At 37.3% G+C, this 144179-nt stretch overlaps 1 protein-coding gene and 1 pseudogene across 2 annotated transcripts; both read left to right on the top strand.

Annotated features, from left to right (window-relative positions):
• The first annotated feature begins 36799 nt into the window (after positions 1–36799).
• Positions 36800–131184, top strand: LOC111159804 (cullin 3). 2 transcript variants are annotated; one of them, XM_022522463.1, is made up of 16 exons: positions 36800–36956; positions 56854–57051; positions 77390–77503; positions 98402–98562; positions 99558–99672; positions 101717–101945; positions 104879–105024; positions 105755–105931; positions 107506–107676; positions 108469–108576; positions 112777–112901; positions 113340–113436; positions 114880–115014; positions 121019–121205; positions 125705–125850; positions 128394–131184. In XM_022522463.1, exons 1-16 carry the CDS (start codon positions 36891–36893, stop codon positions 128523–128525), a joined length of 2307 nt encoding a protein of 768 aa, XP_022378171.1. In that variant the 5' UTR covers positions 36800–36890; the 3' UTR covers positions 128526–131184. The 2 variants fall into 2 exon arrangements, with proteins under 2 accessions (XP_022378171.1, XP_022378239.1); XM_022522531.1 differs by lacking the exon at positions 56854–57051 and having other exon boundaries at positions 36891–36956.
• On the top strand, positions 96281–97144 carry LOC111142432 (annotated as a pseudogene).
• Positions 131185–144179: the final 12995 nt, after the last annotated feature.

Raw genomic sequence — 144179 nt, 5'->3', positions numbered from 1 at the left:
CTACATGAGAAATGGAAGGTAGGCATTGGAAATTTTCACAAAATATGATTGTTTCTGTAGGTATAGACTAAGTCATAAACATTTTTTCCAGTGAAAATATATTTAAAATTAGAGCTCGGTTGCTTTCATCTGGCATGGCTTAAGGATAATTCACTGAAACAAGGCCATAAAGAGTGGATGCAGATAGAGTAGACTGTCTCTCAAGAGTGGTTCCAGATGCTAACCATGCATACTGTGGGGAGCATTGTGTAATGCAAAAAATAGTCAAATCACTATGTTGTACACCTGAAACTAATATAACTTTGTATGTCTACTACACTTCAATAAAAACAAAGAAAATGGAGAAAAGAGTGGTTCCAGCCCTAGGAGCCTGTGCATCATGACGCTTCATGTAGCGGGCAGAGCAGAAATGTTAAGTGAATCCACCTCAGTCCTGCATTGAGAAGAGCTACAAGTTAAAAAAGAAGTGCATTTGAGGGGCTCAGTTGCAGAATAGGGGTCCATCACCCAGATGGCTAATTCTGAGTATCTGCCCATCTTGAACTAGTGGTGGCTTTGGGTTTTCCACCCATCAGCATTTTTACCTGAAACGTAAAGAATGTCATTCTGTGCTTAAATTATCATAGATTCAAAATTGGGAGGGAGTGGTAATAGGGAGAATATTCCAGAACTGACTTTGAGAAAATTGTGTTTGATTGCTGGCCCATACAGGGATTAATTGGGGATTATAGTCCGATCTCATCTTACCCACTTACCCACTATCTGTAGCCTTGCCCTTCAGTCTGAGCAGCCAAATATTTCCTATACGAAAAAACAGAACAGAATCCGTGGGGCCTCAGTACCCATCTACCATCCACTGGGAGCAGTGACTGCAGGTAATCATTTATTTAATGACCAAATCCTATCAGTTAACATTAGGGAAGTAGAGCCAGTATAAAAAGTGGAAAAACAAAACATCAAAATTAAAAAACAAACAAAAACCAAAAAAACTTCTTTTTATTTCTGAAGTATTTAATTAAAATACATTAAGAGTAGAATCCTGTAATGTTTATAATTTTCCATTGAAAAGGAAATACTTCGTAATAACTTTCAATGTAAATAAAAATATTAAAATTGTACTTGTTCTTTATAGTCTATGTTGCTAAGTAAAGCAAATGATGGCAATTATATTTTGAATATTATTTTTTCTTTTTCTTTATTATATTACGAATCCAAGAAGAGATTACCATGCATGTTCCTCAAGCTCCTGTGGATATGGCACAGAGTTTGCTAAGTATTTTGAAGTGTGTTTTTGAGGCTCCCATAGTACTCACAGACTAAATATACAGAAAAACATTAAACATTTCTCGCAATGAGGGCACCTGGGGGGCTCAGTCCTGAAGCGTCTGCCTTTGTCTCAGGTCATGATCCCAAGGTTCTGGGATTGAGCCCCGCTTCTGGCTCCCTGCTTGGCAGGAAGCCTGCTTCACCCTCTCCCACTCCCCTTGCTTGTGTTCTCTCTCTTGCTGTCTCTCTCTCTCTCTCTCTTTCTGTCAATTAAATAAATAAAATCTTAAAAAAAAAAATTCTCACCATAATACCACCTTCTATTTCTATGATACCTTTGGCTTCTTTAAAACACTCCTTCGCATGCATTATTATGTTTTATTTTTCATATGTCTGTGAGGAAGACTTTGTCACACCACTATTAAGAGATTTTAAATATGAATAAACAGAGCATAAAATTCACAATTAGTAAACTAAAAAGTAAAACTGGAACATGAGGGGCACCTGGGTGGCTCAGTCAGTTAAGTGTTTTTCTTTGGCTCAGGTCGCGATCCTGGGGTCCTGGGATCCAGCCCAGTGTCAGGCTCCCTGCTTAGGAAGGGAGTTTCAGCCTCCCTCTCCCTCTGCCACTCCCACTGCTTGTGCTCTATCTCAGATAAATAAATAAAATCTTAAAAAAAAAAAAAGGTTTGAGCTTGAGTGTTTTTGACTGCCAGTTAGTGCCTTTAAAAATAATGTTCTCATAAAAGCACTGGCCATCTTAAAGAGTATCATGGACAAATTTCCCTCTCTGAGGGATTCTTCTGAGATATAGGTAAGTGACACAAGCTGCCACTATTTTAGACTATGATGAAACTATTATTTCAATTTTGAAATTGAATCACAAGTTGTTTAAGGGCAACACCCACATGACTTCTCTATGCCCCACATTGCTTAGCCTAGTGCTTTAAATATAATACCATCTCGAATATCGCATGCCTTCTACCTCCATAAATTGGACTCAGTAGAAGGCACCTGCTAGGGCAGTTTCCGTCTTCCCCAGAGGCTCTTAAACACATCAGCAGGATCAGAGGAAAGCATCTTGCTTCGATCACCTCCAACAGGGTCAAAAGAAAGCCCCAGATACCCACCTTTGCCCAGCCACTGACATTCAAAGCCTCAGCACCACTGCCTTGAATCACCAGGACAAATCTCATTATGTTGTGTATACTTGTGCCTGTCAATCACCCTAATAAGGCCCAGACTTTCAGGTCATCTGGAATCTTCCTCATTTTACCCCCACCCCCAAGGCTCTGCTTGGCCCCTAGCTGACCCCATCTTCCATTCCCCCTCAACTCTCTGAACCTTCCCCACAATGCCCTCTGCAAGGCACAGTCCATCCTTTGTAAAATCCCTACATCCGCAAGCCTGTCTAAATGGTTCCTTCTTTTTCTCACTAGAACTGTAACTGACTTCTTCCCTGAGGACACTCTGTCCCCCAAAGCCTCTTGCCCATGGATCTCCTTCTCCCATAGTACTTGTATCACTTGGATGTCTAATAGGTGTCTTGGGCTGGCAAACAAAACAACTTCTGACCCTCTGCTGTAGAACTCCTCTTCTCCAGGGTCCCCTGTTTCACTGATGGCAACTCCACCCTTCCAGACGGTCTGGTCAAAAACCTGGTAGTCATCCTGATTCCCTTTTCAGTCACACCCCATGTTCAGTCTATAAGGAAATCCTATTGGCTCTCCTTTCACAATATATCCAGAATCCAATACCTTCTGGTCTAGATTACTCCAGTAACATCTTTAAATATCTTCCTGCTTCTACCTGAGTCTGTTCCACCTCCCAGCAGCCAGAGCAAGCCCTTAGGTCTGAACATGCCACCACTCTGTGGAAAACCTACCAAAGATTCCTTGTTTGGACCAGGGTAGGACAAACTGAGATCCTTAGAACAATCTATCAGGCCATACAGGACCTGCCCCTTAGCCCTTTCGATTTCTCCTCCTCTCCCTGAGTTACTCTGTTCTACACACTCATCTACCCATGTTCCCGGGAAGAATGAGCAGGCACTATGTATCTTCATTCACTTAAACTGTTTCCTCTGCTTGAAACGCTCTTCTTCTAGATACCCCCACATACTAGCACTCTTGATCCCCATTCCTTGCTCTATACTTTCTCTTCTCTCTCATCCCTTCTAACTTCTATAGAATTTTCTTGTGGATCCTGTTTTTGCCCCCCACCCTCCATGAGAATGTCATGGCAGGTGCTAGAATTTTTGCTTCTTTTGCTCACTGAGGTGTTCCAAGTGCCTGCCTAGAGCAGAGGACTGACTACTGATCATTTCGCACAAACCTGCTTCACCACAGAGCCCTCTCCATCTCCAACAATGGCAACTCCATCCTTATGTGGCCCAGGTCAGAAGGATTGGAGGCATCTTCAACTCTTTTAGCTGTTACACCCACATCCAATCAGTCAGGAGGACTTTTTGACCCCACCTTCAAAATAATTGCTCAATAGTTTCATGTTGAAAGAACTACTGATCCTTACAAAACTGGCTAATAACATGACCCAGTCCCACTGAAAGACCATGAGCTAATCCCCAGATCTAAACTTTACACATATTCCACACATTGTTACCCCACCAATTACATGTATATGGGTGGTTAGTCATTCTAAATATTAATTTTAATTCTACTTTTGTCTAGTTTGACTTCTACTTTGTATACACTTCATTAACTACTCAAGTACTGAGAATATGTGCAGGAAGCTTTATAAATCTTATAGGTTCAGTTCAGTTCTTCTAGCTCTGAGGGCTCAGTGTTTGTTGACTGTAATGCAGATAGTGATTTCACAAATTGCAGCTAAAGTCAGAACTTGGACTTCTTAAGATTCTATTAAAAAGTCAATCCAATTGGACAAATCTTTATTGCATGGCTATGTTGGGCATTCTACTGGATGTTGAAGAGAACAAAATACATTACTCTCAGATGCACATTGTCTGATGCAGAACACAGTCTTTTAAACTGATAATGTCAATAGCGGGTGATAAATGGAATATGAGGATTGGTACAAGGTAAGAGAAATTAACCCCTGGTGAGCCAGAGAAAGTCACCCCTGGTGACAAGAGCAAGTCAAAGTTCATCAGGAGTACTGAAGGGGGAGGAGGGAAGGAGACAACCCAAGCAAGGAAAATCGAAAAAAACCCTTTGTTGTTAAGCTCCTGTTCTTTATCATTAGTGATGTACTTTTGGCCATAAGAGAGCACATGAGGAAGGGGACTGAATTCATAGACCAGAACACGTGTGCTGGGTAAAAATTTTGAATTAAGTGGTTTCCAAATTCCCTTGCAAAACTTTGATATTTTATGACTCAAATGATCAGAAAGGACTGTATTAATTTAGTCAAGTTTTGACTCATAGAATGCTTTTGGCAAGGTTTGCATGAATAATACTATTTCATGTGTCTGATGCCAAATTTGAAATATTAATAGACTGTGTTAAGATTTAAATCGAGTTATAAACATGTCTCCAAGAGAAGATGCATGACAATTAGGAGAAAAAAAAAAATAAGCTGAAGCTGTTTCTTTCCGCCAACCATTAGAACTGCGAACAGCTACAATCTGTCTTTGGAATTTTCCTTGAAAGTAAAATCACGAAATAACAAAGAGCAAAACTGCCTGTACCTATACAACAGCCTGGGTATAATTTTGTGTTAATTCTGTTTTAAGAAATTTTGACCACTTGTTAGGGAAAGATTTTCTTCTGGAATCTGTGAATTAGTCTCAGCATTGCTTTTCTGATAGGCATGTGTAAAGACATTCCCATCTTCAGCAGACTAAAAATAGACAACAAATTTCATCTTTCTTTAGGAATAGTGTGTTTCTTTTGACATTCTTTCAGCGATTCGTAAAAATAGAACTGGATTCGAATGCTGACTCCAGCTCATACGAGGCAATTTTATCCGGGATCCTCTGTTTCTCTATGAAATAGAAATAGCAAGACTTGCCCTATCTTACCAGGTGTTCATGACACCCAAATCAGATCTGAGAACACAGCATAAATATATAAACAAGAACTTGGACACGAATGTACATAGTAGTGTTATTCATAATACCCAAAAAGTGAAAATAACTAATTCAAAGATCCATCAACTGTGTATTGTCATTATTTAGGAGTCTCTTTATTTCCAGATTAGGGGTTCTTCCTTATGCTATCGTTCCTTCCCCCACCAAAATCTCTCCCTAAAGTATCTAGAGCTGCCCCAGCAGGCTTCTGAACAATAATGAGAAAGCCATTGGTAATTAAAAGAAAGCAGCTGTGGAGGGGCGCCTGGTGGGCTCAGCTGGAACATCACACAACTCTTGATCTCAGAGTCATGGGTTTGAGCCCCACATTGGGTGTAGAGATTACTAAAAATAAAAATAATAAACTTTAAAAGTATTTTTTAAATAAATAAATAAACTTAAAAACCAGGTGTGGAGAAAGAGTTGGCATTTGTTAAGTGTGATCACATAACAAGAGCTGCTGTTTCCTTGATAAGTTGAACATCATGAAAAAAAGAGGTAGAATGTTCCTTCACTAATATCACTAATAATACTTTTCACTAATATCCCTCTGGGGATAGATGTGTTGTGACATCACTTTTTACTCCATCGCTTTGTGCTTATTTTGAGCTTATAATTTCACCTGAGGAAAAGCGTGTGTGTGCATAAGCACGCATGTGCACATGTCTGTGTGTATGAACAGAAAAGGTAAAGGCATGACACAATTTGACCAGGGATCTTGTCTCCTTCCAACTAAAGTTCACCTAATTCTTACCATTTCATATGTGTCTGAAGAATGTTTTCTTACTTCCTACAAATTCTGAGTACTGGTATAAAATATAATTGATATAAAAATGGTCAACAGAAAATGAACGATCAAAAATATAACCTTAAAACTTTTTCTAGGGTGCCTAGGGCTCAGGGGTTAAGACCTCTGCTTTCAGCTCAGGTCATGATCCCAGCGTCCTGGAATCGAGTCCCGCGTCGGGCTCTCTGCTTCCCCCTCTCTTTCTGCCTGCCTCTCTGCCTACCCGTGATCTCTATCAAATAAATAAATAAAATCTTAAAAAAAAATTTTTTTTTTCTAAAATTGCATAGTATCATCACCTTAAATGTGGCACATTGACTTCCTATCCACAAACTAGTCTTTCTTTTTTTTTTTTTTTAAGATTTTATTTATTTATTTGAGAGTGAGCACAAGCAGGAGGAGCAGCAGAGGGAGAGGGAGAAGCAGACTCCCCGATGAGCAGGGAGGTTGACACAGGGCTTAAATGGAACTTGACCTGAGCCTAAAGGCAGATGCTTAACCAACTGAACCACCTAGGCGCCCCTCCACAAACTATTTTCAAACAAAAGGAAATATAATTTTACTCAGTTTGATCATTTTGTAAGAACAACTAAGGTATACACAACATGAGTTCTCATAGAAAATTAATTTGTAATTTACTAATTATTATTTTTACCACCCAGAGAAATAGCATGAAGCAAGAAATGCAAAGAGAATTTTTTAAAATAATTTATTTAGCAGCATAAGTGTAGACAGAAAAGTGAAAACCTTAAAAAGCAGCACAGAAAGATGCTCCTGTCATCATTGTTACTGTATAAACTTGAAAAGAAAAGGATGTGGAGGGATGTTAACAGCAGCTATCTCTGAGCTCTGCATGGTGGGCAATCTTAGCTTCTTTGTGCTTATTTGCATTTGCTCACTTTTCTGCAGTAAAGATGCAAAAAAAAAAATGCAGTATCATTACAACAAGAAAGAAGAATGTACTTGTAAATAAAAACATTGCTGTTGTTTTAGCTCAATTTTACCAAAAGATGCCCTCCAAACTAAGGCCAGATTCTCTATGATTTTAGGAAGATTGATAAAAACTCCAAGTAAAACAAGGGCAATTTGTTCAAGACTAAGCAAGGCACAAAGAAAATCCTTTCAAGGGGCAAATTTTTTAAGTAATTTATATCGTTTTACTACATTTTTCCTTTTTCTGAATTTTGGTGGTCATTGGGGTCTCAGCCCAATTATGGAATCCTTTTAGAGAAATGATATTTTTCTCATTTTATAATGATATTTTAAGAATAATTTGTAATTACAACACAGTATGCAAACAGAAGATGATCCTAAGTTTATTATTAAGTAGGTAGAATATTTTTGTTTACACAATTTTTGCATTAGTAAAGTCTATTTTTATAGAAGGACAAAAGTAAGGTCCAGTCTATCACGTATATAACTACAATACTTTCACTGATTCTTAACATACTCATTAATGTATAAAGAAGGGCATCCAATACACATAGAGTTAGAGGTCTGTCTTCTCTGACTCCACTCACTTGCCAGAAATTGATCTTTTATAATATTGGGACTTATTTTGCCTGTATAATAAATTGCTATTTGTTTCACATCAGATAAAGAAAAAATTCAAACAACCAGACATTTTTACCAGATAAATAACAACTAAATAAAACTGGTAATGAGAATTTATTTAGGAATTTATTCAAGAATTTATCCTACTTACATACTTACAAAGGGACAAAAACTTATATTTACAATTGTGTTAATTATAGCATTATTGGAAACAGCAAGTAACTAGAGACAACCAATATATTCATTAATCCTCAGTCGGCTAAATTAAATCATTAAGGTGCAACCAAATGATAGAATATTACGCTTTCCTTAAAAAGACACAGGTGGATCTCCAAGATATATCATTAAGTGAAAAATAGAAATTATAACCCAATATATTATAGGATCTCATTTGTGTAAAACACGAAAGTGTATACATATAGGCATATCTGTGCTTTAAAAGTATCTGTAAGAACACCTTCTGGGTGTGGTTATTTATTTATTACTTACTTAAGTCTTCTTTTGGGAATCTTTCTATATATGTATATGAATATATGTATATATGCATATATATATATACAGACACACACACATTTTAAGGAGACACATGGGTCTTTCACTCATATATATATATATGTATATATACATATATATATATATATGCAATTTCTTTAGAGACTCTAACACATACCAGATTCAAAGAAATGTAATCCCAGAGAAGTTAAGAAACCCAAATCATGCAATTTCTCAACTCTTAGAAGTGGCCCCTCCTCGCAGTAAAGTGTTGCAAGGCTTGGAAAAGGGTTTAGACACATGCTCCTAGCACTTCTACTAGAAATATTACCGGGAAATCTGTTTATGTTAGCTGCTTTTTTTCTTTTTTGTTTCGCATATTCTTAAAAAAAAAAAACAAACTCAAATTTGTCCTATAAAATAAGAGCTACTGTTTACTCTGTTCCTGCTCATTCAGTGTATACGAGTATATATGAATTGTGTGTAAAGGTTTGCTTATACATAAATGGGTTTGCTAGACCATGAAAAGATACCGATTTTTAACATGTCATGTCATGGCACATAACTGTAAACCCAACAGACAACACATGCATTTTTGCAGGTAGGTTGTAGATCAAAATACCAGCCAAGCAGCAGTTGGGATAGGAGTGCCAGGATGGGGAATTGTCTTTGTTCAAGCCAACTGCAATTAATAAAGGAAGTTGTTTTAATAAAATCTCAGAATTTATACACACTCCTGACGTTAAAGTGCTGGGATGTAAGGATATTTTCAAAAGGAACGTTTCTTATCGCTCATAAGGGAAGCCAAAGACAAAAGAAAATATCTAGGAAGTGCAATTTTTCAAGGCGGGGATTGAGAACTGCACTCCAACTTTCAGAAAAATGAACCATTTGATGATACAGTCCAATGGAAACATGCAGACTGTGAGTACATACGCAAAAAAATGAGCAGTGAAAATTGTAACAGAACAATGCTTTCCACCACGTGGCTTCATCTGACACGTCCATCTCCGTGAGGTAATAGTAGATCCTGTTTCACAAATGAGAACTGTGAGACTTGGAGGCTCTGGTAATTTCAGAATCCTAGACTCTGAATCAGGGTAATGCACCTCCTTCCACCCAAGTCTCCCAAATGTTCTGCTTTTCCTGGCTGTTGGTTTCACTGTGTTCATTACCTTCCCTGCAGTCCCAAGACAATACTAATAGTATTCTTCCCAATCAAAATGCATCGTTATGTAACCCATGGGGTAGTCTTTTTCTCTCTCATTGTCCCTTTAAAATATTCACTGTCTGGAGGATGGTACTTCTGGACCCAGAAGCCCCTGATAAGGGCTCTGGAGGACAAGGTAGTGGCTAGGAAGGGAAAGAGACCCATGCCTCTCCCTCTTATAGATGCTGCTTCATGAAACTTTGGTCAAAGCCACCTTGCTCAGGACTACTTGAAGAGTTAAGTAAATCTCAAAAACAAACAAACAAACAACCCAAAATGTGCCAAACCATTTGGTACAGAGGGCGATTTTTTTTTTTAAATATTGAATCTGAAGGTCTTTAAGTGAGACACGCACTCACCACAATTCCCAGCTGTCTTACACTTGGCTGCCTCTGACATTCACGACACATCTGCGGCCCCTGAAGGCATAGAAATTTGTAGCTTCTGAAGCAGGTCTTTACTGCCAAGTCACTGGTGTTTATTCCAAAGTTGCACTGAGTAGGAAGTATAGGAACAGGGTATGGGTTCCAACATTGCTCCCCTCGTCTAGATGCTCAGTTCCCTAAGCTTCAGTGTGGTTAAGATTTCATGTCTCACTGTCTTCACTGTGGTTAAGATTTCATGTCATGGGGATTAACCTCATGAGGAAGCAATCTCAAGCTTTCAGAGGGTACTGAACTTGGGTCTCCCTTGTTACCACCTACAAGCTCTCCCTCTAACCCTGTCCCTTCTAATAACTCCTCCCTTATCTTTTCCCAGTACTTTTCACCCCTCCCTCAAGAAATAACCAGATAAATCAATAAGAGAGAATCTGGGTAGAGTTTATACTATATGCCAGGCACTATGTGCTTTAGTATTATATGTAATGCTCAAGGGAATTATTAACCCTATTTTACGTATGAAGAAGCTGAAGCACCAGGCATAGAATGGCATTCTGATGTCACAAACTCTGGGATTCCAAACCAGACGTCCTAGCACCTCTTCTTCTTTCAACCCTAGCCATGTATGTTCTGCCTTTAAAGAGGAAAGAGCTACATTCAACTCAGGTTGTGAAAGTCTGCCCCAGGAAGGGAAAGGAACTGGGGGTTGAGGAGGGGCAGAAGAGAGGGAAAGTGGGAGCCTTCTTAACTGCAACCCCTCACCTACGCCTCCTCTGTGGAAAAGCAAAACCAAATGCATCCACCAACACAAAGACTCGTTTCATTCTGAAAGTTGGTCTAGAATAAAAATTCATATTCTTCTCATTAACATAACTTTGACTTTATCCCTTGCAAATTAATATCCTAGTCTTATGAGGCTTAGAAAGCATTCTCCCTGACTTTTATCTAGATCACATCATGGAGCATCCCACGTGAACCAGACAGTGAGTAACGCAAGGCCTGAATATCCTTCCCAAGGGAGGAAGCAGGGTAAGCAAAGGGAGAAGTTGGGGAAGAATCTCCGTGCTCTCTTTTATAATTTAATATATGGTACATTTTATTTGAACATTGATGTCTCCTTAATGTCATGTCTTTAAAACTCTACATAAAAGAAGAAACAAGACACCCAGAAAATGCATCCTATAGATCTCAAAGATGGCTCTTTCCCTGTATGTCACAAAAGACTAACTTCCTTCATGGAGGCAGAGAGTTTGTGGGTCATTGAGAAAGGCTGCTAAGTGACCAGAGCTTATTGTGACCTAGAAGTCATCCCTAATGGTAACTACAGAGGTTTAGAAAAGTTAAATAAATGACTAAGAAAAATGAATAAGGCATACATGCATTCATACATTTGTGATGTACCCAGGGTAGAAAGCCATTCAAAGCTAATTGCTAAGCAAATTAACAGATGAACTGAATTGCCCAGAAATTGTCATTTAGTATGGGTAACATAATGCAGTGTATTAAATACAAACTATTACTGACCCTAGAGGAACTTTTATTTAAGGAGGAGGAGAAATTATGCCTTAAGAGCATTCATTTTTTAAGCTCTTTACCATCTGTTTGGGTGAAAGACTATATAAAAGCCAGTAATCACCATTATCAACAATTATCTGTCACTAGAAATTTCTTTCAGTTTACCATTAGCATTAAATCTGAAGTAAGAAGCAGGCTTATTAAATCCTAGAATAGATTTTTATTCTCTGTAGAGACATGTAGCTTACAAAACACTTTTGATATTCTTATGTGGACTCTAAGCCCTAAAATAATAGCATCTAAGCCAACGTACTTCTGTGCATGGGCCTGCCTGTCCGGGCCTCATAGTGAGAGGGCTGTATCACATGAGCTCAGTGAGGTGCTAGACACGGGCAGGTTCCAGCTGGGTGTTACCAGGTAGCCGCTGACAACACAGGAGTAACACAGGAGACTATCTCTGGCATGGATTTTGAAGTCCCTGCAACTCTAGGATTTGGTGATTCTAGGCCCTGAAAAAGAAAGGTAATACATGTTTACTAGATGGTGAATAAAACTTTCACTCACTTATCCTCCTACATTCACACAAATGCTTAACACAATGTCAGCCCATAGAAGAACCTTGACAAACATGAGTCGTTGTCTGTAGTTGTAATAGAATGGCTCTTGGTTTCTTGGCTTGACTTAATCAAATTGTTTCCAGTAATCTAACTTTATTTTAAAAGAGTTGGGGTATCAGATAATCTATCTTTCTCAAGAGCTTCCTAAGCAAACTCGTATTCCAGTTGCCTTATACCTAGATTGTTTCATGCCATGGCTTGATTTCCCTTTCAACACACTGAAAGATCGAATTACCCTGCTACTTGACTCTGGAGTCAAGAATTTACCCAAGAACAAAAAATATTTTCTAGAGAAACATGAAAACTTCTCCCCACGATGTGTCATCAGAGGCAATGGACACTGAAAAATCTAGATGCTTGAGCCAAATGCCTAATACCTTTGACAGTCTGATACCACTGATACTTCCATCCTCATTACCTAGTTGTTCCCTACATGAACCTTGGGTTTGAATCCAGACAATACAGTGATCCCCAAACCTCAGAACTTAATTAATCTAGAAAATTTACTATAACCTCTTCTTCCAGTAGTAAATTTCTTCCATATTCTATGCACACTTTAAGACTGTGATAGGTATGTCTCAGAAATATGTCTTCCCAACCTCCCTTTCCTGAGAATTGCCAGGATACACCCCACACACAATGCTAGGGCTGCTAAAAGAGTAGGTAGATGTAGGTGACAGTGATTTATCATGTGTTCCCGTCCTTACTCTCAATTGCATAAATTGTGCATAGTAAATAGCTGACCCAAACTGAACCAATCAGATGCTTTTCCTGGGAATCTGGAATTAGCAGTCAGTTCAACACAGAATGTTATATAAAAGCCCATCTAGGATGTATTCTTGAGTCAATACGATGTCAACATAAGGCCATGTGCCAAAGTTATGGAGGATTAGAGACCAGGAATAAGCAAAGAAATTTGGTTTTCAAATGGAAGAGATCATGCCTGTGAAATTATGCACAGAAGAATTATGCCACCACTGAAAGAAAAAGGAGCAGTAGTCCTTGGCAGCTCCTGGGGTGCAGCTCTGTTCCTTACTGTATCTCATCAATGTGTGTGCTCTGTTTCTGAAAAATAAACCTCCCTTTCAACTGGAATTAATTTGAGTGGATTTCTGTCCCTTACAAACATTGAGTTTTGTCTTTAAAAAGACATCCTGGGGTGCCTGGGTGATGTAGTCCGTTAAGCATCCAACTCTGGGTTTGGGTTCAGGTGATGAACTCAGGGTCAAGAGATCAAGCCCTCTATCGGGCTCAGTGCTCAGCATGGAATCTGCTTGAGAGTCTCTCTCCCTCTGTCCTTCCCACTCGTGCTCTCTCTAAAATAAATAAATAAACCTTAAAACAAACAAACAAACAAACCACCCTCACTCAGAGGACTCTTCCATGATACTTTTCTAAGTTGTCCCAACTGGAACAATTCTTGCCTTACTACGCTACCTTGTCATGACCTGCCCACTTGTCTGTTCTCACTGCTTTCTAGTCACTGCACCTCCTCCTGGAGGCTTAACCCCACTAAAGTCCTAGTGTAGATAGTGTTTTATTATCTGAAGAAATGTTCTCATTCAATCGCCTAGCACTGCTCTGATGGGAGTGAAAGTGGTCAGACTTGAACTTGTTTCTGTGACCAAACTTTTATCTTTGTTCTTGTTTTGATAATTGGGTATATGAGAGCCTACAGAATTGATCTTATCTTGCCATGACCAGTCATTTTCTGAAACCACAGTTCTAAAGCAGGAGTTTTGCCAGACCTCCTTAATCTTAGTAACCTTGTGGTGTTAAAGCAGTGGTTTCCAACTGGGCACATTTGGCAATGTCTGTTATTACAACCTGATAGGAGAGGGGTTCCACTAGCATCTAGTGGGTGGAGCCCAGAAATGCTGGTAAACATTCTGCCACACACAGGATAGCCCCCCACAATAAGGAATCACCCAATCCAAAACATGAATAATGTTGAAGCTGAGAAACCTTACTTTTAGTACTGGGCAAATGACCTTGAGCAAACTACTGAACAACTCAGTGCTTCAGAATTTTCCTCCAGAAACATACAGATATATTTCTTGCATGGTAATCACATTACCTACCACACTCCCTTTGGAGCCTTTAGTACTTTGTCATAATTATGTTTGTACAAGGAAAAAAACTTAAATAATTATGCCTTATCTAACTATTCTTTCCTTATTTAAGACTGCACAATATATAAAATTTTATTTATCCAGTCATCTGTCAATAGACACTTGGCCTGCTTCTACATTTTAGCTACTGTGAAGAATGCTGCTGTGAACATGGCTGTACAGACATCTCTTCAAGGCCCCGCTTTCAATTCTTTAGGGGTATATACACAGAAGTGGAATTCCTGAATCAAACGATAATTGTATTTTTAAAAAAATTTTTAAGGAACAGCCATATTGTTTTCCACAAGGCTATCTTATTTTACATTCCCACCAACAGTGCACAAAAATTGCAATTTCTCCACATCCTCACTAACCCTTGTTATTTTCTGTTTGTTTGTTTGTTTATAATAACCATCCTTGTAGGTAAGAAGGGGCATCTTACTGTAGCTTTGATCTGCATTTACCTCATGATTAGTGACATTGAGCATCTTTCCATGTGTTTATTGGCCATTTGAATACCTTCTTTAGAGAAATGTCTATTCAAGCCCATTTTTTAATTAGGCTGTTTGGTTTTGTTGTTGAGTTTTAGGTGTTCTTTATATATTCTGAATATTAATCCCTCATCAGATATATACCTTGCAAATACATTCTCCCAGTCTGTGGGTTTCCTTTTGATTCTGTTTATACTGCCTATTGGGGCACAAAAGTTTTCATTTTTATGAAGTCTGATTTGTCTACTTTTTCTTCTATTGCCTGTGCCTTTGGTGTCACATCCAAGAAATCATTGTCAAATCCAACATTATGAAGCTTTTGTCCTTTGTTTTCTTCTGAGAGTTTTACAATTTATCCATGTCCTCCTCTCATTTGTTTTCAGTGCTTTACTTTTCCAGATAATCTGCAGACAAAGTGTCCTGGGTAAAATATACACAGACTAATCACTCATCTCCAAAGGCTTGCCTACCTGGATGTTTACATACATGTGTTAGGGTGTCACTTGCTGCAAGAAATAGAAAAACTATTTAACACAGGTACAGGAAAATGTGGGTATATTACATAGGCTCAACAAATGGCTAAACAAAAAAACCCCCAAATGTGAAGCAATTCAAATGAACAAACACGTTTATGCTTTGCTTATTCAACATCCAAAACAACTATTTCCACTTGATGGCAGGATCTCTTCAAAGTAATGATTTAAAGACCAAAGCTTCTTCCTTCTTGTACCATCTTTAATAAGTTCCATTTGCCTCCAGCTGGTGAAAGTGCAAGAGAATGGAGAAGTTGTATTTGCTTCTTAACCACCTTGGTTTAAAAGTGACATACGTAAATTCTACTTCCAATACCTAGTTACCTGGCTCTTCCAGGTAGCCAGGAAATGTTGGTAGCCAGGAAATGAAGTCTCTGATAGCAGAGCTGCTTGCCAATAATTTTTCTATCCCTGCACTATCCAATATGGTGGCCACCTGCTACTGAGCTACTGAGGTGTGGTTCATTCAAGTTGAGTTGCATTATAACTATAAAATGCACACCAGATTTTGATATGATTTAGTATGAAAAGAAGGATGCAAATATCCCATTGATAATTTTATATTGAGTACATATTGAAATGACAATACCAGGGATATGTTGGATTAAATAGACTATATTGTTAAAATCAATTTTGCCAGTTCCTTTTTATTCTTTTACCATAGTCACTAGAAAATTTTAAAGTACATACATGGCTTACTTTCTATTTTTATTGGATAGCGCTGCTATGGAAATTAGCCTCTTCTGTTACACAGATTATCTCATAGAATTAAGATACAGAGTAAATTTGGGCTGACAACAGAACTGGAAGAAGAAATCTAAAAGCTCCGTGGAATTAAGACGTGTGCTTTCTTTTTTCTTTTCTTCCTTTTTCTCCCTCACTGGAACCACAAGGTCACTGGCTTCTGTCTGGATACCTTCTGATTTTACTCTTTTCTCCCTCTTTCTCTCTATCTCTCTTTCTCTAGCTGTCTCTTTCATCCCTATTCCAATCATCTGCTGCCAGAAGGGTGAGGTCAAATGACTTGTCTCCCATTTGCTAGAAGCAATGGGAACAGGTTCTCAGGAAGGGGGCAAAGGTAGGTCATACAAACAGACTGACACGTTTGCTCACATCATTTAAAATGTGTAAATGCTACATGAGCTTGGCAGCTGTCAACATTCCCCAATTTTTATACTTACTAGATTATACTTGTTTTAAGGCCTTCAGAAAGAACTCTGTGTTGAATAGATGACAAATTTTAATCTGAGGGTATACTGTTTAATTCATGCCATCACCAAAGAAAACAAGTAACTAATCTTTTTTTCTGGGGCTTGTACCAGTGCCCAGAAATAGTCAACTTCTCTGACAAGCCTTGAATTTTCAACAGTGTACCCTGGACTCAATGTATATTCATATAACGTCAGATCCAGCTCATAGGATAAAGCTTGTCAAACCATAAGCAGAAATTATATGAGGGTACAAAGTTAATAAATGGAGAATACACCCCAAAATGTAATCTCCTATAGTTCTAGAAATTTTTAATTTTAGGGCTGTTCTCTAGAGTTTAAGAACTGTCTCCAAGGAGCCCCTGTTAGAATATACATACAAGATATACATGATATCTATGTATCATATATATATATCATATATATATGTATCATATATATATGTATCATATATATAACCTAGAGAGATTACCAGATGGTTTTATACACCCAGGAAGCATTTATATGCTGGACATTGCCCTAAATTTATCATCACCAATAACAATTTATCAGAAATGGATTTTTCAGATTATTATCTTCCACCCAGCAGAACAAGAACAAGAACAAAAACAAAACAAAGCAAAACAAAAACAGGTCCATAAGTAATAGGATACAGGGTAGTAACAATTGTTAAAAGATGAGATTTGGTTAGCTTCAGAGTATGTCCAGGAAAGACAAGCTTTAGAGGGGCCCTTCAGAGGAACACGAAGTCACAGTGCAGGCCAGGCCCCTGGGCATCTAGGAGGGCAGGGGAAGTAGGAGATGGTGCAGAAAGAGGGGACAGCAGTGTCACAAATACACATTTTGCCTCCATCTTGAGCTTAGACAATGATATTATTTTTGCTAGAGGCAATGGGCTTCGAAGTCAGTAGGACTCTCCTAAGTAAGTCCCTGAGGTTCTTCAGGACTCACCTCAGTAAGTGGATGACCTACCAACAATGAGCTGATGTTTCCTGAGCATTTTTAGGACACCAGGCAGGACGGGCTCTAAGTTGAGCAGTTGAGGATGCATGCTTTGCTCTTCTGCCTCCTACAAAGCCTGCTCAGAGTCCATTGGGTGTGTAGGTCCGCCAGCACATTGATCCAGGCCGACCATCTCCCACCGAACGTCCTGAGAAGTCTAGCCTTTTCCTGGGGAGATTCTCTTTCCTTTTTGCTGAGTAGAGATGAACTGAGCAAGCTTCTGCTAGCTATCTTCCCTCTCAGCTTGGAATCTAGACAACCCCAGAGGGGCATTTGCCAAGGGGGATGAAGTAATTTAATCATCTTAGGTATCTTCCACAACTCATCAATGGCTTTGAGGTCTACGCATAAATCTTAACTGGTGTCATTGGCCTTGTAACTTCCATAACAGGTAGTATGGCTTAGCTCATGTTATTTCTAGTACATGTCCTAGAAATTAAACATATATCTTGCACATATTCAGAACATTTGATTAAAACCAGATTATTGGCACTCTGAGGGCAGTGACCACTTCTATCTTACTGTCTTGCTTTTCCTAGTATCTTTAGAGCTAAAAACTGAATGAATAAATAAAGGAATTTACCTACCCTCTTGGTGTTGTGTTGTCTATTTTGATTGTACATCTTTGTTATAGTCAGTCTTTTAGGGAAGAATAAGGTCCATTTTACTTTATTCTGTCTAGGAGAAAGCTGTATCAGAGAACCACTTACTAAAACTTATTTGTTAATAAGCAACTGGGTAAAAACACTTAGAAATTTTAGTTGTAGATGACAAATATCTGTTTCTTCTAAAGTACCAGCTCCTTTTGTTCTCTTGCTTTGTGAAAGGAAGTAAAATGGAGATCACATAGAGATAATGGTATTCGCCCAGAACTCTATCATGTTAAAAAAGAACACTTGCCATACCTTATTCATTTTATTTTTAGAGGAACAGCTCAGAAACTGAGCTAGCATTATCACCTGTTTTATTACTAACAGAGTAACATAGTCCCATAGTTGTAGTGTAGTCGAGGGAGCATACCTGTGATGAAACCAGAGGGGTAGGGCTCACTAATTATGATGCGCTATCTACTTTAACTGTGAAATCTGAATATAGAATTTTGCATATTGACTCTTAGGTTACAGACCTCAGATTGCAGCCAAAACCACATTTGTCTGACTCCTACACATACCTCAGATGTCAGTTCAAATGTCTCTTCCTCAAGGAAGCCCTCTCTTAATTCAACAGGCTAGGTCAGTCTCCTTAGCATTTGTTCTCATAGCGTTAGGCAGCTTTCCTACACAGTACTTAACACGGTTGTCTCTTAGGAGCTTTTCTGCGGCATTATTTGAATACTGTCCTGTCTCTATGGCCAGAAAGCATGCTGTTTACTAAGGTATTCCTGGAGCTTAGTACATAGGAACAAATAAATGTTTAATTTTCAAAATGGAGTTGAAAGACCTAGAAGGCATTCAAAGAAAAGTTAAAATTTATAAATTTGTTTTCAGAGAATTTGGGTGTTTATAGTTCAGAAGAATTTTTAAAATTTAAATAAAGGGAGCAAAGAGGTAGAATTCAATTATTACTAAAAAACATTATTTCTATAATTACATATGTACACAAAAAGACTATTTAAAACTTTTAAACACATTTAAGGGGCACCTGGGTGGCTCAGTCAGTTAAGCAGCTGCCTTTTGACTTCAGGTCAGGTCATGATCTCAGGGTTCTGGGATTGTGCCCTGCGTTGGGCTCCACGCTCAATGGGGATTCTCTTGAGGATTCTCTCTACATCTGCCCCTCCCCCCGCTTGTTCATTCTCTCTCTCTCTAAACTAAATAAATATTTTTAAAAAATAAATAAAAACATTTGAAACAGTTCTTTTTTTTTTTTAAAGATTTTATTTATTTGACAGACAGAGATCACAAGTAGAGAGAGAGGCAGGCAGAGAGAGAGAGGGAAGCAGGCTCCCCGCTGAGAGAGAGCCCGACGCAGGACTCGATCCCAGGACCCTGAGATCACGACCTGAGCCGAAGGCAGTGGCTTAACCCACTGAGCCACTCAGGCGCCCCTGAAACAGTTCTTAACAACTATAAATCAGTCATATAATTCAAATTTATTTTTCAAAAACTTTACTTATTTTATGCTTTCTTTATAAAAGCACAGGTTAAATGGTCAATTTCATTAATGTCTCCTCCCTAATAGCCTGAGTATTCTATGCTTAAGAAAAAATATTTTTCATTCATATTATCTATAGCAATATGTTTTATTAAACTGACACTGAGCAAGGATGAAAATGGCTAGGAAATTACAAGAAATAAAAACACTGTCCCAGTATATATGGATTAAGTTTATAGGGAACTCTATCCTACCACCTACTTTAAAAAGTTTTATAGGCCAGGAAGACATCTAAAACTTAAAAAAAAAAAAAAAAAGTTAACCAATGAAAGAAAGAAAGCCTACAGGTTTTTCCAACTCTGCTTTGTCCATAATAAAAACTAAGCATGGAAGTGAAGTGTAAGTCATTTAGGTATGGAGAAAAACAGAAGCTAAAAACAAAACATGTCTTATTAAAACTGTCAACATCTTAATGTGGAAGATTATGGTTCATTTCCTTTCAGCCTAAACACTGATAAAATATTTATTAAGATTATGATTTTCTTAATTTTTTATATGCATATATATGTTGTGTTAAGATATCCTTAAGCAAAGGGAAGAATACCTAAATGAGAAACAGCAAAAATGAAAAAAAAAAATACAAAAACGGGATTCTTTTTTTCAAAGGGAAATTCGTGAGACAATTTTCTTAATAAAAAGACTCCAATAATAGGTAAAAAGTGATTGAGATCTTTATTTTTTTTTTAAAGATTTTATTTATTTATTTGACACAGAAAGAGAGATCACAAGTAGGCAGAGAGACAGAGAGACAGACAGAGAGAGAGGGGAAAGCAGGCTCCCCGCTGAGCAGAGAGCCCGATGTGGGGCTTGATCCCAGGACCCTGAGACCATGACCTGAACTGAAGGCAGAGGCTTAACCCACTGAGCCACCCAGACGCCCCGATTGAGATCTTTAAATAAGAGATTCAGAGCAAGCCCAATGTTCTGTTTGGGGAGAATAAAAGAGGTATGGAGATCAGGAATGTTACTAGAGGGAGAAATAAGCAAATCTGTAGACCTCTGAAGAATTGGTTTCCCTAAATATGAGTCTCTTTGTTGGTAAGTTGTCATTTCCTTCTCGTGTTATTTTAGCTTAACAGTATAATTTTACCTTAATCAAAAGTTAAGTAGGCTTACCGAAATTCTTGAGTGTTTTGTTTTGGTGCATTCCATAGTTACTATGATGCTGATTCACAGCAGTCTGACATAAATGGTACATAATGCTAGAAAATTGAGTTTAAAACACACTTCTCTTTTATATTCTCATTCCCATAATAGAATAGAAAATCCATCTGATGCTGCTCTGTTACTGACACTTCAAATAAGATTTAATTAGTTTCTCTGACAAAGCAGTAAATCTTTAAATTAAAGAGTTCAGGAGTGCTTAGCCCCATTAATTCTCTAAGGAAATTTAAATAGGAATAATAAGTTTTAAACACATATTTCTTGGTGCTTTCCATGAGGCAGCCAATGTTGGTCCTTGACAAATGGCAAGCATAAATATACCTTGAATCTGTACGAGTCTGTTTCAGACATTCAGTAAAATTCCTCCATCCTTGCTAGTGATTACTGCGATTACCTCCCAAATAAACTATTTTCACTCATATTCTTATCTTAAAGTCTGTTTCTGGGGAAACAACATAAGAGAGTATTTGAACCCAGACATTCTGGCCACAGATTCTGTGTGTTTAATCACTACAATATACTGCTCCTTCTCCCAAAAAATGACATATAGTTTATAAAAAATGGTCTCAAGATATGTTGGGAAGAAGAATCTGTTTTCCTTTTTTTTTAAATTTTTTTTTTTTGAAGATTTTATTCATTCGTTTGACAGAGAGAGACACAGCAAGAGAGGGAACACAATCAGGGGGAGTGGGAGAGGGAGAAGCAGGCTTCCTGCTGAGCAGGGAGCCCAATGCAGGGCTTGATCCCAAGACCCTGGCATCATGACCCAAACCAAAGGCAGATGCTTACTGGCTAAGCTACTCAGGTGCCCCAAGTCTTTGTTTTCATTTTGCATCCCAACTTCTTCTTTTTTTAAAAAAATATTTATTTATTTGACAGAGAGAGAGATCACAAGTAGGCAGAGAGGCAGGCAGAGAGAGAGGGAAGCAGACTTCCTGCTGAGGAGAGAGCCCAATACGGGGCTCTATCCCAGGACCCTGTGATCATGACCTGAGCTGAAGACAGAGGCTTAACCCACTGAGCCACCCAGGTACCCCTGCATTCCAACTTCTTGTCAAGAACTGTGAAGGGTCTGCCAGCAACCAAGTTGGCATGTCACTGTTTGATGAAGGCTGGTTGAAGACACAAGATTCCTGGGTCAGAGATAAGAGACTGTATTACACACAGCAGGAACTAAAGAATTCACATTTGCAGCAGTTTCCTGAGGTGCATTTCCTACTGGGCAACATGGACAAGCCCAGATAGATAATTGTATGGACACCTGGGTGGCTCAGTCAGTTAAGTGTCTGCCTTTGGCTTAGGTCATGATCTCAGGGTCCTGGGGTCAAGGGGTCAAGTCCTGCATTGAGCTCCTTGCTTAGTGGGGAGCCTATTTCTCCCTCTGTCCATCCCCTATATTTATACTCACTCTCTCTCTCAAATAAATAAAATCTTTTTTTTTTTTTTTTTAAGATAACTGTGCATGCAGTGGACTGTGTTCTAGGAGAAAATCACTAGGGTTAGAAATCCAAATTTTTATAGTAGGCAATCAGTATTCTGATATTTGCTCCAGAGACACCATCTCTGTCTTTCAAGGCTATTAGCTACAAAACATTTTTGAAAAGATAGTCCATAGTAAAGGCAATAAATACCTCACTTGAAAGGTATGCCAATAAGCAAGAGATCCATGAAGAATTGTCTTCTCTGTTTTGAAATTAAAAATAAAATTTCATGGTTTTATCACATAATGGAAACATGATTATGCCTTACAGAAAATGGTGAAAACAAAGGACAAAATTTTAGAAATTTATTGTGTCGTTCTTAGTTTTTATGGATTTGTTCTTTCGCTGTCAAGTCCTAAATACATTTTCCTCTGATGTCCACAAAAATCCTATCAGGTAAGTATTTTATAGCTGGTGGGAAACTGGCTCAGAAGATAAGGAGCTTCACTGACACTCATCTAGTGAGTGCTGGAACCAAAAGTTAAACAGAAGATTTCTAAATACAAAGCTGCCAAACATTGGACTACTAGCACTAGAGTAGATGGACAGCTGCCCGGAACTTAAAAGATTTAGTGGTCTCCTTCATTTCTTCAATGTCACATATGCCTTGCCAGAATTTTGGAAATAGTGTTGAAGACATGAGGTAGGGTAAAGGGAGCAGTGCAAGCAGAGGAAAGGACATAAATATGTCCATTTTGTTTTTTAATGTTCAGCTTCCCTCTTCTATGTTCATTTTTTTTTTTTAGTGGTTTACACTGTGTAAATCAGCCACTGCTAACCTTAAAAAAAAAAACAAAAAAAGTTCTAGAAAAGCTGTGGGTTTGGAATTGAGCTGTGAAAAACAAAATTCCAGAATTATCAGTATGGTAACACTTTAACTCAAATGGATGCAGAATTTCATGCCTTTTTTCCCACCAGGGAAACATGCATAATTTAAGCGCATTCAAAAGCTTAAAAGCTCAAGTTACATCGTTGGCCATACTGTTTATAGCATCAGGGTGCCATTGGTTATGACACATACATGACACTCAAAAGAAGTATTTAAATCAAATTCTACCACATCAAATTATAATTAAAGTACATTATGGAAATTTGTTACTTCAAGGAATCCTATAATGAATCCATTTTGTAAAAAACAAACAAACAAACAAAAACCACCAAAAAAATAACTGCTGTTAGAGAGACATTATGTTTAGTGACAAAAGCTTTGGCCAAAGAGTAGAAAATTATGGGAGTGCTACTGATCCTTTGTGTCATCTGTGGCATACAGTGGTAAATTAAACTAGATAATTTCTAAATGTTCCCAGTTCAGTTTTCCCTTTCACGGAGCTCAGTGGCTCAGTGAGCTCAGACAGATGTGGTCTGACTCCCAGTTGTGTTGCTTACTGGATACACTCTCTCCTGCAAGTTAGGGAAACTTCTTACATTTTTGCCTAACTGGTAAAATAAGGATAGTAATACACACTTCAAACAATACTTATGAGTATTAAGTTAAATTAAATAACACTTATGAAACACTTTGTCCAGTGCCTGGAACATACTAAGCACTTAATAATCTTCAATCAACATCATTTTTTTTAAAGATTTTTTATTTATTGGACAGAGAGATCACAAGTAGGCAGAGAGGTAGGCAGATAGAAATGGGGAAGCAGGCTCCCCGCTGAGCAGAGAACCCAACGCGGGGCTCGATCCCAGGACCCTGAGATCATGACCCGAGCTGAAGGCAAAGGCTTAACCCTCTGAGCCACCCAGGCGCCCCAATCAACATCATTTTTAATTATACATTTTTAAAAATATTTATTTATTTGATGGGGGTGGGGCACAAGCAGGGAGAACGTCAGGCAAGAAGAGATGGAGAAGCAGGCTCCCTGCCTGTGTTCCCTGTCTCACTGTGTCTCTCTCGGTCAAATAAATAAATAAAATCTTAAAAAAAATTCTTTTTTCAAATCTGCTATAAAGTTGAGAAAACTATGCAGTGACTATCTAGATACCCATCACCTAGATCCTATAATTAACATTTCACTAGAGTGTTCTCACCTATCTGTCTACCCATTCCTATAGCCATCCAACAAACCTTTTTTTAATGCATTTCAAATGCAGTGGAAAACATCAGTACTGCATATTTTTAAATAGAGTCCAGGTTTTGTTTGTGGTTTTTTCCCCCTTTGAGGTAAAACTCAACATATAATGAAAATATGCATTTATTTTTATATTTTGGGGTGATTTAAATATTCCAAATTGACTCTTGTGGTGATTTCAATATTCAAAATCAGTCACCAACTATATCTGCTGTAACCTGTAACAGAATGCATTGGAATGACATAAAGAGGGCACTCTTCCCTTACAGGTCAGCTGAACCGTATCAAGTTAGTCTTTGATGTGGGTGGGTGTCACCCAATTGTTGAGGGCCAGAATAAAGCAAGAAGGTAGAGGAAGAATGAATTTATTCTCTCCTTCTTTTCTCCATTTCTTTTCTCCTATTCTTGGACATCAGCACTTCTCAAAATGAATTATGCCACTGGCTTTCCTGGTTCTTTAGTTGATGGGTGGTACATTGTGGGACTTCCTGGCTTCCATAAATAGTCAGTTGCTTACAGTAAGTCTACCTACCTACCTCTCTCCTATTGGTTCTGGAGAACCCTGATTAATATCACCTGACTCTCAGGTTCTTGGCATTCAAGGTTTTGTCGTACATTGTACTAAATTCATTCTGCACACATTGAAAGATTTTTCAAAGCAGGGGGTGGTACAGCAGGTGGTCATGAGAAGCCTGGGTAATGCAGCCACACACAATTCCCACCAGGGTTCTGTCACCTGCTAGTTTTGTGATCCTGGGTAAACTACATCACCACCTGACCTGACCCCGCCCAAGCTATGAGTATTATTACATTTTGGGACCATCACTTAAAACTGCAAAAAGTAGTTTGCCAGAGTTTTAGGCCTAGACTTGACATGTGTTGGCAAGTCTAGGCCTAAATTAGTACCGTCCAGGTGCAGAGAACTCAGGGTGATACCAAAAAATATCTCTAATTCTTCAACTTTTTAGGAGTTTTGTCCTGCAAACTTTTGTTGAATAGTGTGTGAAATAGATGATTCAATGGAAAAATGGTTGTGAAATGTGCAGACCCTAGAATTAGACAAACCTGAAACTAAGAGCTCAAATCCCTCTCTCATGATTTATATATGTGGCATCCTTAGGTAAATAACTTAATTTAACTTAATCTCTCTTGTATGACAAGTTACTTGGTCTCACTCAGAACTTTCCAATCTATAAGATGAGGAAAACAATAAAATGAGAGCAGACATTTACTAAGTGTTTGTTATTTGCAAGGTGCTAAGAGCAACTAATTTTTTAAAAAGATTTTATTTATTTGAGAGAGGGAGCACAAACGGTGTTGGAGGAAGCAGACGGAGAAGCAGACTCCCCACTGAACAGAGAGCTCAAGGTGGAGCTTGATCCCAGGACGCTGGAATCATGACTTGAGCTGAATGAAGGCAGACACTTAACTGACTGAGCCACCCAGGTGCTCCAGAGCTAATGTTTCTTAGCTCATTTAATTCTCACAATGATCTAATGAGGTAGGTAGTGTTATGACACCCTCTTCATACAGGGGCACCCAGATCATTCAGCTAATTAGTGTGGAGCTTGGGTTGAATCCAGAGCTCTCTGTCCCTGCATGGGACAGGATTGTTGGGAAGACAAAGTGAGAAAAACTGAGTAGTGAATCAGACATCTAGCAAATGTTCAATGGTAGCCCTTCTTTCCTCTGTATAAGTGCATCTGATTAAAACACCAGAAAACGTACTTTAGATATTTTTTTATTTTTAGGAACTTAAGAGAATGTAAAAAAAAAAAAAAAGAAAGAAAGAAAGAAAGAAAAAGAAAAAGGCAATAAATTATTAAGAATAGATCTGACCTAAAATACGAACTTATGTTCCCAAAAAGAAGTCTCTTTGTTACACCAGTTCTTTACATCTTGGAGAGACACACACGCCTTTACTATCAAACAGTGAAAATGGGATCAAGAGCTTGAAAGCTCGCATGCCTGGGTGGCTCAGTTGGTTAAGTGGCTGCCTTCAGCTCAGGTCATGATCTCAGGGCCTTGGGATCAAGTTCCGCATTGGGCTCCCTGCTCAGTGGGGAGCCTGCTTCCCCCTCTCCCTCTGCCTGCCACTCCCTGTGCTCATACTCTGTGTCAAATAAATAAAATCTTAAAAAAAAAAAAAAAAAAGAGAGCTTGAAAGGTTTCAGAATGATCAGTAAACATTTCTGCACCAAGTATAAACATTTCTGAGCTAAAAATCCCATTACAAAGTTCTCACATACTCCCTTGAGGAGGGGCTAAAATGAACCCAAGGTCATAGTTCATTCTTAGGAAATGTCTTTATTAATTTCCATGGAAACGTAGAGAGGAGCCAACCTCTTGTTCACAAGCAGGAAGTGGAGTGGAGAAGAGACTCTGAGGATGCCCATGCGGTGCCGGGGCTAGGAGAGGAGGAGCTCCCAGAGGGCCACACAGGCCCCTCTCCCCAGAGTTTTAACTTGATGCTTTCTTCCCCATCTATTGGCTCAGATAGGGCACATTATGTGAATCCAGTGGTCACATTATCTTCCCATGGGCTTTACATCAGTTGCTTGTCTTGTTGGGAATACAGGTGAATTGATAAAGTTGCTTTTCCCTTTTTAAAAGATCCTGCCTCTCTAGGGAATTTGCTTGTTTCCAGGTACGCTTGTTTCTATGATGTAATAATTAATGCTAAGGTTTTGCAGGCTTAATGGAGTTTTCTTCCCACAGCATTTACTTTTGAAAAGATCTCAGAACCTAACGCTTTACCCGATTGTGGGACTGTTTGTTGGCTTTGGGGCTGAGAGTGGAGTGTTTTTGGGTTCAGAGAGACAGTTCGGCGCCTCTCACACAGTATCCCATGTCTAACTCTCTTGCCCACCTAAGTGGATGGCTGGTTTAATCTGTGTTTTTGTGCATTTGGCTTGTTTTGTTTTGTTTTTAGAGGGGAGAGTTTGGAGGGTAACAAGGACCCTTCATCACCTGTCAAATTGCCTTATGTGGGCAACCATTTTGTCCTTATTTGCCTGTGGTTACCTTTGTCTATACATCTCATGAAGCAGGGAGCAAAGAACAAGGTTTTTCCAGTGGCTCTGAAAGAAAAGCTTACAGTCCCTGAAAGGAGTGTGCAGGTGTCTGTGTAAATGTGCATGTCCATGGTATGTTTTTTGAAACAAGCTGCACATTTCTATGGGTCCCTTGCTCTGACGTTCTTCTCTTTGATCTCCTTATACAGATAAGGGTTTAAGGGTTATTCTTTCAGTGTATTTCAAGGACTGAGATTGTGCTCCCTTGCCCACTTCATTAACCAAACACCCTATTATTCTCTGTCTGTCTCTCTCTCTCTCTCTCTCTCTCTCTCACACACACACACACACACACACACACACACACACACTTCCCACCGAACTTCCTCAAACTCATTAATTTCTATGTAAAAATCTCTTCAGAGATAAATGTGCTCTGTACTAATAGGTGGTAATAGTTGACTCACAATATCTATCCTACCCCAGTATTTAGTATAAACTCTGCCCATTCACCCTTGCCACTGTGTGGGTTAAAATAGACATGTAACCTAGTCTTAGCCAGTGAACCATGAGAGAGTCTCCTGGACTGCTTCTTGGCATAGTTTCTCAGCTGGTAACAGTCTCTCTTCTTCTTCTAGTCTGGACTTTGTTGTGTCTGGTGAAGAGTTACCCATAACACCTCTAGGTGTTTTCCCCCACCCTGGGGCAGGGCCTTGAGAATTGCCAGAGAGCTGGGCCAGAGCCCTGTTGGAGCATGCCAGGGATCCGTACTAACTCTGGACTGCTTTTACATGACATAATGGATTTGATAACTGCTTACTCCAATTTGAGTTAGGTTTTCTGTTCCTGGAAGCAAAAAAATAACTTAGCTAATTCAGATGTACTTTTTTATGAAAAATTTTAGTTAATAGTCATCTGATTTCATATATTTCCTCAGATGCTCATCTACTTGAGTGCTTTGATATAACCATAAGATAATTGCTAATCTTTGAGTTCAAACTACATGCCAGGTATGGTTATAGAGGAAAGTCTGCAGGCTTGTTTTAAAAAGCGATGTTGCTTATATTCAGTTAATGTGCAATCCTTCCCTATTCCTACCCAGTCACTCGCTCCCATATAACACTGGTTAGTGTCATGTTACATGCTAGCTGTTTAAGTTCACCAAAAGCTGATAGTGAATGAGTTGATTCAATAAGAGCTACATGGACCATTTCTTTGGCTTCTAAAAGTCTGGGCCCAATTATGGAAAGAACTGCCTTCATATCAGTAGACATAAAAATATTACAGATAATATAGCATCACTCTTTGACCAAAATCTTAAGGATGAATTTAATTTGCCATATACTTATTTTTCAGTTATTGTAATGATGTAAGGCCCAGCTTAGCCATCCTCTTGTATATGACAAGAGTGACATGGCAGTGGGGAAGGGAATGCCAAAGCACAAATGATAAATTGGCGCATATGTGACTTACAGATCCGAAGTTTATCATTTCTAAGTTTTAGCAAGAAAGAACATGGTATAAGAAAGATCGTGAGAAGTAGGGATACATGTTTGTGTGTTTATTTTTAAAAGTCTCTTATTTAACCTTAAAATAAGTATGACAGATTTAAAGTTTTCCTCCTAGAATTGTGGTGAAACCAAATCTCAAAGCACAGAGAGAGTGTCAGTAATTGAAAGCTTGTTGAAGATGTTGACCTGGTTTGAAAGTCAAAGCAGAGTTCCCACCATTGTTTCCTCTTTTCATTTGTTTTTAGGGGCATTGCTGCTCCTAAGTCTATGAGGACAGATAACTGGGGAACTTCCTCCCCTGATAAGAGAAAGCTAGCGAACTGGCCAAAAGAAGGAAAAGTTGCAGGGAAGATGAATGCAGATTGGAAAATGATGCAATTGAGAGGATGGACATATAGGTACAGATACGGATGATAGGAGGCCACCATGTAGCGGGTGATGGGGCTGGGCTCTGGGGTATAAAAGGTGGAGCAAACAGGGTGCTGCAGTGACTGCATGAATGTAGAAACCAGTTAACACTTGCCTGTCATTTACCAAACCTAGACTAAAGGGTCAAAATGGTATTAGTCGGGCCCCTGGGTGGCACAGTCGGTTGGGCATCAACTCTGGGTTTCAGTTCAGCTCGTGATCTAGGGGTCATGAGATCCAGCCCCACATCAGGTTCCATGCTTAGCATGGAGTCTGTTTGGGATTCTCTCTTCCTCTCCCTCTGCCCTTCCTGGTTGTGCTTGCTTTCTCTCTAAAATAAATAAATCTTGGGGCGCCTGGGTGGCTCAGTGGGTTAAGCCGCTGCCTTCGGCTCAGGTCATGATCTCAGGGTCCTGGGATCGAGCCCCGCATCGGGCTCCCTGCTCAGCAGGGAGCCTGCTTCCTCCTCTCTCTCTGCCTGCCTCTCTGTCTGCTTATGATCTCTCTGTCAAATAAATAAATAAAATCTTTAAAAATAAATAAATAAAATAAAATAAATAAATCTTTTTAAAAAATGGTATTAGTAATTAGCCATGAAATAATCACTAATAGCCCTTGGATTCAAACTATGTGGCCAGTGTTATACAAAAACTTTACCTACATTATTTAATTTGATCCTCATACTAGCCTCATGAAGCTGGCGCTACTCTTAACCTAATTTTACTGATGGGAATGAATGTCACTCACCTGATACACTGCAGAACTCAGATTAGAATCCAGGTAGTTTGATTTCAGAGTTGCCACTCACCCATGGTGCTATATTATTTCACAGTCTAAAGTATTGTCAATGCACAGACATTGCTAGTGTATATGATGGTTTTCATGTGAATTACAAAAGGCCAAAGAGCCCTGGTCACCACCCAGAGAAATCCAGCCCCATTCCATCATAACTTAGAGGGCAGTTGGCATTTCTGGTTAAGGAAACAGAAACTCTATCAGGTGATGATAGCACTTGCCAGGGCACCCACCTTGGATATCAGCCTCCATTTATTTCCTCAGCAAGTAAATTTTCTACAGCACACAGATTCTACAACCATATGAGGGGCTTTAAGCAAATTAATGTATAGGTCTCTTTTTTTTTATCAACCAAAAGTCTGTTTGCAAGCACTCTACATGGGTATTCTCTGTTTGCCTCTCCAGATCCATTTTCCACCCTTCTTTACTCTGTTCTGTGTCTCAGAAGGCTGACATTTATGGGCTCCGTCAATGGGCTCCCTTGCTTTGTGGTTTCTGGTTAAATTCATCCAATGGAGGCCACCCGCCAGAAGTCCAGGGGGAAGTGAGGCTGGGATATTTTCTCCCCTGGCTGTTTCCCTACTGTGCCAGTACCTTGGGTCCTCTCGTAAGGCCTCAGCTTGTTAGGCAGTCCAAACCCTTAGATACAGAAAGAATTCTCTCTCCAAGTCTGTTGGCCACTTCTTCTCTTAGCCCTTCTAGCCTAGAAGTGTTGCAAGATTCCCGACTGCTACTAGTCCCGAGATGTTTCATCACCCCTTGATCACTCCTTAACTCTGCCCGCACTTCTGTAAGTAGCCCTGAATTAAACCCACCTCGATTTCCCTGTTTGAGTAAGCCATCTGTTTCCTGCCAGGACCCTGACTAATATGCAGCAGAAACAAATTTTGACTATTTTAAGCAAAAATGGAATTTGGGGGAGGGATGTTTGGAGTCACAGAAATGAGGGAACGTGGTAAAAAACAAAATGAATAAACAAACAGAAAGCAGAAAGAGACCCATAAATACAGAGAACCATATGGAAAACTGATGGTTACCAGAAGGACGAATGGTAGGGGATGGACAAAATGGGTGAAGGGAAGCAGGAAATACAGGCTTCCAGTTATGGAATGAATAAGTCACAGGGATAAAAGGTCCAACATATGGAATATAGTCAATGATATTGTAACAGCATTGCATAGTGGCAGATGATAGCTCACGTGGGGTGCCTATAGCATAACGTGTAGACTTGTTGAATCACTACATTGTATACTTGAAACTAATGTAATGTGTGTAAACTATACTTACACTTAGAAAATGTATAATAATGATAAAGAAATGAAGGAAGATGGGAGGACCATCTCCTGTTTGGAGAACAAACAGGAACCAGGGGTCTGCTGGACAGCCAAGGAGCAGGAATGGCAGCTAGTCATTCAGAAGGAAGAGCCTACACCACCCACTGTCACTGCCCGCATGCTCATCCTGTGTCCTACTCAAGAGTTTCTAGGAGAGAGGGTCTGACGGCCTGGGTCCACGTTATCCATCCCTAGGCTCAGCTGGAAAGTAGAGAGGAATGGCTATTGTGGTAGGAAGTGAACACCACCACCTACTAAGACCACATCCAATGGGTGAATCCTTTAAAACAAGAAATCAGGGTGGTAAGAGAAAGCATCCCCCCCAAATAAAGGACAAATATCATTACAATAATTAATTTAAAGAATGCGGAAGTACCTTAACAATCCAGGCATCTAAAGCAACTTTTCCCCAAAGATAAATGTTCATGGAGAGATAGGCACTCTTCAACAAAGATTAGGATTTCAGTAGTAGAGAAGTACTACTTTTAATGTCTCATAAATGAAAATTCTTTAAAAGATTTTCAACTAGATTAGAGTTGCTGGTTTTGTCTCTTTCTCAAAACTGCCCATTCAGTGGGTCTTCTGCCCAATAGCCAGATACTCAAGAACTAGAAGATTCAGAAACCAATAACTTCAAATCAATTTCTCTTTAGCAATTAATTCATTATATCAATATGTAGCTAGAAATTGGTCCAAACAATTTTCTTCTTATTTTTTAGTCTCTTAAAGGTTATTCTTCACCTCTACCAACACTCCTTTGTTTTATCCAAATTTTGATTTTTACTAGTTCAAGATATAGTAAAGAATACCATTTAACTATGAACTAAAGATAAATAGCTTATTGAACAAGTTTGACAATAATGTTATTTTATTACATATGCTAACTGCTGACCATTGTATTTATAATTCACACAATTACTATATCTAGCGTAAAATTTAATAGCTTCTTTGGAAACATGCTTTATCTCAACTCCAAAATCAACTTACTTCACAAAGACAGAGATGATGAGTTATAAAATTCAACATATACTTTACTTATCATGAAGGAAAGCAATACATATTCATAATTGCCCTTTGGAGGTTTCTTAACATAGTTACTGCTATCGGTAAGAGGAAATTCTTTTTCCACAAAATAAATTCTTTTTCTTCAAAATAAAATTACAAAATTGCATGCAATACCTATAATTTTAAATCATGAATTTATATTGTTAAATTCAGTTGGCTGTATAGATAGTTATTTTTATTCCACAATATTAACTTGCTTGATAAATATGGAAGACAGAACACTGCCCAGGCTAACTACAAAGTTTCCAGAGCTGCCTGTGAGATGATTTTATTTAGCATGACAAAATTATGAAAATGGAGATGGGTTTTTATGATACAACAGACATTTAAGATTTTTAATTCAAGATGTAACTTTTCTCATGTGCCCTCACATCTTACAGGCTTCTTGTTCTGGAGGTATATATTAAGGACAAAGTAGAAAATGTACATACAGAAAACCTATAATTTTCATATATGTAAGTTTTGGGGGTTACATTCGCAACAGGATACTCCTATAACATGTCATCTTATAAGCACATATGAATGCTACTACTCTATAAATATGTATAAATTAAATGGCCTACAATACCTACTGGTTGTCTATTGGAGACAAGGAAGAAAGTAGAAGATCTAGCTCTTATTTTCAATGAAGTGATGGTATCTCTAATCCTCCTCCTTTTAATCTGAAAACCATACATCTTTCCTTAACAGTCTTTGTCTCTTCAAAACCATCAAACAGGTCTAATTGAATTGGTAGGCTGTCAGCTCTTTTAATAACCAATATCTATACAATCATATTAGTGATTAAAGTGGGTTGGTATCCTGGATACCTAGAAACTCATGGTCAAGAAGAGGCTATTCCCTTTTGTTGGCTTCTCACAGCCCGTGCTATTTTAGACTGGGATGTAGAAAAGGCACTGGCCCACTCAGCCTCCTGGCTTCTCTGACTGCACGTGTTCCATACAAATAAATGAAAATGGGGCCACTGTTCTCCTGGGTCAGGACATGGTCAGCATCATTAAGAATACCACCCGGCAGGCCTGCAACATCTAGTGAGTTCCTATTGCAGCCCTGCGTTCTCTGCTAGATCAGGTGGCAGTTGGCAGAAAAACTAGTATTTTGAAAGTTCATTTGCTACTTAAAAATCACAGAACTCCATTAGGTACAGAAGAATAGTCTGCTGCTTTAGACAGTATTTCATACACGTTTTGAGATTGCTGGTCTTCTAGGCGGGAAAATCTCTGATTTCAGGACTGGAGCGTATAGGAAGTTGTTGCCAAATCCAACTTGGGTCTGTGGTTTCCAAATTTTGAGATGTGAAAAGGACTCTGTTTAGTGATGGCAGGTCTCGTGTGTCTTATTCCCCTTAGTGACTAACATCTAGCAGACTTAAATAAGCAGTTCTTGAGTAAATGAACAAATAAATTAGCAGTGAATTTCTTAATGTCAGTGGAAAATTCATTTTGAAGAGTTTTTCTTGGCCTATTGTGGGTAAAAGCCTAACAAAAGATGCAGTTGACAACAATTCTTTTAAGATGCAGCCAAATTTTGCTTGAGCAAAACCAGCATATGAAAAAAATCTGGGTTCACAAAACAAATATATTGTAAATTAAAAGGTGATTATATGCTTCACAATTACATGGAAATATGTACTAATTCAGAAGGTTCCTAAATGCTGGCTCATTACCTTTTCTCAGGTTCATGATGAAATAACAAAATCAGCTCACTGTATTATTTTTCATAAGAGTAAATTAATTAAAAAAAACTATCCTTGGGGCACCTGGGTGGCTCAGTCCGTTAGGCGTCTGCCTTCAGCTTGGTAGTGATCCCGGGATCCCAGGACTGAGCCCCGCATGGGGCTCCTTGCTCAGCGGGAAGCCTTCTTCTACCCTGCCTGCCATTCACCCTGCTTGTGCTTGGTCTGTGTCTCTCTTGCTTGCTCTGTGTCAAATAAATAAATAAAATCTTTATTTTTTTTTTAAAGTCTTTTATTCAAAAATTATTTTCTCTTGTTTCCATGGTTAAAATACTTTTTTAAAAAAACAAGATAACGAGGCTAGTCTATGCTAATTATTCTTTTCTAATGCTCTGATTTGCCAAAATAAAGTTGCCAAGCGTGTATTAGTTCCTCAGCTTTTCGAAAAATGTTTTATCGTTCTGAGAAAACCAAATGTTGGAGACTGACTTAGCTTTAAAATAAGATTCATTTATAAAGGATACAAGTGATTAAAAAATACATATTGAATGAAGGAGAATAGATAGTATACCCTTGACCTTATCACAGTATACTCATGATAATAATAGCCAATGGGTGTAGGGTGGCTACTCCGTGCAGAGCGCTGCTCTTAGGGCTTTTAAAAATGTGTTAACCATCTAAATTTCACAGTAGCCCAAGAAAGAAGTATTATTTTTCCCCCATTTTACAGATGAGGCCTCTTGCCCAAAAAGACACAAAATATAGCTAATAAACTGATAGAGCTGGCTCTAGAAATGGTCTTTTATTACAAGGAAACTGGGCCATATGATAATGCAACCAATAGGAAAACATTCAGTTGTTATTATACTCTAATGATTATGGAAATGAAGATCCAATCAGCATACAGATTATAAACTCCTACCCAACACTCCTACTATCTTATATTTAAATCAGAGCCCTTCCCAATCCTACCTTATCAACCCAATTCTTGGTGACCTATTTTTAGCTTCAGTATTTACAGAGGTACTGCTTCAAGCAATATCCTTATTTCTTAAACTCAAATTTTAGTTAGTAAATACCAGAAAACAAAGCAAGAAAATAAGGAGTAGTCAACCAAATAGGGGACAAAAGCACAACATTCCTAAATTCGGTCATCATGATTAAGTTAACTTGGGCCAAATTCAACCTTATCACACACACAAAAAAAGAACATTTGTTTACTTAAAGAGTATAAAACTCCAGCTTCCAAATGCAATGAAAAAGTATTAACACCCTAGCTTTTATAAAGGTATTAAAAAGTATTACAATAAATAAAGTATTAAAACCTCAACTTCCATATGCAGCTATCCATCCCAACAATAGGTTCTTATTTAAAAGATTACAGACTTCAGTGAGAACTCACATATTTTTTTGCAGTGTCAGAAGTCCAAATATAATATCAACTCAGCGAAGAGGTATATTGAGAAGCAAAATTCATAATAGCTAAAAAGATAAAAGGCAAAACTGATGAATCCAACTAGACCTTTTGGCTACAATGACAAAAATGAAACAAAATCCTCCAAAATTACATCAAACTGGAATCAAAGACAATAATTTTGGCTTTCAAAACCGACAACACTCTTGGTAATGGTAAACATGATTTGGCAGGTTAAAGACAGGTTTCTATCACCCTATCCTCTATTTTTCATCACTTAACAAAATATTGCACTACATGAAGGGAGCTGTCATTTTACTTCAATGATAACGAAAAAGATATTTTAACGCTATAAAGTCCTGGGTTCCCCTAGGAAAGATCAATGAATCAAGAGGTCTTAGGGCTTTTGCAGTTTAAGGAAATTTTGTGGATTAACATCTCCACCCCTCAGTCCTGAGAGGATTGTGCACATCCGATCCGACGATCTCGTATACATACAGTACGCTAATTTCTAATAAGGCAGGTAACTCCTGCACAAACTCTTCTTTCCACTTTCCGGCTTCTGCTCAAGTAACCCTCCCTAGTTCACCTGCCCTAGAAAAGCACAGAACCAGTTCTAGGACTTAGTTATCCACCTAGCTCCCCTAAGCTCCTCCCCGAGACTGCCCTCCTCCTGGCCCAGCCCAGAGCCCGGCCCCGGCCACGGCCCCGGCCCTGGGCCCTGCCCCCACGCCAATCTCGGCCAGACCCTACCCCACCCAGCCCAGGAAGACCCAGCCCACTACTGTCCTGCTCCGGCTCTCTGAACTTCCCCCGCCCACCCCGTCCACGTGATCAGGGCCCCCCCCACCCCCCCCTCCGCGCTCCACCAATCAGCAACCACCTCCGCCCATAGCTTCGTCTCCTACGCTCCTCTTTCAAAAAGGCAGCTTTCTCCTCCCGCCTTCAGCCCCGCCCCTTTCCCACCTCCCCGCCCTGCTGGTCCCTCCCACTCCCTATCTCCTCATTTCCCTCCTCTCCTCCAGTTGACCCCTCCCGCTCCTAAGCTTCGCTCCGCCCCACCCGGAGCAGCGCGCTCGCCCTCCTCTCGCGAGATCTGAGCGTCCCCCGCCGCGGCCGCTTGTCTCCCCCTCCCGTCCTCCCACCCCCCTCCCCCCAATCTCTCCACTCTCCGGCTCTCCTCCCTTCCTCCTCCCCCCTCCACCCTCTGGGCCGGATCTCGTCTCGCTGAGGCGGAGGAGGAGAAGGAGGAGGAGGACGTTCGGCCTGCGCAGTGAGATGTTTGTCCGTCGCCGCCGCCGCCGCCATCGCGGAGGAGCGCGATAAAGGGAGCCGAGCCGGGCGTGAGGAGGCCCCCGCGGAGCCGCCGCGCCAGCGCAGCCCCCCAGTCGAGCCCGAGCCGCCGGAGCCTGAGCCGCTGCCGCCCCCGCCGCGGCCGCCCAGCGGCCGGCCAGCTCCCCAGCCCAGCCCGGGGGCCGCGCCGTCGCCGCCCCCAGCGTAGCCCCTCGCCTGCCCGCCCGCCTTAAATGTGACACCGGCGCCTCGGAGTGCGACCCGAAGCCGCCGCCGGGGAGGGGACGAGCACCATGTCGAATCTGAGCAAAGGCACGGGCAGCCGGAAGGACACCAAGATGCGGATCCGGGCCTTTCCGGTGAGTCTCTCCTCGGCGCCTGGGACCCCAGGGCCGGGGGCCCGGCGGAGAGCCGCACGCGAGGCCCGGGCTGAACTCCCCCAACAGGCCGCAGGCCCGGCCTCCCCTCCCCCACGCCGCCGGCCGCGGGGCGCGAGCCTTCCCGGCAACCGGGCGGCGCGGGGCCCCGGCGCGGCCGCCCTCCCGCGCCGGAGCCCGGCGCCGCGCACCCACCCAGGAGCTGCTGCTCCGGCCAACCAGCGGGCGTCGGCTGCGACCAGGGCCCCTTGGCCGGTCCCAGCACCTTCGCACATTCCTGGGGTATAGGCCCAACCCCTAGTATTCCTCTCCCTGCTCACTTCCCGGGACCACCAGACTGCAGGGACGAGGATTGTGGAAGTCCTCCGTGTACGGGGCGTGTGTGTAACTTTTCACGTGTGGTCTCGCTGCAGTTTGAAAAATAACCTAGCCCCAAAGGTGGCCAGTCAGACCTTTAGGATGATGAAGGGGACTGTCCTCTCCCTCTCTCTTCCCCTCCTCAGGAAGGGTTTTGCCACCAGTCTACCCCCGACGCAGTGACAGTGGTTCCCTGTAATGCTCAATAGTAACGTACTAACATCAGCTGCAATTATAGCCTCTTTCATCCACAGGCTTCCAAAGCACTTTACAAACTCTCTTGTGCAGGAATTGCCCCGCCACTCGAAGGAGGGTCAAGGGGAAGCAAGAGAAAACACATTGGACAATTGTTTCTCCATTTTTTAGCCATGGAAGCCCAAAAGAACGAGTCGTCACTACCCCGAGTTGCTCTACTCTATAGGTTTTAGTGACAGCAAACGTGTTGTTTAGAAACTTTATTTTTTAGCATTACGTTGAGTCATATGGTTGAAGTATTAAGCATGTAGGGTATAACTTTGGATGTCATACCTGATTCAGATAGCCAATGGCAAGCAATTAAAACAAACTATTGTAACAGAAACTGGACATACTTGCTCACATCGCTACAGTAACAGGTATACGTCAAGATAGACAAACTAGCAATTGAACTGAAGATTTTAGAACAGTAAAACTAGGGAAAGATCTTGAATGCTTTAGGATTATAAACATAACCTTGTGAAGGGGGAGAATGGGGTTTGAATTCACTTTCTTAAGCTTGCTTTTTCAGAAGTGTAATTTGCACTGAGGCAAGACTTACTAATACCAAAGGGAACTAATGAAGTCGATTAGCATGTTTTCCCTTGTAAAGAAGTGAGCTGGGTTTATGAATTTTTGGGTAATGTTAGTTTTGCTGCTAAGTCAGTTGTGAACATTTTGACCAGAATTTAGAATTGTTATGAATTTTAAATAGTTTCATACAAGTTTTCTAGGGAAAATTTGCCATTTTTGAAGTCTGTGTTCTTCTAATTCAGATTTATTACGAAAATGTGGAATAGCTCACATATAATATTAACTCAGTTTTGTTAACATTGTGATTAACCAGTTGTACCTTTAAATGTGATCAGCTTTGTCGTCTCTTTAGGTTTTACCTGTTCCCCTGGTCTTCATTCCCTCATTCGTTCAATAAATACAGAGTACTGTGTGCCAGGCACCGTTCTAGGAGCTTGAAGATCAAGATCCCTTCTTTCTGGATGTTGTATATTATTGGAAGAGACAGGAGAGAATTGCATTATTCCTTTAGTGAAAGAGTATAATATATGATAGATTAGCACGCAGTGTTGAAACTGATTTTTTTTTAAAGTAGTGTTTATGGTTGTGAGCTAATTTGGACCTTTTCTGTTCATAACTTGTTGCCATCTAAAATTTTCTAAAATCTTTTAATGAAGTTTATAAATGATTTGTGTTTGATACTCAGTTTAATGTCTGCTAATTTTTAAAAGCATAGTTTTTCATTTTGTGAGTGTTAATCTTCATAAGTAGTTTCCACTGAAAAGAACCTTTACACTTTTTAATATAAAAATTTTTAAGTCCCTGTTCCTTGAGCCCTCATTAAGAATAGATAGATGCCTCAGTGGTATGATATTTCATGACTTACCCTTTGGTGAATGTTTGAGTACCTTATAGACATTTCAAAATTTCTTTTTTCTTCCAGGTTAGCAGTCTTCTAGTAGTAAATGTGTAGTATTCTGTAAAGAAAAAATAGTATTTATATGTGTACATATGTACATTATTTACAGCTATAGTATTTGCATTAATCTTTGGACATATTGTAGGTACTGTAGTTTAAGAAAATTGTAGTTTAACCAAAGGTCTCAGGCGCTCATTTCAGATTCTGTTTTATAAAATTGAGGTGTAAAAAGTGTAAAAATATGTTTTGAGGTTGTTTTCATTGCAAAATAGAGTGGTAAGTGAACTTAGAAGTTATTTTATAGATGTGTAAGCCTATTCCAGATACAGTCCCATCAGTAAAATCAGGCTCTTTTTAGTGTCTTGAATGCATATTCTAAGTGTGCCTTCATCATTGTTCACAAGAGTAAAAGGTCATAACACAGTTTTATGCACAATTTTAAGTAGAATTTTTCATAAGGTTTTAAGAGAAATTACTTATTTTTAAGATGGAGAACAATAGGGACTCTCTGGATTTAAAAATTGTTGATGGAGTTAGAGTTTATTTCAGTTTGTAAGATTTCCTGCACCGCACAAAATGCATGTCATTTCACATCTTTTTTTTTTTTTTTTTCCTTTTTTCCTGGTACCCAAAATTAACAGCAAGGGCCACAAAACTTTGTTAAGGAAGGAGGCTGTAGTTGTGAAACTCCTGGAAGCTATATGGATTTGGATCAGAGTGCTGCCCCAAGAAGTTCCTGCTCTTCTTGCCTTGCTGTTGCTGAATATCTCACTCCAGAATTTTTGTTCCACTATGTAGGATTAGTTGCTGTCAGGTGAACCTTTTGTCCTTATCTTTGAAAAGCCATTCCTCATCACTTGTACTTTCCACATGGGTTTTGTCCACGTGGGCTTGAAAAATTTGATTGGATTGGAAAGGCTATGTTTGAAAATATTCTTCTCTCTTCTAATAGTCCTTTCTTATCTTAGTCTTCAAAGTTACAAGTCATATTGTGAAAGGGATTGTCTTTAGAGTGTGATCTGAAAGTTGTTTCAGCTATTAAAAAAGCATGCTAAATCACGGTGAAGAATCTTTGGTTTTGATGTCCACTTCATAATCCTAGATGAGCTTCACAGAGCTCCACCTGTGTAGCATAGACAGTGATGTGGAGTTTATTGTTAGGTGGAAACCACAGAGTGAATGACATTATAAAGAGAGGAGTTTCAAGATCATATGCGATGTACTTAAGAACGCAAGAGTTTAATGACAATTGGGAACAGTTAATGTTTTTGTTTTTCCTAGCTGTTGTAAAATTTGCTAGATTTGGGGGAACAGCTTTGATCTTTGTAATAGATTTCTCTTCCTTAGAGAAAGTAATTGTTGTCTAGGACTACCTGAACTATGTACAGGAAAGCTGAATAATAGTCTTGCAGATCACACAGGGTGGGGAATTAAGTATTTTTCATTCTCTAACAGAGAAATTACGGAGTAAGGTATAACAGATTCATTAAAGTGTTGCCTATACTTAGATTGATTCTTTCTGTTTGACAGTTTCAGGACGGCCAGCTATGTTGTAACTGTTAGTACCTCTCTGGCTTTAGAAGTTAAAAAACAAAACTTAAAGTAGTTATTTATAAGATATTTATATTCTGCATTATCTTCCTAGGTAGCAGTTCAGAGGAGCCTGGAAAATTAAAGTACCAGTATTGAATTTGAAATTATTTTAGAGTATAGAATATAATGTAGAATTTGGCCTTTTAAATAAGGTCAGTTCATTGAGACAAGGTAGAGAAAGCTTCATTTGTTTGTACATCATTCATTAAATATAGCTAATAACAGCATTTCTCTAGTTCGTAAAGGTTATATAATTAAGACTAAAAAAAGTATGTCCTCCCTTTGTTTTCTAAATTGCTCCCAACTATCAGATAATTTTTTATCTTATTTTCATTGAAGATCATCTGATGTTTGTTAGCAGTTTTCTTAAATTTTTATAAAAGTTATTGGACAATTTGTAGTTTCAAATAATGCAAGTTTGAAAATAGATCTCATTTATTCATTGTAAATGCAGCAAAAAAGTAAAGATGTTACTAGTAAGCACAAATCACTGAGGTATAATAGGAATTGCAATTAGTGTCTATCAGTGGATTGTGAAAACTATTCAGTCACAATCTGTCAAAGCAATGAATTCATTTTAGTAGGTTTTCTAATTATAAAAATAATGCATATTTATGATAGAATACTTAAGTATCTAAATTTATAAATAAGGAAATAAAAATCACATCTAACCCTACTGGTTGGAAATAAGCAACATTTACATTTTGTTGTATTTTCTTTTAATCTTTCATACACTTCTGAGCACCCAGTAAAATTGAGGTACAATATCATTTAAAAAAAAAAAAGCTTTTTAAAAAATGCAGTATTCTCACGTTAAATATATTGAGGATATGATCTGTAAAGACTAGTATTCTATGGCACCTCAGTTTGCTTAACCATTTCCCTACTGCCAGGTATTTTGATCGATTCTGGTTAATTCATATTTCCTCTGTTATAGATAATGCAATTGTGATTATTTAGGCACATAAATATTTGAACCTATCCATGATTATGGAGTTACTAAGCCAAACAAAATTGGCACATATTGCCAGTTGACCTCCAGAAAGGTAGGAATAATAATAGTTAACACTCAGTGAATGCTTATCATGGGCCACAGACACTGTTCTCTGTGCTTTGCATGTGTAAACTCATTTCATTTGCACAGCTCTATAGAGTACTACTACTGTCCTCTGTTTTACAAAGGAGGCCTTAAGAACCTAAGAAATTTGCTTCAGGTCACTGTGCTTGTAAGTGGCAGAACTGGGATCCTAATCTTGCTCGTAAGTGAATATTCTTCAAAATTAATTATACCTGTCAGGGTTTCTACTGTGTAGTAGTGTCTTAGCCAGCATTTTATATCTTCAATTTCATAGGTGAAAAAATAATACTCTAATGCTTTAGTTTGCATTTCTTTGACTACTCATTAAGAATAAAACTATGGATAGTCTTTTTTTTTTTTTTTTTTTAAAGATTTTATTTACTTATTTGACAGAGATCACAAGTAGGCAGAGAGACACGCAGAGAGAGGTGGGAAGCAGGGTCCCTGTCGAGCAGAGAGTCGGATTCCGGGCTTGATCCCAGGACCCCAGAATCCCAGGACCCCGGGACTATGACCTGAGCTGAAGGCAGAGGCTTTTAGCCCACTGAGCCACACAGGTGCCCCAAAACTGTGGATAGTCTTTAACGGAATTTCCCTTCAGAGTATTCAACATCTGTGTTAGGAGTATGACTAAAAAATAGAATGAGTATAATAGAGTATGGTCGGCTTTTGGCTGCCAGATTTTTAATGTCATTTACACCTTTTCCTAGCCACATCATCTTTAACAAGTTACTTAACCCCTTCTAGCTTCAGTTTCCTCCTCTGAAATGAAATTATCAGTGGGACCTATATTACAGGGTTGTTGAGAGATTTAAAAAAGAAAAAAAGAAAAAAGCATTAGTACCCTGTCTAGCATTCAGCTGTGGTTACTGTTTAGCCATGATTATGCCACAATTTAAATGTTAAAATTGATTGTTATTTTTGCAAGTAGTTGTATTATAATATTGTATGCTTACTTTAGTGATGCTGCCATTTTTTTGGTACTGTTTTTTATTCTGAAAAGCCTGCAGGGCAAATTTGAACCACACTAAAAAGTCAGTCTCAAAGGATAAAGGATTAGGTACCACTGGGGCACTTGAAAAGAATGCTATTGGCTCTTGGGGGTAGTTTCAAAAAAAAAAAAAAAAGTTCCAGTAACGATTCTTACATAATCATTGAAGTAAGTATGTCATTTCTTAGGTAACTTTATTGAAGGAATAAATGAATGTCTACACACACATTCATTTGGTGTGTACATTCTACTATGTATTTTAAATGTTATCTAAAAATACATTTTGCTTTTCTTCGTTTCCTCCCTTTTTTTTTTCCATTCCTTCCTTTTATTTGCGTTTTCACTCGTGAACTAGATTGTGGTCCCTGCCCAAAACTTAACACCGAGACACCCTTTTGAACCACAAAATACTTAGCATAGTGTTAGACACAGTGTGGGTGGTTAGTGAATGATTAAATGAGAAACTAATCCTTTAAGCCAAACCATAGTAATTGATTAATTGGGTAAGTTGATGCAAGTAGTACTCTAAAATGTTTACTGCTGTTTTTGCCACTATAAGTGAAGTCTTAAGATGTAGTCGGTCATTAATGATTTGAAGTCAGTCTAGTCTTCTGAAACAATAATGACTTGAAAGTAAAGATAGTATGATGCATTTGCAGTACCCTTGGCTTGATCTTCAGAAGACTAAACCTGTGGCCCAGTCTTTTCTGTTAACTAGCTGTACTCTTAACTTTTACTCCCTCCTTCATGATTCCTTCTTCCCAGCCTGTTTAGCTGTCCACTGTAATCTACTTTTGTTGCAGATTGGCTCTCCTATATCTTCAGCCTGTTCTCAGAATTCCTTACTGCCTTTTCATCTGAAACCTGGCTTTGCCCTGAGAATACTGGCTTATCTTCTTAAATTGAGGTGTCTGTTTTCCTTGTAATCCTTGAATCATTGGGCCCACATACAATTTATTACCACATTCATCATCCTTTTTTGTGGCTTTGGGCCCTTGTGAACTACTCTTTGTGCATTTCCTATGCTCGTCTCTAACTTCTTACACATGTTCCTTCAGTCATTGAAGACTTTAATACCTTCCTCACAGATATTCTTTCCAGTTAGGATCTTAATTTTATCCACTATGTGTGGCATAGACATTCATTCAATTTAAAATACGTTTATTATGTGTTCCTACTGGAGGTCAGGCACTATATACAATGATGATCAAATGGACCTGGCCTCCTCTTACTACAGTGTGGTGTTCACTCTGTCTTAGAGCTTGTTATTCCATTGCTTTAGAAATCTTAAACTCCAATATTGCATTGTATCCTAACATCTTCATTTATTAGCTGTAATAATGAGCAAATTGCTTAACCTCTTTTTCTCCTTTATAAGAAGGAGAAAACAATAGCACCTACTTTGTAAAAATGGAGTTAATACATGTAAAGCTCTTAGAATAGTACCTGGTGCAAAGTAGACATTGTAAGTAAATGCCAGTTGTTATTATTTAATTATTCTGTTCTACTTTCTGTTTGTTTCCTTCTCACATTAATGCGCTCTTGGACCTCAAGAAGACCCCTTTCATTCTCCCAAACGATGATGCCAGTTAATAGTTGTCTCTTTTTGCTTACTACCTCTCTAGAGCAAGTCCAGAAATGGCGCAAAGTATCTTGGATCATTCCATCCATCTGCCTTCACTGCTTATATTTTTTAGGCTGTTGTGCACTCCTGGGGAAAACTGGAAGATAGTGGTATCTAAGCTGGACTCCCAGGGCCTCTCGGCAGTTTTTTTGTGTGTGTCCCTGGTAAGCTCCCTCTCTCTTCTCCTGTGTGAGCTATTCCAAACTTGAATCACTGGCTTTAAGCTCTTTATTGAGAATTCTCTTATCTGAAGAAACTTAACTACTGCTTCACTGTCAAAAACTAATGTTATCTTGTGTAAGTTCTTCAGCTTTCTTTTTCAATTGTAGCCTTTAACCTGTATCTTTACTCATTCTCTCAGTGCCTTCCCTCAGGTCTCAGAGAAGGAAAATGTTCTTTTCCTGTCTTCCCTGTCATGCTAACTACCATACTATTTTTCTTCCTATCCAAAAGTGTTCAAAGAATAGTCTGTATCTCTTTTATTAGAATGTGTGTGTTTTTTTAGAGGCGGCATCAAGTCTTTTTGTATTGATCTTTGTCAGCGCAGCACAATAGTATCCAACAACGTTGAGTGAATGAACTAATACACTCTTCATTTTCTCAACTTTAAGATGGGAACTGGAGCAGTCTTTTTCACAGATTAGTTGTGAGGATTAAAAGAAACATCAGGAAGTGTTTTCTAATAAACAGTGGGATCACTGAGACATTTGAATGAATTTTCTAATCGTAAAGTCAGAATTTTCAACTAAAAAATGTATTATGTTTTATGTAGGACAGTTATTTTCAAACTTGTAGAGTCTCCAGGACCCTGGAGGCATAAAAGGAGTGGAATTAGGTGTAGCTTCAAAAATCTCCTTCTCTTGTTATTTAAAGCTGTTTAAAACCTGGCATTTGTATACAAGATTTCATTTTGGAAAAGTTCTATTAACCACTGCTTTAAAATCCAGCCTTTTTAAAGTTGAGGAGAGTGCTGCTTGCCCAAGTTGAGACAATTAATAGTAAATTGAGAACTGATTGTTTAGTTGCCTTAACCCCTAATTCAGACCTTTTGCTACTAGAAATCATTGCTTTATTTTTTAAAGTCAGTCTGAAGTTGAAAATGTAGTTAAGTAAAACTTCATGACTTTCATTCATTTAGTACTTGTGATCACTGAAAAAGGAATGGACCCAAATTTACTTTATAAATGTGAAAGGTTACTGCTGAGCAAATGAATAAAGACTTCAAAGGAATATCTTTACCTACTTTAAGAAAATACAAGCTCCTTTAGAGATATTTTTCGATAAAAGCAAAGCTTCATTGCTAAGAGGAATTCTTTAACATAAGATTGCAAGTCATTCTTATTTGAAGCAACTCTTGACTGGGCAACCTTACGTATGTATTTGTCTATCCTCTTGAAAGTAATCATGATAAATTCTATTTTCTTTCCAGTTTATGGATAGTATGAGAAATTGCTTTATAACATTAGTAACAACAACTTGTTGAATGTCTACCTTATGTTAGTGTGTTTTAGGTGCTTTGAATTAAAATTACCTCAAATCCTTACAACCTTTAGATGTTGTTACGATTTTAAATCTTAAGGCTCAGAGAGACCTAGTAAGGTATGTGTAATATTGCATATCCAACTAAGAAAGGGCAGAGCTGGGATTTAGGTCACAGGTGTATCTATTAAAAGATTCATATTCTTCCCACTACACTGCCTAGTTGTATTCTGTTAAGCATTTGCTAGATTCTGAAACATTTATTTAATAGGAATATATTGGAAAATTAATTCTAAGAATGCCATTCAAATTATTAGCCAGGGGCAGATCCTGGGGCCCTAAAGCTTATACAATGCAGTACTCTATAAAAAGAATTCAAAATTAGTTTTCAGCCAGTGGAAGGAGCTTTTGCAAGTGTAAGCCTCTCTCGATTCAAGGTAAATGCACCTCTCATAAGAGAATAAATGTTATTAAGAACTTTTAATCAATGGAAGTATGTTTTCAGTAAAATTTGAGTATATAAATTGCTTAAGGGTATCCCAGTGTGTATTGCATTGAATAAAGCAAAGTTATAACCTGTGAGAAGGACATTAGTTGACATATTGGTGAGTTAACACATTCCTCTTTATAAGGCTGTTAGCACACTTTTTTAAACTTTTTGAATAGGAATTTATTGAATTTCAATTCAATAGGAATTTATCTTACTAAGTATAGGTTTCAAAAAGGGATTCTTTGACGTTAACATGTTAAAATGCTTTAATATAATCTTTATTTTTTGTGTTTGAGAACATATTAAATAGGTTAAACAGTAAAACGAATTCTGAAGCACAAGAATCAGGCACTTAAAAATAATTCACTTTTTTTCATGGTATATGCAAATGAGACATGAGAGAAGTGTGAGGGTTTTTTGTGGGGGTTTTTTGCTGAATGCTAGCCCTAGCCAAATAAACAAGTAATTTGTTTGCTCCTGTTTGTATTCACATTTTAATTTTTAAAAGCTAAGAAGGATTTTGAGAGACTGTTCCCGTCTTACGTAATAGATGAAGAAAGGGAGGTCTAGAGAGGATGATTTACCAAGGGATACTTTCAGGACTTGAATTTATGGAGAACCATGACTAGAAACCTGATTTAAGTTAAAGGCTCTTTTCTCTGGATTGAACTGAAACATGCCGGTAGCCATAATAATTCAGTGGTAACATTAGCCTATACAACTATAAAAAGACATCTTAATATTGAACACCCATTGAGTTGACCTGGGGTTAGCAGAAGGACACTTAGTTTAGGACACTTAGATTTCTTCATTGCTCTGATTAGCTGTGTGATCCTGGTTAAGCCACTTAACCTCAGTTTCCTCATTTGTAAAATGAGATTTTAATTTTTGGTTATTTTAGGCTCATTCCAACTCTAAAAGTTTCATTTAAATAGGTATACTTATGCATAAGTCTAGGAATGGAATGCTGGTGTGTTCTGTTGTAGCATAAAACATTTTGTGTAGTGTTGTAAAAGTCACCTACCTATGTTTTGGATTTAGAGTTTTCTTTGAAATAAATGGTTTATTTCAGTGATGATGGTTAAATAGTACGAAGCAGTGGGAAATTAGCTATATTTTTGTGTACTCTTTTTTGTGTGTGAATTGGTGGTTTTGGAGAAATTTTGAGCATATTTGATACCAGATTTTTGTAATAATTTCATACGATGGGCTTTTGTTGTCATATCACATTTGCTAACTGGTAATTTATACTTTATCACATTTTTCCCCCTCTCCCTTTTGGACTGTGGGTAGCTGATTCCAGTGTAAACTAATTTACAATTTGTAGAGCTTTTTACACATCATCATAGTTTTAGAAAAACAGGGTTTACCCATTTCAAAAACAACAATAAACAAGTTACCTAAGCTAAAGAGAAGAACATATTGTCACTTTTGATTAAAATTAATAATTTTAGATTGTAGGATAGAAACATGAGATTTAGATGTGCACTTAGATATAAACTAGAAGTGATTTTCTTAATAGGGAAGGTCTCTAATTATATCTCTGGATAAAATGTGTTTCAGGGTGCCCAGTTGGTGGCCTTTATTTTTTCATTTGCAAAAACAGCACCAATAGTAGGACGGTGACAAACTTCTTGCTTCAGTGACAGTACTTAAAATTGCATCTTACTGTGATTATTATCAGACCGTGAAATGTTACACGTACCTTTTTTCATATAAGCAAAAGTCATTGAAATACGTTGTACTCAAGTCAGTTGTGACTTAACATGGACTTCAATAGGCTAATCTGAAAGTTTGATCTTTGGTATTTGAAAAAAAATTGTTTCAAATTGATTTTTGAACAGCCTACTCATGCTGAGGACTGAAATACAGATTATAATTGAACCTTCTTTTGATAGTTCAGCTTTCTCATTATAAATGTTACTGTTCCATAATGATATTAGAGTCCAAATGAATGTTGATCAGATTCAGTTTGTGATTCACAGAATTATCCTAGGCTCCCGTGCTTTTCTAATTGATAATCTTTCTCTCTGCTCTTTGACATCAATTTTATTACTTTTAGCAGCACAGTTCTGTGGCCATCTGATGTCCACTGTAACCACAGAAATTCCAGTTAAGCAAGCATCAATCTCAACTTTACATTCAGGTTAAGTTATTAAGTAAGGCTCTGTGTCAGTTTTATGTAGTAAAGAAAATGAATGTATAGAACAAGTGCTGTGTGCCAGATGCTTTCACAGACTTTGTTAATTGCCACACAGTACATGATCATCTCCTGTTTCTTCTGCCACAAGCATGTGAAGCAAGTAAATTCTGGAAAGTTAAATAACTTGTGTGAAGTCTGAATATCCCATTGTACTGTTCCCTTAACACTTGGGTCTTTGGTTAGATTTTTGATGGTTGAGGTTGCTTAAAGATTAACTGTTGGATAAATGGGATGCTTGCAGATGTTATAAGTCATTGTGTAGTTGGTCAATCAAATAAGATTCATCATTATTATTAACTGTATCTGGACCACGTTCAAATCATATTTTTTGAAAGTCACTTAGGCATTTTGCCATGTGTTATAAAGCGTACAATAAAATAAAGGAAGACTATATTGCTCTGAGGTGCTTATAATTCTTGAGGGAGCATCCTTACATAATTTATGGCTTAGTTGTATCTGACTAGAATACTGCCATTCCTCAGATATTTGTACCAGAGCAACCTTTTTGAGGCTGAAGCTCGAAATTATGATCAAGCATTTTTCCTTGTTTATTTTTTTCTAGCTGTGTCATTCTGAATTGCCTGGAATTTCACATTTTCACCCTTTTCCCCCACCCACCCTGTTCTAAATTTCTTGTCAAATTATTCACAGGGAACTAAAGACTTCTTGTGTTTTGTATATAGTGGATGTAAAGAATACAGTTATCTTCGTTTTAGTTTTAATTGGCTCATGCTGTAGTTCTCTCCAACTCTTATTAAAGATCCTACAAGATGTGTAAGTATATAATAGACTGATATCCTTTCAGATTCACGCTTTTGTTTTTTAAAGATTTTATTTATTTGTCAGAGAGAGAGAGAGAGAGAGCGCGCTCAAGCAAGGCTGGGCAGCAGGCAGAGGGAGAAGCAGGCTCCCCGCTAAGCAGGGAGCCCAAATTGGAACTAGATCCCAGCACCCTTATCAACCTGAGCTGAAGGCAGACACTTAACCAGCTGAGCCACCCAGGTGCCCTCAAATTTAGGCATTTTGAAGGTTTTTATGTAATTTGAAATAATGCAGATGAATAATCAAAAATGTTTTGGAAAACAAAAACAACAGACTGTTAGGGTTGTTTTTGTTATTGATACTTATTAATGAAGATACTGTAATCCTGGATTAAAAAGAGGCAAAAGGGGGTGGAGGTCATTTTTAAAAATCAAAGTTTTGTTTTGGTTTTTAAACATCTCATTAAACCATAAGCACTTAATGCTTAATTATACCTTTCCTTTAAAAGAGCTTTTGTTTCTTTTCTTGCTGAATGAGTTTACTTTCCGTGCTGATCACTTTATAACTTAAACTTGTTGGAGCAGAATACTGTATATGCTTAATAATTAGCAAACATTAAATGTTTGTGTGTGTGTGCATTTTATTATGTTACTGCTTTTGTTGCAGCATTAACAAAATTCCTTCCTGAGTGTTTTTGCAATTAATGGAACCTAAGGAAATCAGTTTCATCAATGAGTTTAAAATCCTGCTTGAATAATTTAGAATATTATTTTAAAGTACATTTTAACTCTATTTTAAAAAATACACAGTCTTAAGGCTTTTAAGTTTTGTGACTCTGAGTAAAGTATGGACTGATGTTTTTATGGTTAACATAAATGATGATATTAGAGTTCATTTAGCCCTTTTAATTTTCATTGATAGTTAATGTTGTATTCTTTACCAAGGATGAGTGAGAATTTGAAGTTCATCAGTAACATAATTATTTTGCCATTGTTACTGACATGTTCATTTGATGCCAAGACCAAAGCATGCATATGTAAGAATCTGCACTTAAAGTCCATTTCCTTTCACATATTGTTTTTAGACTTGCTTGAGTTAGGGAAAGATTGTAGCTTATGGATCCTGTCCTGGGGAGCCTTTTCTGCTTGCGATTTTTCTCCTAGTTAACATTTATTAATAAAATTAGTGACTAAGCAGTTAAGTAAATAGGAGAATCTGAAAACACTACTTGATAAATGAAATTTAAGAGTTTGTTGCTTGTCCGTTACTATATTTTATTTGAAAAGGACATTTTATTATTTTAGAATTACATTAATTGCTGTAGATCAGCACATTAAAATTTTTTTCCATATCTTTGTGCTTACTAATTTGAAGGTTCAAACTTGCATTAGTATAATATAGGTAAAGCAATATTCATTCACCGGACATTTGTTTATGGCCATCTAAGTGACATTAAAGAAAAATGCATAGCCCTTTTAGTATCTCTTAGTCTAGTGGAGGAAAAAGATGCACAGCTGTTTATGAATCAGTATGAAGTGTAGGATAGATATGACCTGAGTGTTAGGAAAGCACTGAGGAGGGAGTCCGTTTTGCTTGAGGCGGTCAGGGAAGGAAGATACATATGTGATACGTATATGAGCTGTGTTCAGAGGCTATGTAAAGAATTGGATAAAGAAGAGGCAGAGGAGGGGGCCTTTAAGAAGACAAGGGAGGGTGGTGAATGAGGTGGAGGTGTGTCATTGGATTGGAATAACTATTGATTTAATGTTGTCAGGGAATAAATGTAAGATAGGTAGTGATGAGTGAAAGTAGTGAGTGAAGTTAGAGAAGTAGACATAGACTAGATTTTGAATAGTTTTAAAGTACATCCTTCCACCTCTGTAGTTAATAAGAGTTAGGTTTTGAACAGGGCTAGAATGCTCATGTTTATTTTTTAAATGGTGATTCTGAAAAAGGTAGATTCTAAGAGGTTATTCGAGTTCATGATAGTTGGTGGGCTGACATGGTGATCTAGGTGCAGGTTTTAGGAGAATAGTATGCAGGATGAAAGAATGGGAACAAAAAAAAAAAAAGAATGGGAACATATTTGAGAAATAATCTGGGGCCCTCTGTTGGCTGCACTTGATGATTGAATGAAAGAGGATGAGAGAAGAAAAGTTAAGCCTTGGCTTTTAGCATATATGACTAAGTGGCTTGTGAATTAGAGAATACAAAAGGAAGATATGTGTGTGTTTGGGGTTCAGTTAACAGGGATTTTGGACCTGATAAGTTTGATCTATATCTAGAACATTTGGCTTGAGATGTCCAGCAGGCAGTTGAATATGGTAGTTTTAGACTTTGGAGGAATGTCTGGGCTGGCAGTAGAGATTTGGGAGCAATTAATATATAAGCCAATAGTTTATTCTTTGAGATGTGGACCAAAATTCATTGGAAATGTGATAAGAGCTCAGGACTCATCATCCAGGAAAAAGAAATGCACACATTATATTTGCAAAATTTTGTGTACAGTTTTAGGAGTCTCCAGAATCCCTTACTAATCTGTGTCTTGTAAATTTTAGAACTTTGTATGTGTGGGTAATCATTGTAACCATGATAATGGCTGGCAATGCATAGTAGCCCAGTGTAGAGTGAAAAGAGTCAGGACAGAGCTCTGGGGAATAAAATGTTTTAAATGGCACCGAAAAATAGGAGATGGAAAGTAGGGAATAGTGTTTCCAAAAGAAGGCTACATTATACTGACTTGTATGCATACTTGTACTTTTCAGGTACTTTTGTTTTAGTTCCTATCTGTTTATTTATTAAGCTTGATAAGTTTTTTTTTTTTTTTTTTTTCTGACAGTTGATGCCCGTAGTTGACAGTTCGGAGATTCTATTATTGGACACTTTATTTAGTCAACTGTGAGGGATTGTGCTGTACCCCGAGCTGGGTTAAATTCTACTGACATTCTTTTTTGATCTTCAGGATAGTGCCCTGAGGTAGATACTGTTGTTAAACCTACTTTATAAGCAAGGAAATAAAAGATTTTGAAGAGTAAAGTAACTTGCCCAAGGTCACATGGCCTGTTAATTTAGCAAAGCCATGATACCAGCCCAGGCCTTTTGGACAGCAGAACTTATGTTCTCTACTGATATACCACACTGTGTTTACCAGGATAATCAGTCACGCTGTGATATTGGTATACTGTATTAGCACAGTGGAATGTAGCATGAGTCCAGAGGTTTGGATTAGATCTGGGGATATATAAATTCTAATCTCTGGTCTGAGATTTGGAGTTAGTCGTTTAATGTCTCTGGGTCCATTTTTTCATTTACTTGAAAATTTTTATACCTAAACATTGTTGTCCTGTGACTCCATCTCTGCTCTGTCTATAAAGCATGAATACTGAGGAAAGTACTATGTAGAAATCTTGGATTGTAACACAACTCTTGGTTTATATATGTGAGAAATGATTTATTATAATGTAAGGGCATTTCTACAATATTCAAAGTCTCTTGGTTTATGTGTTTTAAATTCTTTAATTTCTAATAGAAAATTTAGTAATTCGTGATGGATAGGGACCTTTTTGTACATTTTCTAGCTTTCATGGGGTCTTATCATACAGAGCCTGAAAAGATCATTTGAAGTTTTGCTCAACTATTCGCAGTATGGTTACCTCTGGAGTTTAGAGTCAGCATTAACTTTGGTCTTTCTCTGGAATTGTTCTGAATGTTCTGCTTTTTGTGTTCATTATTTAATGTTTAGAGATGGTGTCTTAGCCTGCCTTTTTATAACCTCAGTGTATAGAGTACTTGAGGCCATGATTGTCATATGGACTTGTATCTTTTATTGTGAAAAGTTATGAACAACTACATCTTACTAAACTATTTTATAAGGATGGCATTCTGTGTATCAGGATATCTGATTAAAAAAAGAGATAGTAGTTTTGATCTAGTGGTAAATTCTCTTAAGGCCTTTTCAGAATAGTATTTACTAGACCTGGGATTTGAATAAGATTAAAGTAATAAAAAAGTTGGGGTTATTTTTTTGTTTGTTTGTTTTTTGTTTTTTTTGTTTTTTACAGAATTCCTTTTAAGCACTTCAGAAGAAATTAGAATAATAAGGCTCTGTTGGAGTCGTCTGCTTAAGAATCCTCTATGATTGAGGGTTGAACTGATATTTTACTGCTAGGGTAACTGAAAGAACTATTGGTTATCTACATTCCTTACTCTTTCACATTCATACCCATTGAACATAGCTTGGAGGGAGTGTGGTTTGTTTGGTTTTTTTTTTCATTAATCACTTTATTGAGGTGTGACTGACATGGAAAAACCATACATATTTAACGAATGCAAGTTGGAAGAGAGTGTGAAGCCATCACCATGATCTATGCAATAAACATATTTATCACCTCCAAAAGTTTCTTCGTAACCTCTTCAGAGAGGATTCCACTCAGTAATTTTTGTCCATCCAAGTCAGAAATAGGTGTGAAGCTGATGAATAACTGTTGCCATGTTTCCCAGGTTGTGAGTGCAGTACATGGTGTGTAATAACAGCTCCTTAGTCATAGATTAGCAGGAAATCATTTCCTCAGCAAGTATGAATGTTTGTTATATGCCATGTATTACTTCAGTGGCTGAGGGATTCCTCAGTGAAAAAAATCGCTGCCTTCATGGAGCTGACATTGAATGGGAGGAGGGAGGCAGGAAAAGAAATAAGGAAAAAAAATGAGGGACTGTGGGGTTGGAATTTGGGGGTGACTAGTAAGAGGAGACTGCTATTTTAAATGGAGTATGAAGTTAAAGCTTCATTTTATGGTGCTGGTTGAACAAGAATTTTGAGGTTGATAAAGTGAATGAGCCATGGGGATACCTGAGGAAGAACATTTGAGAGATAGAGTAGCAGATACAAACACCTTGAAGCAAAAATCTGTTTGACATATTCCAAAGAATGGCAAAGTGAGTCTGCTGTGGCTAGAGCAGGGAGCAAGGAGGAAGAATAGATGAAGTCAGATTATCAGATCCAAATAATGTTTTGTAGTTTGTATAAGGACTTTGACTTTAACTTCAAGAGAGATGAAGAGTCACTTGAGGGTTGTGAGCAGAAGAGTGACATGATTTATGTTTTTAGAAGGTCACTGGTTGCTCTTTGATAGTGGGTCAGGAGCAGACCAGTTAGGGAACTTTTGGAATACCTTGAGAGACGATGGTGTTTTGGACAAGGCTAGTAGTAGTGGAAAGGGTGAGTAGGAGTAAGATTCTAGGTACATTTTGGAGGTAGAGACAAAAGAATTTCCTATTGGGTTAGAATCAAGTTGAGGGATTACAAGCTTTTTTTGGCCTTAGCAACTGGAAGGATGGAGTGGACATTTGCTTGTTCAGAGAAGACTGCTGGGAAAGCAGAATTAAGGGCAAGGATTAGGATTTCTGTTCTGGACCTGGTAAGTTTGAGATACCTAGTAGATAATTCAGTTAAAAACATGGCTGAGGGACGCCTGGGTGGCTCAGTTGGTTAAGCAGCTGCCTTCAGCACAGGTCATGATCCCAGCGTCCTGGGATCGAGTCCCACATCGGGCTCCTTGCTCATCGGGGAGCCTGCTTCTCCCTCTGCCTCTGCCTGCCATTCTGTCTGCCTGTGCTTGCTCTCTCTCCCTCTCTCTCTCTCTGACAAATAAATAAATAAAATCTTTAAAAAAAAAAAAAAACATGGCTGAATATAGGACTCTGGTATCAAGGGGAGAGGGTCAAACACAGTATATAAATATTGATGTTAACTTAAGCCATGAGCATAGATGAAATGAGCTTCACCTGAAAACTGAGTTGTGGCTACACAAAGAAGTTCAAGTTTGGAGGCTGCTGGGAGGGAAAGAACTAGTAAGCAGACTGACAAATAGAAACTAGAGGAATGGGAAGAAAAACAAGATTGTAGTGCTTGGAAGGCAAGTGAGGAGTAGGAGTGAACAGCTCTTTTAGTTGCTGCCAGATAGGTCAAGAATGATGAGAACTAAGACTCTGACCATTTAGATTTTGCAGGATGGAAGTCACTGGTGACCTCCTTGGGTAATTTCATTGAAACCGTAGAGATGAAAGACTTATTGGAATAGATTCAAGATACAATGAGAAAAATGAGACTTGGAGATAGTGAATGTAGAAATGTCTCAAGTCTTGTGATTTTGTAAATGGAAAAGACAAGTTTGGATGGTACTGGAGAAATGATGGGTTTGTGAGGATTTGTTTTTAAGATGGGAAATTGATGATTTTGAATGTATATAGAAATTGTCTAGCAGAGAGGAAAGAATCTGATGATGCTGAGAAGGGAGATTGATAAAGGGAGGTCCTTGAAAAGATGAGTTGGGATGGAACTAAACTTCATTCTGTATAGGTATCACTTGGAGTCACAATGCAGATTATAGTTCTGTAGGCATGGGGTGGAGCCTGAAATTCTGCATTTCTAGTAAGTCCTTGATGATGCCTATGTTTATGGTCCCTGTTTATACGTTGAGTATAAGAACTTCATACTTTGAGCTCAAGAACAGTAGAGTAGTATATTGATACATAATCATATGGATTGCTGAATATGGTTGGGGTTTGTACAGTATGTCTTCAGGTTGTTTCTGTTTTCTCAATGGAACAGGAAGCAAGTCATTATCCAAGAGTGAGTTTGGAGGAAATGGTGTAAAGTCAGTCTAGAATGTAGGATTATGGGGTTGCACCCAGGGCCTACTTGGTGGTTAGTGATTATGAATTTAAACTGAGACATGTTGAATATTGGTGTATATATGTCATTCATTTACTTTCATTTACACATGGTGCATGTGAAGAGTAGGTGTGTAGATGGGGTTTAGAATAGCAAGTATTTTGGTCTGGAGAGGGGGAAGTGATTCATAGGTATATACAAGGTAGCTACATATAATGGACTTGGAATCTAAACTGGGAAAGGAAGAAAATAAGGTTAAACAGAAAATGTGTGTGGGAGGATTGTTTGTTTTTAACTGCAGGTCTTCTTCCAATCTTTAATTTGCTAAGGAGCTCTGTAAATCTTCAGGAGAAGATAGTGTTCATGTCCTCAATTTTTTTTTTTCCTAAGATTTATTTGTTTTAGGAAGAGTGCATGCAGGGAGGACTGGGAGGGGGCAGAGGGAGCAGGAGAGAGAAACTTAAGACTGCGCTGAGTGTGGAGCCCATCGTGGGGCTCTATCTCACTATCCTGATATCACGACCTAAGCAAAACCAAGAGTCTGAGCCTTAACGAAGTGAGACACCCAGGCACCCCCCATATTATTTTTAAAATCATGGAACTCTCTCTGTCTCAGTAGCTCTCTGAGCTTGTGTTCTACTAAATAAACTAAGGAAAAGTGTGCTTTACACTTCTGGCTAAATAAAGCAAGTATTAACATCAGAGATTATGATTTCATTTAAATTGGAGGGGTTTAATGCATATAAGAAAGGAGGGCGGTCTTAAAGGATTTTTAAAAAATTGCTGTGTCATCTCTAAAAACTTCTTAAATGTAGCCCTTTATTATTGTTAAAACAATAAGTCTTATAAGTCATACAGATTTATAATCTTAGGCATATAATAAGATAATTACTATATGGACAAATACAGATTTTCAACCATTGGTGTTTCTTTTTGTCTCTTTTTCTCTCTTGGATATTACAGATGACCATGGATGAAAAATATGTAAACAGCATTTGGGACCTTCTGAAAAATGCAATTCAAGAAATCCAGCGTAAGAATAACAGTGGTCTTAGTTTTGAGGAGCTCTATAGAAATGCTTATACAATGGTTTTGCATAAACATGGAGAAAAACTCTACACTGGACTAAGAGAAGTTGTTACCGAACATCTCATAAATAAGGTATCCAACTTTAAAGGACTATTGCTAATTATATGGAATCTAGAAAATCCTTTATATACTATATTATACTTTGACTAGAAATACTAATTTTAAGGGCTCCAGGAAGCCTATAGAAATAGTAATCAATTAATAGTTGTATTATAATGTAGTATAAAACCTCACTCAAAACTTATGATCAGCAAAATCACAATTTTTGATAATTGAGGGAAGGTGAAGTTTGTGATTTACAATAAATACATTCTCTGTAATCATAATTAAGGAAACAGACTTTCATTAGTTTATGAATGCTTGTTTATTAATTTATGAATTAGAGATCATTATTTTTTCCTTAAAATGCTTAACCAGTCAGTCCATTTTATCTTTCTCTACTTTCTCTGTGTAATAAAACAACATTGTTTAAAAAAAATACTAAGACTTTACACCAGTTGAAATTGACATTATTTTAGCTGAGTTTTATAGTAAATGTGAATTGTTTTTTAAAGTTAAAGTAGTGTTGGGCTATTAAAATTATAAATATTTCTTTGGTGCTAAAAAGATGTTTTTACTTTTTCAAATATTTATGTAGAACAAATTCTTCTATTGCAAGTATGTCTTGCTTTAAGATTGTCAGATAAAATGTAAAATTACCACAGGTAAATAAAAACTTCTCAAAGTTTTTGTGTGGTATTAGGGTTCGTTTTTTAAAAATTTATTTGGAAAAAAAAATGGAAAAGTTGTACCAAATAGTACAATGATCTCTTGTATTGTAGATTCACCAGTTAACATTTTGCCACATTTTTGCTAATCTTTCTATTGATACTTATTATTATTATTATTATTGATATTACTATTATTGCTGAAGAATCAGAATAAGTTTTAAATTCATTTACCCTCAAATGCTTTGGAATGTTTCTCCTAAGAACAAGGAAATTATCTCACTTAACTGAAGACTAATGTTTGAAATCAGGCAGTTTAACATTAATATAATACTGTTATCTAATATAGTCCATATTCAGATTCATCAGTTGTCCTGTGTAGCAGTGATGTCCTTTATAGCAGTTTGTTTTCTGATCCAGGATCCAATCCAGGATCACACACTCAGTTCCAGAGCTTCTTGTCTTTTCAGCACATTGACATTTTTCAAGAGTATAGGTCAGTTGTTTTGTAGATTGTCCCTCGGTTTTTGGTTTGTCTGATTGTTTCCTGATGACTAGTTTCAGGTTATGCATTTTTGGCAGGAATAATACATAAGTGATGTTGTGTCCTCAGTGCATCACATCAGGAGGCACATGATGTCAGTTTATCCCATTATTGGTGATGTTAACTTTGATCACTTGGTGTCCGCCAGATTTCTCCACTGTGAAGGTACCTTTTTTCCCTTTGTAATTCATAAGTAATTTGTTCAGATATATTTTGAGACTGTATAAATATCCTTTTCCCCAAGAAACTTTCATGTGATGGTTCTAGCACCCATTGATGATTCTTGCATGAATCATTATTACTGTGGTGGTTACAGAATAGTTACTTTCTATTTCTACTATTCCTTCCATAATTTCTTTCTTTTACATGGGATTACATGAGGAGGTACCTAGTATCTCATGAAGCAAGGTGATTGTGTTCTTCATGCAACCAACAGTTTCTTTAGTGCCTACTGTGCACAGCTTTCTAGGAATATACAGTGGGTACAAAGAGATATGATATCCCTTATTTGTACTGTGATGTGAGAGATGATGCAGACATTTAGATAACAGTGTGAGGCATTATATAACTAAGTGGCAAATGAATTCAATAGGCAATAAATGGCTTAGAAATTCAAATGAGGGAGAAATTATCCGGGGCTGTAAGATTAAATGGGAAAGTATCAAATTGAACCAAGCCATGAGACATTTGGGATATAAGTGAATAATGTGGAAGGCATTCCAGGATGGCAGATGTCATGTGATTATACAGAAATAAATTGGATACGCTTAGGTGGTAAATAGAGTTTGATTGAGGTAAATAAGAATTTATGGGGATTACTGCATTCTAATATAAAGGTGGTTTGGGAAGAGATTGGAGGAAAAACTTGAATGCCAAGCTAAGGAATTTGGGCTTAACAGTGGAGGTTTATTGGAGGTTTTTAAGTGGAAGATAATGTGACAAAATATTTTAAGAAGATTAAGATGAAAATGATATAAATGTAGAATTGGGTGTTTGCTGGATGTTTGCTGGAAATTTTGAGTAAAGTGATAGGCTAGACATGAATGGATAGAGGATGTGACAGATACTGTTTTAGATAAGATTGGAGATTTTTATAGTTGGAAGATACCTTAGAAATTATTTTATATGAGGGAAATTGAGTGTGAGATCATCATAAAATGCTCAGCTAGAAATATCCTTTGTTTTGAGATAGATTTTGAGCTTGAGCAGAAACTTAAACTGAAGATGAAGATTGGATGTCTGGTAGCATGTACTCCGAGGAAGTAGTATTGGAGTTCAGAGAAAAAAATCCTAAAGCCAGAGGACGAATTTTCAAAAGCAAGTTATGGTATGTAGGTGTGGGAAATGAAGACGACTAAATTAAGAAACTTGACATCAAAAGAAAGAAATGTAGAGTGCAAGAGTTTTGCTTAAAGCTCTTGAAGGGGAGATGATTGAAGCAACTGAGTTCTTGGTTATGGAGAGAGTACGGATTTGAGAACAGAGAAGCAAAGGTAGAATAGAGGCATGCTCTCATTTAGCAGCGGTCCCATAGTGAATGATGGTAGTGGTCATAACTTACTCTTATTTAGCATTTGTATGTGCTAGGTTCAGTTCCAGTGCTTTTACCTGTGTTAGTGGTCACAATCTAATGAGCAGGATATGACTATTCTCTCTGTAAGTGGAGAAACCAAGGCACAGAGAATTAGTGATTTGTTGAGATGCACGTAGTAAGCGGCCTAGCTGTAACAGTATTCAGGCAGTGTGGTTTCAGGTTAAGTCCTTGACTCCTCTGTAGATCTACTCCTGAGGCATAATGAATGGATCAAGATGCAATAAACTCAATGAAATTGAGGGTGTAGGAGAGGCTTTGAGTAAATTGGCTCAGTGTTTGTAAAGCTGTAGTCCTTTAATTCTAGTTCTTGGTTTATTTATAATTAAAACGAAGGAGCTAGTAGTAATATCTCCTGAGATTCTTTAGTTCTGAAACTATTACAAATCTAGTACTTAAGCCATGCATCTTCTGAAGATGAGATGAAGAGACTTGGAGTAGGCCTTCTTGGGAATATACTAAGGAGTTGGCCTGAATATGTGATTTGTCTTTTTTGTTTGTTTTGAAGAATTTGCTTTGCAGCTTGGGCGTAGATGCAGAAAAAACATCTGTAGTTACATGCTGTATTGAGAATTGGCTTACCCAAAAAGTGAAGAGAGGAGGGGAGACCAGAGTGGGAAGTCAGTGTGTAAGTGATTTTTTTGGACTCCGAAATATGGTTAGGTAGAAATTGAAGTCATGTGACCAATAATTCTATAACTGTAAAAGCTTCGGCATACTTGTGAGTTGCTTAAAGTGATCCCATATCTCAGGTTAGCTGTTATTATTTCAAAATATAGGCAGTTCCTTATAATATGTTCCAGAGAACATGTATTCAAGTTAATTGTGCTAAAGAAATTGTATACACTAAATTCTTTTTATTTCTGTTGCATAGGCATTAGTCATACATCACCAGCATCTGAAAATGTTTTTTAATTTTTTGTTTCTTTCACAAATCATTTGACCAGTTTAATCAATTTCTGGCCAGGAAATATACCAATACCAGTGTATCTAATGGTTAATTTTATTATTTCAGTTGAATTAAATCTTTTAACCTCTGCTAGTATCTGCTTTCATTTTTGTGTTCTCCATAGATCTTATTTCATTCTTAGTCTTATGAAAATGTTTAATAACCATACAGATACAGTACTACTCTATGAAGGGGACATGGCCCAAAGAAATTTGTTAACTGACAGGCAGAGCCATTATATAATAGCCTAAATGTGCTCTGATGTAGGAAGTCTCTGTCTTTTCTACCAAATGTGCAGAAGTACAGTTTGCATAAAAATTGATATTACCTGTTTATGCAGTGCACTTTCTGACTAGAAGGTGAGAAATTGGTTCAGGTTCAGGGTTCTGTGGTATGAAAGTAACCGTATTCAGTCTCCCAGAATGTATTCCTTTTTGTGGTTCTGAAAACCTTAATGTGTGGTCTAGTCAGGTGGGGTCTTTTGTTTGTTTGTTTGTTTTTTCTTTGTTCACTATGCTTTTAGCACTTTGCTAAACTACGTAAGCAATAATACTTTTTTTTTTTTTAAAGCAAAGTTACTTTCTACTGAAGTGAACATTTTAGTGCTGTGGTATATAGGCAGCCAGGACCTATTTTTTCATGTTGAAAGATTCAAATGAAATACAATTTTTACTCAGAGTTTGTTGCTAGTACCCTGGTTGCAAGATGAGAACAGTAAATATCTGAGCAGCATCTTTGATAAAGCAGCGTGGCATAAACTATCAGGGTGGATGAATGGAGGAACTTCTCTGAGATTAAGGTAGCTAATTGTTGGCTTTAGAAGTAAGTCACAAAATTGAAGCAGGCATAGAAAAGCTAAATGCTTTTCTTTTAACTTGGTAGTAAATTCTTCCGATCTCTAGAAGAATGTTCCCTTTGAGGAAACTGAGACCCAGAGGAATTCAGTGAATTTCTCTAAACCACAAAGCAAAATTTGGAGTATTATATGGCCTTTGTGCCTCTCCATAAGGAAAAAAAAAAAAAAACCTCATTTTGGTAAATATGAAAACATTTCAGAATTGACAGGGTTATCTTTAACATTTGTTTCTAAATAACTTTAAAAGCATGGTTTTACTGGAGAAGAAGATCTTTCCAGTTTTAAGGATTTTTAAATTATAGATCATTTTGTCAAAGCCTCGAAAGTACCCATGTAAGACTTCTTATTACATAATTCAACATCCAGAAGTATGTTATTTGCCAGCCTCTGACTTAGGTATAAAAAATATGTTGGAATGCATTTGATCCCTGCAGTCATAGAATAGTTAAACAAGGGATGCCTGGGTGGCTCAGTTGGTTGGGCGGCTGCCTTCGGCTCAGGTCATGGTCCCGGCGTCCTGGGATCGAGTCCCACATCGGGCTCCTTGCTCGGCGGGGAGCCTGCTTCTCCCTCTGCCTCTGCCTGCCACTCTGTCTGCCTGTGCTCATGCTCTCTCTTTCTCTCTCTAATAAATAAATAATAAATAAAATCTTTAAAAAAAAAAGAATAGTTAAACAAGTAAACAAATGTTTAGTTATAAAACATGGTGAAGGAAATAGGATACAGTGATAGAGGAAAACTATATATCCAAGAAATGACTCTCTGACTAAGAGGGGACTTGAAAAGTGAGAAGGTGCTCATGAGAAGAGTGTTCCAGGCAAAGGGGATGGCTGCAGAATGTTTTTTCTTTGCAGGACCAGATAGTCAGTGTTTTTAGTTTCCTGAGCCATAGATTCTGTTGGTAGTTCCTCAACACTCCTCTTTTAGCACCAGAGGAGCAATAGACTATATGTAATGAATGACTGTGGCGGTTTTCCAGTACAACTTTATTTTAAAAAGACAGCAGACCATCCTTTGCCAATCCCTGGAATAGAGAAATTGAAAACAAAGCCTGTTGTGAATGGGGAATTAAGTATTGGCAGTGGGGAAAAATGGGACCAAGATGAGGTTTGGAAAGAGAGGCATTGAAGCCCTGGTATAAGGGCTTCATACTTAATTACATGTACATTAGGAAGCCATTCAAGAATTTTAAACAAGAGGGCGCCTGGGTGGCTCTGTGGGTTAAAGCCACTGCCTTCGGCTCGGGTCATGATCCCAGGGTCCTGGGATCGAGCCCCACATTGGACTCCCTGCTCAGCGGGAAGCCTGCTTCCTCCTCTCTCTCTGCCTGCCTCTCTGCCTACTTGTGATCTCTGCCTGTCAAATAAATAAATAAATAAAATATTTAAAAAAAAAAGAATTTTAAACAAGACAGTGACATGATCTGATACAGATCTTTAAAATATTACTCGGGTTGTTGTGTGATGCATAAATTAGAGGGCCCAAGAGTTGAAGTGAGGAGAGTAGGAAGGAATAATCCAGTAATTCAGGTGAGCGAGCAATAGTGGTGATTTATACCAATGTAGTGACAGTGGGGATAGAAGATTACAGATTCTCAGGATACTTTGAATGTAGAAAGATTGTTACTTCTTAATAGGTTGGTTGTAGGGAATGAGGAAGAGGAAAGAATTCAAGAGGACTAGGTTTGGTTCTTGGGCAACAGGGTGTTTTCCGTTTTTTTAATATAGGGATGGGGTAGAGAAAGGAACTCCCTTGAACAGGTTAATTTTAAGCTGCCGGTGAAATTGAATATGCAAATCTAGTTCTCTGAGAAATTTGAAGTGGAAATGTAAATTTGGGAATCGTGAGCATATAGATGAAGTCACACAGAAAAGAGAAACGAGGAATTTAATCCTGAGGAATTAAAACATTTTAGGTATATTTAAGGATTGCAATGGAAACTGAAAAATGACCAGATTGAGCTCTAACTTTAAGTTATAAAATGATGTCAACATTTATTTAGCAGAGTTGTGTTTTTTTTTTTTTTTAAGATTTTATTTATTTATTTGACAGACAGAGATCACAGGTAGGCAGAGAGGCAGGCAGAGAGAGAGGAAGAAGCAGGCTCCCCGCTGAGCAGGGAGCCCGATGTGGGGCTCGATCCCAGGACCCTGGGATCATGACCCGAGCCGAAGGCAGAGGCTTAACCCACTGAGCCACCCAGGCGCCTCAGAGTTGTGGTTTTTATGACCATTTGACTCTGTGTTTGTATGTGTGTTTAATGGCTAAAGACCATTTTAAAATTAAACATAGTGCTAATCAGTTCTGTTACTTGTGGGTAGGGTTAGTTAAGGGTGGAGCCATCTCCCACCCTTTGGCTTTATTGAGGTGTAACTGACAAAATTGTAAGATACTTAAGGGTCTTGTTCATTTTTTTGGAGTCATCTTTTAAAAGATTCCTGTTTGGGATTTAAACTTGATGGAAAGTGTTTAGGCTCATAGTGAAGTAACTGAAGACCTGCTTTTGCTTCTTGTATCCACTGTTGAACACTTCATGTTTAATAATATGAAATAATTTATAAGTATCTGTAGTGGAAAAAGTACTGGGTAGAAAGTAGGGAGGACTGGGCTTTAGGCCTAATTCTGCTACTAACAGTCATGAACAAATTACTAGACTTCTCTGGACTTCAAATTAATAATTGGGATTGATTTTGTTATCCTAAATGGGCTTTAAAGTTATATAATGATTATGTATTCTGAAAATTTTATTTTTTTAAGACTTAGGAATATTAATAGTTTTAAAGTTTACTGTTGCCCTTTTCTGTGCCATAAAACGTATTTAGCATAAAAACATTTCCATCTTTAATTGTTTCTTGAAATCAGGGGAGAGAAACTTCCTTTGGTTTTAATATGGAGAGAACTTTATTCCAATTTTGTGATGCTTAATAGGTTTCTTAGATTCACCTTATGCTTAATTTTCTTTTCTTACCCAAATTATTTCTCTTTAGTAATTGAATAATACTATGGTAGCCTCATAAATGAGCTAATTTTTGTACTTTGAAAGTTTGAACAAAAACGATGTTGACTTTAGCTCTACTAGAAACAGCTTCTTCCTAATAAAAAGAACATTGATTTCAGTGATTGTTTTAAAAGTATTTCTTTTATATGTAAGTGTGTTATATGTAAGTGATGAATTACTTTATTTGTAAGTGTGATATGTAAGTGCTGAATCACTAAATTCTACTCCTGAAACTAATACTACACTATACGTGTTAACTACCTGGACTTTAAATAAAAACTTGAAAGATTAAAAAAAAAAAAAGAATCCATCGTATAGATACGTTTAAATATGCGTATAAAAAGTATTTATACTGATATTTACTGTAGTATTGTTTAAATGCTAAAAAAGGCTGAAAACTATATAAATGTTCACTAATAGACTGTTGAATAAGTGGATTTATATCCACACAATGAAAAAAAAATGAAGTCTTTATATCCATATATCCTGTTCTTCAAATATTCTCTTACTTTGGATGGAAGGCAGAATAAGGGAGCTTGATCCTGCTGACTTTTTTCATTCATTTAGAAAACTCCCTATTGAGGACCTCTTACGTACCAAGCACTGGTCTAATAATAATCATTTGCATTATATGAAAAGTCCCTGCCTTTGGGGAACTTAAGCACTTGAATCTGTGCCTAGTCATCTGATCAATTCTAAGCACTTTGTTTGACAGGTAGAGAAACTGAAGCTTAGAAAAAATAGTTTGAATTTTTAAATGGCTTTCTTGTTTGAGGTTTTTTGTTTGTGTGGTAAACTGAAAAATCTTTTATAACACCCTATTATTTATTTTTTGTATATAGGGTTTCATTTGCTAAAAATGATGTCTCTATATAAACTTTTCTGCAGTATATTGATTTTTCTCCCCATTTTTGAAAGGAGAAAGAGAAGAGCCAGAATTTTAAATGTTATGTTTATTCACCAGTAAATTAAAGTGTTTCTGTGAGGGTACTAATGGCATGTGGAAATGAAGTTGGTATTCTTGGTTAGCTTTGGACTGTTTTGTTAAGCCAATTACTTAATAGACTTAGCATTTATAATAAAGCTTTTTTAGTTCTTTTCCTTTCTTTCTAGGCAAATGTGAATGAGTGTAGTGGTTTTTATTTTAATGGCATTTAAGTACAAAATATAAGAATAATAATTGCAGTGAATTATAAAAGGACATTGATAGAAACACTCAGGAATAAGATTTTTGTTAGCAAAGACAGATTCATTTCAGAAGCCCACAGATACTGAGTCTCTTGTGTTTCATCTACCAAAAAATAATTAAGACACTATGCCTGTCAGCAAGAATCTTCCAGTTTTAGTGAGGTAATCAGATTTGAAGAAGAATTATTTTGCTTGAGGAATTCAGGGCAAAGTAGAAAGAGGAGGTCACTTTTGATGAGCCTTAAAGAATTATTAAAGGTTCATCATACGAACAGAGGGAAAAGATAGTCAAAAAAATGGCATACATAAAAAAGGCAGGTAAGCATGAGCATAGTCAGGTAAGATCAGTGTAGATGGACTATAAAAGGCTTCAGATACATTTTTGGGGAATGAGAGTGGTAAAGTAGGCTGGATTAGGTTTTAGGAAGACATTACAGGGAATTTGGGTTTTATCCTGTGGGTGGTGGGAGCCATTGGTTTTTTGTTTTCCAAAAGAGACTGACTGAAGTGAAGATGGAGTGAAAGATTTAGTAGACATGCCATCTTAAGTGCTTCATTGCTACATATCTTTTGTTCTCCTGCCATCTTGTCCTTATTTTCTAACTTTTTAAGTTGTTGAAAGAAACAACTATTACAATGAATATTGAAGTAGCTTAGGGTGATGACAGGAGGAAAGCTGTGTCTGAGCTAGGGATACAAACCCTTAAGAATATGATTTGGAAGAGTGACTGGAATATGATTAGAGGAATCCCCAAAGAGAAGGAGATTTTGGGGGATAATGAAGGGAATAGAGATTATTAGAGATTCAGGAAGATGGCAGCCACGGGATGGGAGGAGCCTAAGAAATTGAGTAGCTTCTCTTTTGAAAGGATTGGAAGAGAAATGATGTTGGGGAGAGCCAAGGTTAAGGTGTTACTTAATTTGGTAAATTCACCCATGTGTTAAATATTTGCTATTCCCAGTTAAATTGTTGTGTAGACTAAGCACTGTGAGGGCAGATACCCCTTTCTGTCTTGCTTTCTGTTATATTTTCTAGTGGTGTTCTCTTAATGTTTATCAAAAGAGCAAGTGACCAATCTAGGACCTGTCTTATTCTTGTTTTTGCCTCCCGCTCCTTCATATAGTTGGCGCTCAATAATTGTCTATGGAAACGAATCCCTGAGAATACTAGCAGTCAAATGGAAACCATGCATTATGTTCACCAGCTGCCAAATTCCGTTTTGTCTTCCAGATGTGCTTCTACCTACCCAGTTAACTGCTGAATCCAAACCCTGTTCAAGTAGAGTATGTTTCACCATTTAAAAGCACAGTGAAAATTTTGGGGTCTATATCTCTCATTTTTTGAGATGAGTTTGTCTGTCTGGTGGGAGCCAGATTGTGTGATCCTGTGGAACGAGGGGGGTTTTCTTTCCCCATGTTACTGAAGAGAACAAAAAGACTTAATTACCATATTGCCATGCTTTGTGTATGTTTTACTACTTATTCTGTCAGTATCTTTGTCTAGAGTTTAATTATGGTACTAGTGCTATAAGGGTTTTTAATGTATATCTTTTGTCTTAACCATTGTGAAGGTAATACTTTACAAGTGATAGATAATTCATGTCCTTCTGTGGTATACTCCTTTCTTTCAGTTTTCGTTTCCAGCCATTAGGTAAAAAGCTCTACTGGTTTTCATGGCACTACTTTGTACTCATAGAGAAATCCTGATTTTTCTAACTCTTTTTTTATATTAACTGAGGACATATTTTTTTAAATGATGCCAAATTTAGATGATTTCTTACTTGCTTTAACATGTAGCAAATACTCTTTATGTATGGAATTATAAAAATACATTGTCCTAATTTACCACTGTGTGCCCCTGCTTTGTGCCTCATGATTCTCTACTGCTATTCATTATATTCTACTTTGTATTAAGGTCATAGGAATGCTAGTATTGGGCTCCTCTATCCCCCATAGTGGCTAGCACCCTGCTTTGCTTGTTGGAAGGAATCATTATATATCTGAATTGACAGTTTGAAGAAAGATTTTTATGTATTCTTTTGAATTAAGAGCTTCGTTTTGGACACTTAGAAAGCGAGTGGGGAAATTCTGCCACTAGGAATGAATTTTAAGTTGCAATTACAGGTAGTGTGCTCCTTATAAAATGCTTAAACATACATTACTAAGTATTATATATGTGTTAGTAAAATTACTTACAGAAGAATGTTCTGACAGCAGTCAAGAAACAAGTTTACCCTGTAGTAGCTATCTTACTGTTTTGTCCATGATACTGGTATGATTCCTCTGATCGAGACTGCCACCTTTTTTTCTGAATGATAGTGAAAATAGTGAGAAACAGTATTATCAGACTAGAAAATATCAGGAAGGCAGTGAATTTTATATCATTGAGGAATCTTTTGTTGTTAGTGAATTCTTGGAAAGTTTAAGATACCAACAAATTTAAGATTAATGCTCGTAAGCTTAGTACAAGTTTGCTTTTGAAATACAAAAATCTTAAGGTTGTTATGTATTGTGAGAGAGAGAGCAGTATCTATTCAAACTTACATTGAGTATACAGATATTAGATACTAGCTGCTTTACAAACTCCTCTACTTATGAAGTAAAAGGATTCCTTCCAGTTAACAGAGAAATTTGTTTTTTAGAAGAAAGGAAGGCAAGAATCAAGTAGAAATTGAGTGTTTAGGAAGTACTATATAACATATGTCACCATATTTATGTATATGTGTTTTGTGTCACATGTTTCTCAAAATCTAAAGCACTTGGGAATGCAGATCCTGATTCGGTAGAACTGACCTAGGACCCAAGATTTTGAATTTCTAACAAGTTCCAAGGTGATGATAATGATCATGATGACGGTCTTGAACCTTATTCTATATAAGGACCACACTTACAGAGTAGCAAGATTGAATATTTATGTGATACTATTATAAATAATACCAATAACATTATGGTTATAACAAATGCTTATATGACATTTACTGTGGGCTGGGCCCTGTTGTAAGCATTATTTATATATTAACTCATTTTATCCACACAACACCTCCTTGAAGTAGGTGTTGTTATTATTCCTCTTTTGTAAAAACTTGATACACAAAGAAGTTACTGGTGGTTATGTATCTCTTAAGTGTTGGATCTGTGATTTGCATCAGACAGGCAAACTTTTCAGCACCTGCACTCCTGTGCCGCCACTATTCCCTATATAGGACTGTTAACATAAAAATAGCAAAGTATTATACTATTTCTTTTTAATCTTTTAAATTAAGAGTTCTCAGGAGAAAGCGAAGAGCTATGGAGCTTTTTAAAACCTATGTGTGTCAGATTAGGAGAGGTGTCTTCTACATTTCATGGAGATGGACTTCTGTAGGTAGCCACTTTTGTTGACAGGTTTATGTCATCACTGATGTAAGTTTTTGAGCTCTTCAAGAATAACTCTTTAATGATATTCCTTAGAAGAATAGGGTTTACATAACATAAACTTTGTAAAGTGACAGGCCCCTGAAAAAATTCAGATGTAAATGGAACTTAAATGTTATTTTTGATCATGTAAATGTTGCATATTTATCTAAATAGTCAGATGAAATAATACTTGTTTCAGAATTTGGAGACCGGAGGGTACTTAGCAGACATCCTGTGGCTCTTAATTTTTTTTTCCCAAAAGAGTGGAAAATGCCACTTTTTAAATTCTACAGAACCAATATAAATCATATTTACTCAGGGAAAATGGAGCCTACCTTGCAGTAGTATTAAGACATCTTAGTGGAGCAGGAAATAAATGCCATTGTTCTAGTCAACCCTGTTAATAATATGGGTAGGAGGAGCTACAGACCAGATAAGTTAACTAACTTATTCAAAGTCCTGGTTAGTAACTGCCCTGAAAGTTGTCCTCAAATACTAATTTGATTTTTTAACTTTGAGTGATGGTTAAAATACTTTAGATTTCTAGGAGATTATATGCCTTTAAAATTTTAGTTTCTCTGTGATATTTTGTAAATGTTTTTTGTGTAATTAGCATATGCTCCATGTTATTCATGACCCATTTTGTGTTTTTATTTTTTTAATCAATTTCTTTTTTTTTTTTTTTAAGATTTTATTTATTTATTTGACAGATCACAAGTAGGCAGAGAGGCAGGCGGAGAGAGGAGGAAGCAGGCTCCCTGCTAAGCAGAGAGCCCGATGTGGGGTTCAATCCCAGGACCCTGGGATCATGACCTGAGCCGAATGAAAGCAGAGGCTTTAGCCCACTGAGCCACCCAGGCGCCCCCACTTCGTGTTTTTAATACACAATGTGTATTTCAATATTTCAGTGCAGAATAATGCTAAATATAGTTTTCTGTACTTCAGAGATTTGTCTGTATTTGAATTAAAAATTGTCCTGAGTTTTGAGACTTTTTAAGAAGGAAGTCGTTAATTTTCAGTAGTCCATATCACATTAATTATATGGCTCATTTCTAGTTTCAGTGGACTTTAGAGCTAAAATTTTTATAAATAGTTTTAGCCAATGAATTTCTTTGTGTTACCTAAACATTTAATTAGGATTGGCTGGCTGGGATTTTGCCCAGGCATTGAAACTGAGAGGGTGAAAGAAAATTGTAATTAATGGTTTAATTGTGTGTGTTGGCGGCAGGGGTGGGGAGAAAGACTGTGCAGATTATTAATGTCTTTGACTCTCCAACCAGCCAAGAACTCCTGGCCCAAGGTTAGCATCCTTGTCAATCCATGAAGATACTTAGATAAGAAAACTCGAGGGCAAAGACTGGGAACTTGTAGGTCTTGGCATGCTCATGCCTACTGGCCTCTCGTCATCCTCCTTTCCATCCTCCTCTTCCTTTTGCCAATAATTTGATTGAAGATGTGTTTCATGCAACTTGGACATTATCAGTGAACAGATTTTAATCACAGTGCTGAAAAATAAACATTTTCTTTTGATTTAGTAATTCCACTTTAATCTTGGCTGAGGATGTAATTAAAAGGACAGGAAAAGCTATGTTCACAGAAATGAAGAATGTAGTATGCCAGTTTGAATTATTCCAGAGTCATTCATAAGTTGACACCCCTGAAGTAATTAACAATTCTTTGATTGGCATTCAGTTTGCTTTTTTTTTTTTTCCTTAAGATTTTATTCATTTATTAGTACAAGCTGGGAGGAGGGGCAAAGGGAGCTAGAGAAATGGACTGACAGCCCCCGCCCCTGCCGCTGAGCAGGGAGCCCCTCTGTCTCTGGGCTTAATCCCTGCAACCTGGAATCATGACCTGAGCTGAAGGCAGTTGCTTACCAACTGAGCCACCAGAGCACCCCTCAAGTTGCTTTTAAGAATAAACATTGTGACATCCTAGCTTATGTTTACAGTATAATAACAAAACGGCACAACTTGAGAATCATAGTTGTTGCAGATTTTAAAAAGTTGATATTAGCCGTTTATTTTCATATACATTTCTATGAATTTTAGCCCATGTGTATAGATTCATATAAATGCTGCCATAATTAGAACAGAACATTTCTTCACTCCAGAACACTCGCTGTTTTCCCTTTGTAGTCATATACTCCTCCTTCCCTGAGATTTGGCAACCACTGATCTATTCTGTGACTGTAGTTTTGTTTTCTCAAGAATGTCTTGTAAATGGAATAATACAGTCTGTAACCTTTTGAAACAAACGTTTTTCATTCAGCTTAGTTATTTTGAGATTGCGCCAAGGTGTTGTATGTATCTGTAGTTTGTTCCTTTTTATTGCTGAATGATTATATTCTATTGTGTGAATGTACCACGGTTTACATATCCATTTACCTATTTATTTGTTCAATGAGTTTTGGATGGTATGTAGTTTTTTTGTGATTATGAAGAGAGCTACTGTGAACATAAATGCATAGGTTTTGTGTGTATGTAAGTTTTCATTTCTCTGGGATAAATACCTATGAGTGGGATTGCTAGGTCATATGCCAAACTGTTTCCTCTAGGGCTGTACCATTTTGCATTCTCATTAGCAATGTATAAGAAGAGTTCGAGTTGTTTGCCATCTTTGTCAGCACTTGGTATTGTCAGTATATTTTATTTTAGCTATTATAATCGGTATCTTATTTTTTAAATTTTCATTTCCTTAATGGCTAGTGTTGTTGGACATGTTTTCATGTGTAAAATTGCCTTTATATAACCTCTTCAGTAAAGTGTCTTTTCAAGTCTTTTGCCCATTTCTTAATTGTTTGCTTTCTTCACTGAGTTGAAAGAGTTTTTATATCTCTAGAGAGAGAGATTCTGGATACAGATCATTTGATATTTTCTCCCAGTCTGTAGCTTGTTTATTTATTGTTTTAACAGTGTCTGCAAAAGAGAAGTTTCTGATTTTGATGAGGTCCAGTTTATCATTTTTTCCTTTTATAGATAATGCTTTTGGTGTTAGGTTGGCAGTTGGTTAAAATCTCAGATGACTTTTTCTTTCTGTATTTTATTCTGATAGAACCGTTTTCTTTGAATTGTTATCATGCTTTGAAATGCTCTAACTAGGTATTTTTCTCCTAAAGCAGAGGGTAATGTTGAATGTTAATTGTTCTTTAAAAAATCAGGATTCAGAATTGTATCAATATTATTACAAGTATAGTAAACATACTTGTGTTGAAAAAAGAGAGATTGTCTTTTCTTGGTCTTCGGTCAGCCCCCGAATCTTTTTTGTTTTTTTAAATAGACTATTTTTTCAGTCATTTTTAGATTTATAGCAGAATTGAGATGGTATAGTCATTTCCCATATTCCCACTGCCTCCCCCACTATCAGTAGCACTCCATACCAGAGTGGTACATTTGTTACAGTGACTTGTCATTATCACCCAAAGTCCATAGTTTATGTTAGGGGTCACTCTAAATGTGTTGTACATTCTGTGGATTTTAATGATGGTATAATGAAATGTATCCACCATTATAGTACCATACGAAATAGTTGCATTACCCTAAAAATCCTCTGTGCTCTGTCTGTTCATCTCTCCCTCTACCCTGACTCCTAGCACCTGATCTTCTTCTTTTGATCTTTTTTTTTTTAAAGATTTTATTTATTTATTTGATAGCTAGAGATCACAAGTAGGCAGAGAGAGAGAAGGAAGCAGGCTCCCTGCTGAGCAGAGAGCCTGATGCGGGGCTTGATCCCAGGATCCTAGGATCATGACCTGAGCCTAAAGCAGAGGCTTTAACCCACTGAGCCACCCAGGCGCCCCTCTTTTGATCTTTTTATAGTCTCTTTTGTTTTGCCTTTTCCAGAATGTCATGTAGTTGGAATGATATGGTAGGCAGTAGCATTTTCAGATTGTGTTCTTTCACTTGGTAATTTGCACTTAAGGTGCCACCATTGGTGGGTTAATGGATCATATCTTTTTAGTACTGAATAATACTCTGTTTTCTGGATGTACCACAGTATATTGTTTCACCTACTGAAGGAAGTTTTGGTTGCTTCCAAGTTTTGGCAATTATGAATAAAGCTGCTGTAAACATGTGAGTCTGGGGTTTTGTTTGGACATAAGTTGTCAACTTTTTCAATATTTATAGCAAGGAGCCTAATTGATAGATGGTATGGTGGGAGTACATGTAGTTTTGTAAGAAACTACCAAACTGTCCTCCAAAGTGGCTGTGTATCATTTTGCATTCCCACCAGCAGTGAGCAAAAGTGCTTGTTCGCTATATCCTCAGCAGTATTTGGTGTAGTCAGTGTTTTGGATTTTGGCCATTCTGATAAATGTGTAAGGGTGTCCCATTGTTGTTTTAATTTGCAATTTCTTTTTTTCTTTAAAGATTTTATTAAGTAATCTCTACACTATAGAGTCGCATACTATACAGACTGAGTCACCTAGGTGCCCCTCATTTTGTAACTTCTTAATCAGATGTTGGACATCTTTCAGTATGCTTATTTGCCATCTGGTTATCTTTTTTGGTGAGGTGGCCAGGTCTTTTGCCAGTATTTTAGATTGGGTTTTCTTGGTGACTTTTTTTAATTCCTTGTATATATTTGGGTAACAGTCCTTTACCAGATAAACCTCCAAATATTTTCTCCCAGTCTGTGTCTTGTCATCTCATGCTCTTGAACAAAATCTGTTGCTCTTCAAGGGATTCTAATTTTCTGCCAGGTTCATGATCTACTGCTCTTGGCTACTGTCTGTATCTTGCTTTTTGCAAGACTAAGTGCCATGAATAAGCCATCAGTTTTCAGTTACTCATTTTAGCCTCATTGTCACAGCTGGTCCCATCCTATTCTCCGTTTCCATGGCTTTGGTGCTTGTTTTTTCCTTGTTTCACCCCTCAAATTCTAGCTCTTCACCTGGATAACCTTCATGTAGCTTTTCCTATATATAGTAATGGTGGATATACTTGGTCTGCTTGCCCCCTATGGTACTGGTACCACCTCTACAGCAGGGTTCCTTCCTGTTTGCCTTTGCTGATGCAAAAACTAATTGTGGTTTTGAGGGTGTGAGATTAACCATGTTATTCACACACAAACTGACCCCAATTCCTATCTCTTGTAAATTTTATGTATTCTGTTAACAGTTTGTAAAATAAGAGTTAAATCTTTTTATCCCCTACTTAATGTGTTTTTTGGTTGATATGCAAACTTACCTTTTAAAAAGCCCATTTTAATCTTCATAAAGGTTGAATTTTCATCTTATTCCTACCTTTTATTAAGTATATTTGAACAAATATTTGTTCACTTTTCATTTCTCAGAGTAGAAGGACAGTTTTCTGAGGCATCACTAGCAGAATTATTTGTTCATAGAGTGATCTGAATAATTAGGAGAATGCAGCAAGTGTATGTAAAGCATTTATTTTATGTCTTATAGTCCTGTGTCTGTGTGTGTGAGCGTAATCATTCAAAAATAAATGTAACAGAGTATGTCTGACCAGCAGGAGATCTTCTGGGGCACCTCTTACAACTCTCATGTCCTGTGATAGAGGTTAATTATTGTGAATATATTTAATATCACTGAATTTTACACTTAAAAATTACTAAGATGTTGAAGTTTACATTATATAAAAATGATGTATCATTTGTGCTTAGGTCATTGGCCAAAGCAGATCCATGACCACATCTAACTTCAACAGTAAAAAGCAAAGTAAAAATAACAAAATTAATAGCAGCTATTTTCTGCTAAGTAAAATTCATTGTTACTGATTTGTCAGGATAATTTTTTGAGGCATGATGCAAATAAAGCAGTTTTATCATTTATGACACATTGTGCTAGTTGATCACATTTTTATTTTGTTGAAAGGCAGGTGTAAGTATAAATATTATATAAATACTTGAGGTGTTTTATTTGGAAGTGTATATAAATCAGGAATTTTAGGACACATGTCTTTTTAAAATTTGAGTGGTCAGTTTTTCATTCATTTAACAGATACACCAAGCACATTTTTGCATTCCAAAATTAGGGTGACTTTGTTAACATGTAACTTGACTTTATAACAGAGGGGTATTCAGAAGTTCACTTAAGTCATTAAGAATAATTAATTGTTAGATATATAGTACTGTTTCCCTAGTATTGTCATTATTTAATTTAATTGCTATTCAAAATTTAGTGGTTCACTGAAAGTATATGAAGATTGGTGAGGAATTTTATAAATAGGCATATTTTCAGTTTGTGGGGTTTTTTAGTGTTAGCTGTCATGGGAATTTGCATCTGACAAGTGCCAGACTTGATGAGTTAGAATAAATGCTTTAGTATCCACTTTACAAAAAAGTGTTTAACACAGTACTATCTATGAACCAACGTGTGTGTCACTTTTGATATAGTCAGTATGCTTATGGGTGATACGTTTTAAAGTCAAGGAGCTTATTAGTCTTATGAAGAAAAGATTACCTGTGATACAGTGCTAAATTATGTGATATAGGCTAGTGATTTTCAGAATACACATCTACTAGAACAGACATTGTTTCATCACTAAAATCTCTTAACAGGTGTTTTCCTCTAGTATATAAGAAAAATTAGATACAGTTTTCTCAATTTGAATTTATTCTCCCGTTTGTGGGAATAGTGTGTTTTGTATATATTTTTTTTTTCAGTCTTCAGCACTTGCCACTGCTTGTTTTTTCTTGTTTATACTAGTGCTAATATGCAGTGACATTTTATTTACTGTTTATAATTCAAGTTTATAGGTATCTATATATCTCAACACATATTAAATAATTTGTTTTTCACAAAACACCATGACTTCAGATTCTCCCCAACCTAAAAATGTTTAATCACTACTAGAGGTGTTTGGAGCTAGAACGTGTCTGGTTAGGGCTAGACCGTGGAGGATTTGGGTGGGTTGGAATAATTAGGGAGGTTGGCAGTGTAGTCCCAAAGTTACAGGAACTTAGAGAACAAACTGCTTTTTTATGATAAAGCTAGAATCAGTCTAAATTCCATTTTCTAGTCCGTAATCATATCATTGGACAGATAGCGTAGCAGGAAGTACTAGTAGTTAGGAATTTATTGGAGAAGGTGGCAATATGCTTGTGGACTATGGAAAGGAATTCTTGGAGTCTGAGTAGTCTTAGCAGGATTGCATTGCAAAGGCATTTCAGACTCAAGGCAACTTGATGTGCAAAGATAGATATCCTGAAAAAGCTTACCATGTTGATGGTGGATGATGGTATTGGAGGGTAGGGTGAATAAAGTAAAGGGTCTTCTAGATGCCAGGCACTGTTCTAGGTGTGGGAGGCACACATGGAAAAAAGACAAAATCCCTGCTGGTGTGGATCTTGCATTTTAGTGAGAGGAACAGTAGGTGGATAAATAGGTAAAACAGTAGGCAATGACAAGTACTATGAGGAAAAATTAGTGCAAAGAGTGGAGATAGAAGTTGTTTGAAATAGGGTGGTCAGGAAAGACCTCTTTGTGGAAGTGAAACTTGGGTAGAAAACAGGGTGTAAGCTGTGTGAAATGTGCAGAGCAAAGAGTAGAACACAGTTGTTGGATGCAGCCCCACGGTAGCTGGAGCATGGTGAGTTAATGGTTTATGTTCAGTAAGTGTTGGCCGAGTGCCAGGCACTGTTCTCAGTGTGTCACTAGTGTTCATTTAACCTCTACAGCAATTCTACAAAATGGATACTGTTTCACATGTAAGGAAACTGAGGCACAGAGATGGAATAAATTACCCAAGGTGACACAGCTAGTCAGGGAGCTGGAGTTGAGCCCAGTAGTTTGACTCCTAAGTCAACATTTTTAACCATTCTGCAAGGATGGGGAAGGGGAGGTATAGTAAGAAATTTAGTTGGAACAATAGCCTGGGACCAATTCTCTGGGGCCCTGTAGTTCCTTAAAGTATTTAGGATTTTATTTTGACTGTGATGTTAGGTTGTTGGAGGGTTGAGAACTGCCCAGGTGGTTGCCTTATGATTCTGGAGATCAGGAGATGGGTCTGGACTATACAACACATTTGTTAGTTATCTGTATTTAGGTTATATTATAGCTTAAAATATTTCTACTGGCCTATAACCTATTTCTTTGATGTAAAATTGAATATTCCATACCATTTTATTGAAAAGATATGTGCATGTATACATATGAGAGTGTGTTTGTATGTGTGCACATGTGTAAAATACTTTAATGAACTCTTCTGTTAATAGGTGCGAGAAGATGTACTAAATTCATTGAATAACAACTTTCTTCAAACGCTAAATCAAGCTTGGAATGATCATCAAACAGCTATGGTGATGATTAGAGACATACTAATGTACATGGTAAGTAGAGCTTTTTTCTTTTTCCTTTAAGAAGTTAGGCATTTCAAAACCGTGTCTTTCTTCTTTCTGTCCCTTTAGTTGAATGGCACAGGTAAGTGTGGAAGGTGTTACTTTAAAAAAAAAAAAAAATACTTCCTTTACAGGGACCAGCCTTAGCTTATATGAAGTAGAACCTTAATTATTCATATATTTAATGATTAGAATGGAAGACTGAAAGAGAAAGGTCTGATTTTTTTTTTTCTCAGTATACAACACTTGTACTTCAAAATGGAAAATGCTGAAAAACTTTATTAATGTCTCTGAGTAACAGTGGTTGAATGACAGCATGAGAGATGAAAGCTTAGTATTCTCTTACATGTTTTTAAAAACCTAATGTCTTTACATCTTCAGTGATGAGGTGTCATTTTATACAAGTATGCTTGTAATAATTATATTCTAATAGCTGCTGTCTGTCTTAATAGTAAATCTTTGCAGTATATGTTATTCAGATACATATTCCTTTTCTTACCTGTTACTATTGTTTTTTGTTTTTGTCAGTCAAGGAAAATACCGTATTCAGCAATTTGGAAAACATTGATATGAGCTAAGCTGTTTAATGACTATAAAAGAGATTAACTATCGAGTTTTTTCTTACCTTTGTGTGATTATAGAATGGAGCCAGATTCATCAAGCTTAATTACTGTGTCAGTGCAAAATTAACAAGTCTAATAACTTTTCTTCTTACTTCAGTGTTTATATTTGGGAATTGGACATACGGTTTTCTTCTAAGGTTTTACTCTCTGTTTTTCAAATTTTTATTTTCAGTTTCTTTAGTTTGATTCTAGCTATAGTGATGAGAGCATGTTCTAGTTTCTTTCACTTGCTAGCATAAAGCAGTGGTTGGAAAGAATTTCCAGTGAGAGCAAACAGCTCTGGAGTTTTTTGTTCTGCTCAGAGAATGCAGTCAGGCCTATTACCCCTGGTTTTACAGGGCTTAGTGGCAAGGGGGTCAGGGAGAGGCTACTTCAATTTTTAGGGGTTGGTAAAAAAAAAGTAGAACAGTATTTAGCCTTTCTGAGCCTCATTTTCCTCTTCAGGAGGTAGATTCATTCTGTGCTGACATTTTGAGGTAAATGAGATAGCATGTGAAAACATACAATGCCTTGGATATAAATGTGAAATAAGTTAGCTTATACTGTTCTCCTTAAGTTCTAGATTTGACGAGTCTTTAAATTTTAACACTAACAAACACTAAGATAGAAAACCACTTGTAATTTTATGGTCCATTACTCTATTGATAAAAGAAGTATTTCAAGATTATACACACAGTCACTCTTACATGTTTTTAAAAATTTCTGTTCTATTTCACTTCCCTTTTGGGGGGTGGGGGATAGGGTTCCCAAACGAAATGTCAAACCTTGAATCCTGACTGTTATGTGATGATAGTCAAGAAACAAATCAGTTTATTCCTCGGCTTCCTCATTTATAAAATGAAAATAATATTTTGCTCATTGGGTAGGGTAGCCATGATGCTTGAAGGTGCCATTCATACAGAGTACTATAGCCCCTGGACCAAGTAATGTGCTCAGTAAAAACTCACTAGGATTAAGGTTTCTTGTCCCTTTTCCTTTCATCAAACCTGATAGGACCACAGCCCTGGATAAAACCAGCAACTTAGCTTTCCTGGGCCTCTGCTGGAGGAAACTCCCAACAGGGTAGATCATTACAACTGTTTGTCCTTTGTCACAATGTCCAGTTGTCTTATTTCCCCTCTACTAGTTTCTCTCCAAACCTCCAGCTTTCCTGCTGGCCTCCTCACTCTTAAATAATATTGCCTTCCACTTCTCACAGAAAAGAGCAAGCATCAGGTGGAACCTATGTTCGTTTCTTAACCACTAAATCTCCAGTTTTGCCTGTATTTTTTCCCTTTTGTGTTTTTCCATTTCCCTCTTGTTTTAATGGAGGCATTGTCTTCCCTCATGTTAAAGGCCAGTTTTCCTCTTGTGCTAAGCAGGATCACATCCCTTTCTACGTTGTCAAAAACCTCAAGTGTTTTCAGATTCTACCTTTTTACTGAGTCTTACTTATACACATGAGACATGTTTAGGCCACTCACATCCTCAGAATCCTACTAAATTTTCTGTTTTACTCTGTGCTGCCTCGTAGGGTCATTGTCATTCACAGGCAAATGTCTCCTAAGAAATGTTGACCCTTGGCTATCTCCCTTTTCTCATCTTTGATTCACTTTGAATACATTCCAGTTAAGCTTCTTCCTCAATTAATGCTCTTCAGTCTTGCTCTTATGAGGATCACCATGTCTGCACATCTCTGAAGTCAGAGATCACTACAAATGCTTGTGCTCCTTGATTTTTTTTCTGCAGCACTGGGGACAGTTGACTACTCTTTTCTTTTCACATGCTGGCCTTTGGTTTCAGTGACATAGCACTCCCTCGGTATGCCTCCTGCCTTTCCTTCTCAGCTACTCCTTCTCCTCTGCCCTTTAAATAGAGGCAATCTTAGGGTTTAGTAACCTGGACTTCCTCCTCCTGGTTCACCTCAGCTCCCGCTGTAGCTTCAGTAAGTACCTCTGTGCAGATGATTCCCAAATCACATCTCCATTCTCATTTTCTGAGATTAAGCTTTGTTTTTATTCATTTGTCAAGTTGATGGTCATCTTTGTTGTCTGAGAGGGACTTCAAAGTTGGCATTTCCAAATGAATGCAAAATTGGTACCGTTCTATTTGTTCTAACCTGGGAATTATTCTTGTCAGTGTCTTCATCCTCCATCATATATTTCTAGAATCTGCAGTTTTTCGATTTTCATAACTACCCAGTAGGAAAGCACCTTCATTTCTCTCTCAGAGCATTTCGTGACTAGTCTTAGAACACTCGCTGTGCTCCTAGATTGCTTAGTTGAAAGCATGTGATCAAGTCGGCTGAAGTTCTTATTGCTCATCTTGAAATCTTCACACATGTCTTCTGTGTGGAAATGTTTCTAGAACGTTTCCTCTCCGTATGTGATTTGCTCCTACTTATCCTTTAAGTCTCAGTAGATTTCTGGTAAGCTTTCCCTGACCTACACTGTGTACTGCCTACTGGCCGCAGTTGCTCTCCTTGTACCCAGTGCTCTTCCTTTGTATCATTTATCACAATCATTATTAACAGCTGTTTAGGGCCTTGTCTCTCCATTAGACTGAACATTATGAGGAGGGGCCAGTGTCTTGTCACCACTGTGTCCCCAACACCTATCACAGCTTGCACCAACTAGGCATTCAAGTGTAACTTGAATAAATACATGTACATGGAATCTTTTTTTTAAAATAGATTATACATTATAATATAGATTATAGATTCAATAGATCATAGATTTTTAGTAGATTATAGATTACAATTTTTATAGATTATAAATTAATTTTTAATAGATTATAGATTACCGTTTGGAAAATGCTTTTTAAAATATGCTGTTGTTTGTCTGCCTTCGGGTCAGGTCATGATCTCAGTGTCCTGGGATCAAGCCCTGCATTGGGCTCCCTGCTCAGTGGGGAGTCTGCTTCTCCCTCTGCACCTCACCCCTTGTGCTTGCTTGTGCACACTCATGCACTCTTTTTCTCAAATAAATAAGTAAATAAATAATCTTTTAAAAAATATACTATTGGGGTGCTGGGGTAGCTCAGTCAGTTTAAGTGTCTGACTCTTGATTTTGGGCTCAGGTCCTGATCTCAGGATCCTAGGATCCACCTGCATAGGGTTCTATGCTCAACAGGGAGTCTGCTTGTCCCTATGAGCCTCCCCCTGCTTCTGCTCGCTCTTTCTTGAATCAAAAAATCTTTTAAAAATACATGCTGTTAAGGATTTGGAGAGAATTTAAAGTGTTGATAAAATATCTTCATATTCCACAAGATAGAATTCTTTCATTTTCATACTCTTTTATTCTCTTTATTTTGCATTTTTATGCTTAGTATTCTGGGCTTAATTAGATAAGTGCTTTTTATTTTTTTAATTTTTTAAAGATTTTATTTATTTATTTGACAGAGAAAGATCACAAGTAGGCAGAGAGGCAGGCAGAGAGAGAGGAAGGGAAACAGGCTCCCTGCTGAGCAGAGAGCCCGATGCGGGGCTCGATCCCAGGACCCCGGGATCATAACCTGAGCCGAAGGCAGAGGCTTAAACCACTGAGCCACCCAGATGCCCCGATGTCTGCATTTTCTTTGAAGAGTTTTACCATCATTCCAGAGTTCTCAGGTGACATAACCTGCTAGATAGGGCACATACCTGAAGCATACTGGTTGTACCATCATGGATCCTAGACAGATAACCTTCTGATGGTGAATACCAGCTATAACTGTTGGAATTCTAGATCTCAGGCTCCGAGAGGGAGGAGAGAAGATTTTTCACTATCTACCTACCTACCACCTACCTACTCAGCTAGCTGACTTTTACTCTTTACAAGGAGATGTCTATAAAATGTCATGCATCAGCCTCGACGTATAGATACTGTGGGACACACTGACTCTTGAAAATGAAAGTGGAATCATTGGTTATATGGAGGCAGCCGCTGGTCACACTTTGTTCCACATAACTTGGTTGTGCGGCGTGTGCAACATTTCAAAAAGAAATGTGTACATGTCTCTAGATGGAACATGTCACTTCTAGTTTCTGCCACTCTACCCCTTCCTAATACTTGAAACTTACATGTTGAACTTCTAAGATTGGTTTGGGGCTACTTCATAAAAGTTTCATATTCAATTTTAATTGTTTAAAAGATTAATGATTGGAGAAAGATTTGAACATTTTACAAGAAAATTTGTCCTGGTTCTATAATAGTTTTAATTGTCAATATAGCTCATAAGTATATGTTACTATTCAGTTAATTTTTCTTTGTAAACTGTAAAAATGACGGGATGCCTGGGGACTCAGTCGGTTAAGCATCTGTCTTCCACACTGGTCGTGATCCCAGGGTCGTAGGATCAAATTCCGCATCCTGCTCCCTGCTCAGTGGGGAGCCTGCTTCTCCCTCTGCCTGCCACCCCCTGCTTTCTTCTCCCTGCCTCCCACTCTCTCTCCTTCCCTCTTTAACAAGTAAATAAAATCCTTCAAAAAAATTTAAAAACTATAAAAATGAATATAGTATGAAGGGAAGTTAAAGTTATGGATGGTATTCTATAGGCTGCTTTTGAGCAATTAGAATTAATGGCAAAGGAAATAGAAAAACGTTTTCTAATGTGATATATTGGGTTACTGGAAGGTTAGTAGAGAAGTTTTCTGCATAAAACTATGGCAACTTTATTTTCATTTTTTTACTTGAATTTGTCCATACTTCAGTCATTTTCACAAATAACAAAGCTGTAGTGTCATTGCAGGTTTTCCTTAAAGGGAGGCTGTGAGTTATAGGCACAAGGTGAGAGTTAACCCAGGAAGGGAGGGTCACTGTTTCTTTGAGCTATTTATTTGGACAGTCATTAAGTATGAGTAAAGAGGTCAAGCAGAATGTAGCAATAACATTGTGAAGAAGAGAGAAGCTAAAGAACTTTTGATGCTCTTGGTCTCCTTTGTAAAGTAGAAGGTGGGACCATTGGTTTAGGGTGACTGAAGTATGTGAGGTGTTAAAGAATGGTAGGCTGAATAATGATTCCCCAGACATGCCCATGACTAGTGTCTGGAACCTAGGGATTGTTACCTTATAGGGCAAAAGGAACTTTGCAGGTGTGATTAGGTTAAGGATTTTGAGAGGAAGAGATTGTTCTAGGTTATCCTAGTGGGCCTAGTGGAATCACAGGGTCATTACAGAAGGAGGGTCAATAGGAGATGGAGGTGATGTAACAGAAGCAGAGATTGGAATGATAGGCTTTGAAGATGGAGGAGGGGCTGTAGCTGAGTACAGCTAGCCACTAGAAGTTGGAAAAGGCAAGAAAGTGGGCTCCCTCCTCAGATCCTCTAAAAGGAATCAGCCCTGTTGACATCTTGACTTAAGTCCGGGGAAACTGATTTTAGTCTTCTGAACTCTAGAGCTGTGAAAAAGTAGTAAGCTACTAAATTTGTGGTTGTGTACTCAGCAACAATAGGACTAATACAAGGAAAAGGTTTGAAGGATCTCTTGTGCTGGGGTCAGCTCTTTGTAAATAAATGGATCATCTCGTAGTTAGTTGTAAGGGGGTAATTTAGGCAAGAGTTAGCACAGAGTTTACATAGTAGAGGTGATCAGCAGAGTTTTTACTTTTTCCAGGTGTACTTGGCAGTCTTAGGTAAGAATGCTCAGGTAAATTTAGCCTTACTGGGTATGGGGGAGGATTTTAATGTAGTAGCATTATTGAAATGGTTGATTGTTGATTGTGAGTCTGTGCTCTTTAATAAGTAGGCATCTGAGTCATAAGATCCCAGGAAATGAAGGTATTAGGTAGGTATTAGGGATGAGTAGACCTGGAGACCCAGTTGAGAGTAAGGAGCAGTTTCCTTTCAGTGTAACAAAGTAGGAAAGGTAGGAGGAAAAAGAAGATCGCCAGGGCCAGAGATATTTGGTGTCTTCTAATGAGGTTCAGGGTTTGCCCATATCAGTATGTGGGTGAAGGGAGTCCTGATAAAGATGGGAATAAATATGTAGGTACCGGTAAACAGCATGTCAGATCTGTCATTCTTGTCAGTGTCGGAGTTACCAGTGATAATAGGTGGCAGGAAGCAGAGTTGAGAGAAAGAAGTAAGCTGTTCGCTGAAGCTACCAAGAATTTGTGTGTTTTGGAAGTCAGAAGATAGGGTGAGAAGGGTGAGAACACTGAGATGCTGAAATTCTTGTCCATGTTTTTTCCTGTAGGTTTTGAGGCTTTGAATGTTTCTTCTTTACAGCATTCTAGATTGCACATTTAGAGAAGTTTGAAAATAACTTTATTCTGGAACAACACAGATAGGTTGCTTAAGAGTCTTTTTGGCACTTCCTCTGCTCTTAAAATGTCATCTTAAATACAAAATAATAGAAGATAGGATCCAGTGACTTTGAGATTATTAAGTTTCGCACCTGTTTGATATTTTTCCTATCTGGAACAACAGGCTTTCCCCATCTGTGCTGTAGTTTTTGTATTTGTGACTGATAGTATAAATACCTTGGCATTTTTTGGTGGTTAGATCCCAAGCCAAGTACTAGACCTTTATGTTAAAAAAAAGTCATCATCATAAATACTGTTGAAGGTCAAGAATGTTGTGCTTGATAATGAGGATTTCATCTTGCCTTCCATCTCAGTTACTCTTCCTGACAAATTGATAGACCTGTAAACCCCTTGATTACCATGCCCCATGAACTGTTTTTGTGTGTGGAGTGATGATGTAGCAGTCCATGAGGTTGACTTTAGGGAGGCAAGTATTCGTTCAGCATGAAGTAGGCCCTGTGGTATGGTCAGAAATAGAGCACATATTTCTTGAGGTAGTAAAGGAAATGAAACTTTTGTTCATAAAGGGTACTGTCCCATGTTGTCTGTATGTGCACAAACTTCTTATGTGTACAGATTTCCTCTGTGTGTGTGTGTGTGTTTCCTGTAGGAAATGGGGAGTAGTGGAGAAAAAATATTTAATGATGAATTAAGATACACTTGGCTTTAGTTCCTACATTGTCATTAATGTGCTTAAGTTACTTCTCTAGGTAAAACTCTTAATTCCTTATTTATAAGGAAAATAGATTTATTGGGTAAGAGCTCTGGTTTTTATCTCTTTGGGGTTTTGACCCTCTACCAAAAGTAGATATCTGTGCATCTACATACCATACAACGTATACTTTTATTTGCAATTTCAGGTGGTTTATGGGTTCACTAAGGCCGGTCTATGAGATCTGGTTGAAGATGTGTTGGTTAGATCATTTTAAATTTTCCAATCTTTCAACTCGGACATTTTACACCTTTTTTTTTTTTTTTTTAAGATTTTTATTTATTTCACAGATCACAAGTAGGCAGAGAAACAGGCAGAGAGATGGCGGGGGGAGGGGAGCAGGCTCCCTGCTGAGCAGAGAGCCCGACGAGGGGCTCGATCCCACTGGGATCATGACCTAAGCTGAAGGGAGCGGTTTAAACCCACTAAGCCACCCAGGTGCCCCATACACCTTTTTTAAAACTGAAAGTGATCAGTTACTTGTGTTGTTTGTAATAAAGGAAAAAACAAGAGGTGAGGGTAGATTTAGTATTAAGCTGATGACAGTTTCTTTAAGAACTCTTAAAGTGGGTTGATAGAGCGTCAGTTGGCTAGGAGTCTATCCAGTACTATTCCTTGTAATAGCACCTAACACTTTCAAAGCCCTTAGTGTGTGTCTGGCATTGTTTTTAGCATATTTAAGTATATTTCATTTAATCCTTAAATTGTTGCTATTTTTATTGTTGCTGTTTTTAAGAAGTAGTTGGGGAAAAGCAATAATTTTTATTTTTTTACTAATAGAATTTTTATTCTTAAATTTCTTTAAAAAAGTAAAAATACTTTCCTGAATATATAGCAATATATACTCTTTATTATATGGCTGCATCTCTTTTCTAAATGTTTTAAATACCTGACCTTCTAGGTGAGTATTGTACTCTCCATTTCACAAATGAATACATCAAGGTTAGAGAGAGAAGATAATCTGCCAAGATCACACAGTTACTATATTACTGGAATAGTGAATCCAAGTCTTTTTTGAATTCAAAGCCCATAGTCTTCATCACTTTGCCTGAACCACCTCAGTGCAGAAGAATTATGTATATTGACTCTGCTTAACAGAATTTCTGATTATTTTTTATTTTTTAATTTTTAAATTTTTTTTTTAAAAGATTTTATTTATTTATTTGACAGAGAGAGAGAGATCACAAGCAGGCAGGGAGGCAGGCAGAGAGAGGAGGAAGCAGGCTCTCTGCAGAGCAGAGAGCCCGATCTGGGGCTTGATCCCAGGACGCTGGGATCATGACCTGAGCTGAAGGCAGAGGCTTTAACCCACTGAGCCACCCAGGCGCCCCGAATTTCTGATAATTTTTTAAAAGATTTCATTTATTTTAGAGAGCATGCATGAGCCCACAGGGGAGGAGCAAAGGGAAAGGGAGATAATCTCTAGCTGACTCTGCACTGGAGCTCAGTCCCACAACTGTGAGATCGTGACCTGAGCCGAAACTAAGAGACGCTTAACTGACTGAGCCACCCAGGGGCTCTCAGAATTGATGATAATTTACTCAGAGTTGAGCTAACATTCATTCACCTTTGTGCTTATGAGGATAAATTCATTCATTCAGCAAGTATACAATGAGTGTATTACATATCAAGCATTGCTCTCAACAACTGTGATTTCTTTTTCCAAGTTCCGTCATTGGGCAGTTTTATGATGTAGGCATCTGTTTAGGCAGATAGTCTTGGTTCCCCAAATGGAATTGAAGAACAGTGACTTTTTCCATGCTCCCAAGTATAAGCTATTGAAGCATATTAAAATAGTATTCTGGTTTTCTTACTTTTCTTACTATTTTGTTTGAATCTGATATTAAAATTCTTAAAGAGTGACTTGGTTAAGACTTAAGTTTCCTAATTGTCATCAGAAGTTACTTAACACCATCATTACCAGAATATCTAGAAAATCACCAAAAATATTAGATGCCTTAGTGTTTATTCTATCCAGTTGATAGTACTCTAGCCCTGCAGTAATTTGAAAGTCCTCTTCTAATTTTTTTGACACTTTTGTTGACATGTAACATAAATAAAAGTGGAAAAGTCTGTTTGTGTTTTTTTAAATGTGGGTTTTATAGGATTTTTGTTTTTTAGTAATTTGTGGGAGGTTTTTATATATGCTGGGTAAAAGTTCTTTGTAGATATATGTTTTTATTGTTTGTCTGTTTTTGAGCTCAATGTGGGGCTTAAACTCGCGATCCAAGATAAGACCTGAGCTGAGATCAAGAATCAGGCGCTTAACCGACTGAGCCATCAAGGTGCCCCTCTAGATGTATTTTATATAGTTTAAGAGATACTGTCTTCCATTCTGGGCATGCCTTTTTTCTTCTCTTTTAATGGTGTCTCTGAAGAGAAGCTTTAAATTTCAGTTATTTACAGTTTTTCAAACTGCAGTTTTTGAACAAAGTGCTGTATAAACATCTCTTTGGTTAAATTTGTTAACCATATTCAAATTGTCCACATCTTCCACATCTTCACTAAATATTTTTGTTTGCTTGTCCTGTCAGCTCCTGAGAAATGTTAAAATCTTTAGATTTGACTGTGGATTTGTCTTTTCTCCTTTTAATTGACATATTTTGAGGGTTTTGTTATAAAATGAGTATAAATTTTAGGGCTATTTGATTTTCCTGTTGAGTTGACTCTTATTTTTATGAAATATCCTTCTTTATTTCCTATACTTCTTGCCTTAAAGTCTACTTTGTGTAGTATTACTATATGAGTTTTCTTTTGGTTGGTGTTTATATGGCAAATTTCACCCCATTCTTTCCTTTCCACCTTTTTGTGTCCTTATCATTTATAAGTGCCATACAGTAATAGGCTTTTTAAGCCCATCTGATAATTTTTGTTTTTAAATTGAAGCATATGGCTTATTTATGTTTAATATAATTACTAGTACATTTGGGTGTAAGTTTGCCATTATATTGGATTTTTTTTTTATGTCTCACCTATTCTTTATTCGATTTTCCCAGCTTCCTTGCCTTTTTTTTAGGTGAATGGAGTATGTTTTATTATCCATTTATAATATTACCTTGTGTTACTTATATTTAGGTATTCTTTTTCTAAATTATTTTTGTGGATACCTTAGAGATTATAACATAGATCCTTGGCTTAGAGTTTACTTTATATATGTGTATATTTTAACCACTTCCTGGGCAGGAGTCTTAGAATGCTTTGACTTCCTGAAGTTTTTTCCCCCTTGGCTTTTAGATATTTGGTACTGGGTATTTGTTTTGGTATGGAGGACAAACCTGCAAATTTTGTCAACATTGTGTATGAAAAATTGGGAGACCCTGGATGGTATCTTCCTTCCAAGGAAATGTAATCATCTGCCAGGCAGGCATAATATGGGCAAATCACCATGATCTAGTTGAAGCTGTCTTTTAGGCTCTAAGTTTGTCTATTTTGAGTTTCCCTTTATTTCTGAAGCATGTCTTTACTCGTAGAGAATAGCCATCTGGGGTCTAGAAGCCTGAGGTGTTTATCAGTTTACTTTCCTTGTTACCCTGCCTTGAATTCCATCTTTTGTCTCCTCACCATTCCAGTGTGGTCTCTCTTCAGCTCTTTAGCCTCCCAGTGCTGCTTTGTGTTTGGTGTTTGGTGTCTTGCCCATGCTTACGTGGTTTGTCACTAAACATTTTGATGAAAACTGCTTGCAAAAAGTTCTGGTTCTTCTTTGCATTGCTTTCTTTTCAGACTTTGGCTTCATAAGTCTTAGCTGCTTGATAGCCAGCCTACTTGTGACTTTCTGCTTAGCCGCTCATTTCCAGTTTTCCAGATAAAACCAATGACCCAAGGAAACGACTGAGGGTGAATGTTGGTCTCTTTTCAGTGTACTTACTTGCCTTTTCTCCAGAATCTTGGCCCCACAAGTCCAGGTTGCCTTTGTTGCTCTTTGATGCTTTTAAACAGTTGGTGTTTGTTTGCTTAAATTGTTGTGAAATGCAGTTAACATACAATTTATTGTCTTGACCAATTTTAAGTGTACAGTTCAGTGATAAGTGCATTCATACTGTTGTGCAACCATCACCTCCATCTACCTCCAGAACTTTTCATCTTGTAAAACTAAAACTCTGTACCCATCAAATAGTAACTTCCCATTACTCTCCCTTGAGCCCGTTGCATTCATCATTTTATTTTCTATTTATATGAACTTGACCAATCTAGATAACTTATATAAATGGAATCACAGAGTATTTCTCCTTTTGTGACTCAGGTTTAATCCATGTTGTAGCATGTGTCAGAATTCCCTTTTTAAGGCCAAATAATAATTGTTTTATGTGTATACTTCATTTTTTTTTTTTTGATTTTTTATTTATTTGACAGAGAGACAGCCAGAGCGGGAACACAAGCAAGCGGGGGGAGTGGGAGAGGGAGAAGCAGGATTCCTGCAGAGCAGGGAGCCCAACATGGGGCTCAATCCCAGGACCCTGGGATCATGACCTGAGCCCAAGGCAGACGCCTAACGACTGAGCCACCCAGGTGCCCCTGTTTGTACTACATTTTGCTTATCCATTCATCTGTCAGTGAGCACTAGGGTTGTTTCCACTGTTTGGCTGTTTTGCATAGTGCTGCTATGAACATGGGTATTCATTGAGACCCTGTTTTCAGTTATTTTGAATATATACCCGGATGGTGGAATTGCTAGATCATATGACAGTTCCATTGTTAACTTTTGAGTAACCACCATGCTGTTTTCCATAGCAATGACACCATTTTGCATTTCCACCAGCAATTCTCAAGAGTTCCAGTTTCTTCATACCCTTGTTATTTTCTGTTTTTGTTTTGTTTTGTTTTCTGATAGTAGCTATTTTGTTGGGTATGAGGAAGTGGTAGCTTTTTATTTTCATCCAGCTTTTATAGTTGTTCTTGGCAGAGGAATTGGTCTTGTAAAAGCTAGTCTTTCAGTATTAGAAGTGGAAGTAAGTGGAATAGCATTTTAATGTAGGTGTTACTATTAAGATGAGGAAAGAGACAGATGCTAAAGTCACACCTAGTAAATGGCAGAGATAGGATTGAAATAACCTATCTGGCTCTTAAATCTGAGCTCTTCACCAATGAATTCTATTGGTACTTTAATATAGGACTTCCTTTCTAAAGTCTTACAACCTCATTATTCCAAGATCTGATTTCTTTTCTTTTCTTTCCTTTTTTTTTTTTTTTTAAGATTTATTTTAGATAGCAAGAGAGAGCAAGAGCGGTGGAAGGGGAGCAGTAAAGGGAGAAGCAGGCTCCCCGCTGAGCAGGGAACTGGTCATGGGGCTCAATCCCAGGACCCTGGGATCATGACCTGAGCTAAAGGCAGGTGCTTAACTGACTGAGCCACCCAGGCTTCCCCAAGATCTTGATTTCTTTCTTTTTTTTTTTTTTTTTTAAGATTTTATTTATTTATTTGACAGAGATCACAAGCAGGCAGAGAGGCAGGCAGAGAGAGAGAGAGAAGGAAGCAGGCTCCCGCCGAGCATAGAGCCCGATGCGGGGCTTGATCCCAGGACCCTGGGATCAGGGCCGGAGCCGAAGGCAGAAGCTTTAACCCACTGAGCCACCCAGGCGCCCCAAGATCTTGATTTCTGTTAGTTGATTACTCTTATGGTTCTAATACGGGTTTTTTTCTGCTACCATTAGATTCTTGAATTTTAGAGTAGGGAACAGTGCTTTTATTTTAGGATTTGGTGCAATTTACACAGCTTTAGAGACACATGACCAAGGTTTTGATTTGTCAGATATCCTAGGATACAATTCTTAAAATACATGAAAGTTATTTTCAAGGAGAATTTCTTATAACTACATTGTTTTAAAAACTTTGACAGCCCTGAGAGAGATTTTAGACCCATTTTACAGTGGTGGAAATTGTGACTTTGAGCTTTAGTCATGGATGTAAGTTTTCAAGCCATCTGTATTCTTTGCTTTTCTACGTACTTTACCCAGTAACATTTTTAAATCCAGAAATGTTAATCTGTCTGAGCAGTTTACTATTTCCTCTCTTACTGGTGTCCTTTCCACAGTGTAGTCAGGACTAACATTGTGGAAAATACTGGGACAGCCAATTCTTTAAACTTTGCTCTAATTTGATTGATTTTTTTTTTTTTTTTTTTTACTATAACTGCACTAGAAATTTTTTTTTTTTTTTTCTCGGTTTTTTGTTTTTTTTTTTTTTTTTTTTTTAATTTTCTGTCTTCATAGTGTTAAGCCTTCTTAACTTGTATTTGTTTCATGGCTTGAAAGTGAACCTGTTCGAAAACACTTATATTTATTACTTGCTGATAGAAGATTGCCTAGTGATTAAGCTTAGGAAAGCAGGTTCAAACTGGTTCTAACAGGTAGTAGCTATTTTTTACAGGGTTATTTGCTTTGTTGTTATTGTTTTAATGAGTTAATCTTTTCAGGGTTTGTCTCTAGTTTATAAGGACAAATGCTTACTATTTGTAAAAATTTTTACCCCTGTTTACATTCTTCATCTCCCCCATCCTCCTTTTTAAATACAAATTTAAAAAAAACAACAACCTGTTGGTTAAAAAATTTGCTGAACTATTTCTTGCAGGTAAATTAAGTATTAAGAATTAATGTTTTTTTATTTGTTGTTTTTTTTTTTTTTTTTGAACTTCATGCTCATGGTTTTGGTTTATTTTGATTGTTTTAATACCATTTCTGAGTAATGAATCTCTTTAACTCACAAAGTCACTCCTTGACTTTGTACAGGTTTAGCTTTCATAAGCTCTGCATGTCCACATAGCATGTCTTGATATCTCTAAGAATATTAGCATCTTGGTAACTGATGAGGAAACTCATCAGTTAAGGGTGGGAAGGCAGATATTTCTCAAGATGGTGGGAGTAGTAATATCTGTGGCTTTGTGGGGCTAAAGCACCTTGTAGGCAGATGTCCTGTTGTCGACTGGTAATGTGAAGAGCCCTCGGTCATGAGCAGGCATTTGCTGAAGGAGATTTATGTGGAAATCTGTTGGTTGGTTGAGGTCTCCCTTTTTTGTGGCAGAGGAAGAAAGACTCCAATCTCGCTACCTCAGTTCCTAGAGAACTGCCTGCCTGCCCTAGTTGATGCTTTTAAACAGTTACCTTATAATTTATCTAGCTTTTATAGTTGTTCTTGGCAGGGAGGTTGGCCTTACAAAAGTATTCTTTCAAGACTAGGGGTGGAAATAAGTGGGGTAGCATTGTAAGGTAGCGTGTTGGGTAGCAGTTGGGTTGCAGGTACAAAAGCAGTCTGGCTTTTCCCCCAGGTTTGTGAAAACAGGGCCAGTGAGTTAGTCCCATCATTAGTTACTCCTCCTCACCTCTGGGTTCATCTAGCTTGTGAAGAAGATTGCTTGTTGTAGGTTTGCTTGGCCTAGGAATAGAAACCCCTGAGAGAGAACCATAAATAGAGATTGAAAATACAGTTTATCTTTGTAGCGGTGAAACTCCTATCCCTTTAGTAAATCTAATGTTTGACTCAGACATTCAGCTTTCAAACGTGTTTTTTAGAACATTATACATTTAAAGTGGTGTATTTTCTCTTAAAAAGGCAAATAGAAGCAACCACCAACTTTCTGTCTCTGCTTAGCTTTCTTCAATAGATAAATGACTAATGTTGGACTCATACAAACTATATTTTGGTTAAAAAGCCTGAAATTAAAATACTGCTTTTAGGTTATTCTTTAATATTTTTTCTCTCTTTGGGATGATTTCATCTTGTCCCTCCTTTGAGGTTGTGTTCTTTTAGCTAGTTAGAGGTTAACTAGAGGTGGGATTTTAGATCTTTTTAAATTAAATATTCACCTAGAAACATATACACAATAAAAGTCCTGTGTGGTGATTTAAATAATTAGAACTACATTATTGTATTACATAAATTCAGCCACTTATTTTTTTAAGATTTTATTTTATTATATTTTTAAAGTAATCTGTAAACCCAGTGTTGGGCTCAAACCTATAACCCCAAGATCAGGAGCCACACGTTCACGGACTGAGCCAGCCGAGCACCCCTAGCCACTTATTTTTTTTTCCTGTTGGACTCTATTAGGAAAATGCTATTGTGTACCCACAGGCTGTATTCCTTCTGATAATACCAGTAAGCAAGAAATAGAAGATTCAGCATGTTTATTTAGTAAATATTTTAATATATATCATGTGCAGATCACAGGTTTATTGTGTGTGCATTTCTGTTTAACATACGTACATATAAACACTTTAGTATATGCATGTATGTCTTTTATTTTGCTTGGTGGTAATTAGTCATGCATATCTAACATTTAATATAAATACCTAGTATTAACTAGTTTAAATAGCCACACATATTTTGTGGGTTTTCTCTTGTCCATTTATTGGTACTTTCAAATCTTAGGGGTAACAGGTTTTCTTAATATTATATGTCATTTAATTGCATTCATTATATACACCTTGAGAGTCTCACATTAAAAGACAAAGGTTGAGATCTTATACTACATCTGTATTTCTTTTGTCTTCAGTAATCTTCCATGGATTTGAATGTTGTCTGCCCTACTCAAACACTCTAACCACCTGTTCCCATCATACCTGGCTTCCTTTACTAAAGCATTGTTTCTCCCCATACAGAATATATATGAGGAATTCATCAGTTGCAACCAACCCTTTTTCTGTCTTTTTGCCAGAGGACTTGAGCTAGACAGCACTATCAGCCAAGGGGTTATAGATTTACCCACATCACTGTGCTTAGGATTGGAAAGAGGGAGACTGGCAACAAAAATAGAAAGGGAAGAAGTGATAGTGAAGTATATCTTGATCCTTTATATATGTTAATTTTTGATCAGAGAGTTAAGCTTCTTCTAAGGAATAGTATAATTCTAAGGAATTATACTAGAGTTTTAGAGATTATGTTTACCGTCCCTTTGGGTGAGAGGATAAATGACTTGCTCAAAGTCACATAGCCAAGGTTAATGGTACAGCCAGAGCTCACATGAAGAATTCCTAACTCCACATCTAGTATTTTTGTATTCAAAAATCTGCTGTAACTGACACATCCACTTTAGAAAACAGTTGAGTAATTTCCGTATGATCTGGTACTTCCACTTCTAGAAATCTGTCCTAAGAAAAATGAAAGCCTATATCCACCAAAGGATTGTACCCAAACATTCACAGCAACATTGTTCATAGTAAACAAAAACTGGACACAGCCCCAAATACCCATCAGCAGTTGAACTAAATGTGGCATATCCATACAATAGAGTATTATTCAGCACTACAAGGGAATGAAATATTGATAAATGTTAACACCATTATGAACCTTGCAACTTTATGCTTGGTGAAAAATCACACAGGAAAGGTTACATACGATTCAATTATATTAAATGACCAGAAAAAGAAATTTGTAGAAAGAGAGAGAAAGCAGGGGTGCTGGAAGTGGTATTGACTACAAATGGGCTCAAAGGATTTTTTGGGGTGATGGAAATAGTTCTAGAACTAGATTGTGGCCATTGTTAGACGACTGTAGAAATGTACTGTAGATTACTGAACTGTACTCTTAAAATGAGTGGCATATAAATCACGCTGCAGTAAAGCCAAAAAAGGGGGAAACATTAAAAATATTCCACTCTAAAATTCATAATTTACTCTGAAGATTACATTATATGTGCCTTTTTGTTCTGTAATTTTTATAGGTAGTAGCCCTTTTACCAAAAACAGTACAATCTGACCTAATTCTTTTGACATCTGTCGTAAGAACATTTGGTTTCCTAAGAGGTTAAACTTGCTAGTGTCATATATACGTTATATATGATACGAATCTGACCCCCACACACCCTACAAGTCCCATAGGCATGTAGTAGAGTTGGAACTTGCAGTGCTTGCTGGAATTACCAGTATTTTCTATTCTATGAAACAGCCTGATGCAGAATTCTGTCACTGCTGTTTCACTGCTTTCAGTATCTCTTCTGTATTTTGCTCTTACCAGTTATTTGTGTTTACTAAGTCAGTTGTATTTATTTTCAAGTCTGTTTATGCCAGTTGTACTTGTTATTAATACATAATTTAATACCCTGTAAACCAATAAAATGGTGTTAAAAATTTAGATAGAATTTTTTCTTTGGTAAACTAAATTGAATGTTTTAGAAAGACTTGACAAAGGCAAATCACTAAATATTCGTTCGAATTAGATATGAGTAATTTAAAAGAATGAAGCAGGGATCGTAATAATCTAGAAGGACTTTTTTACATTCAGATTGCTTCACAAATGTCTCTAGTTTTCATGCTCCATCTTAATGAAACAAAGTAGAAAAATTGCTATGAGGTGAGAGTGTATGTAAGAAAGAACACTGAACTCCAGTCACAGGATTCTTGTTCAAAGATGGAAGAAAGTCTTGATAGCTCAGTGAACATGTATTATGTTTTAAATTAAAATTTTTAAGATGCAAATATGTGAATGTACATTTGTTTTTCTCTTTTTACCACCTATGTTCAGTTAAGCAGCCAGTTACTAGTTTTGATTATTTAGGGTGAGAGTGATACTGTATATGGTACTGTTTAAAACTGTAAACATCAATCGCTTCTCGGCCTTTTGGCTAAGATCAAGTGTAAAACTGTAAACATCAAATTTACAAATGATTTATGCAATAGAGTATTTTTTAACAAGATTCTTGGTGCTTTTTAAATGTTTAGATTTATGCCAGCTTTTATTGTATGCATCCTGTTTCTTGCTGAAAAATAAGGCAGAAGCTCTTGGGTGGCTCAGTTGGTTGAGCATCGACTCTTGGTTTCAGCTAAGGTAGTGATCTCAGGGTCATGAGATAGAGCTGTATTGGGCCCAGCGCTCAGCGGGGAGCCTGCTTAAGATTTTCTGTCTCTTGGGGCGCCTGGGTGGCTCAGTGTGTTAAGCCTCTGCCTTCGACTCAGGTCATGATCTCAGGGTCCTGGGATGGAGCCCCAGATTGGGCTCTCTGCTCAGCAGGGAGCCTGCTTCCCCCTACCCTCTGCCTACTTGTGATATTTCTATCAAATAAATAAAATTAAAAAAAAAAACAAACTGTCTCTCCTTTGTGTTCTCTGTCTGTTGCCCCCCCCCCCCAGTAGTTGGGGAGACACAATTTAAGATTTTGAGGTAGACATGTAAAGCTTAAGAATTTATTGGAGAGAGAACACCAAATGGGGGATGATCCCAGTGCTGCTATAGAGTGTCCAGCGATGGGTTCTGGAATGGGAGACGGTAACAGCTTCCTCACAGGATTTGGCAGCCTCTGCTCAGGGCTAGGCTGAGTCCAACTGTGGAGCTTTCAGGGGCAAGGTCAGATAAGGAGTGGATCCCCATCACCAAGCTGGGCTGCCTGGTCAATGACATGGGGATCAGATCCCTAGAGGAAATCTCTCTTCTTTCTGCCCATCAAGGAGTATGAGATAATTGACTTTTTCCTAGGGTCATCCCTCAGGGCTGAGATTCTGAAGGTAGTAACTCTGCAAAAGCAGACCTGTGCCGGCCAGCAGACCAGGTTCAAGGCATTTGTTGCCATCGGACATTAGACTGGATACGTTGGTCTGGGTATTAAGTGCTACAAGGAAATAGCCAATGCTATCCAGGGTCCATCACCCTGGTCTAAGCTTTCCAGGGTCCCCATGGGGGAACAAGATCAACAAGCGCCACACTGTCCCATGCAAGGTGATTGGCTTGCTGTGGCTCTGTGCTAGTATACGCCTCATCCTTGCCCTTAGAGGTACTGGCATCGTCTCAGCCCATGCTCAAGAAGCTACTGATGATGCCTGTGGTATTGACGACTGCTCCCCCTCAGCCAGGGGCTGCACTGCCATCCTGGGCAGCTTCGCCAAGTTTTGGTATCATTTCTAAGACCTACAGCTCTCTCACCCTGACCTCTGGAAAGACTGTGTTCACCAAGTCTCCCTATCAGGAACTCACCAATTCTTGTAAAGATCCACACCAGAGTCTCCGTGAAAAGGACCCAGGCTCCAGATGTGGCCACCACATTAGTTTTATGCAAAGGGAAAAAAACAAAAGCATATTTAAAAAACAGAAGTTTATCAGAGAGTCATCTGTGAAAATTCTGAGCCTATTGAAGTTGCACGATTTTAAAAATGTGAGCTTCTGCCAAGATGATACAGAATGTAGAAATGTGAGCAGCGAAGATACTAATCGAAGAGTGGTTTTCCTTGTAGCCAGGAGGGGTGTGCCCTGGAGGAGCTGAATGGAGGAGGTTGTGGGAGTGATGTCACATGAAGAGAATGGTGCTAGGGGAGAATGTAGTTAGCCCTTGTTGGTCGGTGCCATTTTGGTTGCATCACTGATACGGTTGAGCTTCTGTTTATGTTCACCTGGTGGCTTTGCTTGGTGTTGAGTGTAAGAACAGTGTTCCTTACGAAACTTTCAGTATCACAGTTTGCAGTGGTTCTTAACTGGTTTGGGATCATAAATGCCTTTAAGAATCTGGTGAAAGCTAGTATTATGTACCAGCAAGCACACAATAGTTTCATAGTTTTTGAAGTTTTGAGACTGAGGCCCAGGGAGATCCTGGTTAAGAACAGAAAGAAATTCTGTTGCTAATCCTTTTGTGAATTAAAAACTTAGTAGTTTTATTCCAGTGTGTTTTGGTGTAAATATGGATTTTCAAATAATGCAGAAAGTAGGACTTGTATAGCGAATAATTCTAGAATTTATGTGCTCTATAAAGTGAGGACACACCTGTAATCAAGTTGGCAAGAACTCGAAAGTAAGAGGACTACAAGGAATCTGTTTGAAATGACAATAACTAGAGGTGTTCTAATTATGTAATTCTCAATGCCGCTGTATTATAAGCATTAAAGCCTTTTAATATTTACCAGTAAGCAATCAGCTTAAGTTACATGGATCTTTATTTCATTCAGCTCTTAATTTTACTTCATAGAATACGATCTTTAAGTACGGTATTTAAGGAAGTATGAACCATGTTCATGCATGGTATGGCTCTGGAGAGAAAGGAAAATGTTTCTACCTTGCTGCCTACTTTTCTCCTCTGTTTTCTGCTCACCTGCCTTTCCCTGGATGTGGTGGTTCCCTGGTACCTTTTTTCTTCAGGTTAAATGGGTGACCACCTATAGCCAATTGTTTGTAAATTGTACAGTTATAAACTGTAAAGATTGACTTTTACTTCATTTGGGAGGTGCTAGAAAATTCCATGGTGCTTAAAATAGTTTGAAGTGTTTCTCACCTGAAAAATGGGCTGCTTCTGGAATTTTATTTCCTGTATTGTAGCTCACAATGATTATTTTTATGTTTGCAGGAATTGTGCTCATGTTTCTATGACTTTGTTTTCACTGCAGGACCGTGTATATGTACAACAAAATAATGTGGAGAATGTCTACAATTTGGGATTAATTATTTTTCGCGATCAAGTTGTACGTTATGGGTGTATTAGGGATCACCTACGACAAACACTATTGGACATGATTGCAAGAGAGCGGAAAGGAGAAGTTGTAGATCGGTATAATCATCTTTTTATATTTTTGTGTTTGGTTTTTTTAGTGGTTAATATCTTGAGAACCGATTTACTGTCTAGGACATAATGAAAATCCTCAAAAACATTTTTACAATTAATAAAGTTACCTAGATTTTAACTTAAAAGCACATACCTATTATTAAAAGAGACCATCCTGAGCTTTTATTTAATATACTTTAAAAAAAACAAATCAGCCATTAGTCTTCCCTTTTGGTTTTTCATGTATTTTTTAATGCTAGCATTTTGTTCTTTTTTACTGTGTGATAACATGTTTTGTTCCCTTTGTCTTTCTCTTTAAAAGGCTTTAGGCTAGCCTTCGTTCTTAACACATTTGAAGAAAAGTGTTGAACATAATGTACGATGACTAAGAACTCTCCCGTGCCCCTTCTGTTAGGTCACGTTGTCTCCCCTTCTTGCATGGCTGCAGTATCGTTTTTGTGACACTGCAGCTAGAACGGCTTGAAGCATGGAAGACTGCTTTCTCTGTGTGTCCGCACTCAGAGCAATAGAGGAAGACTTGTAAAATTCTTTTTATTTCAGCTTTGGTGTTTGGGCAGGGTTGCCTCAAAGCCATTGGATTAAAAAAAAAATTATAATGCCTCAGAGTAGCTGCGTATTGTACCCATGTCAAGCAATATAGCCTCCCTTCTCTCGTTACTGCTTTCTGATAGTCTTTTTATAGTCTGTTTTTAACTGCACAGAAATATTTAGACATTTTAAGTGCATTTTCTTTCAGATTTTAAAGTTCTAACAGTATGAGGACAACTTGAGATAAATGGCTCTATAGTCAAGATATGCTTTTGGATTAAAATTACTCTAAATCCTTATGTTATAAATGAGTTGTTTATGGGAGGTGGGTCGCTTTGATTTAAAAAAAAACTTCTTAAGGTCTTTCTAGCTACTTCTCTTGCCTTTTTTTTTTTTTTTACTTGAATCTTTAATATAACTTGATTATCAGGTGGTTTAACTTCTTTTGACAGAGGCGCAATAAGAAATGCTTGCCAGATGTTAATGATTTTAGGTCTCGAAGGACGATCCGTCTATGAAGAAGATTTTGAGGCTCCTTTTTTGGAAATGTCTGCAGAATTTTTTCAGGTAATCAGTGTAGATATAAATAAGTGCTCTTTTAAGATATTCTCAGAGTAACCGAACGTAGTTACTGATTTGAACATTTGACCCTTTTCTCCTGAGGCCGTTTGAGAAGGAGGGTAGGTACAGAAAATACCTTCAGACACCTACTCCCCATGCTCACATTCCAGGGAAGAAACCCATTGAAAAAAAATTGGAAGAGTTTGGAGTTACATACACAATTTTTTAAATTATGTGTTATCACATACAAACTTAGAAATAACTATAATATTTTATTATCTTTACATGTTATAAATTATTTACCATAAATTCACAGGCAGTGTATCACTAATAAAGTCTCACTATTCAGGCTTTTGGTAGTACTAAGTTACAGAAATGTGCATGATCTCATAGTGCATATATATATATATTTTAAAGACTACTGATGAGGAAATTAGAAATTTTGCAGTATAACAACTCAGAACTAGCTAAATTGCTAAAAGTGAAGTTAAACTAATACTAATTTGTAATGAAATTACAAAATGTAAGTGTAAGTAAGATAATGATAAAAAGGCATCCTCCTGAAAACCTCAGTTAAAGTAGGATAAGCTTTATAGTGTTAAAACAGCCTTAGCTGAATACTGAAAGTTTTTACTCCCAGTAGTAGGCTTTTTAAAAAATGAATGAATACAAAGTTATAATAGTTCAGTAGGTCATTCATAAGAGCCATTGGATGTATATAAAGATGGAACTCAGGTTTTGGTGTCATTTACACATAAACAAAGAATAGACTTGCCTTTTTTTTTTTTTTTTTTTAATTAGTTTGTTGCACATCAGGAAGACCTTTGTGGCCTGCACTGGTGAGCCTGGACCTTCCTTTATGAACTATTAATTTTATAGGAGGCAGGCTATATTTTCTAGTAATGCAGCAACTAATGGTAGATGTATTTGACAATATTTTTGACCTTTACATTTGTTTTAATTTCCTTCATTCCGTTGTAGATGTACCAATAGAAGATTAATTGTCAGGATTCCAAAACGTGCTGCACTGATCTGTGTATGAATGTGCATATATACATAATACATACTATTTTTTTTTAAAGATTTTTTATTTATTTGACAGACAGATCACAAGTAGGCAGAGAGGCAGGCAGAGAGAGAGAGGAGGAGGAGACAGGCTCTCTGCTGAGCAGAGAGCCCGATGTGAGGCTCGATCCCAGAACCCTGGGATCACGACCTGAGCCGAAGGCAGAGGCTTTAACCACTGAGCCACCCAGGCGCCCCAATACATACTATTTTTAACAGTGAATGGAGACATGGTCTCACCAGGAGTTTTATTTGGTGTGTTAATGTCCTTAGAAACTTATTTTCGAGGATTAAAACTACTTTCTGTTAAGAAAGTGAGAAGTATTATTAAATTTTATACATAGTTTATATCAAGATGTCTTCTGTTTTGTAAATCTTAGATATATTCATTAGTCCTGCTGTCATATAGGTTAAGATAATTCGGATTAACATTTACAGTTTAGTGGAACTTCTGTAAGGCTGGTGTTAGCAGACAAGATTAAGAGTTACTTAAAAACTGTTTCTCAAACTTCAGTGTGTGTGTGCACACATACTTCTTTGAGATTGGGAGTGGGGTGGCAGTTGGACTTACGTAACTAGCAGTATGTCAGCTGAACTATGATAAACATGATGAATCTTTCTAGTTATACATAAAACAAGTCAAAAAAGACACTTCCACTCTGATTTGGGGTCAGATACTTCATTCTATACTTTTGACCCTTGATGGCATGTGCTTACTTTTTCTGCTGTTTGAAGTACATTGGTAAAGTTTGAAAAAACACTGCTTAAGGATAATGTATTGATGTCTCTTAATGTGATAAGTGCTTTCAAGGATATAATTCAGACTATGTGGATATGTATGATAAACTATAAAATGTTAATAGTGCTTATGATATTTAGCTTGGCTTATGGTAAATATTATAGAAACCCAGTTAAAAGGAGAAACACATTTTGCTTCTCTGTTTTTAAAAAAAAAAAAAAGCAAAAACATGCTTTTTATTTGCAGATGGAAAGCCAGAAATTTTTAGCAGAAAACAGTGCTTCAGTATATATAAAGAAAGTAGAAGCTAGAATTAATGAAGAAATAGAACGGGTGATGCACTGCCTTGACAAATCAACTGAAGAGCCAATAGTAAAGGTGGTTGAGAGGGAGCTCATTTCCAAGCACATGAAAACCATAGTAGAAATGGAAAATTCTGGGCTAGTACATATGTTGAAAAATGGAAAGACAGAAGGTAAGTGTCAGCAATTGAAATACAGTTAAATCTTTATAATTCTGCCAGGTTCTTAGTAATTTTTAAAAATTTTCCTATAATTAAAATAGATTATAAATGTTAGTCTTAAAGTTACGTGTGTCATTAATTTATTAACTGTTGTTACTTTGATGAGGTTTAAGTGTAAAGTGTAAAGCTTTACACTTTATTAATGAAGATTTTTGGTGTTTCTTGTTAATTGAATGGCTCTTTTTTCCTATCTTTCATTTTAGTCTCCTCACTTTTTTGTTTTTCTTAGCCCAGAGGTCTAATATTCCTAATATTCCTGTCCTTTTTATGTACAAGAGAGTAGGACTCGGCATTGCTACATAGTCTCTATATGATTTTTTGTGTGTGTGATTCTTCTAAATGTGACATTCCAATCATAAAATTTCTGTAGGCTTTCCTTGGGAGTGAGTTGTGATAAGGGGGCTGGAAATGGAAAAATAATGTCTTTCATGTGACATTTCAGATAGATTAAGTAGATTGGTTTTGGGAACTTTGAGGTTACAGACTTCAGAGAAAGAAGAATTGCCTTATAAAAGTAAAGGTACACAGTTTTGAGATAACTGTAGCATTTATCCTTATTGGGTATTTACCCTTTTTTTTCCCTAAAAACAGTATTTTATGATTTCCCTATGAGAAATTATAAGTAAAAGAGTAATAGTCACTGTTGTCCTTGTTTTTAATTTCTGAATTTTTACTTCAAAACTATGACTTTGGAAGTTACTGATAGGCTATTAAAAAATAAACAAACATGGTACTCATGCTATTTTCCTGCTTCTTAGGTGATATGTTAGCAGCATTTTGCTACTTCTTATAAAAGAAACACATATTGCCTGTTGAAGTTAAGAGCTTGACAGGGAATGAAAAACAATTTTTAAGTGAACAATTTAAAGGGGAGGAGGGATGTAAGAGGAGAGAAAAGTAAGATGATGGGAAAGGAGGTTGTTTTCTGTGCTTCCTCTAGTGTAGTCCTTGCTTTGTGTTTTGAAATGCTTCTATTTCTACTTCTTTCTTCCTGAAAGTTGTATGTAAATTTGTTTGATTAAACCAGACAATGTTGCCTTTTTTTTTTTTAAGATTTTATTTATTTATTTGACAGAGATCACAAGTACACAGAGAGGCAGGCAGAGAGAGAGGAGGAAGCAGGCTCCTCGCCAAGCAGAGAGCCTGATGTGGGACTCAACCCCAGGACCCTGGGATCATGACCTGAGCCGAAGGCAGAGGCTTTAACCTTTAACCTTTTAAAAGATCCTTCTTGGGATGCCTGGATGGTTCAGTCAGTTAAGCACCTGACTCTTGATTTCAGCTAATTCTTGATCTCAGGGTCCTGGGATCGAGCCCACATTGGGTTCCCGTTCTCACTGTGGAGTCTGCTTGAGATTCTCTCCCTCTGCCCCTGACTCCGCTCCTGCTTGCACTCCTTCTCTCTCTCAAAGTAAATAAAATCTTTAAAAAAAATTACTTTTGGGGGGTTATAATTTATGCCAAATGTGAAACTATAAGATTTGCTGTATTTAGTTTACTTTAGGACATACATTGCTGAACACTTACTTTTAATACAGTTTGATTTTTTTGAAAGTCACTGAAACAAATTTTAGAAGCCCTTTTTGTAAAGCTTGGATCTAACTTTTTTTTTAAGTATATGCAACTTTAGTTTTAAGTTCTAAATAACTGTTAAAACGAAGACCTGTATAGGTAAATTATAGCCTGTCTGTCAAATGTGGCCCACCATCAGTTTGGTTAGGGGGCAAAAAAATCAAAAGAAGAATAATACTTCACTGCATATGAAAATTAAATGAATTTTCAGTTATCAGTGTCCTTAAGTAAAATTTTATGGGATCGTAGTCTTGCCCATTCATTTCTGTGTTATCTGTGGCTTCTTTCTTGTTACAGTGGCAAAACTGAAGTAGTTGCAACCAAGACCATACGGCCCACAAGTCTATAAAATATTTGCTCTCTGGTACTTTACAAGAAAAAAATTCCCAGCCCCCAGTCTAGAAACTGCTATTCTAATTACATTTTCAAAAGTTCTCTATTATAAAGCTTTTTATATCATTGTATGGTTTTGACACAGTCTCGGTAAGTTCTTATTTCAAAGAAACAGCAGACATAACAGGAAAGCAGTATTTTACCTCCACATTTTAATATTGTGAAAAATAATAGAAAAAATGGACAGAATCCAGAATTAAATAAGAATAAATAAGAATAATTCTAAATAAGAATTCTAAATAAGAATAATATAGTGAGATAAACCACTTTTTAAAATATAGGTATTGGCCTAGGAAATCACCTGGGAAATATTAGGGATTGCTTTGAGTGAAATACTAAGGAATAGGAATATATGCTAAAAGTTTCATAAATAAACTTTGTCATGGTGTGTAATGAAATAAATTCTAGTATATTTTATTTTATTTATTCTCATGTTGTTTGAACTTCGAGATAGACATACCCAAAAATATCTGTAAGATTTTTAATTGGTTTTTATTATGTTGACTACTAGTTACACAATAATTGAAATTATTCTTTTGATAGATATTGTGTATTATTACTGGGCTTTAGATTAGAATTGTGTAAGAACTCAAAGCTGCAGTTTTCATTTTTTTGTGTGGCTTTTTTATTATGCTGTATGGGCGTCTTCCATGTAAAGTAAAATGTTTTCAGACCTATTGATGCCCTCAAAGCATCTTATCTGAAAGCTGTATTTCATAAGTTGCAATAATAATCTTTAGCCTAATTTTTTTCCTTTTGTCTATTTTGCTGGGTGTTTTTGGTAATTTTTTACATGATCAGCAAGTAGTAGTGAAAAGTTAAAAAGTAAGCTTCTTTAAATTTACAAGTCAGAATAAACAGATTCACATTTTTTTCTTAATTCTTAATGTAGTCAATTTGTATGTTCTTTCTGATTGCAGACCTTGCTTGCATGTACAAGTTATTTAGTCGTGTGCCAAATGGCTTGAAAACAATGTGTGAGTGTATGAGTTCCTATTTGAGGGAGCAAGGTAAAGCCCTTGTTTCTGAGGAAGGCGAAGGAAAGAATCCTGTTGACTATATCCAGGTAAGCGAATACAGAAGATTTTCCTTAAGTTTGTGATAAAATAATTTTGACACATGCTAATAAGAAGTTCACTTTTCCTAAGCTGTATTTTGTATTTTTTACTCTAATTTTCCCAATGGAAAAATGTAGTATATGTAATTATCCTAAATATTTTAGGATTTTGCCAAGTATGTATCTTAATATCAGGGAACCAAACTGCTACTTTTCATTCATTAACCTGTTTGATGAAGACCTTGTTTAAATTGTTTCAGGAATGAAAATCACTACTTTTTTGTATGCTTTAGTGTTCCTGTACTTTGGGGTATGAGAAAAAAGTAACTGTTTTCAGTTAAATACTTTCTGTTTGAAAATGTTGTGTTTTCAAGCAATACTATGAATAAATTATGCCTCAAGTTTTTCATGTTTCAATTTAAATAATTTTTTAAAAAGCTGATTTTTTTAGGCTTTACTCATTCAATCAAGACAAAGAAGATTGTGGGGAAATAGCACAGAGGTTCTTTAGTTCATCTTCAATAGAGTAATACATAAATGGAAAATGGATTGCTGACATGTTTAATATGGGGTTAGATAAAGTCTTGAAAATAATAATACAGAACCTATAAGTTTAACACCGAATGCACCCATTTATTACCAGCAAGATTAGATAAACATACCTGATTGTAAGTGTATTGTTTATAAAAAGAAAATTATTATATAATGTATCCTGAATTTCTTTGTTTCTATTTGGAAGGGCTTATTGGATCTGAAGAGTAGGTTTGATCGCTTCCTCCAGGAATCGTTCAATAATGACCGGCTCTTTAAACAAACTATTGCGGGTGACTTTGAGTATTTTCTCAACCTCAACTCCAGGTCCCCTGAATACCTCTCATTATTTATTGATGATAAGCTGAAGAAGGGAGTCAAAGGGGTAAGTATTAAAGCATTTGAAAACACATTACGTTTTATTTGTAGATTTAAAATAGTATATAAAATTAGGAAATACAAAAATAGGACATGTTGTAGGTATGAAATAAAGCCTGTTCCTTTGTTGTGCTTTAAATGTGTGCTGTGATGTTTGAAAAGGATTGTTTAAGTATCTGAAATGGTTAAAAGTATTTTGACATTTCACTTAATGTATAATTTACATCAGAACCAAACAGCTGCACAGCCACAATTGTTCAACAGTCTATGGACTGTGAGGGTTTGATATGCTATAGAGATAACAGGGAACTAGAAGACAACTATCAGCATGGAATGTTGCTTGCAGTCATCTGGTTCTGGGAGTTACGTATCAAACAATAGTACTTGGATGCCAAGAATGTGAAGGAGTAGATTAGAGTTGCTACCAGAAACTAGTTTGAAAGCCTTTATTATGTATCTGGGATCTTGGAGCTTACTACAGCAAAGAAAACCAAATTAAGCATATTGTGATCACACATACATTGGTCTTGTTAACTTCATCTTAGTATATGTGAAACAAAAGGGAAAAGTGGCAAATGGCCATAGGTTTTCCAGTCAGCTATAACAATTATAACAATGAAGAAACAAACAAGAAGAAGATCACAGTAAGAAAGAACATCCATTAGTCTTCATATTTTTAAATGTATGCTTAATAAAATCTGCTACAATACCATTTTGCCCTTATTTAAAAGAAAAGAACAGAGGCCTTTTTAGTTTTAATTAAATAACCAATTATTATTCTTCTGTTTGCACAGAAGAGCTGATAGGAAAATACCTGTCTTTTACTTATATAAGTTTCTGCCTAAATGCTATGAAAAAGCATTGTAAGATTCTTTTTTGTGATTAAAATTTCATTTTAGGGGCACCTGGGTGGCTCAGTTGGTTAAGCCTCTGCCTTGGGCTAAGGTCACAATTGCAGGGTCCTGGGATTGAGCCCCACGTCGGGCTTCCTGCTTTGTGGAGAGTCAGCTTCTCCCTCTGAACCTCACCCTCCAACCCAGCTCATGATCTCTCTCTCACTTGCTCGCTTTCAAATAAATAAAATCTTTAAAAAAAAATTTTTTTTCATTTCATTTGTTCTCAGTGATCCTTTAATCCAGCCAGTATCCCCTTATTTGCTCCATCAGTGGTAGCCCTCTAGGGAAGGGAACTCCAGTCCCTGATCCATTCTGCACTAGATGAGGATGTAGAAGAGTGGTGCTACTCTAAGAGGCACGTTCTCAAACTAGGTCCCTCCTGACAACATCTCTCAACCAGACTATTTACATGGTTGTCCAGTCTTGTTTTTGTTTTTGGGGATGGGTAGGGGAGAAGGAGAAGGGAGAGTGAGAACCCCAAGCAGGCTCCAAGCCTAGCACAGAGCCTAATGCAGGACTCAATCTCACAACCCTGAGATCATGACCTGAGCTGAAATCAGACGCTCAACCCACTGAGCCACCCGGGTGCCCCTGTCTTGTTTTTAAACAGCAGATGAACTGTGGTGCTATTTTTTTAGAACTAAAGTTTTGTAGTTATTAAATTGTCTTTTCATTGATTTTACAGCTAACGGAACAAGAAGTAGAAACAATATTGGATAAGGCAATGGTCCTTTTTAGGTTTATGCAAGAAAAAGATGTATTTGAACGTTATTATAAACAACACTTGGCAAGGAGACTTCTCACAAATAAAAGTGTTTCTGATGACTCTGAAAAAAATATGATATCTAAGTTAAAGGTAAGGTGTGTATAAGCTGGAATGTTGTGCCCCTAACTAATGTTTATCACATGATTGAACGCCACAATGTGATTAGAAAATATTTAATTGATTTAAAATGCTTATTTCTGTACATTAATAAAGCTTTGGTTTTTTGAGCATCCTGCACTTAAGTTTGTTTAGGTTCTGGGACATTCGTAGTTTGCTGGAATTCCTCTTGATGTGGCAGGACACATTCATGGAGATCTGGGGGAGGAGGATTAGTGTGAGGGATATAGGAAAGGGAGTATCACCATTTAGTTTGATTTCACAATATCACCTGAGCTGCCTGTTCAACACAGAGAGTATTGTTCCGTGTCTTTAGTGAGGTGTATTGGGATCCCCAAAAGAGTGTGAACCTTCATTTTATTTTTTTTTATTTTTTTTATTTTTTTTAATATTTTATTTATTTATTTGACAGAGAGAGATCACAAGTAGGCAGAGAGGCAGACAGAGAGAGAGGAGAAAGCAGGCTCCCTGCCAAGCAGAGAGCCTGATGCGGGACTCGATCCCAGGACCCTGAGATCATGACCTGAGCCGAAGGCAGATGCTTATTAACCCACTGAGCCACCCAGGCGCCCCAGAACCTGCATTTTAAAATAAAATCGGTGGGTTACTCTTAAACACACTAAAGTTTGGTAGCCATAGGCATAGTGCAGCTATTGGAAAGATTTAGAAAGGCTGTCAGTTACATGGAAGAATTTACTTCTTTATATATTTGCATATAGAAAAATCCATTGTTTATTTGTATATATTTGCATTTTTCTTCCACAGACTGAATGCGGATGTCAGTTCACATCAAAACTGGAAGGAATGTTTAGGGATATGAGCATCTCAAACACAACTATGGATGAATTCAGGCAGCATCTACAGGCAACTGGGGTAAGATTCTCCATTAATTTCTACTTATGTGTGTCTATGTGAAGTCTTTTGTAATGGGCATTTCCTCCAAGTTAAACTGAATTGGTATCATTTCTTTAACTGTTGTTAGTGCCAATATTTGTATTGCCTGTGTGTACCTTAAAAAATTATCCTCCCCCATATTAAGCCCCCCTTTTTTAAACTATTAATGTTAAAATATTTTTTTCTTATTCTCCTAGAACTTAGTTTATCCTCTCCACTTGAGGGAATGTGCTGAAAATTTAATAGAATGATCCCACTGTTAATAACCGTTATAGATTGTGGAAAGAAGACAGGGCCTGGGCAAGCTTGCTCCGTTTAGTTAGTACTCTTCCTCTCACTTTACCCCCCAGGATTATGAGATCTTAGAATTGTTACCTGACCTTCCTCTATGTACTTCAGTGTTCTCAGCTCTAAGACGATCAGCATAAAAGGGTCTCATGTTCTCAGAGCCTGTGGGAGATAAACCAGGGTATAAAAATGCTGACATTAGTGTGTTATAAATATGGTTTTGTATTGTAACTCCCAGATGGGCAGTAAAGCTACAGCTTACATGGCTTTGGAGTCCATAGGGTTTTTGTGAGAATTTAATGTTCAGAATTTTGTTTCGTTTCTTTTTTTTTTTTTTTAACTGTTTTTCAACTTCACCTCAAGTTTAAAGAACTCCACAGGTTTTTCTTTAAAAGTTTTCTTTCACAAGTTACCATATACAACTTCATAATTAAGACTTGTAACAGCCATTTAAAAAAATTGGAGGTCATTCCTCTGATTTTCTTCTCTCTCTCTTTTTTTTTTGAGAGTGAGCCAGCGAGCATGCAGGGCAGGGGGAGTTGTTGGGGAAGGGCAGAGGTGGGGAGAGAGAGAGAATCTTAAGCAGGCTCTATGCCCAGCACAGAGGCTAACAGGGGCCTGGATCACAACCCTGAGATCATGACCTGAGTTGAAATGAGTCAGATGCTTAATCAGCTGAGCCTCCCAGGGTACCCCCATTCCTTTGATAATAAGTTATGAAACCATCGCTTACACTGCTCCCAGTCTCAACACAGACATATTGTGTGAAAATACCTAATTCTATAGAAATAGATACGTGTGTGTGTGTGCGCGCATTCTGACTTAGGGACTTCTGGTCTTTCCCCATTGTAAGTAGTTAACGTGATTTGCCTCATATAAGTTTATTGTGGACAAGGGCTGAGAGCAGGAAAGATACAAGTCTGTGACAAATAGAAATCTTGGGCATGAAATGTATAATGTGGTTATCCTAGATGCTTTTTTTCTTTTTTAGATAGTTTTAGAGATTTGCACTTGATGCTGTCTGATACATTAATATAATTATATTTTCATGTGATAGCATTATTGTTCCTGTTGATTTTTTTTCTTACACTAATCCTACACTTATTGAGTACTATAGGGATATAACCTGGTCTGAGTAAATATATTGTTGAAATAAACCATCTGTAAGAAATATGTTCCTGGATGGGTTTAACAGTCTTACTCTTCAATATTTAAGTGTCTGATTACCTTGTCTGTGATCGGTGAAGGTCTTTTGATAAGAAAATTATGATGTTCACTGTTGACCACTTCGTTGCTGTTGCTCATTTTAAAAAAGGGGAGTGGGTTGGTTGTTTAGCATGATGATTTTATCAGATCCTGTTTGCCTTTGTTATTTTCTGTTATAAAGTTTGTGAATTTTTCATTTATCTTAATAACCCAAGTATATCTTGTACTCTCTGGTAGAATATTTATTTAATAATTTGTTAACTGCAGTAAGTAGAGTGCTTATCAAGATTCTCAAAGTTACATATCTGTTAATCAGCTTGCAGTTTCCACTTACTGTAAGGCCATTATTTGCCTATAGTTGCTGGCTTTTTATAATTGTTTATGCTAAGGATCTTAAACTGTGAGTCTTTTTAAGCCTTAATCTGCATTAGGAACATCTGATAACAAGTGGCAAAATAATCAGAACAAATACTGGGCTTTCTGAAATCTTTGAGTCCTTTTAAAATACCACCAATCCTCAAGCAGACCTTTCTCTAACTTTATTAAGTGCTTTTGGCCTATTGAGATATATCAAGATAGAGGCTCTTCCATTTACTTTTAGAAGTAATAGAACACATGGTTTCTTAAAATTGAAGTAATATTTGTGGTATATTTTATTTTGATAAATCTTAATTATTATGCTGAAGGAAGTTTTAAGTATTAGTCCATTTTTTTCCTGCGTTTTTATTTTAAAAACTGGGACGGGGCTGGGAAACCAGGCTTGCTATTATATTTTTGTTTATTTATATCAGCAAGTCATATCACATCCCAGCAGACTTTCTGATATCTCAGTTTCTGTATACTTGTCCCTGTCATGTGCTATCTTTGCAAATAAGTTGAATGTCTTCAAAATATTGCTTAAAAAGCTACAGGAAGAGGAAGTCGAAACGAGTAAAGCAATAGTTCTTTGAGGTTGTTTTTGTTTTTTTTCCATTTAACAAATAACTCGTTAAGTGCTTTCCATGCCGAGCATTGTTTGGGCGCTGGGTATACAGCAGAGAATGGAAGAGACTTCATTCCCTTCCGTGATGGAACTTCATTCTCATCTGGAGACAGATGACAAGCAAGCACATAGCACCTTAGCTGGGGTTAGGAGATATGGAGGAAAACTATAGTGGCAAAGTGGTCAGGGAAGGCTTCCTCTAAAAACTGACATTTTGAGGAAAGATTTGAAGTTCAGAGAGCAAGCTATGTGGGTACATGGGAGAAAGGAGAAAAAACTGTATTGTCTTGGGTGGACTGAACCAAGTTGTGACACCATTACTGCCACTTGAAAATGCACCAACTCCCACTGCCAACCTCTCTCTGCTCATCATCTAAGAGTCTCTCCTGTGGCCCTCTCTCCTCCATGGCATCTAAGATTACTAGGTCAACTTCTGTTTGGTTTTTAAGTTTTATTTATTTGATAAAGAGAGAGAGTGGGAGCACGAATGGGGTGAAGGCAGAGCAGGGAGCCTGAGGTGGGGCTTGATCCTGGGACTCCTGGATCTTGACCTGAGCCGAAGGCAGCTGCTTAACCAGCTGAGCCACCCAGGCGCTCGGCCCTCCACCCCCACCCTGCAAACATCTTTAAAATTGAGTACTTAGTAGATACTTGTGAAGAATCTGAGTGTGGCATACTTCTTGATATTTATGAAGTTTAACCCTCCCTTTTAAAAAATCTGCATCACTAATCACCCAGGTTAGGTAAATACAGAAAAATGGTTAGAACAAGCTGTGAATATCAATAGTAAAGGTAATATTTCACCCTGAGGAATTCCTACAATGTGCTTTCTAGTTTTCTTAAAAATTTATGCATAAAGAAGGAAACATCTAAATGTGACCGTAATGCTAGCATATATTTTGTAGAGGTGGTTATCAGTTATCCAGTATTTGTAGAGCACACTGTGTAGAACTAGATTTGCAGTGCCCTATGCAGAGGTGGTTAAATTAAGAACTACATATGAAAACATGGAAGTTCTGATCATTGTAGTTGAAATGGGAACGGGATATTAGAAATAGGTTGTTAAGATGGTAAAAATATTTAAAATATTTAAATAAATAAAAATATTTAAGATGAAAGATTAATATCCTTAAAATGAAACGTTCAGAATGCTCTCTAAAATGATAGTGATAGGGCCCATTGACATTTTATCTAAAAAACCCATAAGGGTCAAAACTTCACTCTTCTCAGTGATACCAGTAAGACTTCATTTGTATGCTAAGAACTCTCTTTTGGTCATTATTTTAAAATCAGCATCTTAAGCAATATAGGTATTTGCCAGGATAGTTAAAATTTTGGGAAAACACTGGGCCGCCTGGGTGGCTCAGTGGGTTAAGCCGCTGCCTTTGGCTCAGGTCACGATCTCAGGGTCCTGGGATCGAGTCCCACATCGGGCTCTCTGCTCAGCAGGGAGCCTGCTTCCCTCTCTCTCTCTCTCTGCCTGCCTCTCAGTCTACTTGTGATCTCTCTCTGTCAAATGAATAAATAAAATCTTTAAAAAAAAATATTTTTTTGAAAACACTGATCTCATCTTTAAGAAGAATAATTTGTTAGATATTGGACATGGAGCTAAATACTTGGATAACTCTAATGCAGTGTCTATACGGAATGGAAAACAAATTCTAGTTAATTTGAGGGAGACATCTTTTTTATCTTTCATACAGGTATCTTTAGGTGGTGTTGATCTCACAGTCCGGGTGCTCACAACAGGATATTGGCCCACTCAGTCAGCCACACCAAAGTGTAACATCCCACCAGCACCAAGACATGCTTTTGAGATATTCAGAAGGTAAACATAGATCAAACTTTGTAAGTACAAAAATTGTCCAGAGTTGAAATAAACTTGGGCATAAGTGTGTCCTTAATTGAGGATGAATTTACTCCATTTCTTACCTCATGTTCAAAAGGAGAAATTGTTCTTTATGGTTTTTAATACGTAAAAATGAGTTGCATAAACTCTTTGGAGAGGACCGTTTTCCATGGTTAGTGTAGTTGCGTTGTTGATGTCTGCCCCTGGCTTAGAGCAAATTCATGGCTGGGTTACTATGGAGAAAAGTTGATCATATGAATAGTAGCAGATGAGCAGCAGGCCAAGGGGCAAAGGATAGTAATAGAGATTAATGTTTCCCTTGCACGGAGATGCTTACTAAGGGTTGTTATCCTGTAGATTATAATTCCAAATGTATAAATTACATGATTCTCTAAAACCTGGTTTGATTTGCTAAAGGTTTTACTTAGCCAAACACAGTGGTCGACAGCTCACACTCCAGCATCATATGGGTTCTGCAGATCTCAATGCTACATTTTATGGACCAGTTAAAAAGGTAAATATTGATAGTTTGAACATACTTACATAAAGTAAATTAAAGTTAGTTTATAGAACTGATTGCTGATTTTTGTTGATCTGGATAAATAATGTATTTCTCCTAAGAATTTTCCTACTTGTTTGAAATACTCTAAAGGGGAAACTGGCGTTAACTTCTGTTCTCTCAATTTGGCTAGCTTCACTGGACAGTATGAAGACTGTATCAGTAGCCTTCCTTCAGGAAAATATAATACAATTGTGCGTTATATTTATAAGATTAAATTTGAGACAGTATTGCATAAGATAATAAACTGTTCCTTTTCAAAATTCTCAGTCTTTTATAATTCTTACTTCCAATAGATCAAAACCAGGAAAATTAACGAGATTTGTGAGATAAGCAACATATTAGTAAAGTGATTATTATAAAAATTAGCAAGGCACTAATGAATTGCCTTTGTTTAAAAATGTAATTTCTTTTTTATATCAAAAATTGGAGGTTTAGACTGATAATTTACTTTCATTGCTTGAGTATAAATCAAATCAAAGTCATTTTCCTTCACATAGAAAAATAATAAAAAACTCTTAGAAAAACATTAAGAAAAAATATCCAAGTTGTTATTTAGGCAGCAAATAACAGTTTTATTCTTTATTTTAATAATAGTGCTACTGGTTTCATATGTCACTGTAACACATTTTTTTACTACTGTCAATGTCTACACATTCTGATTTTTATATTTAATTGAAATGGGAAGTATTCTTTGCAATTCATTTACTGAATAATGTTTGACAGTGCTATGTATATGAGTGTAAGTGGGAAAGTTAAGGATACAAAAAACTCAACTTTTAATTACTGCTTGCTTTTGTTTTAGAGGAGAGGGTTTTTCCCTAAATAACCATGTTTTCTTTTGAAGTTTTATTAAACAGATCACTGGGTTTTAAAAACAGTTTGTATATTAATTACTGAAGACTTAAATTTCTATTTTGTACTTAAATCATAGAGCAGGAATAGGCTTAAGGATGGCAGAAGTTTTCCCCTCCATCCTGTGCTGTTATTTGATCTCTTGCTGTGATCAGACCACACTGAAGGAAACTCCTACTACTTTTTGGAGCTTATAAAATGGCAGTGTTATCTTTTAAATCCATTATCCCATTGTGTACTGTTAAAATAATTACAGCTGTAACTATAAGGAATGTTGCTTCATTTTATCAGATACATTAAAATGTTCATAATGAGGAAAAAAAGGACAGTCCTTTAACAAAAATTTAGTGTGTGTGTGTGTGTGTGTACATACCCATACACATACCCATTTTTTAAGTGACATTTCCTTTTCATGTAGAAATTAGTTACGTAGTTTTGCTAAGGGAAGAGTTGAATATTACAGTGCTTATCTCTGAAAAACATACAGTTAAAGTTATCAGGAGATAATTTTATCTTGTTTATGTTTCTTAAATAATGAAACAGGAAGATGGATCCGAAGTTGGTGTTGGAGGGGCACAAGTAACTGGCTCTAATACGCGGAAGCACATATTGCAGGTCTCCACTTTCCAGATGACCATATTAATGCTCTTTAATAATAGAGAAAAATACACATTTGAGGTATGGTTTGGTTGTATAAATTTTAAGCATTGTATTATCTCTGATTCTCACCTGTTACTGGAGTGTTGCTTATTTGAGTAACCCGTAAAGTTATTATTATTTGAGTATTATTATTATTATTGTTATTATTAAGTAACCTTTGAATACTGTTTGAGTAAACAGCATAAAACTTATGAGCAGTTTATGAACTTTATAAACACCATACACATATTAGGTCACATTTCATTTAGTTTGTTAAAAATTAACTTTATGGAACCATAAGTTTTGCATGATAAAACATGTCCCATCTAAGTGCATAATTTGATGAGTTTTAGCAGATCTATGCACTTGTATAAGTGCCATCACAATCAAGGTATGGAATATTACTCCTTAAATTTTTATACTCCTTTGCAATCACATCCCTCCCCCTGTGCTCAGACTGCCAGTGATCTGCTTTGTATCACTGTAGATTAGCTTTACTTTACTAGAATTTCAGATAAATGGAATCCTAGAGTATATGTTGCTGTTGTCCAGTTTCTTTCACATCACATTTTTAAGATTTGCCCATGTCAGTGTGTGTATAGTTTCAGTAGTTCATTCCTTTTTATTGCTGAGTCCCATTCACCTATTGAGGGGCTTTGGGTTCTTTCAAGATTTAGGCTGTTATGAATAGAGAGATGTGTTAAACTTCTTAAAGAGACCCATAATGTGTCCCAAATGTTGTGCTGTTTTACATTCCTGCCAGCAGTGTAGAGAAGTTCCAGTTGCCCCATATCTTCTAAAAAATGTAATAGTCTTTTAACTGTGTAACTTGGTAAGTGTAATTGTATCTCATTGTGGATTTAATTTGCCTTTCCTTGACTGTAAAGATGTTGAGCATCCTTTCTGTGTTCCTGTGCCACTTACATGTCTTGTTTGGTGAAGTCTTATCTTTACTTGTTGTTTAAAAGGTTTTTATAAATTTTAGATACAAATCCTTTGTCAGACCTGTGTGCTGTGAATTGTCTGTCATTTGCCTTTTAATTTTCTTTAAATGACATTTTTTGAAGAGCAGAAGTTTTTAATATTGATAAAAGTCCAGTTGCCACTTCTTTCCTTTTGTAGTTCATGCTTTCGATATCATAGCTAAGAGATTATTGGTTACCCTGAGGTCACAAAGATTTTCTTCTGTATTTTCTTCTAAGTGGCTTTTTAGTTTTAGCTTTCACATTTAAGTCTATGATCAGTTTCAGGTTAATTTTTTTATGTGGTTAAGATTAAGGATTAAGAATGATTTCACCCCCTTGGGGTGGCTGGCTGACTCAGTCAGTAGAACATATGACTGGATCTCAGAGTCAGGAGTTCAAGCTCCATGTTGTGGGTAGAGTTTACTTAAAAAATAAATACATAAAAATAAAGATTTGTACCCCCTTACACACACACAGATAGTTGTTCATTTCCATTATCAGTTGTCAGAAAGTTTGTTCTTTTCCCTTTAAATTACCTTGGCACCCTTATGAAAAAAAATCAATTAACCATATATGTGTGGGTCTGTTTCTACACTCTGAGCTGTTTCATTGATTTCTCCATCTATCCTTAGGCTAGATGAATACCAGCTTGATAGTGTCAGTTTTCTTTTGTATAACCCATTTTTTTTTTCTTTCCTCCTTTAAGTCCTTTGATTGCATTAAATTCATTTGGACTTTTCCCTTACCTTTAATGGGTACATTAGAGTTGAAATAAAGATCGTGTGATTCTTAAGTTTAAATTTAAGATAAAGAATAAATACTTTGAAAAGCTGTAAAATTTTATACTTAAAATTGAAAGTCAGTTTTTAGATATAGGTGAACATAGAAATAAGTTAAAGTTCGAAATTTAGAGCAAAATTAAATTGTGGGCCTGTTTTAATACCTGCCTTCATACTTGGATTTATGTGAAAGATGTAATTAAGAGATGATCATTTTTATGTGATATACCTCAAGGAAATGCTTTGAAACCCAAGTGTTTTAGGTCAGTAGCTAAGTCAAGAGGTTTTGCTCTTACCTGTTTCCAGATGTGTCTTACCTAAGGAGTAATCTTAATTGTCAAGGACAAGTTACATGTGACTTACTCCCAAGGGTATTGATTAAGGAAGTATTGAGTCCCTTACTCAAATGCTAAACCTCTTTAAACAGAGGTGGAATTAAATTATCTCTCACAGCTTGAATGTTTTAATCTGCATCTGCCATGGGTAATACATTTTAAGCAAAATAAATTGCTTGATAAATGCTAATGTTGGTTTTCAGAGTCCTGTTTTGTAAAGAGCTGGTGAAAATAACAGGAGAAACAAAAACAAACTAATTTTCTAAAGCCATTATTAGAATTACTAGTAATTTTAGTGGTTCAGGCTTACTCTTCCCTTTCCCAACTAGCTTGGGATCACTAATGCTAATGAGCAGCATTAGGTAGAGGATAAAATTAAGCAGAAAATTCCTCTAATGTTTCACATTTTAGCTAAGTCACAAACCAGATGCCTGAGTGTAAATGGCATATATATGATCTATTCCTGTGGCTCCCAAAGCCTTCTGACTGCTTGCATCTTGAACAGGGGGCACTGTGAGAAGGCACTTCACGTTTGTACTCATACCATATGTTTCATTGTAGTCTGCCGCGCAGGTTAGCCGAGTCTTTTACAGAAATCATCTCCACAAATTAGAGAAGATAGTTTAAAAGTATTTAACTTTAATGTTTTTTAAGAGGAACCTGATTTTTAAACTTCAGTGTTGTTTCTTTACAAGTTCAGAAAAGTGGTGTATTAGTTACTTAATGTTACATAACACATCTTAAAACTTAGTGGCTAAAACAACCACTAACAATTCATTCTCTTTCCTGGTTTCTGTGGTTTAAAGATTTAGGTGAGGGTCAGTTGGGTAGTTTTGTCTCAGAGTTTCTCATGAGGTTGTGAAGATGTCAGCTGGGGTGTCAATCATCTAATGTTTGTCTGGGGCTGGAAAATGCATTTCCAAGCTATTGGTATGCTCTTCCTTCCACAAGGCTGACAAGTTGATTTCCTCTGTTAATACATGGGGAAATGTGTCACATGGACCTTACCGCACGATTGTCCTTACGTCCTGGTGGCTAATTCTCCTCCCTGAAGCCAGCCATCCAAGAGACCCAGGCAGAACCTGAAGTGTCTTTATGACTTAGCCTTAGAAATCAGATATTACCACTTTCTGGTTTTCTTGATCACCCAAGTCAGCCCTGATAGGATAAGGGGATCACACAGAGGTAAAACATACCAGAGTCATTACAGGCCATCATGGAAGCTGCATGCAAAAGATGGCATTCATTCATAGTGTCACATTCATCCACAGTATTCAGGCTGCTAAAGCTTTTTCCTCTTCTTACGTATTTCTTTAAGTAACAGAAGTTTGTATTATTTAAAACAGTTAAGATCAGGACATACATAAAGTGGTAAGTCTATAGCTTGGATTATTGTAACCTGCATTTGGTTTTTGAAAGAGATATGGGTATTAATACATATTTTTCTGAATGTTCTTTATTATAGTTCTTAAATTTTTCTGAGAAAGAGTGTGAAGTATAAAAACTAATGGACAATAGCAAAATTAATGTCAGGCAGTAGACTATAAATAGAAGATGATCAAAATTAGGCAGTAGACTATAAATAGAGAATGATTGAACAACATTGATAATTGATTTTGTTAGGAAGTTACAGCAATCACTAATGGCATAATTTCACATTATATAAAGGAAAATGGTTAGAAGTACAAGGTGAAACAGTTCACAATCATAGACGTCCCTCACAGATGTAATGACTGACCAGACAATAAAAAGGAAGATACAGAAGATTTCATAATTAGCAAATCAAAGTGAAAGCTTTACAGAGAACTTTTGAACTCAGAAACAAAACACCCATATTGCTTTTGGGAAATATCCAAGGCTAGCATAACCTTATTACTAAAAGTGAATAAGGAGACTACAAAAAAGAAAAAGCTGTATAGGTTATTCAACCTTAAATGCACAAATCTTAAATCAAATATTAACGAGTCCTATTCAGCAGTGTATTGAAAGAATGATTCATTGTGTCCAGATAGGATTTATTCCTGAAATGCAAAGAAGAAATTTTTTAGTATTGTTAAATTTTATTATAATAATAATTAAGTTTACTGACCACTTGCTGTCTTATTAGACATTTCAAGAAGAAAATCAGTTAATGATTTCTATAGATGTATAAAAAGCATTTGTAGAAATTAGTCTTCATTTCATATTTACAGGATATGGAGGACCCTTAACCACCTAACAATAGAATGAAATGCCTTTAATGTCATAAGGGTATATCTGATGAGAGACCTAAGCAAGCAGTAGTTAGTAAAATATTAGACCCCTTCCCGTTAAAGTTAGGAACAAGCTTTAGGATATCTGCCTTTATTACTGCTACTCGGTATTGTTCTATAGGTCCTAACTAACACACCAAGAAAAGAAAAAGGTTTGGTAAAATATGTGGAGGTGAGAAAATTTGTAGACAATGTGTAATCAACTGAGAACATCGTCTGAGGAGAGTTCAGTTGAAAAATCAACTGGTCAGTTCGTTCCCGGGTTTCAGCACCCCCCCCCCCCCCCGCCCACCAAAGAAAAAAATCAACTTGTCTGTAAATCAGAGTTCATCGGAAAATGAGATGAGGAAAGTTATATTTTAAATAAGAATCATGATCTTCCTAGGAATCATTCTAACAGGAAAGGTAGAAGACTTGTACCAAGGGGGCAATAAAAGCAAAAGAATATGAAAGGGTAAATGTGCTCAGATGGGAAGTTTACATGTTACAGAGTAGATAACCCATGTATGTTTAATGTTAATACCATTGTATGAATGGGCATCTTCATGTACATACATGGGTCTTTGTATTCCTGTGTGTGTATGTAGGTGTGTAGGAAAAGTCATAAAGGATGCACACTGAATTGCAGTAGTCACCTCCTGCAGTGATCTGCAATTGTAAAATAACACCTAAGAAGGTATTTCTAGTTCTTTGAATATGATTAAGCAGTAGCATATGTAAATAAGTCCGTTCTGGCATGTACATAATAATTATAATCAACATTCTGATAGCACCTATTTAACTTGCTGGAATTAATAACATACATAGCATTTGACGTGGCTAACGTAGGCATACAGAGATCGTTTGAGGCAAAGGAATGTGCCTCATCATCACTAAATTCGCATTTCTCTCAATCCTCACTTGCCAGACAGTCCTTTAGAGCAGCCTGAGGTGTTGCTCAGATTTGTGAAAGAGAGAATGATTCTTCAGATCAGTTATATAGTCAATATCCCCATCTTCATACCCATTCTTCTTGAGCTGCTTTTGAGAAAGAAACAGCTCTGGACAGTAAATCAGCTGTATATCCTGCCGTGGGGATTGGGCGGCATCTTACATTCTGCAGACGTGTGGGAACTAAATCATATGTCTTAACTTTTTTTCGTGTTCAGAATTAACTATCAGGTGTTTAATTTTTTTTTTCATTTGGTCATACAGGCAGTAAATACAGTCAACTTGGATTATAAATTTTGATTGTATGATAGAAGACCTTAGCTCAGGCTCACTTTGCTTCTTTCTATGAAGGAAGTTGCTGAGCAGAAGTAGTGTGGATTAATTTGGGAGAAGGATTATAGAGTATTTCCAAAATTAGCAGTCCTTTGTTGGTTAACACTTTATTTTTACCTAAATATTAAAGCAGGTGAGTAATAAACTCTGCCGGATGACATTTTTAGGCCAGGCCTTGTATCTCCTGAAACAAAAATGTACATATCTTTTCAATATTTTGTAATTTGAAATACTTTCTCTCTAGTTCCTCCAAATAAGTGAGATTTTAGTGAAGAGTCCTAATTCTTTGTTATAAACTCTTTGTTGTAAAGGGAGCTCTTTGTTGCAAATTATCTCTTTAATGGAATTACCTCTGACTACTTACTGCTTGGTCAGTTTTACTTTACTAATTAACTAATCTACTGTAATCTTTCAAAAAGTCTAACTATGTTAATCTGATGGAATTTCAGGAAATTCAGCAAGAGACGGATATCCCCGAAAGAGAACTTGTTAGAGCTCTGCAGTCCCTTGCCTGTGGTAAACCAACCCAGCGGGTTCTTACGAAAGAGCCCAAGTCCAAGGAAATAGAAAATGGCCACATATTCACAGTTAATGATCAGTTCACATCCAAACTACACAGAGTCAAGATTCAAACAGGTATCTGGAATTATATGGTTCCTCTTTAAAAAAATGATCTTTTTCCTCGAAAGAAATTATTATCTGTTGGAGTTCTGTCTTTGAAAAAAGTAATGCTTGGGGTGCCTCGGTGACTCAGTCGGTTAAGTGTCTGCCTTCAGCTCAGGTCCTCATCCCAGGGCCCTGGGATCTAGTCCATTATGGGGCTCCCTGCAGAGCAGGGAGTCTGCTTCTTCCTCTCCCTCTGCCTTCTGCTCCCTCTGCTTGTGCTCACTCACTGTCTCTGTCTAATGAATAAAATCTTAAAGAATTTTAAAAAGTAAGGCTTTTCTGGTGCTGCATGACGCATAGGCTTAAGGAGTAAAGTAGTTTTTATTCTTACGTGTTCCTGTCAAAATACAGTTAAATCCAAGTACAGTAAGCATTTAAAAAAGTAATTGGTAGTGTGAAAAGTGTACTTCTTTCTGTACGGTTTTCAGTAATGAAATAGAATTTTGTTAATATATTAGAAGTTAACAAAATAACTTTTTAACTGGCTGAGTTAACCAATAATGGACATCTTTTTTTTTTTTTTTTTTTTTTTTAAGAATTTACTTATTTATTTGACAGATCACAAGTAGGCAGGGAGGCAGGCAGAGAGAGAGGGGGAAGCAGGCTCCCCACTGAGCAGGGAGCCTGATGCGGGGCTCGATCCCAGGACCCTGGGATCATGACCCGAGCCGAAGGCAGAGGCTTTAACCCACTGAGCCACCCAGGCGCCCCAGTGGACATCTATTTTTAAAACTGATTTATATATTTCTCATAGTGGGGTTATCCTGTGTGATTTTTAGATGCAGCCATTTGTTTTAGTAGAGGATCTTTTAAGTTTCAAAACTTTGAAACCCATATTATCTCTCTACTTTAAAAACATAGAAGTGATCCTATTGTGAATGATTCTTAGTATGTTTTTACTTTTAATTAATAATGAGCATCCTGTTGATTATACATTTACCATAATGTGTGAAGTATGTTTTTGGTGTATTTAAGGGGGAAAAGGCAACTTACCTTTGCGAATGTTTAAAATTCTAACATATAGTTTGCTCCCTGATTTCAGATTTAGTGTTAGATAAACTTCCCAGGGCTGACTTCATCCATCACAGCTGTGCATGTAGTCTGTGTATTGAAACAGTATTTTAAAATAAGTTTTTAAAGTGATTGCAGTTCTTTTGATTTTAAAAAAACTGTGTTCATATTTTACACTAATAAAAAGATGAAGTCTTTTAAAAAATTATTATGTCAAATATGTAATTGATTGCCAGATTACGTTCATTCAAAATGTTACCTACACCCTTCTGCGGACCTTTTTGACCCTGATTGGTATTTGTATGCCCTCTGAAGCAGAGTGGTGTCTCTTTTAAAGCGTTGTCTACTTTGTCCCATAGTTGCAGACCATATCATTGTATCTTCATCACCAAAATGGCCCCATGTGTGGACACAGATGTAAATTGAAAATAAAATAGAACTGCACTAAAGAGATTCATGGAATAAATACCTTGTTTTCCCCAGTGTGAGACATAAGACTTTATAGTTTGGGGCAGATACAGGTTCTGGATTTTAGGACTTGTTTGTATCCTAGATTTAGAGGAAGATGTGTGGGGATGTACATACATCTGAATTACCAAACTTCACCCTGCTTTAGCCTAAGTGTAACTCTGTAATCCCAGATTCCATCATGTCCAGTAGTAGTAGTTTCAGATACTGTTATTGTTATCAAAAAAATAGTCTTCTCTTCATGGATTTTTAATTGTGGGTGGTGCTGGTCTTTGTGTAGTATTTTAGATCTGTTTAAAATAGAATTTTTTAGGGGCACCTGGGTGGCCTGTTCAGTTAAGTGTCCAGCTTTCAATTTTGGCTCAGGTCATGATCTCGGAGTTGTGAGATCAAGGCCTGAGGCTCTATGCTAGGCGTGGAGCCTGCTTGGGATTTTCTCGCCCTCCTTCCTCTGCCCTCCTCCCACTTTCACTCTCATTTGCTTCCTCTCTCAGATTAAAAAAAAAATTTTTTTTGATGTTAAGTGTGTGTGTATAGTACTTTAAATCTAATTAAAATGGGAATACAGTTGTATATGATAAGGAATTCAACTAGGTGATGTCTTTAATGTTCTTTTCAGCTATAAAATTCTGTGAAGAAATAATGTTTTCATTTTGAAATATTACTTAGATTATTATCATCACTTAAAAACATTTAGTGTAAGTTAAAATTTTCTCCCTGGTGATAAGTATTGTGACCACATAGGTTTTCTTAAGCTGTCAAAATACAGCCCTGCCTTTTGGCTCATAATCAAAGATGCAGAGACTCTTCTGTCCTTACCTAATTCTGCCTTTTACTATAGTCATTAATAGAAGTTCAAAGAAGTTATAAGTATTAAATAACACAACCTTTGAAAAGATTTGTTGTAATCTACAGCAGTTTCCATAGTTCATATTCCTCACCACCACCATTCACGTTTCCATTGCCCTTTCCTTGATACAGCCAGATACATATGTACCCCATTACACAAGCAAATGCCTCTGTTACCTTCTTCTTAAGGGAAGGTATGGTGTGAGGCTCTGGGAGTGAGCTCCTGCCCCCACATTTTACAAAACATTTAAATTCAGTATGTATCACCGCAGTGTTCCCATTTATTTTGGAATATACCTCTTTAGGCGGCCAAAACCAACAGAGCAAAATAGGTTGTTTTTTAAAAAATTATTTCTTCCTCCAACATTTTATTTTAAATATTTTCAAATCCATAGAATAAGTAAGAAACACCATAATGGATGAAGGTTATGGCCATCACCGGTATTTATGAGTCATTAAACTTTTTGCCCCATTTGCTCTGGTGCCTTTGACTCTACCCTCGCCCTTTCCTCAAATATATACATGTATGTATGTATTTGCTACAGCATGTTATTCAACAAACATCACACTTCTCCCCACCCCAAATACTTCAGCATACATTTACTTCTTTAGGCTAATATTTTTTTCTAAAATAATTGTAATACTATATCGTACCCAAGAAAATGAATAATTCCATACATATTTATTTGCATAAATAAATATTTGTGTACCACCCATATTTATTTGTCCACAGTTGTCTCAAAAATGCCTTTCAGGGCCACCTAGGTGGCTCAGTTGGTTAACCATCTAACTCTTGATTTCAGCTTTAGTCATGATCTCAGAATCATGGGATCAAGCCCTGAGTTGGGCTCTGCGCTTAGCAGGGAGTCTGCTTGAAGTTCTCTCTTTGCCATCTGTCCCCCACCCACACTCATACACACACTCTCACTCTCTAAGATAAGTAAATCGTAAAAAAAAAAAAAATTGTCTTTCATATCACTTTTTAAATCTAGGATTCAATCATGGTGTCCGCATTACATTGATTTTTATGTCCTTTTAATTTCTATTTACTCTAAACCAGTACCTCTTTTTTTTTTTTATGACATTGACTTTTTTGAGGAAAAGCATTATTTATTCTTTGTTAGTAGGTCATCTTAATCTAATTTTACTCTTTTTTGTTAAGATACTGATTATTTTTAACTTGGGAAAAGATACTGAAAATAGAATTCTTAACCAAGGGGTTCTAATGAGAAGCACCTGAATAGATATGCACACCAGAATGATGTTCTGCTAAATTGTAGTGTCTGCTGTCTTGTGGGTATGCCTTTGCCTAAGTCAGCAATGTCTTAAGAGCTTCTTTGTAATTTCCAGTTTCTGCCTCCAGAAATTTCATACCTATCTCTTATTGATGACCAAATGAAAAATCAGATGCCATTTTTCTTTCTCTTACTTCAGTTAGAACAGAGTTGTAAAAGAAAGGGACTTCAGTATTTAATCCCTGAGCAATTGCCTTGAAGACAGTAGGGAATAACAGAGTAAGACTTCTCTTTTCCAGAAGGCTGGAATAGTGTATGCATTAGTGATAATGAGATTGTGATGGAAAAAAATTATAATAAGATATATGATAAGAAATTTTTAGGTAGTCTGTGACAAGTACAGATAAATTACTTACTCCTTTAACTGACATCTTAGTGGTACTTTCTAACTATTTGTTGAGCTAACTGCATCTTGCCAACACATAACTCTTTGCTTCTTTTAAAGTGTCTTGGGGTGATGTTAGTAAAATACTAGTTGGCTCTGCAATGAAAATTATTCTCTGGTAATTTTTCTACTAAATACATCCGGCTGCCATTTTTCTTCCAGAAGAGGAATCCTTCTATTTTATAAAAATAAAATTGGTTTTATTATCTCTATAAAATTAAATTCCTAATATTTAAAAAGAAAAGGTAGAATTGTAAGATTTTTTTTATATACATGATTATTAATTGTTTAAATATTTGTTAAACATTGAATTAGGCACCTTTTGAATGTTTACTTGAATTAATGTATACTCATGGGAAATTGGTTTTTCTTTGTAGGTAATTTTCTAAATTATATTGTTTGTTTATAAACTGCATTTTTTTATCAATGGTAGTTACATGGTAAGTGTCTTTCTCTTTTAGTTGCTGCCAAACAAGGTGAATCTGACCCAGAAAGGAAAGAAACGAGGCAGAAAGTGGACGACGACAGAAAACATGAGATCGAAGCTGCTATTGTGCGGATAATGAAATCCAGAAAGAAGATGCAGCACAATGTATTAGTAGCAGAGGTGAGGGTGCTTCAAGACTACATTAACGTAGGAAAAGCAAAATAAATATTGACAGTTCACATTTAGGAAATCACTATATTCAAGTTGTTTAAAATACAGTTTTAAAATTAGGAAACCAGAGTCAGGTAACATTTATCATTAAAAGTATGGCAGTTACTTGATAATTAAACACATCAGTACATCCAAATATGTGCACACTTTAAGAACTAATATATTCGTAATAAAAAATAATAGAAAATTGTCACACGAAGAATAAAAAATTTTCCCTACTACTTAATATTTTTGTATTAAACAAGCTACCATTATTTTTAAAAGTCAGTGTTGCCATTGGAATGGGTAAGAATGATTAGGGCTGAATAAAGTATTGGTAGAGGATAGAGAGCTAAGTGAAGATGAATGGAAGTAGAACCGACAGGACTTACTGGTCATGGGAAACGAAGGGAGTCAAGGACTCCTAGTTTTCTGGTTTGGAGGCTAAATGGAGGGAGGAAGGGGCAGCGTGCTACTATGTTCTGCATTTGCGGTATTTTGTACAAGCTGACTTTTATATCACATTGGCAGAGAAAGAATTATATGAGTGATTGGTCAGTCATTTCGAAACTAATGCCATGTTGCTAATTAGGTAACTCATTAGTTTTCTCAGCTATTTTCATGGCTCTGGTAGAGTGACATTGATGGCAGTGCTTCGAGAAGGAAGTAGAGCTGAAAGCACCAAGAAGGGGCCTTGTCCTTTGAGATGCTGGCTCATGGGAAGGAGCAGAGAACAATACTAGGGGACTGAGTGTTAAGTTGGGGTGTCCTGGATTTTGTTTTTCTTATGGGAAGATATTCATGTTTATATCCTAGGAATAAAGAAGGAATACTTGAAAGAAAATGGGGGCTGAGGGACAGTTGAAAGGTGAGAGGACTGTGTAGGGAACACAGGTGGGTGGTAGACGTGTTGACAAGGATAGTACTGACTATGCCTCTCTCGAGAACCCAGGGCAGAGGGCAGGGTGCAGGGGGTGTGCTAAACAAGGGTGGATACAAGTGTGAATAAATGTGTATGTGCACGGTGTCGGAATGTGAGGAATTGCAGACTGAAACAGGATGTGAGGTGAGGGTGCTCAGGAACTTGCTGAACTTGAACACATGAAGTTTTTGTTACCACTGTGTACCAGAGATCGATATAATGGCCAGTTGTAGTGTGAAAGCAGCCACCGATAACAAAGGAGTGTGGCTGTGTTCCAGTAAGGATTTACAAAATAGGCCGCAGGGCTGTTTGGCCTTTGGGCTGCATCTTGTCTCCTGGTCTGCCCCAAAGGTGTAAAAATGATGACTTTACTCAGCAAGGAACCCAAGTAGTAGATTCTGAATGATGTAAATGTGAAGCAGATTTTTGTTGAAGAGTACCAAAGGAATCTGGGAGTTGAGGGTACTGTTCAGAGTGTAGCTGAAAGTGATCCTGCCTGCAGTCTGGACCCCGTCAAGGAGGTAGGTCAGAAGAAATTGTTAGTAGCTTAGAAGAAAGGGTCAGAGGATGAGAGATCTCACATGGGTTGAGAACAAGTTTGTTGATACTGGAGGGATAATACCAGAAGGAAGATAGATTTTTAGCTAGAGGCAGAAGTACTGAAGTTCACATTTCAAAGAATTGCCGATCCATTGCGGCTCTGGGAAATGAACTCTCCAATAGGAGTAAAAGGAAAGCTGGCTTTTGGGTGGATGGGTATTCTGCAAGAGAGGCCCGAAGGGTCAGTGGGGAAAACGATCTTTGCGGGCAGAAGGGTTTGGTTCTCATCTCTGACTCCTGGCTCTGTTTACTATAATGCATGCATGTCCGTCTTACTGTCTGGCTGTTTTCCTTATTTGTAAAAGACAACCCACTTTGCAGGTTTAAGAGCACTAAATAAATAAATAAATATATGTATACAGAGTGACTGATACACAATGCACAGACTTCAGCTGTTGCTGTAGTTACCATTTTATTTTTACCAGTGTCACAGTACCTAGAATCCTGACAACAGCTGGAGAAAAGAATGACAACAGTAGCATTTACTAGGACCAGGAAGCACCATTAATTCATTTAGCATATGCAATGACTTTACTTTCTCAGGGGTCCAGTGGTCATAAATGGGAGAGCTAGGATTTGAATCTAGATACTCTGGGGTCCAGAGTCTGTGCTCTTAAATACATCATGGTTCCTAAATTCTGTGAGTTGGGAGAGTAACAGAGAGGTTAGTACATTTAGACCATCAGAATGGTTAAACCATAATCTGCTATGCGTTCATATAGTCCAACTAATTCAGCTACTAACCCACTTCAGCATTCATATTCTCATGTGAAGGAGGCATGTTCTAACCCATATATTACATTTTCAAATAAAGCCTTCTTAAAGTTAAATTTTTGAGTTTGGTAATCTGATTAGTAGAATTTGATCTGAATCTTAAAATGACACATCACTTCTTTTCAAAGATAAGAATTTTTGTGTGTTTATATGGAGATGTTAATACATTTTAAAAATTTTCTGGTAGGAATTAGTTTTTTTTTACTTTCTCTTTTAGGTAACTCAGCAATTGAAGGCTCGATTCTTACCAAGTCCAGTTGTTATTAAGAAACGTATTGAAGGACTTATTGAGAGAGAATATTTGGCACGAACACCTGAGGATCGCAAAGTATACACATATGTAGCATAAAATGCGTTCAGAAATTTGATTTATTCTTGGACTGTACTCTTCCGCATGGACTGAGAAGTTCTTTTAAATCATTAAATATTAAGACGACCATCTCTTCTATTAAATTACAGTACATGTTCTAGACCATTCAGATCAAGCCTTTACTCCCTTTGAGAGTTTTCAACATCAGTTGATTGAGCTTCAGGCTTTACAACGTTTATCCCTGTAGAGATCATCTTTACAGTTCCTCGGGAAAATGTGAATGTGCCGCGTTTTGTTTTCAATACTGTATGAAAACAGGAAAAAATAAAACAAAAATTTAGAAAATACAGCTCATTAAAATAAAATTGTTGGATTTCATTTCCCCAGGTCTTCAGTGTTGATGTAAATGTGTTTTTGTAGTGTTGCTTAGCACTTTGCGCATTGTATAAGTTGGGTAACAAAAATGGTAAAAGAAATGACACAGTTCCCAGTTAATCTTGCTCTGCTTAAGACACTTCTTTAGCTAGTCTTGTTTAATTTAAAGGTTTGATAAATATACACAGACCCAAGCATACATTTGATGAGCATGCTTTATTCTACCATATGCACTTACTAATCTTCTAGCCTTATGACCAGGAACCTTTATTTTGGGCTCTATACACTCCCTGATTTGGTTTTCCCCTATTGTATTTTGAGATTCCCAAATTAAGTCCTCTAATGATTGGGTTTTGTTTTACGTTATCTCTAGAGAGAGAAAATATTTTAGTATGTATAAATTGTATAATAATTTTTTGCTGTTGTACTCACTGCTAATAGTGGATTGTATAGGGCAGTGTTTTTATTTCATTTATTATTGACAAAAATAAATGATTTAGTATGCACACACCCACTAATTCAAGTATGTCAGAGCACAAAGTTAGCAGCTGGTTGTATTGAATTCAGACCCTTGAAAAGCACATACAGCCGGTACTTTGTTTATAAATATCTTAGGTTGCCCCTCTCTTAAATATATATTTTGGTGAAGCTGGGGTGCACTGTTAATTTTCTGTTTAAAATGCATTCTAAAGATGCAATAAATATGATTACCTTGATATTTTTTAACGAGATCTTCAGTTCTTGCAGCTGTGTTTTGGGAAGTGATTAAGCAATATTTTTCAAACCTGATGATTCTTGGGTATTTAGCTGTTGTCCTCCAAAGAGTCATCGTTTCATGTTTTCAAAGATGTACTTTGTGCTGAAGATTCATGTCAGTTATCCTGTGCTTCCAACTTTCACCAATGTTTTTTACATGATTGATCCACCAAGGATTATAGTTTGCTTTAACTTCAGAGTATTTTTATCTTCAATTTTATTTAATTTTGTTTCATTTTGTTTTCATAAGACAGTGTTTCAGCCGTGTAATTGGGGCAAACCACTATAGGTTGATGTTGGATAGAAAAGTGGAATGTTACTAATGAGTTGAAATAACCAACTCTTGGTTGACTATCAGTACTGTTGATACATATATTAGAATGTATGTCTCAGAAGATGGTTTCTGTTTAAATTTATGGTCAAGTTACAACAACTGAATTCTAAAATGGATTAAAAACTCCACGTAAATATTTTTCCCCATGCGTCTCTTTGGGTTATAATTTTCCTTTTAAACTTGGCAAATATTCTCTTACTGCATTTAATTTCTCTCCATTTGTACTGTAGAATTATAAGCCTTATGCTCTTAATCTCTACATTTTCCACTTTTACATGATGCAGTTAAGATGCAGATGAAAACTATCATGAACATTATTCTCAGGATACTTTTACCATACTTGAGCCCTAGTAGGGCAGGTGTAGAATGGTGAGCCGAAGGGTTCCACTCTTGTGATTTTCATAATTGGATTTCTGTAATGGGAGGGTGTTTGTCTATAGGAAGATACTGGTAGTTTAGGTAGCACAGTTGTTTTGTTGCTTTCAGTCCCCAATTAAATAATTATGACACCTTGGGAAATAGAACAATTCAGATTGTTGAGTTAATAAATATGAAAGGTACAAAAACTTCATAGGAAATTTCAGTAAACGCAAATTTAAGTGCTACTTTAAACCACTAAAAATCAGTAAAGTTAAATTTATATTTTGTCTCAAGTATGGTTGTACAAATCAGATGTAGATCTAGAGCTTTGAGATGCTAGTTTGGGAGTACAGGTTCATGTTTATGCTTCTAAATGCTGATAAGTACACTGAAACACGTTTCTGAACTCCAGTTGGGTTGAATGGCCAGAGAATGATAACTGCAGTGAAAAACAAAAATGGGTCACCTAACACAGTTACACGTTTTGACTCTTAATTATTATTTTAGCTCATAAAGCTCATAATGGTACGTGTTGACATTGCTTTCTTTTCAGCAAGTGGTCATTCATGCTGTTTTTCTCAGTTCTTTAATGTCTTAATTTCAAAGAATAATACATCCTAATCATTTAATCCTGTTGATGTGAATAAATTTTGATGACTTACTTGAAGAATTTCGAGGGTGGATTCATAGTTTTCTAACTGCAAAAATGATGTAATCTTTGTTTACTTGTTAAGTTGTAATTCTCTGCTATCATTTTCAAATCCAGGACAGTGTTTATTTTGAATTGTTATATAGTTATATTATTTAAAGATTGAAAATTCATTGCAATTAGGGAACACAGCCTCACAAAATAAAATGTGGTTGTGAATACAAGGATTCTTTATGTCAGTGAATTTTAAAAGGGGATGGGGGAAGGGACACATGTCTCTCCAAAGGATGTATTAGAATCACCTGTTGTAGCATTGTATACCTAGATATGTACAGCTCCCAAAGCCCCAGGATGCTGATAGACCTTCTCCATAAGAATCCTTGTCCTAGTAAAGCACTGTTGATATTCCATTCCCCCAGTGTGTATGTTAGGTATCAAGAAAGGCTTAGGAGACAACCAGTGAGTGAGCTCAAGATTATGCCTGCATCCCTGGAAAACTAGTACATTGGCATCATCTAGGGTTTCTAAATATTATTTAGTTCCTCAATTTGGAAAATAATTTCAAAATGTTAAATCCAGATGATGCTATTTTTGTTACATTTTTAGATACTTATTTTGAATAGCTGACTAGTATACAGGTTTTATTTTTGCCTATCTACTGTAACTTGAGACTCAATTTTTATAGCCTAATTTGATATAAGCTATCTGACTTTTACTGCTATTAGTTTGTCTCCACTTGGGGAGGAAGACTGTTAGATAACGAAAATTGAAGATCTTATATTTTACTATATGGTGCATATAGTCAGTAGGTATTTTGTGTTCCATGGATATGAACGTTAAAACATTTCAGGTTAGCAAAATTATTATGAATTATTTCTATTCCCCAAAGCAGGGATAAATAAGTGTTAAGCAAACAGTTAATAACAACATTTACATCCTTATTACCACGTGCCAGACACTGTTCTGTTTCATGTGCATTAATTAGTCATCGCATGAGCTTTGTAAGATGGAAATTGTCTATTATGTCAATGTTGCCTAAGGGTACTGCTAGGAAATGGCACAGCCAAGCCAGTTGGGCCTGGGTTTGATACTCTGTTCTAACTCCTGAGACAGTGTCACTTGATGTAACTTTCTGTTTATAAATTCATTATTTTACTCCATACCTCATTCACAGGAAGGAAAGTTAGAGGATATGGCAAAATCACTCTTACTTAACAAACTAAACTTAGTACACCACGCATCTTGGTATGGAACTTGATATACTTCATCTTACTGGTCATCAGTTTTGTGTAGGAAGGGAAACGGAAGGCAATCCCTGCTATTCTGGAAGCTTAGTGCAAGTTTTACATACTCTAGTGGGTTGCATGGATAGATGCTTAAATGGAACTTAAATTCAAATCTTGAATTCTAAAAGACATTTTCTTGCTTAAATGGAGCTTAAATTCAAATCTTGAATTCTAAAAGACATTTTTTCCTTTGCATGCCTTGTACCAAATCCATTATCTAGCTAGAAGTTTGAGGAGGCGTAATAGTTACAGTGAATTTAACAGGGAACAGTGCAGAGATGGAGCATGAAGCCCTCAGGAGAACCTGAATAGCTGGAAAGTCTTGAAAAGTCCTTGATGAATTTTAGAGATAGCAAATTTGCAATGGTGTCACTTAAGTGTCTGATCCTCATATTAGGGCCTAAATTGACCCTCCAATGAATGAATCAAGCAGACATGGCCTTGTAATTTTATGGGAGGAGCTCAAAACAATCTTGCATATTTTTTAGTAACAAATTGTTAAATTTGAATAGTTGGATAAAAGTACAGTTCAAATAACACAAAACTATATTAAATTCTTGCAGTATGGGAAAATTAAAATTTGAAGTCTCAAAATTCTTTTCTGCAGTTGTACTTCTTCAGTGCCTCAGCACAATGCCTGGCATGTGGTGGGGTAGGCGCTCTGGAGGTATCAGATGAATTCACTTCATGGTCACCAAGTGTCTTAGCAGGAAGTTTTAAAGGATTCAGCTTCAGAAGTTAAGATGTGTACTGCATTATTGGAGGTATGACAAATAATATGGTGTAAGAATTATGTTTTGTACTTTCATAAATGGAAATAATTTGGTCTTTGGTTTGCAACTAGGTAAAAAGTGGAAAATGTAGACCGACCACTCAGTTGTTCAGATGATATTTAATGCTGATTTTAAAGTCCTCTTGACTCTCACAACATCCGAAGAAATTCAGACTGAATGATACAAAACCTTATTCAAGAGCCTATGAATAGTTACTAGGGTGTGGGATTTGGGCCTAAATCTGTCTGATTCCAAACCCTATGCTTGTAATGAGTGTTAACGTGTCCCCAGTGACTGATTGATTTTGGTAAAGTGTGGACAGAATTTTATAAATTGAATTTGAATCTGAGGGTAGATTTTTTGTGTGTATTTTGGTGGAAGTTTCTGTTGATTTATTAGAAAGTATTCCCTGGAGAATTTGATACTGTAAAACTTACAGATTGTGCACAAGAGAAAAATTGGTAATACTAGCCATGTGTATTGGTATATATGGTATATTCAGATTATATAACTGATGTCCAATATCAGGAACTGTAGAATTCATCCTAAATTTTATTTCCCATATTGATACTGTCCTCTATTAAAAAATAACCACTAGTCAGTCCAGTTTTTAAATGGAATGGGTTTGTAGGCCAAAAGAGACAGAAAACTTAGCAGAAGGGCATGGAATCCAGCTAAATGAAGAAGGAAAAGGGAGTGGAATGGCCTTCAAAGTTAAAACGTAGGCACACTATGTTCACACATGCTTTCATGTTTGTCTGCAAACCTATTTTGCAGTACTCCTATGTATTCTTAATGCTTTAACAAAAATTGGTATTATCCAAATTTGTAATAAGGCATCCATATTCACCGAACTGACTTGGGCTAATTAAAAAATAATGTAATCCATTCTCAAAGAACTGGAGGGTTGTAGTCATTAAGGTTATACAAGCATACTACAGAATTTTAAAAAAACTATTCCCAAAGCGGATCAGCAAGTGGCACTGGTATTTTTTTTATTTATTTTTTTTTAAATATTTTATTTGTTTATTTGACAGAGATCACAAGTAGGCAGAGAGGCAGGCAGAGAGAGAGGAGGAAGCAGGTTCCCCGCTGAGCAGAGAGCCCGATGCGGGGCTCGATCCCAGGACCCTGGGATCATGACCCGAGCCGAAGGCAGAGGCTCAACCCACTGAGCCACCCAGGTGCCCCGGCACTGGTATTTTAAAACCTAATTGCACACCAGGGTTTTCTAGGGAAGCTTTAAAACTAATACCTCGTAGATTTTGACTTAGTAGGTCTGAGGTGCTTCTTTTGTTCAGCTAAATTTGGGAACCATTGCTTTTGATGATAGTCATTAAAGCATATAAATTCCTGATTTGACTAAGAGAACGTTCATTCGATATGCAAGTTGTGAGGTTTTCTTTAGCCCCTTACATGTATTTACTACATCTCAGCTGGTTAAACAATATGTTGATCAAGAATTTTGATTCCAATGTGGGCCAGTTAGTATTAATCAGATAACAGTATTAATCACAGCCCACCAGTTGTCATTAGTGGGTTCTCTTAAATGGGGGGGTTGGGGGAGGATGAGTCAGTAATCATGCCCTTATAGTCAAAGAGTAACCTGTGGTCTTACAGTTATAATCAGGCATTCCCATGGAGAGCAATTGAATCCAGAAACCCAAGTATTCAAAGTTCAGTTACCTTTATGCCACTAGTCTAAGAACCACTGGTTGTGAAGCAGTTTAATGAGATCTGGGTAACAAAAATTGGTATGTTTTTGCTGCCAACTTTGTGAGATCATAAAGTATAAGCCATAGTCTCCACTATTATCGTGTGATCCAAATGGTGTGAAGTGTTTCCAGTGAAATTCAGGCTTTTGTTTGTCATCCACTTAATCTGACATGAGGGGACTCCCTTAAGAACATGATACTCCCAATTCCCTAATAGCCAAATCTGACTTTTGGATTATTTCTCAGTAATGAGCTTTATAGAATCATCCATATTCTCTTATTGTACCAGTAATTTAGCAAAATGCATGTTTTTAATTGTTTTTTCTCGTTCTTGAAAAAGTTGAGACTCCTAAAAATCATTCCATCAATTTGATGTGTAGAGTAAGTAAGTGTGTAAGGAGATCTACAAGCTCATCCCCAGGCAAACCTCATTCTCAAGGTTGGTAAAAGAGGGAGGGCCCCCTTCTAGCTTGTACTGTGGTCCCTGAAGGTGCACTTTGGAGATTCCTCGCTATTGCTATTGTGCTTAGGACCCTGGCCCCAATTACTGCTGTTTCAACCCAAGTGCTGGATACACAGCTGATCAATGTTCACTTGTCCTTATAACTTTTACTTCTCCATTGGCCTCAACTACAAATTCAGTGGTAGATCTGGATGACAAACAGCATTACTGCTCCCAAGGGAGATTTTTCCTCTGTAGCTTCTCTCAGAAGATTTGGAGCTTGAATTTACCAAAGGACTAGCTGGTGACATGCTCTCACTGTAACAGCTCTTACTTACCTGCCTGTTACTTAGTTCTCAAATGCTAACTTCATTCCAACCCACTAATAACAACAGCATAGCCCCTTCTATATAGTTAGTAGATCTGCATATTAACCCAAGCTGTTGCATTAGCCTTATTAAATACATTGTGCTCTAATCAACTGAATTTATGGTCTAGAAACTTGGATTTATAAACTAAACTCATTCATACTATTCGTCCCTCTCTTTTGAGCTAGTTTAACTTCTTGAAATATAATATTTATTTAAATTACTTCCTGCAGCCCTTCCTTAAAAGGCCCATTTTTCCTACTTCCTTTTTTGTAATGAATATGACCAAAAAGTGAGTTTACTAAAACAATCCAATCACGTTGTAGAAATCCAGTTTTGTGCAAATGGTCTGCACATGTTTGTGTGCGTATGGATATGGGTGTACGTGTGCACATGGGTGTGCACAGTTGTGTGTGCATGGTGAGTGACATCAGATCTTTGGAGTAGTACGTAGCTGATATGTAGATTGATCATTTCTGTTCTAAATTACTAGGTATATAGTTTATCAAGTGGGAAACCAGTTAATAAAGTAATAAAATCAGTTAAACTTATTCTATTTATTTCACTTCCTTTGCTAAGAAACAGTGTATTATTAAATACTAACAAAATTCTATGTTAGGCAAAAAGTGTACAGGTACATGCGAGCCTACATAGATGGAACTCTTTAGGAAATTTGTTGACTAAGAAATAAAGTTGTATTTATAAGTTAATTCCCCATGGTTAAGTGTGTCATTGTCAGATATAACAATGTAAATAACTCCCCTCTTTGGTAAAAACAACAACAACAACAACAAAAAAAAAAAACGAAAAAACACTAGAAACAGATAAAGATGTCTACATATATACGGAAATGTGATATTTAGTGTAACCAGAGATTTACATAATTTATATTCTTTTTATAATTTCAGATGTCAGCTTTCTGCAACTGATAGACGTCTACAGCTTTTTGAAAAGAGGTGGGTGCATACATAACCTGATCTGTCTCTAACAACTCTCGGTCCGTGGGCATCAACTGCAGTAGTTCAAGTTCTGTGCCTTTGGGTTGTCTGGCTTCCCTTCCAGTCTGGTTGTAAGTTGCCTCCTTTTTTAGGGTACCCACCTCTGACAGCCCCCTTGCTTCCCACCTCTGACAGCCTCCTTGCTTCCCCTGTACTAGAGAAGAAGCAAAAGAACTACAGAGCACAGTTGCTGTCTAGGAGTGAATGAGGCTAAAACGAGGCGGGGAGGAGGAGAGGGCCTGGCTTTGTGAGAGTTTGCCTAGAGGTTGGAAGGAAATTGCGGTTTGGGTTCTGAAGTGTAGGGGAAATCCAACCTCCAGAATAATGGCATGTAATGGTGTAGTGTGAAATTGCCATCTATCCTGAGTTCCAATTCTTCAAATTTCTGTCATTCCAGGTTTACTAAGAAAACTTTAGAAAGGAGTGAAGACATTGAAAAGGGACCATGGAGGGTAGGGTGACAAGGCTAAATCCCACAAAGAATTCTGATTCGTTCTTTAATTTACTTAAGACAGAGTGTGGCACAAGCAATTTGTGAAATACACAGGTTCTTTTTAGAAGTTACAGGTATTAGTAGTGGGATGTCCCATTCATCCCCAGGTGGGATTGGGATGTCGTTACTAAATGAAGATTCCCCATGTGCTATGTAGTGTTTCATGCATAACTTCCTCCATTTAAAGAATGTAAATGTCATGAAATGTGTTTACACTATATTGAATGACATTTTTTTCATAGAATTCATTTGTGTAACCATTTACTATGTATTTTTAAATATTTAGCCATATTTAATATGTATTTTCATATGTGTTTATCTATAATCTTCTATGTACCTGATAGAGTTTTAGGCACTGGAGACTCAACAGTGAACAAAACAGACAAAAGGCTTTGCCCTAAAGAGGAGTACACTGGGGAGAATTGTCAATTATACTAAATTCTATAGTGTGCAGAATGTATGGGCTGTGAGAAAAAGTAAAGCAGCTCAAGGAAATGAGGAGTGCCATGGTGGAGGGGAGGTCACATTATAATTCTAAATAGGATGATGAAGGCAGGCCGCCTGTAGAAGGTTGTATCTGAGCTAGATACGCCCTGAAGGAAGTGAAGGAGCAAGCAAGCCATGCCACTGTCAGGGAAGAAACTTCCAGGCAGAGAAATAGGACAGTTCGAAGACCTGCCTAGAATGTTCGAGCAGCAGGATATCAGGAGGCTGAAATCACTGGTGCAGAGTGGAGAGGGAGAGAGAAGTAGGAAATTTGGGGAGGTACAAGGGGGCAGGCCTTTAAAGACTGGCTGTTACTGGAAGGAATTGGAGAACTGTTGCAGGGGCATCAGCACGGCCGTGACACAAATCTCACTCAGGCTTTAGAAAAAGATGGCTCTAGTCGCTGTTTTATAGCTGTTGCAACAGTCGCAAGGTGAAGACAATGAGAGCTTGGACCCAGGTGATGGGCATGGCTGTGCTGTGCTGACAAGTGATTAGATCCATAGAACCTGAGGGATAAGATGTGGGCTCTGAGAGAAAGAGCTGTCACCAGAGCACTGGGTCTGAGGAACTGATGAGATAGCATTGCCATTCCCTAGTTGGGGGTAAAGGTGAGTGGGGTAGTTTTCCTTTCCCGTTCCCCTCACTTCCCTTTTTTTGGTTTTTGACTGTATTTGGGGGCGGGGGGAGATAGTCATTTTTAGGGTAGTTTTAGGTTCATAGCTACACTGGTCATTTCGTTTTGAGAAAGGGGTGAGCTGTGGTCAGTTTAGAGCCTTTTAAGTTTCAGTTTCTGGTAGACAACCAAGTGTGACATCAACTAGGAGCTGGATCTGCACATCGGGGGTTTAGGGCAGGAGGGTGGGCTGGAAATACAAATTCCAGAGTTGTCAATATGTAGATGGTATTTATAGCCGTCAAACTGGAGGAACTCACCAAGGATGTGGTCAGTTATCGGCACACCCTTCCATCTGTGCCAGTGGATCTGAGTCCTTTAATGGTTTTCCTTTGCCAGGTGACACAGTGTTAAGTTTTGTCAGTAGAAGGTACTAGTGAGGCATCACAAGAGGAATGGTTTCGTGTCCTGGGCCTGATGTTCACCCACCAGGTTTTGAGAGGGCACTTTTTGTTTTTTTCATCCAGTGCCCCACTTGCATGTTTTTCCCACCCCTTGGTATCCCAGGGTCTAGCTCTTCCCAGCATTTGGCCACCCCACCCTTGCCCCAGTGCTCTCTTAAGCCCTTGACCCAGTCGTGGCAATTTGGCTGCAACCCCCAAGCAGTGTGGGCCTATACCACAGCACAGACCACTGCTCCCTCACTTCTCCCCTCAGCAACCCCCCCTGCCGCATACATGCTGGGAGGCAAGACTACCCTCCCATACAGCAGTCCAGGCATCTGAGTCTGGCACAGAGGGGTACAAGATCCCAGCAGAGCCAGGCCTTTCGAACTCCCAGTTGCAGCAGTGCCTTGCAGTGGTGCCTCAATCCCCTCTGTATACGCGATCTCCTTTGTTCTACCGATCCCCTGTTATCCCATCATCAGCCTCAGCTCATACCCACCTGGGGATTTGTTTCCCATGGCCTTCCCGACACAGACACCCAACGCCCAATGCACACATGCCTGTCAGCCTCGGCTCACCTGCCTCCCAAAGGCTTGTTCCTGCTTGCACAGTGACAGTGGGCCAACAAATTTCTCCTTCCAGTGGGCTGCAGTTTCTTCAGGGAAGACTGAACCCCCTTCTGAGCCTGTCCTCCTTCAAGCACTCTCTCTTGGCCTACACTGCCCCTTATAGTTATCTTGAAATCTGCACAATTAGTTTTCCAAAATGGCTTACTAATTCCTTATTTTAAACTTCCTTCATTTATGTTACGTGTGGTATCCATCATCTGAGTGGGCCCAAACTGACAAGAGGAGTTGATAGTAAAGCGAAGAAGAGGTTGAGGGATTTGAGGTCTGGGGCACCCCACTGTTAAGAAGTTTGGAAGAGGGACTAAGGTGAGACAGAGTAAGCCAAATGGCCAAGGAAGGAGGAAAATAAAAAAGAACATGGCGTATCACTAGAGTCAAGCAAAGAACACGTTTACAAAGAAGGCAGTTATCAGCTATGTCAGAAACTGCTAGTTAGTCACGTATAATGAGAACTGAGCGTGAAACTCCGGATGTAGCAACATGAAGATCACTAGCAGGCTTCACAAAATCGGAAACATTAGAAGGACTCTAAAGAGTCTATCTACCAACCTGTCACCCAAGGCAAGACTGCCTTTGAGATGCCCTTGACAGATCTTCCACCTAAATCTAAACATCCAAATTTGCTTGCAATATCACTGTTTAGTTAATTTGTTCTATTATGAACTTTGGGGCTTTATATAATAAAATTTGTATAAAAATTAACTTTTCAAATGATCAGAGACATCAGCTATTGTATAGAGAGCATAGAATATTGAGATGTCCTCAATATTGTATATATCAACTAATATTTATTGAGCATCTATTGTGCTGCAGGTGTTAGTCTAAGAACTGGGATATGGTAGTAAAATAGGGAAGCAAAAAGCTTGTCATCATGAAGCTTCCATTTTGGTGGGAGACCAAGTAATAAATTAGTGAACAAATACGTAAATAGGGTGTTTTCAGAATGATAGGCACAATGAAGGAAATTGAGTGCCAGGAACGGTAGGGAGTTACTTTGCAATGGTATAAAGATTTAGAAAAACCCTCCCCAAAGCAATTTGAGCATTTGAGCTAAGACCTAACTGTGGACAGCGGTGAACAAAAATCTGCACAGAAAGCATTCTGGATAGAGTGTGTGACAAATAGGAGTTTTGTGGATTCAAGGGGCAAAAAGAAAACAAGACAGCAAGCACAGTGTGGAATCCGGGAAAGAAGTAGAAGATAAGATAAAAAGTGATGCAAGGGGAGTTCTAGTTTCTGTCATGATGGAGCAACAAGGGTGAGATTTATACTCCAGCTCTAAGCAATTAGAGAACTGGACAAACTGTATATAAAACAGTGGTTTTCAACACATGAATGGATAAAGAAGATGTGGTATATATACACAATGGAATACTATGCAGCCATCGAAAGAAATGAAATCTTGCCATTTGCGACGACATGGATGGAACTAGAGGGTATTATGCTAAGCGAAATAAGTCAGTCAGAGAAAGACAACTATCATATGATCTCCCTGATATGAGGAAGTGGAGATACAACGTGGGGGGTTTAGGGGTAGGAAAAGAATAAATGAAAGAAGATGGGATCGGGAGGGAGACAAACCATAAGAGACTCTTAACCTCACAAAACAAACAGGGTTGCTGGGGGGAAGGGGTTGGGGGAGGGTGGCTGGGTTATGGACATTGGGAAGGGTATGTGCTATGGTGAGTGCTGTGAAATGTGTAAACCTGGCGATTCACAGACCTGTACACCTGGGGATAAAAATACATTATATGTTTATAAAAAAATTTAAAAATAAATTAAAAAAAAACAACAGTGGTTTTCAGATTTTGGACAACTTGCCTGTAGTCCTTGAGAGAAGGTCCTTTTACCTGTGGTCCTTGAGAGAAGGGAAAAAGAAGGCGATCCCTATGATTGCACTATGTTATTATGGGGAGACTGTTCCCAGGCTTAAGTGCAGGGAGGGAGGAACCTGGACCCTGGAAGTCTTTCTAAGTTGAGAAATCTGAGATCAGAGTTTAGGGTGGTCAAAGTATGGATGGAATTTGTGGATCATAGTCCAGAGAAGAGAGGACTGTGCCTGGAAATAGTGCAGGACACCTGCAGAGGTGACTTCTCTAGTCTTTGGCTAAGGGTTGAGTTCAGCATTCAGGAGAGGAAATTACCCAAAGCCAAGGAAAGATCCACAAGAAAGGAGAAAGCAGAAGAGTCACAGAGCCCAAATGTGATTGGGTGTCATTTATGCCCCTATTAGCCAGTCTTACAAAAATCTTACAAAACACAAGGCATTGAATAGAATCCTCAGAAGGGTGTCAACTTAGTAGTGAAGCAAAATTAGCTATAGACTAACGGCTGCTCTAGACCTACAACAACAAGGATCAAAAGCAAACCTCAGAAGAATCCAACTGAGTCCAAGTATTTTGACTGTGAACCAGTATGTGAAAGAATATAACAAAACCTGCAATCAATTCATAAAATTCACAACATCTAGCATCCAACAACAAAAAAATTATTAGAAGGGTGTCTGCCTGGCTCAGTTGGCGGAACGGGTGGCTCTTGATCTCAGGGTTGTAAAATCAAGCCCCACATTGGGTGTAGAGATTACTTAAAAATAAAATCTTTAAAAAAAAATTACTAGATGTGTAAGTAAGTGAAATATGACCCATTATCAGGAGAAAAATAAAAGAAACAGAACCATAAAATGGCGATAATGCAACTAGCACCTCCTATAAATACAGTCCACATATTCAGAAAGGAGAGAAAAACAAGATCATAAAGAAGAGAGAAATAGAGGATGTAAAAAAGACTCTAATGGAATGTTGAGAGAGAGAGATGAAAAACACAGCATTTGAAATGAAAAACATATTGGATGACATTAAAGCAGAAAAGCTCAACTTTGAAGACCTAGCAGTAGAAGCTATCCAGGCCGTACAGAGATATTCAAAACAAAACAAAACAAAACAAAAGAATAAAGCATCAATGACTTTCAGGACAATATTAAATGATCTAAATTATGTGTAATTGAAGTCCCAGTAGGAGGACTAAGGAGACAAAGACTGAAATATATTTAAGAAATAATCAACGTTTTTCAAAATCTTTTAACTATAAGTCAGTGGTCAGAAAACACTCACTTGTGGGCCAAATCTGGCCTGATGCCTATTTTGTAAATAAAATTTTAATGGGAGGGGCATCTGAGTGGTTCAGTTGGTTAAGCGTTTGACTCTTACTTTGGCTCAGGTTATGCTCTCAGGGTCCTCAGACCCAGCCCCATGTCAGGCTCCCCACTCAGTGGGGAGACTGCTTGAGATTCTCTCTCTTCCTCTCCCTCTGCCCCTCCTCCACGTGCACACATGTGCATTCTCTCTTTCTCTCTCAAGTATCTAAAGTAAATAATGCTTTAAAAATTTTTATTGGAACATAGCTATGCTTATTTATGTATTGCCATTTCCGTATTATGGCTGCTTTTGAATAGTTGTGATGGGAACTCTTTGGATACTAAATTATTTACTATCTAGCTCTTTCCAGAAAAAAAAAAAAAAAATTGCCAGGGGATTGGGGGAAGTGATTAACTGTAAGGAACCAGAAGGGAATTTGGGGGGTTAAAGGTATTCTATATCTTGAGTGTATTTGTCAGAGTTCATTGAATGTACCCTTAAAACTAGTAAATTTTATTGTATATAAATTGTGCTTCAATAAAGCTAATTTCTCAAAATACAATAGGTAAAGGACTAGTTCAACATCTCGCAGCCTTTGATAGAGTTTGGCTTGCATTTTCTTTATTTTTTATTTTATTTTTTAAATATTTTATTTATTTGACAGAGAGAGAGACAGCAGGAGAGGAAACACAAGTGGGGGTGTGGGGAGGAGAAGCAGGCTTCCCGCCAAGCAGGGAGCCCAATGTGGGGCTCTAACCCAGGACCCTGGGATTATGACCTGAGTGGAAAGCAGACCCTTAATGACTGAGCCACCCAGGTGCCACTGGCTTGAGGTTTAAATGTAATCAGTGAGAAGCCAATGGAGAATTTTAATCAGAGGATGGACAGATTGAAAGTTTAAGTGGTCATTTAAACAGTAGTGTGGCAAATGAGGGACAAGATCCTGATTTCAAGGGTTTTATAGTATTTTCCTGAAAAGATGATGGCAGCTTTTGAACTCCCATGATGAGGTGGATTGATGATGTGTTTTTGAGGGAGATCCAGCAATCTTCCTGACTAACTATGGAAGCCAAGACTGGAACCCCTGGTAGATAAAACTTTAAGGGCTTGGACAAGGAGGTGGGTGGTAGTGCTCTTTCCTGGGAAGGCAAAATCCAGAGTGTGAATGTCTGACTTGTCGCATGTATGCCGGATAAATTAGAGTGTTCTACACACATAGTTCTTTGGCTACTGCAGTTGAATTCAGGCATTCCTAACTTGGCCATAAGTTCACTTTCACTCTGGTCTAATGCTTTAGAGAAAAACCAGCATTTTGACAGTTGACAGTTGTATAAAAAATGAAAGGTTCCTGTTTTAGATCTAGTTTAGTTGTAGATCATTGTGAACTCTTGCATAATTCCTCTTCCTGGAAGGTATTTAAAATTACTTTGAAACAAATTAAAACATAATCAGCAAGGAGGCATTTTGGATGGCAATTCTACTCACTATAAAAATAATCAGTAAGGAGATTAAGTAAGATAGTTTTACTGTGTTAATCTTCAGCAAAGTCACTCTCCTTTCACACCTTGAGTTCTCATTTCCCCAAACACTTTATTACTCTAAAGATTCTGACATTCACACTCTACCATTTGCATGCTCCTTGTCTCTAATGGTGTGCCAACTTATATTTGGAAAAACAATTAACCCACATGCATCTTTTTAATTTTTATCATAAAAAGCACTTTCTGATGAGCTAAATGTGTAGTATGTGTCTTATTAATTATTCATGTGCTTACCTTTATTTTGTGAAAATTAGTGCCAGCAAATCAAGCTCTTAATGTTTAGAGGATCTCT

The sequence above is a fragment of the Enhydra lutris genome, unplaced genomic scaffold (assembly GCF_002288905.1).
Source record: "Enhydra lutris kenyoni isolate GAN:26980312 unplaced genomic scaffold, ASM228890v2 scaffoldscaffold1, whole genome shotgun sequence".
Lineage (NCBI taxonomy): Eukaryota > Metazoa > Chordata > Mammalia > Carnivora > Mustelidae > Enhydra > Enhydra lutris.
This window is presented reverse-complemented; position numbering and strand designations above follow the sequence as displayed.

Bases quoted from the DNA above. Each gene is read 5' to 3' on its own strand.
- LOC111159804 (XM_022522463.1), top strand. From the start codon at position 36,891: ATGTCGAATCTGAGCAAAGGCACGGGCAGCCGGAAGGACACCAAGATG. The intron at 112,902-113,339 runs GTAAACATAGAT...GATTTGCTAAAG, and splicing joins GCTTTTGAGATATTCAGAAG to GTTTTACTTAGCCAAACACA. The intron at 125,851-128,393 runs GTGAGGGTGCTT...TTTCTCTTTTAG, and splicing joins ACAATGTATTAGTAGCAGAG to GTAACTCAGCAATTGAAGGC.